This window comes from Impatiens glandulifera, chromosome 3, assembly GCF_907164915.1.
Source record: "Impatiens glandulifera chromosome 3, dImpGla2.1, whole genome shotgun sequence".
Classification (NCBI taxonomy): Eukaryota; Viridiplantae; Streptophyta; class Magnoliopsida; order Ericales; family Balsaminaceae; genus Impatiens; species Impatiens glandulifera.
Window position 1 is genome coordinate 13,141,664 of NC_061864.1, and position 103,734 is coordinate 13,245,397.

Here is a 103,734-nt window from a genome sequence, read left to right on the forward strand (position 1 = left end):
TTAACGAAAAATAAATGATATTTTTATTTCTACACACAAGTATATTTTCATTTTATTTTTATAGATTTCTAAATAAGTCAAAACATTTATACTTTAATATATTATTTATTATAATTTTAATCTTTAATCTTTAATATGATAATTACTAATTTATAACTAGTAAATAATATATATCAACCTATTAAACCTCATTCACATTATATTTTGTGTATGGTTGGATGTAATGTTTTTTGTTCACATAAATATATTATATATATCAAGAAGAATGGAGGCACAATGAAAGTTATGGTGGGCTACATTCCGGATTAAAAAAAATTAACTATAAAATTTTATATAGCCCAACCCAAATAAATTAATTAGAAAGAGTAAGCTAATATTTTGATTCAATATTCTCTTGTAAATTATAGTCCAACTTATATATTTGCTTTATTAAATAATGCCTTACATATACTATTTTAATTAATGTCAACAAATCTCAATAACAATAACAAGCCATAACAAAACAGAGGTGTGTAATTTATGATGTCACACATTAAAAATTAATCTATTTATTTGAGATACGCATTTATAATTGATAGAGAATTAGTGTCAACTAATATAAATTTAGGATCAAGAAGACCTCACCTCACTTTCAGTTTTGTTAGACATAGGAATATTTATTGTCAACATTTGGACAATTTGACTAGAATGATTATAAACTTTGGGCAAAGGCGTTAATTCTTATTATAATCGCTTACTCAACACTAGGAAAGACTTTCGTTGTTGTTGTTGATGAGTGTACGGAAACTTTTATATTGCTACATTTGTTGTTTCTTTTGCGCTTCAATATTGTTGATAATTCTCCTTTGATTTGTTTAGTTTTGTATATTACTGTAAGTTTTAATTTCCTTCCATTTTTTAAGACAATTATGACTTTAGTGTCTTTGTGTTAATAAATTGGTCTTAAAAAAATGAAAAGATACAAATATTTATTGCAAAATAATTTTGTCTAGTCGATCCATTAGTAAGAGTCGGCTTAAGAGACCAAAATGTTACAGGTTTGATTTCATCTGAAAACGCTTTGAGTTTAAACGGAGCGTCATGCTAAATCTCCTTTTAATTAAAAAAAAAATTGACTTCATTTCAAATAAGTCCTATATAATCAAATATATTATTACAGCCAATGATTTAAAATACTCTTTGATTTCAATTTTAACATATATATATATATATATATATATATATATATATATATATATATATATATATATATATATATATATATATATATATATATATATATATTAGAATTATCCTAATTAAATCCTAATTTAATGTGTGAGAAATTAAAATCTGAATGCGGCGGAAGCGTACCTTAATTAATCGCATGAATCTTCTCTTTCCTTATAATAGAAAAAGTCTTAAATTTTCTATTTCTTTAAACTTTCTTTGTTTGGAATGGATCTTCCATTTGATGAGTAAGTCAATAGATTTCTCTCTCTGTTGATGGGGACGCAAAGGAGAATTAACGTTACTTCAAATAGGGACCATTACCGTTACATATAACCAACAATAAGTTAGTTATTATAGTTTGACAATTTCTAATTTAGCTCCTTCATAAAATTAGAAATGTCACATAGGTATCCTCACATTATTTTCATGACAAATACACCCATAAACCATAAACTTAATTTCATATTATATCACATTATTTTGGTTTATATTAAATATGATACATGCATAATTATTTATTATACAAGTGATCCTAAAAATTCCTACAATATATATATATATCATCCTTAATCTTTCTAAATATATTAAATTTTATATAGGATTATAGTTTTATGAGTTATATTCAACTTTTTGTTAATTTAATTATTAAAAACAATACTTCTCATTATCTCAACAAACTCAATTAAACTAATTCTAAATGAATCAAATTCTAAATATTTAAATTCAAATGAGCCCTTAAAGTGGGTGTACTTAATTGCTTGAGGCTTATTTGGTGTTATATGATATTTTGTTTTAAAATAATAAAACTATTTCAATAAGTCATTTTTTTTTTGTGTGAAAGTTGTAATAAAATAATCAAATATATATTAAATTATTTGAAACAATTCAAATATTCAATATTTTATTATAATTATTATTTAATTATTTTCATATCTATATTAAAATATTCCTCTTTTTCATGTTTTAATTTTTTTTTAATGGGGTCTAGATTTTTTTTTGTATTAATATTTAATTTTGCTTGAAGGTTAGTTTTGGTTTTATTTATTTATTTATTTTTTTTGTGTGTGTGTGTGTGTGAAGGAAAGGAGGATGTCCAAGCTGTGACAAGAGCGCCACATTTCCACATATGTACGTTTGACTATCTTGCATGCCTGACACGTGTTACCATTTTCTCTTTCTCTCTCTACCAAACTACTTCTTGCGCCAACAGTTTCCCTCCCTGTTTTTAATGTTTTCTCACTATCAAACTGTGTTTGTTTTGTTTGATACCTTTGATGTTGGATTATTTGAGTTTTTATTAAAAAAATTTAAAAATAAATATCATTCAATGAAAATGCAGATGGTTTGAATTTTAATTGATTAAATTAATATAATATTATTTTACATTTATCAAGTTACAAAAGTGATTGATATGAGACTATAGATTAAAAATTTGATTTTACTCAAAAATTTCAATTTAAAAGGGATGTAAGGCTAGTTCCCAACATTCAAAAAAAAATAACATCAAACGAAGTTTTAGACATGGGCGAATCTATGTTATAGTTCTTGTGAGCTGTAACCCACCACAAAAAAAAAAATTATTGTTTTACAGTAAATATATGACATAACCTCTTGAATATATTGAGAGAAATAATGTGTAGATATTAACAGGAGAGTTAATATTTTGTGTTTATTTTTTATGCATTTATTTATCTTTATTGTCATGTTTGTTCAAGTTTATTTATTGTTGTTTGGTTTGTGTTGATGCTCAATTTTTTTTATTTACTTTTTCTTTATCAATTATGTCATTTTGTTCAAAAACTTTCTTTGAATGAAAAAATTATTCAAAAACAACTATGATATACTCCTAATTTTTTAAACTCTTTAATTTAATTCACTATTTTCTTATTTAATTATTAAAAAATAAGGCAAATTTTACCTTTATCTATTTATTTTATTCATATTTTTTTTTTTGTTATTTTATTAAGTTCACTATAATTTTTTTTTAAACTCAATCCAACTCGAATTATTGAAGTCATTCCCGGTGTATAATTAGGACTCGTGTGAGTGAGTCGAAGCCTATCCCGAAAAAAAAACAATGTTTTACTCTAGAAGTGTGACATAACTTTTTAGAGATATTGAGAGATAATGTGTGGAATGTGGACAATAACCAAAGAGTCAATATTTTGTGTCATTTATTTTGAATACATTTATTTATATGTTTTTTCAAGTTTCTTTCGGGTTTCTTGTGCTCTTGTTTGTGTGGATGCTCTAATTCTTTTTATTTTTTTATTTTTTTCAATTTTGTCATTTTTCTTAAAAGATTTTCTTTGAATGAATTAAATTTATTTTAAAAAATATGACATAATCCCTTAATTTTTTTAATTTTTTAAATTTAATTTATTATTTTTATTTAATTAATAAAAAATAGAAGAAAGCTTATTTTTATTCACTTACTTTATTCATAAATTATTAAATTCATGGTTGTGTTTAATTGTTAAATTAATTTGTGTTTTTAATTATAATATATATATATATATATTCAATTTTGGCATTTTTTAAACGATTTTTTTTGAATGAATTAAATTTATTTAGAAAAATGTGACTTAATCCCTTAATTTTTTTAATTTTTTTAATTTAATTTATTGTTTTTATTTAATTAATAAAAAAAAATGGGAAAAATTTATTTTTATTCATAAATTATTAAATTCATGGTTGTGTCTAATTGTTATATTAATTTGTTTTTTTAATTATAATATATATATATATATATATGACTAATTTAATGATTGTTATTAGGTTAGAAAATGATTATTATTTCAAGGGAGTGAATATTTTTTTTAAATTACATAAATATATAATAATAATAAAATTAATAAAACATTTGATTTTATTTATTGATCAAATCATCCAAATCGATGAAGGCAGTTATTTGATTTTTTTAATTGGTTTAAATTACTATAATGTTATTTTACATTTAAAATTTAAATTGTATAAAAATAAAAAATATTGTTTTAATATTTTAATTTTAAAATTAAGTGATTTAATAATTAAATAAAATATAATAAAATATATTAACTTTAAATAAAAACCCCAAATAACCCGCATCAAATTACCTCATAGTTTGACAATCTCTGAGTTTATTCATATGTCTTTGAATGTTCCTGTTTATATCTATGACTTTAATTTGTTCATATGTCTTTTAATGATCCGGTTTATTAGGGATTAATTATATTACCTATACAATCCTTGTATATATGGATATATAGATTTGAAAAATACTATATAAGTTAAGATTGTTCTGATTGGCTTATTTAAGTAAATCAATGATTTATTTAAATAATTTTTGGTAGTAATTATTTATTTGAATAAAAATGAGATTATTTAAAAAAATAATTTCTGTTAACGATAAGAAAGTGAATTTTTTAATAAATAAAAAAATTAAAAAGTATTAATATATATTAATAATTAAAATATATTTATTATATTAGTTATTGAATTAAATATTGTGACGGTTGAAAAGTATATGACATAATATTTTATTATATAAATATTAAAAAATGTATTTGTACAAGTCTCTTTAATAATAAGACAAATTTTTTTTAGTTAAAAGTATTAATATTTAATAATTATAAAAAATAATTTTTTATATAATATTTTAGTTAATAGATTGAATGATTGATTATAAAAATAAAAAGATAAATTTTATATAAAAATTATTAAAATAATTTAAAACAAAATAATATATAATTAACTTAAGACAGTTGAAACGACAAGTTTCCTTCACATTTTTTAATTTAAAAAATTAATAATATATATATATAATTAAGTAAATCAAATATTTACATATTATAAAACAATTGATTAAAACTTATTCGTCCTAATATATATATTTTTTAAATTTAAATTTTACAACTAGAATTGAACCTAACTTTGTATTTTAATCAAATAACTTAAATAAAATTAGTGAATTATATATATATATATATTCATGATTCAAATAAATATATATATAAAATAGTGATACTAATAAGGGTATATTTTATAATAATTAAATAAATGATATAGTAAAGATAGTTCCGGGGGATTATTATTATTATTGATAGTTTGATTGGATTAGAAAAATCATTATTAATAATATTTTATTTGTACAATAATTATTTTTTTATATTTATAATTTAATATATTTATAAACTTTGTTAATTTTATTTATTTTCTTCCTATTATTACTTAATTAAAAATATATAAATTAATTAATTTAATATATATATATATAAATAAATAAATAAATAAATAAAAAAAAGAGAAATAATTAGTTTAAAGTAAAAAAAATTATTAATAAATTTTATATTTAATATTTTATTCTTTATATATATATATATATATATAATTTGGTTTGTTTATAATATAAATTTTAAATATTAATTTGAATAAAGTTAATTTTATAATTACTAATTTATGTCAATAGATTTTATAAAAAAATTATTATAAACTAAAATTAATTAAACAAAAATTATTAAGATTATAAAATACTATATTAAATAAAACAATAAGAACCAATAAAATAAATATATATTAAATCACATCTAACAAACACAAAATATATAGATCCACTCAAATAAAGAAAAACTTAATTATAATAATTTTTAAAGTTTTATTTTTAATGAATCTTATACAAAAATTATATATACTAATTTGAAAAAATATGAAAAGCATAATCTGTTGAAAAAATATGGGAAAAAGAAAAACAATAAATAAAAGGTGGCGAAAAAAGTAATGGAGAAATGATAGGAGAAATAAATGAGGAGTAAAAGGAGAGTAGAAAAAGAATTATATAGAAGAGAAAGACTGAAATATAAGTTACATTCATCCAATATTGAAGGGATTGAATGATTCCCGAGAATTTCTCGAGATTCATTTTATTGTCATTCAGACTTTATGTTCAAAGGGAAACATATTAATAAAATGGAATGATTTGGTTAAATCAATCTCTTTGGGTTGTGCATGATTCCAATTATATTTTATAAGAATACATCAGGGCTTCTTCAAAGTCGGCCCCTCGGATAGTTCAGCGCATGCCCTCGATTAAAACAAAACAACTTATGCAGTTACATAGGCCCTTTTATAGGCCCCAATTTTCAATATATAATATCACTATTAATTATATATTATATTATTATTATTTTTTTCCTTTGTATATATATAATATATTTTTTTTATCCTTAATCATATTATAACATATTTAACCATTTATATCTCATTTTATATTATTACAATTTTAAAAAATAAAAAAAATATTTATAATTTTAGTAATCACAAAATTTAAATTTACATTTGCCCCAATTCTCAAGGCCGGACCATGGGCTTGTTCGGTTAAAGTTATTTCTTGATTATTTAGAAAAATAATAATGGGGTATAATTTTTAAAAGTTTATATTTTTTATAATAAAAAAACTTTAAAAATATTTATATATAATGATAAAATTAAAAATAATAATTTAAAATAAAATTTATTTAAATATTTTAATTAATAAATTAAGTGATACAATGGAAAAGATAGGTAGAAATTAGGGCAGTAAAAAAAACAGAAAACTTAGTTTATTAATTAAGAGATTATTATGGTTCAATTAATTTTCAATTGAACTATTTTTCTTTATATTAGTTATTTTTTAAAATATAAAATATATTATAATATTTAGTTATTTTTAAATTATAAATTATAATTAATATATAATTGTTTTTAAAAATAAATAAATTGAGGAGCAACCTAAATAATTTTAATATTAATTTATAAAATTTAATTACCAGTTTACAGTTTACGATTAACTTTCTGGATCCAGTAGAACTAGAACTGGTAAAATCGATATCAATACCGATCGGTTACCAATTTATAAAATAAAGAATAAAATCGAACTTAACTAAAACCGATTAACCGACCGGTTGAAGAACACTAAGTGAAATAATATTTTTTTGTTTTGATTATTGAAATAATCACAATTCAACCATGCCTAAATGTATCACTCAAGATAGTTGAAGTGGTGAAAATTATTTCTAAAATATTAAATGTCATAGGTTCAATTGTTACATAAAACACCTTTAACGCTTTAAGTTGTAGTGAGTCTTATTACTAAGACAACTAGCATTTAGCCCGTGCATTTGCACGATTAATAATATAAAAAACCGTGAAAAAAATTACGGATAATATTTTTAATTTTATTTTTAACCGTTTTAAATTTATGGGTGGGTCAACACATAATCCGACCCAAGTATCCATTTACTCAACATTATTATATATTAGTTAGTTAAAAAGTTGAACTTATATTAATATTAAAACGTCCCGCATTTATCAAAATTGGTGTTTGAATTTAATATATAAAGTCTTTGTACCCTAGTTGGTTAAAGAGTTGTACTTATTTTGTTAGGTTGCAAGTTCGAAACATACCTCTAGCATTTTTAATTTTATTTTTAACCGTTTTAAATTTAAAAACGGGTAAACCCACAATCCGACCCAAGTATCCAAATTAACCACAGCTCTCGACCCGGCAATCCGGACACTTTAAAAATTAAACATCATTATATATATATAGATTAGTTAGTTAAAAAGTTGAACTTATATTAATGTTAAAACGTCCCGCGTTTATCAAATTTGGTGTTGAATTTAAAATATAAAGTCTTTGTAGCCTAGTTGGTTAAAGAGTTGTACTTGTTTTGTTAGGTTGCAAGTTCGAAACATACCTCTAGCATTTTCAATTTTATTTTTAACCGTTTTAAATTTAAAAACGGGTAAACCCACAATCCGACCCAAGTATCCAAATTAACCACAGCTCTCGACCCGGCAATCCGGACACTTTAAAAATTAAGCATCATTATATATATATAGATGAGGTGAATCGGGTCAGGTTGGGGAATGTGTTAATTATTCCGCACTCAGGGTTACAGATCAGATTGAGGAATGTGTTTATTATTCTACACTCAGGGTTACCTTAGGTAAGCTCAAGAAACCAATGGGCTATGGCAGACCAAAGACCATTTTTATCTTCTAATTTTATTATATATAATATTTCAATCATTTACAAATAGAAAGTAATTTATATTTATTAAATGAAAACAATTTATCAATATAAAATATTTATTAAAGTAGATAAAAAAAACACAACTAGGACACTCAAGCCCTAATGACCCCGCTCCATTCTATTTAGGAGACTTTCTTATTAACATCTTCTTCTGTTTGGTTTCAAAAAATTCAGCTTAGACACGGGTATATATATTTTAAAAAATAAAATTTTGATATTATATATATATCATAATATTAAAAAAATTATATTATTACATAAAAATAAATTTAAAACTTTTATAAAATAAAATAAACACATAAATATATTATTTATAAGCCATATTATATATTTAATTATGTTTATTAGTGTTAGGGGCAGAATCATGATAAGATGGAGGTGAGACACATATATTATATCCTATCCATATCTGGTCAAAATCGTAGAAAAAAACGTCATTAACGGGATAACTCGGATCGAAAACTACAATTAGAGGGTGTGTAGATTAAACAAAAATAATAATAATAATTTTAATAGATATATACTCTAATTTGTATACATCAATCAAATTAGGTAATCGTATTTGAATTTTTTATTATAAATAAAACTTAAAAAGTAAAAAAGTATGTATGTAATTATGTATACAGTAGTCGACCCATACAGAAGAAAGAGCAAAGAGCCAATAGGGTTTCTGAACGAAAGCATGAACCAATAGGGTTTCTAAACAGAAGAGCCAATAGGATTTTAACCGGAAGCAAGAAGCCAATAGGGTTTCTAAACGGAAGCCAAGAGCCAATAGGGTTTTAAACGGAAGCAAGGAGCCAATAGGGTTTCTAAACAGAAGCCAAGAGCCAATAGGGTTTCTGGTCGAAAAGAAACATAGAGGGAACCAATCCCCGGCGAGGCATTTTCCTCGCTGACATGCGCCGGAACAGTCAATATCGATTCACACGAGCTCATTGGCCATTAGTGGAGACGAGACAGCCTTCTTTACATCACCGCTTAATTGAGCAGAAATTAACGGACACGTCGGATGTCAAAGAAACGAAGAATCCTGACAAAACACATGAATCAATAATCAACCCATCAAACCCTAGGCGGTCCAATTATCTCACTTTCTCTCTGATCAATTAATAAGAACTTGTTTGATCTTCAATATTACTAGAGTTTTACTCCTCCTCTTTATAAGGCATAAAATTAATAAAAAAAACAAAGGTATGGAATTAAATATATATTTTAATTGTTGACAGAATAATTTGACATCATAAAATTTTATTATATATTAATAAGAGATAGATATGGTGATGTATGATAGGTTAAGTACTTGTACAACTGTCCTTGAACATATGTTAGTATTAGGTTTATGTTGGATATTAAAATTAGCCCATAAAGTTACAACCAAACAAATCATAAATAAATATTTTGATCGGATTAAAATATAGATTATATATATGTAGAGAGAGAAGAGAGGAGAGTGGTAACCGCCTTGATCCACCATTCAAATGAGAACGTATGTCCCTCTGGCTTATTATCCGGCTTGAGGTAGAGAAAGAGAAAGTGCGACAAGCACGAGGGTTTGTTTTCTTTCATTTTCTCTCTCCTAAATGAATGAAATTTCAGAAAAATACCATTAAAACTTATCCCTATCTAGCTCAAAAAACAAAGACTCTACCAACTTAATTATTAACTTCTTTCCCGGTCATAACTTACCAACAAAGTAAAAAAAGAAATATTGAAGAACTATATCAAATTAAAAGATCTCAAAAGTAAAATAACAAAATATCCTTTTTAGCATTTTAATAATAGTAATTAAAATATTAAATAAGTAGCAAGACAGTATAAATAGTAGTTTCTAGATTGAAAAAAAAAAGTTAATTAAAATTGGTATGGATAATGGGTGTGGTTGAGGTTTGATGCTCGGAATCCAGGTGCTTTATGTTGGCATCTGTTTTTTTACCTCGTTCTTATTCTTCTTTCTCTCTTTTATTAGCTCTCTCTTGCTTCCTTAATCGATTACATCGAAATTATCTGTCTCCTTCCAACGGTCTGAAACACTCTTTTTCTCTCTCTAAAAGTAGTACTGGAGGAGTACTTCCTTGGTTGAGTTTGATTCAGAATGAAGGAGGAGATAGAAAACAATATTGTTGAGGGTGGCGAGCTTGTTTCAATGAAGAAGGAGGAGGAGAGAGAAAATGTTATTGTTGAGGGCGGCGAGTTTGATTCAGTGAAGGAGGAGAGAGAAATTGACGGCGGCGATGGGGATGGAGTTGGCGACGAGATTGATTTGATGAAGGAGGAGAGAGAAATTGACGGCGGAGATGGCGATGGAGGCGGCGGCGAGATTGATTCTATGAAGGAGGAGAGAGAAAATGTTATTGTTGACGGCGGAGTTGGCGATGGAGGCGAGATTGATTCAATGAAGGAGGAGAAAGAAGTTGACGGCGGCGATGGCGATGGAGATGGCGGCGTGATTGATTCAATGAAGGAGGAGGAGGAGAAAGAAGTTGGCGATGGAGATGGAGATGGCGGCGAGATTAATTCAATGAAGGAGGAGATAGAAGTTGACGGCGGCGATGGCGATGGAGGTGGCGGAGAGATTGATTCATTGAAGGTGGAGATAGAAGTTGACGGCGGCGATGGCGGCGAGATTGATTCATTGAAGGTGGTGATAGAAGTTGACGGCGGCGATGGAGGTGGCGGCGAGATTGATTCATTGAAGGTGGAGATAGAAATTGACGGCGGCGATGGAGGTGGCGGCGAGATTGATTCATTGAAGGTGGAGATAGAAGTTGACGGCGGCGATGGCGATGGAGGTGGCGGTGAGATTGATTCAATGCAGGAGGAGAAAGAAGCTGACGGCGGCGATGGCGATGGAGGTGGCGGTGAGATTGATTCAATGAAGGAGGAGAAAGAAGCTGACGGCGGAGATGGCGATGGAGGTGGCGGCGAGATTGATTCAATGAAGGAGGAGAAAGAAGCTGACGGCGGAGATGGCGATGGAGGTGGCGGCGAGATTGGTTTAATGAAGGAGGAGGAAGAAGCTGACGGCGGCGATGGAGATGGAGGTGGCGGCGAGATTGATTTAACGAAGGAGGAGAAAGAAGCTGACGGCGGCAATTGCGATGGAGGTGGTGGCGAGATTGATTCACTGAAGGAGGAGATGGAAGTTGACGGCGGCGATGGCGATGGAGGTGGTGGCGAGATTGATTCACTGAAAGAGGAGATGGAAGTTGACGGCGGCGATGGCGATGGAGGTGGTGGCGAGATTGATTCAGTGAAAGATGATATGGAAGTTGACGGCGGAGATGGCGGCGACGGTGGTGGAAAAGAAGAGATCTGTGTTGATGAGCATCTTAAGGAGAAGGAGAAGGATGATGATCTATTATTATTCATTGACGAAATCAGCGACGAACCATCTAGTTTCTTCAACAACTTGGACTTTCCGCCGCTAATTCCTGAAGATTTGACTTGCATGTCTTCTTCTTCATCATCAAAATCACCAACTGATCCGCCTGCAACCAAGCCCCTCCTACCGTCCTCCTCCGCCGCCTCTTGGGCACCCATCAAGTCTGAACTATTTCAGAAAGATACCCATTTCGATCTGCATGCAACTGATATTCAAGATCATCATCACTTTGTCGCCACTGTTCCTCCGGGCGTGGGAGGAACTCTTTCATCCACCGCATCCATGGAAGTAAACACTACTGGGATCTTCAACATCAACTGCATGGATGATTACGCTATGGAGAATTTCCAGCTCATGGATCTGCTAGATGACTCCAATGAAATCTGGGATCCTTCTTCAATCTTTCTGCAGGTAATTATAACTTTTAATTAATTAATTAATTAACTAATTAATTATAATCATTGATCGATCATATAATATGTGTTTAAATTAATTAATCAATCATTCAGGTTGAAAGGTTCATCGGCGGAGGAGAAGAGGTGGAAGCCATAACAACTGATCTTCCTCTTCCTACTCCTACTCCTCCACCTCCACCTCCTCCGACGAATCAGACTAACAATGAAGATCAAGAAGTTAAGTCGGATAATGATCTTGCATTAGTGTTCTTTGAGTGGCTGAAAACAAACAAGGATTATATCTCCGTGGAGGAATTGAGAAACATTAAACTCAAAAAAGCCACAGTTGAATCCGCTAGTAAAAAATTAGGCACTTCAAAAGAAGGCAAGAAACAGTTACTCAAACTCATTCTTGAATGGGTAGCATTGTATCGGCTTAAAAAACGCAGCAGCTGCATGCTGCCTCAACAATCCTCAGCAGTACTACTACCTCAACAATCCTCAGCAGCAGCAGTACTACCTCAACAACACTTGACAAATCAAACGCAACACCCTTACACTTCCTCCTCTCAATGGATTCCACCACCCCAACAGCCCTACACCCCTTACACGCCGAATCCGTATTCTAATATCCTGACTCATCCGCCGCATGCGACGGTAACTGATCAGTACCACCAACAGACCTGGCAGCAGCCGCAGCAACAGCAGCAGCAGGTGGTTCAGTTTGTTCCGGGGCAGCAGCAGCAGCAGCAGGCGGTGCAGTTTGTTCCGGGGCAGCAGCAACAGCAGCAGGCGGTGCAGTTTGTTCCGGGGCAGCAGCCGGTGGTGCAGTTTGTTCCGGGGCAGCAGCAGCAAGCGGTGCAGCAGTTTGTTCCGGAAAATAACGGAAGTTTTGCTGGGAATTTGGGTCAACAACAACGGTATCCTTATAATAATACTACTCATTACTATAGTGGAGTAAACGGAGAGAAATTTACAAGACCGGGATCGACTTCCGCGACTAAAGAGGCAAGGCGGAAGAGAATGGAGAGGCAAAGACGTATGTACTCTCAACGTCGTCAAAATCAGCAAAACAAACAAGTTACTAGTCATCCCAACCAACACACGATTCAATATCAGAATCATGCAGCAAACGAATTTCAAAGGGTGATTCGAACAGACAATAATTTTACAAATGTTTCCCAGCAGACTAATAATATTGTTCCGGCCAACTGGGTCTACTGGCCTCCGGCAATGCCAAATGGTTCTGGTATTCCTCCGGCAATGCCAAATGGTTCTCGTATTCCACCGCTGCTGCCGGCAATGCCAAATGGTTCTCGTATTCCACCGCTGCTGCCGGCAATGCCAAATGGTTCTGGTATTCCTCCGGCAATGCCCAATGGTTCTGGTATTCCACCGCTGCTGCCGGCAATGCCAAATGGTTCTGGTATTCCTCCGGCAATGCCAAATGGTTCTCGTATTCCTCCGGCAATGCCAAATGGTCCTGGTGTTCCTCCGGCAATGCCAAATGGTTCTGGTATTCCACCGGCAATGCCAAATGGTTCTGGTATTCCTCCGGCAATGGCAAATGGTTCTGGTATTCCACCGCCGCCGGCAATGGCAAATGGTTCTGGTATTCCTCCGGCAATGGCAAATGGTTCTGGTATTCCTCCTTCACCGCCGCCGCCTATGCCGGCGGCATCTGAACAGATGCAGAAGAAGCCAATGGAAGCTGGGGGAGTGATGCAAGGGCAAAGCAGTAATCCACAGCAGAGGCAGGTATCAGAGAGGCGACTGCTGCAGCAGGTTTGTTTTTAGATGTTGTCTGAATTTATATATTCACATGATTGTTTATTTGAAAATGATTATATAAACATATATATGTATAGGCATGGAAACATGAGAAGAACATGAAGTTTCTATTGCAGAAGGTTTTGAAGCAAAGTGATGTAGGAAGTCTGGGAAGAATTGTGTTACCAAAGGTTGTTTTCTCAATTAATTATATATAGTTTGAGATGAACTTTCATATTATATTATATAAACACACACTTTTATTTATTCTTCTTATTACAGAAAGAGGCTGAAACCCATCTCCCTGAATTGGAGAATAGAGATGGAATTACAATTGCAATGGAAGATGTTAGAACTTCTCGAGTTTGGCACATGAAATACAGGTAATTAATTAATGACATTTGATCTCTTAGCTAGACAAGAATCTTAATCTTAATGGATTATGTTTTTTTCTTTCTTTTGTTAATGTTATAAGGTTCTGGCCCAACAACAAAAGCAGGATGTATCTACTTGAAAACACAGGTAAAAACAAATTAATATATAACTAATTAGTTAACATATGATTAAAAAAAGGGTTCAAATTTCAGGTGAATTTGTGCGTGCAAATGAGCTGGAAGAGGGGGACTTCATTGTGATTTACTCACATGTCAAGAGTGGAAAATATGTATGTAAAAATTCAAATTATTGGTCATATTTTATCTTTGTTATATAGCAGCATAAATAAGAATAAAATGGATATGCCTAACTAATTAATTCTATTTTACAGATGATAAGAGGTGTGAAGATGCGCCAGATTGAGCAGAAACAGGAAGTGAAGAAGGGGGCTAGAAGTCAGAAGAACCCTAAGTCAGCACCCGTGTCTTATTTGCAGCTATAGTGTGCCAATGCAAAACTCAGACACCCTTCACCAAGTATTTTCATTTGAAAACTCTTTTTCGTTTTTCTTATGACTATGCAATGACTGCTTTCCCTTTTCTCGTTTCAATAATCACTTTTAAATAATTGGATTTCAAATTTGGTTAAGATGTTTGATCATGTTATGATACAATTTTCTTAAGTATAACTGAGTGTGGGTCTTTTCTTGCTTAAGCTCTATGTTCAATTTTATTTTCAAATAGTATAAAATAGTTTTTTGGCTTGCCATAAGAGGTTGATTACTAAGAATAAATGATTTGGAATCTCAAAACCATCTTCTATTTAGAGATGGTGACTAATGAGTCCAAATAGATGTTGTTTTAGTGTCTTTGCTAGCTTTGGAGAGGAAAGAATGCTAAGTTTTCCAGGGATGTTCTTTTGTCGTAAAATGTCTCAAAAGCTTAGTCAACCTTCAAATTTAGTGTATTTTTTACATAAAAAATTGTATATGACCTTACAATTTTTTTTAAAATACACTCATTTTGAAAGATGACCCAACCTTTAGAACATCCTTGTGACAGTCTATCCTCTTCATTTTTTCAAAGACAATAATTGTTTTTTAAGAGATATTAATTTTAGTAGTAATTAGGTATTATTAAACATACAACTCTTTTAACAGAAAACACAAATAATTTATTGGTTTTTCAACAATTGTATTTATTATTATTATTATTGAGTGTATTCTATAAATTTATCATAATTGTATATCATTAATAAACCTTCAATAGAGTATCATCATTGGCTCTTCTTCTATCTTCTTATTATATTGTTTTTTTTTAAAACGGCTTAGGTATTATATTGTCATTCATTTCATTGGTATATGCATAGAGCTATTTGGATAGATCCTTTTCGATCCATAAATGGTTGAAACATATATAAGTCATTTCTTGCACATAAGAACTCTAGTGGTGTGCATAGAGAAAACAAGGGAGGTGGTCGCTATTATTAATGTAGAAATTACCTCCCAAAATGTTCAAATTGTAATCATCACGGACATATATATATATATATATATATATATATATATATATATATATATATATATATGAAAATTGTGAGCAAAATTGTCGCTCTCCAGTAGTGTCAATTTTGTAATGGAATCGGTCATCTTGTCATAAAGTGTCGGCGTAAGTTTGATCATAACTTCCAACCCATTGCTTCCTCTGTTTTCATGGCATCTCATTAACATTTTATCTTACTCTTGTGTCACGAACTACTTCACTTCTAGTTAAGGTATTGAACGAATTATTATCGTTGGTAATGGTAAATTGTTACAAATTTCTAATATAAAAAAATTATTATTTTGGGTTTGACTAAACCTTTAAAATTACAAAATATTTTAATGTTCTCAAATTGTTAGGAATTTATTATGTGTTGTGTCTTCTTTGAATTTTATCCACCTTATTGGACGACAAAGAATCAAATTACAGAGATAAAAGTTCTTCGAGACACACTTAAAAACGGTTTTGTATCACCTACTCTCACCGAAACAAGCCTTTCTTAGTTCTCGATCATCAACATCCATAAGGAATCACTTTCGACTTCTACCATCTTCTCTAGCTATTATCTCCCATTTTAAGTTACCGGTATTGGAAAATAAAACTCTATCTTTATTGGAAGCATGCCAACTTGGGAAATCACACAAACAATCTTTTAAATTATTAAAGTTTGCAAACTTTTTGCTCCTCTAGATTTAATACATGGCCTATGTTTGGGACCTGCACATATTTCTCAATATCTGACTATATATATACATGTGGTTATTTTTTATTCAAAGAAAATCTGATGTTATCCATAAATTTATAAAATTCAAACTTTGGTTGAGAATCCGTTCAACAGGAAAATCAAATAGATTCAGACTGATTGAAAGGTGGTGAATTTTGTAATCTTGTCACATTAACGGATACTAGATATTCAATAGGTGATTTTTGTAATTTTGTTATCATATCCACATTCGAGTGAACAAAATGAGATTGTCTAACAAAAAATTAGACACATCACTAACACTAACGCTAAATAATCATTAAATTAGACACATCACTAACACCAACGCTAAATAATCATTATCCATGTGAATATCTTAACCACAAAAATTTGTTGGTAACAGAGGATCCCAACTGTATGAAGGTCGCCTAATTATATTACCTTGAAAATATTTAGATGTACGTGTTATCCCTTTGCTCGTCCTTATCACCAACTTAAACTTGATTTCAGATCTATCATATATTTATTTATAAGGTTCATAAAGCTATATGTGCCTCCATATCCTTAGAGACCATCTTTATATATCTCGGTATTTTACTTTTTATAAAACATTCTTTCCATTTTCCATACCCTTAACGGCTTAACCAACCCCTACCTACCTCATCACTCTTACTCACACCTCCATCCATACTATTTCACACACCCCCACCCCCACTCCAAATCCAACTACACCTCATTCTAATGTTACAAATTCTCGATGACCCAAAGGGTACTATGTGCCCTTTCAAGGGAGCTTAATGTGACTAAAAAAAATCACATCAAACTCCCCTATGAGAGGACACAAAGACCTTTACAGAAGATCATTCTTTCAAATTCTCAACCCGTCTCTCCTACACATAGTTCATCTCCTACCATCATGTTACCACAAAAATTCTTTTGTTATATCTCCTCCCACCCAACATTCTCTCATTCCAACTTGTGTTTCCTCTCAAGAGTAAAATATGGAGGACGACTATGACATCTGAATATAATGTTTACACAAAATGTATTTCTTCATAGTGCCAAAAAAATATTTATGGAACAACCACATGGATTCGCTCATCTAGATCTCCCGAATCATGTATATCATCTTAAGAAAGTCATTTATGGACTCAAGTCAACTCCTCGTGCCTGACACTCATCATAAGTTTCCACTTTCGAATGGTGTTAATTTTCATCATCACTTTCTAATAAATCCTCTTCATAAAAATCGTAGGATTTTATTCCGACAAAATCAATCCCCATGCCCAGTTACCCTGATCTGAAGTCAAGAAACTAATTCTGATTGATTAGAAGAAATTTGAAGGGAACTAGCATTGGCCATTAGGGATGAATCCAAATCTGATGCATCATTGTTTTTGTATCACAATGACTGATATGTGTGGTTGTCTATTTGGATGACACCATATTTACATGTAACTCTCTTTTTCTCACATCTCTTAATTTATCACACAACTAAGCACAATGTTCGATAGACCTGAGAGATATTCATTATTTTTTTGGGTTGAGACCACTCGAACATCTAATGGTGTATACCTTAGTCGGGCCAACTATATCTCCAACATACTAAAATGTACTAACATGCACAATGTCAAACCACTTCACCCACCCGTGTCAACGCATGATCATTCCTGTCAAAGAATGATGGTATCAATAAAATTAGTAAATTGATACAGTGGTAAGAGTTCAGTTTAAGAGACCATAAGGTCATAAGTTTGATTTCATCTAAAAACGCTTTGAGTTTAAGAGAGACCATAGTTGTGAAGTGTCATGCTAGTTCTCATTTAATTCCCCACATAAAGGAAAGATAATAATCTTTTGTCGATAATTTTATATATCGAAGCATCCTTGACGCCCTACAATATCTCATTCTTACTCGTCCAGAACTTGTCTTTGTTGTTAATTGTGCACGCCAGTTTATGCACTTCTCTACAACTACTTTGTATCATGGGTTCTTGATCCGTCACTCGTCAAATCTCTCCCTCATTGCCTTCTCAGATGCTGATCGTCCTGATGATCGACGATCCACAACTGCTTATCTCGGTGACAATTTAATCTTTTGAAAATTTAAAAAGCAAGTTGTTGTCTCTCTTTCCAGTACTGAGTCTAAATTCCGGGCCCATGTCACCGTCGAACTTTATTGGTTACAATCTTTCATTGGAGAACTTCGACGTCTTTTTGTCTACAAATCTAGTCTTTCATACCTAAACGAAATATATTGAAATTGATCACCATTCAATATATCTCTAATCATGATCAGATTTTCTATATTCTCAAATAGGGATGACAATAGATACCCTACTCGTCGGGTAGTAAAGTACTCACTCCCAAACCTAATTTTTATTTTATTACCCGAACCTGACGGGTATTTATATTTGTATCTCTATTCACGATTTGTTGGGTACCCGATCCCCGACGGGTACCCTATTACCCGATTAATGAATTTTAATTATTATTTTCTAAATATACTAAATATTAAAAACACAAATTAAAATATTACTTATTTGTAAAGATATGTTATAGAATTTGAAAAAATAACAATTTTATTATTATTACACATGAAATTAAAAAAAAAATAGAGAGAAGGTTGAAGAAAGATTATTAAAAATAAAAAATGAAGAGTGAATAGAGAGAAAATACATGAAGTTCAACAAAAAAAAAAAAAAAATAGAGACAATGTTAAAGAAAGATGAAAAAATGAAGAAATGTTAATCTTGAAAATAAAAAATGAAGAGTGAATAGAGAGAAAAAAAAATATATGAAGACGAAGTTCAACAAAAAAAGAAAAAGTAGAGACAATGTTAAAGAAAGATGAAAAAATGAAGAAATGTTAATTTTGAAAATAAAAAATGAAGAGTGAATAGAGAAAAAAAATAAATGAAGTTTAACAAAAAAAAAATTAGAAAAAAAATTGAATAAAGATGAATAAATTTTGACCTTGAAAATATAAAATGAAGAGTAAATAGAGAGAAAAAAATATCTGAAGTTCAATCAAAAAAATTAGAGAAAATATTGAATAAAGATGAATAAATTTTGACCTTGAAAATATAAAATGAATAGTGAATAGAGAGATAAAATATTTTGTTATTAAATAAATAGAAAATTAGAGTGTCATGGGAAGATAAATTGAAATGATGATGGCCTGGAGAGGGGAGTGTAGGTAATTAAATAATATATTTATTGTAAATTTGTAATAAAAGTAGTGTTGTAAAATTTTTAGTATATATTTTTTTCGGGTATAGGATATTGGGTTTGAATTTCGCATATTTTTCATCTCCGAACCTTATTAGGTAATCATTTTTACTCCTCATCTCCGTCCTCTAACCCGGTTAAAAAAAACTGTACTCGAACCCACTATCGGGTACTCATAGCTATCGAGTTTACGAATACCCATTAATATCTCTATTCTCACCAGAATTCCCATCTAGAAAAGTCAAACATAGAACTCTTCCAACAGAAAAATGAATTCCCATCTAAACAAGTCAAACATACAACTCCTCCAACAGAAAACATATAATCTAAATAGGACTAATTATCTCCATTGGTTACCCAAACAATTTATTGGTTCGCCATCAATTGCATTTATTATTATTATTCCTGAATGTATTCTATAAATTCATCATAATAATATCATTTGTAATCAGAAATAAATAAACGTTCAATTGGTTTTTCTATCTTCTTATTACAATTTCTTTCATTCTCTAGATGGTATCAATTTTAGTGGTTATTAGTAGTGATAGAAAGAAGGATTGCAAATACTAGGCGATTGAAATCGATGAAATTATAAAGGTGATATGTAATTTATTTATTTATTTTGACTTTATGATTTGTTTTGTATTCAAATGAATGTTTAATGTTTTTGTTCTTCTTATATAATGTTATGTCAAAGTATGTTTTTATTTCTGAAACACTTTTATTTTGCCATGTTTCTTTAAATTTTAATAAAAATAACATAAACCATTTTCTAAAAATGAGAGAAAAATTAGTTAATAACATTATAGGCTTGTTTAGCTTAATAGTACAACCCAAATGTTCATTTACAAAATATAATAAATAGCTAAAAAATATTAATACTAATTTTCATAGAAATTAATCCTTGTAATAAAAAAATAAAAAAATAAAAACAGAGACCTTAAGGGAATAATTGCACCTTCAAAATAACCTCAAATCCACTATTTAGTATTTAATAACTAGTAACTTAATTAAAAAGGACAATTTAAGAGAGAAAAAAAAACAAAAAAAAACATATAAAGCTTGGATTACCATAATAAAAAATTGACTTCTATACCTTGATCAAGACACAATTGGTAAAATCATTTGACAAGAGTTTTAATTTCTTCTAACAACCTTAGAGCAAGCAAACAATTGAACATGAATTGATATACAGATGATGACACAAACAAATGAATAAAGTTCAATTTTTAAATAAACATGTCATACAAAGAAGTTTTCCAAGAACTCCAACATAATAGTAACAATAGAAAAAGAAAGAATGGAGGGGGGGAGGAGGTCAGTTTAATCCACATATAGTACAGTGAAAGAAGTTGGAAAACCTGGGGGGGAAGGAGGGGAAGAGTATAGATGTAGGAGATAACAATGAAAGAATTTTCCAATGGCCGAGACCTTGGTTTATTCCGATCTCCATCCAATATGATCTTGTAAGCCCAAAGGGGGCTTACCAAAACTGGTATATTTAAAGAAAAATGGATGAAAGATACAAGAAGATATCTTGTTCAACCATCCTAAAAACAAACATGTATAATTTTTGTATGTACATGTCGGTTCTTCTTCGTCGTCAGGCATTTCCAGTTACCTCAGCCGTTCGTTGCCTCATCATCTCCATAACCGCAGCCCTTCTTCTGGAATCTGATTGTTGTTGGGACCTCTTAATATGGGTTTTCAAATCTCTGAACAAATCAAGAAAATAACATTAGTTTCACAGTAAAAAGTATAGCCTACAGGAGATTTTTAAAACAAGTCATTAGGTGAGTCTGGGATTTAAGAGAGGTGGTAGGGCTAACCTGCAGCGGGGTACGTGACATTCTGAAACCTTACAGGCACGGGCATGAAGTTGAAGCAAGTACCACATTCTCTTACAGAGTAGGCAACCACCACCAGCTCGAATTTTGCATTGTATTCCATGTCGGAAAAGTCCTTTTACTTTACGACAATTTGGATACTGACAATGTGTAGACCGGCATTGAGATGCATGCACCAAAAGCTCAAGCATCTTTTTTAACTGCGATTTCGTGAGCAAACAAATCATATCAGATTTTGCTTTTAGGAACAACAAACATATGAACAGTAAATTCATGAACACTTTTGGCCTAGTGTTCTAAATGTTATGGTGAAATTTCATAAAGACCCTTGTCCTTACTCTTCAATGTATATAAACGGGGAAATGGTAAGAATCCAAACATAAAAAGTGGACTAAAAAGTATTAAAAAAAATTATTCCAAATGAAGTTTCATTGGATTCAAACACATTTTTCATACCAAATGCAAAACAAAAATAACTGTTCAGTTTTATTTTGGCAATTTTCCAAATTGACAAAGTATTAGTTTCCAAATAGGCTCAATATGTTTTCAGTTGAGTAGCGAAAACCATCTTTGTGCAATAGAAGATCAAATTTACCTGCAAGACACGAAGTTGCCTAGCTTCTTTGCTTTGTGCATCGCGATCAGCCAAAGATGGATAATTCGTTAGCGTATGGGGATGATTTATTTCTCCCTTTTGATAACAGGCATTACAGACATCATATTCAGGGCAAACTTCACAACGCCATCCCTGGCCAGCTTCTATATCCAGAAAACACACATTACATGTCATCACAAAAGCAGGAGCTGTAGGATTGTGAAGATGGTAAAGGACCATCATGGATGAATGTTTGGCTCGCCGCAAGGTATCATACTGATAGTGATTTCCTTGGCAAAGACTCAAAAAGGCCTGTCTTGTATCAAAGAATTCACTCTCTAGAATCTCATCTTTATCAGTAGTATCTTCAGGTACACCGGTGATTTCAACCTGTAAGATTCATTAATTGACTTTATAAATTTAGAAGCCAATAGACTATAAAATTTCACTAATTTCTTATGCCCGCTACATAACCAACATATTATAGACACCAATAACTTACTGGATGAAGTATGTGTACATCTCTGTGATTAATAGGATGTCTGTCTCTATCTTCACGATTTTGCTCAGCTACATAGCATCTGCAAGAAAATGTTTACATTGTGTCATCTATAAGAATTCTAAGGAAGATAATGTACATGAAATGTCATAATCTAAAAGTTTACAGAAGCTAATTCTCATATAAAAAATAATAGTGACACAAAATCAACATTGTCATCTTGTATCTGCAGCAATGTCAGACTAGATAACCAGGTGATTCCACCAGGTTGGGTCAATAAAAGTAGGACACAAAAATAATTGTTGACTCTTATCATTATTCTGTTCTTTCTTTTTTTGAAAAGTGAGACCCTTTTTCATTTGACTGTGGGGAAGAAACCCAAACAGTTCAATACAAGCCATGACAGCCCATTTATCGAGTGTTAATCAAAAGGAAAACAACAATACAGATCAAGAACTGAAAAATGAAACACAGAGCTCAAATCTCCAAATCGAGATTCTCAAAAGATCTCAAATTGACCATTCGACGGGCTTTGAGCCCTTCATTTTGTTACCCTTAACTAGAAAAATCTTTGAGGACTAGAAATATGTTTATAATCTTAATGTAAGTGAAGAACCTGCAAGCAAATCTAAGACGTAAGTAGGTGTTAATCACAAGAAGCCTCGATAGGGTTCTAGGTCTGTAGCAACATGGTACATGAAATTGCATCATTCTAAAAGCTTATATATACAGAAAATGTATACCATTATGCAGAAACAAATGAGTTTTTTACAGAAAGTATATATATCTTATAGTTGACAGTAAGTTCTTACTTGTCACAGATCTGAAATTTTTTGCATTGATTGCAAACCCAACTGTTCCCAATTATCATTAGAATGCAGCAATGCGAGCATGAAGGCTGCAAATGAACCATGATAAAGTCTTCCTTCATTGGAGAAATCGTTTCACCAAGCTGGAGAAAGAAAAATGTGAGAACAAAGTTAAAAACACACATTGATGAGACAATCTTCAAAAAGTAATGCAACCTAGAAATATCACCAAGTACTGAGTTTAGGAGTGTCCTAAAAAATTCAAATAATTGAATCTTTGATAAATGTCATGAAATAACTAGAAAAAAAAAACACTAAAAAAATATAGTGATGAAATAATCAAATCATCAAAAGTGGCAAATGTATATGAAAACATTACTGAGGAAGAAGAGATCCAGTACTGAATAGTAATCAGTACAAAGATTTTAAGCAATACTTTCTATACCTAATGAAGCAAGAAGAGGACAAAGAAAATCAACATTACTTTATGCATTAGTATCACATCTTTTGATGCATTGCCAGAAAGACTGGACTGTCCAGATGCTTTCAGAGCTCTTTTCGTAATGGGCTTCTTCATTATTCCTTTCTTATTATACGAACTTTTGCCCTCCTCTTCTTGACGAATCTGGTAGATCATATCCTCTGCCGCACCAGGCCAGTAATCTCCATCAAAGTAAGGTAATCGAGCTGCAGTAACTCTAGCCTTGGACTCACCGGTGGTTATGAAGAAATGTTCATATAAATTAGTGAGTTCAGAAACAATATTTTCTTTCATTGCTTTCCTCAACATGGATAAGTACCTAACACCAAGAAGAATTCAACAAAGTCAATTATATTAAAAATACAGGAACTTGTCAAAAATATTAACAGCCAGGTCAACGTTACTCTTCTAGAGAAAGCTCACCATTCCCTCAGTTTATCAGATTTTGGTGTTTTCTGAATTTCAGGATGGCAGTATAAAATATAGTCTTCACCCTTTAGTGGAGGGCATGCCCAGATATAGCAACTAGTGAAACCACGTTTCTTGCAATATTCTAGATACCCAATCTGTATAAACATTCAGGTATTCTAATTAGGAGTTGAATAACATTAAGAAAACATGATAACAATAATATAATTGAAAGCGACTACAGCAAAAGTAGATTACAGCTTTTCTAAAAAAAAGTACATTACAGCTCAACCGGGAAATGGAGCATTAAAAACAAATACTTACCAGAATTTCATGGTAAACAAATGTACGAAGAGCCTCTCCTGTCACTGTCCTGACATCAGGCCTGAAATACTTAACAGAATCCAGATACGAGAGGTAAACTCGACGGTGATTTGGCTGTTCACACTCAGATCCAAATTCTTGCACGTACATGCCAAAGAGGCATACTTCCACCCCTTCAATTTTCTGAAACAACAATACAACCTGCAAAAAGAAAAAATTCAGGTAAAGGAATATATATTTGCAATCTCATATGCTAAACATGATGAATATGGTAGCCAAAAGCTTTTTCCTTGTTAAGGCAGAAAATACCTTTGATAGATCAGTGGTATTGAAGCTTGCATATAGCTAAGATGAATTAACTTGTGGGAAGGAACACATGAAATGCAGGAGATCGCAATACATACTACTCACCTTAGATTTGTATGGGAACTCTGTTGGGTAATTTTCTTCTTGAAAATTTTCAAGAAAGCGTGGCTTGACTTCCAACTTTTTATCAACTGATGACACCACTCTCACTACTAGTGCTTCAGCACTAGGAACCTGGCAAAAGTAAGAGAACAAAAATTAATAAGTGATTGAAAGCCTCAGCTTGCATAGTAAGAAAGCAAGTTGAAACCAAACCATGTCCAAAGGAAATTAATGCATTGGACATCTTTGAAAATACAGATGTTCTTATGCACAATTCCATGAATTAGAAAATAGTGAAAAAAATGACCAGCAACAAAAAACAAATTTATGTTCAAAATATAACAGCATAACCAAATCTATTTTGTGTGATATTACAATGTCCAACAATCACCTCATCGTAACTTTTTCCTTGGACCTTTGCCCTCTCCTGCCTTTCTTGCTTCAGCCGTCTAAATAACCTCTGTTCTATATGGTCACTAAGGATTGTCTTTGGCAAATCTTTTGCCCCTAGAACAGAAGACTCGGGTAATGGCATGCGTTCTCCCCTTTCAACTTCAATCATGTAGCAATTAGGGCAAGTGTATTCAGCTTGTCCGCCATCATTTCTACGGCCATTGAACAGAGTACAGATTTGATGCTGCCATGCTTCACAGTTATCACATTGAACCCACTATACAGAACACCAACATTAAAATAAAGTTTAGTAATATAACATACAAGGTAGAACTGGAACAGCAAAGGGTTACAGCATCTACCCATTCTTCCGTATCTTCATCATTCTTCTTTTTCTCCAATTTTGACTTAGAAACAGAATGTCCATCAGCCATTATGGTTTCCCCACGAGATTCATTATAGCAAGCAGTGCAGAAATAGTGGCGTGTATCACTAGCTCCCACAGTGTAGTACATAGCATTTCTCTTAATACGAGCACCACAAGGCGTGCAATACATAGGTGGTGGCTCAAAGGTGAGCTTCTCAACTGCACACAACTGACAAGAATTCTCGCTCATAGAATGTCCCATTGCTTGATTCTTTTCCACCTTCGATTTGCTCTATTGGTATTAATGGAAAAGACCAGAAGAAGATTAGCCAAGGAATAGGTATTCAAGTTGAAGATAAGAGCACTAAAACAATAAGGCAAACAACATATGAAAAACTGATGGGTAAGAGTAAAGAACAACTTAATATCTTAACTTTAGAGACTGCATATGGAAAATAAAAACACAAGGGCAATTTAACCAGTATACTCCACCAGTTAGAACGTCTGATCTAGTTAATGAAACAGATAAGAGGGGGGGAAAGGCTACTGATCTTATGAAAATGCAGAAAAAAAATCAATGGACTCACCTGGCCAACCCACTGCCTAAGTCCTCTTATGTGCTCCCTTACTTGTTCTGGTGTAAAGAGTTCAGTCAAAGATACCGCCTTTATCTTTGGCTTCCCAGATTTGGTGGCAATGGCTTCTTCAGTAGGCAATGATCCGATCTCTTTTTTCTGCTGGCCCACATCTTTCTCACATAGAATGTTTTCTTGTTCAGCAGGCTGAACAAGATTATTTATCATAACAGGATCACCAGCAGGCTTCTGGCAGTAGATATCATCCATGGTATCCTTCTTTGTGTCGTAAAGTGCTGTACTAACCTGCCCAGCATTTGCAGGAATTTCCATCTTCAATCCAGACCCCTCAGGTTTCATTGGCATGCAAGTATTACTAGTTGGTTGATCTAGACCATGTTTTGGATTAGAATCTCCACGTAAAGGTCCTGATGCAACAAAACTTTCACCATCTGGAATAAATGACTGAGAGACCTGCTCACTCTTCATGCGTTTTGTAGAAGGTTGGCTATCTTCAGAAGCATCATCAAATGGTGGAGCTGGCTTCAAAAATGAACTATTTGCAGCATTTCCACCACTAGAGGGTTTGCTAAGCCCACCAACTGAACGTTGCACTTCAGAATTCACATCTGGATGTGCCAGAGGTTTTAGGTGCATTCCCAAAAATCTCTTTACCGGAATACAAACAGGACAATCCGGGTCCTTACACTGCTTATAATGATCGATCAACTTCTTGGAACCAAGGCAGCGTGGAAAAACACATTGGGAGTTGTTGCACGTGGCGATGTGCCTACAGAGTTTCTGAGCCACTATGCAGTAACCTTCAGGGCATTTCCCTTCTGGAGACTTGCATCCACGAGCATGCCTCAGAAACAATAGCCATCTCTGTTGGTTCCTGAAATCCTGATCACGGTTTATATTTCCAGGTTGAAATGTGGCACCAAGTGAGTCAGGGGGATCTACGGTTCTAGTAGAAAGGGTTTGGTTTCCTTCTGAAGCTATATAATTGAGATGAGCTTCTCCTTGAATTATCCTTCTACGGAAATCTTCTTGGACATTTTGCTCATGTGACGAATTCCCAGGTATTTGAGAACTCTCTTCAGACCTAGACTGGCGTTGGCCAGTTAGCAAAACATCAGACCGTATTCCATTTGAAAGGGTGGTAAAACCATTCTGAGACTCAGCAACCATTTGTTGTGGCTGCAGGACCTGTTGCATCTGTTGACCCATGGATGAGACTGATGGGATGGAAAGGAACTGAGAGTGAGAGCCTCCAGCATAATCTTCAGGAAAACTTTGCTGGTGTTGGCTCTGTAAATCAGAATGCTGCAACTGGTTTGAGACTCGTGTTTGCAAAATTTCATCACCAAACCCCAACCCTGAATGATCAGCATTTAGTTGGCTTCCTACATTAGATGTTATGTGAGATTGGCCAAAACTATCATTTCTCAATAAAATATGGCGCTGCTGATTTTGTTGCCTCTGTTGTTGGTGCGGGATGAATTGTTGATGTTGAAACTGATTAGGCTGCTGCTGCTGAAATTGTTGGCGTTGCTGTGATTGTAAGATGTTATCTTGCATCATTTGCTGGCTTTGGAAATTCATCTTATTGGATTGATCAATTGAATTAGATTTTGCAGACTGTTGAAGAGTCTGCAAATTGGACTGACTTCCCAACAGAGAGGAAGTGGTTCTGGAAACTGTTGGCAAAGTGGCTGGATTCAAATTGTGATTATTCATCATCGAGGTATCATTGGGCATGGAACCATAAAGGTTAGTTGACCCAGAAGCATCGGCAATGTCAATCCCATTCCCATCACCTGCCAACAAATCGGGAGAAATGAAAAATGCAGAATTTTGGATAAAAGCTAATAATTACTACTAGAAGCAACATAAAACATACCTATAGTACCTAGCATCATGGACCTTTGAGACTGATCATAGTGTTGTTGTTGCATTTGCTTTGACAAAGAACCATAAGGTGTGGCATTTGAGTAGCCTTCAGAAGTTCCAGGAGCATTTACTGGTTGCATATTATTTCCTACTGTACCAAAGCCACCCCCTAAAGCCCCATTAGGGAACCCATAAGATTTTTGCGGCACAACAGACCTCATACCAGAACCAAAATGGGTGCCAAGATTCTGCAGTATACGGCTGTTCTGACCACCAACATGTTTTTGTTGTGCTGATTCAGCATTTGAAAATCCACTAGCACCATTGTTAGAATCCAACTTCACGGATGACTGGGTATTAAATCCTGGTGTAGGGATCATCTGACTTGACATTCTTTGCAAACCAGTTGATGGTTGTAACATGTTCGAACTGGGATTCATAGAGAACTTTGAAGAAGACTGTTGATACATATTAGACAAAGACCCTGCAAAAATTGGTACAAACAAATATTACAAAACATTTAATCTGATCAGCACATAATTCAAGATTCCGTGAAATGAACAGAACTAATTGTTATTTATGGTTATTAAAGGTCCATTACCAGATGACAATGCATTTCCATTGCTGACAGATGCACCAATGCCATTGCCTCCATTGGCAGCCATGGAAGAGTTCATGGATGATGCTGCCATCATGTTTGGATTGCTGCTTTGAGGCATAACAGGAGTTGGAATCATTGTTCCAACAGAAGAAGGAGAAGAAGAAGAAGAATTGACCACTTGTGAATATTGTTGGTTATGATTATTCATAGGAGAACGTTTTATCAGGCCATGCAAGCGAGTCTCTAATGTATCCAAGTTCATATATTCCTCCTAGTATATTCAAAAGAACACCACCATCATCAAAAGTGTATACAACTAGCAGTGAGGAAAAGAACAAGAATAAAAAAGTGCCACTTTTTAACAAAGGCAATAAATAAATAAAAAATAATAATTAGTGATAACAACCTTGGTAGTGGCAGTTCTGAATAGACCCTCCTCCAAGCGTTTTACAATATCTTGTATCTTCTTGGATTGTATCTCCTGATTTGATTGTTGTCGCTGCATTACCATTTGATAGCTGGAAAAACAACAGATTAAGTCATCAGAATTTTCCCGCAACAGGAAGATCGGCTTAACATGTCATAATGAAAATTTTGCATAACATGTAACATACTGAAATACTAAAAAAACTCCCATAGTGATGAAGGAATACTGTAACTATTGCAGCAATCTGTAGCATGTAATCTTTAGGCAGATTTGTTACTAGTCAATGGAAAACCCTAGGATGCAAAAATTCACCCAAAAGTGAAGGACAGCTTTTCAGAACACATTCCATAAAATTGAACACCTCTCCAGGAAAAGGGTGTGAGGGGAGTTAAGAGTGGCAGATATGAAGAATTGGAAACAAGTGATCATTTATTGTGTTAATAACATCATACAGAATAACAATCTGTTCGAAATAGATTCAACCTTTCATTCTAGCCTCATTACCCTAACTCTACCCGAGGCAACAAGAATAAAGAAATAAAGAAAGAAAGAAGAAATCAAGCGCCTAAATGAATGAAAAGAGGTCAAATGAAGAGCTTTAGTTAACAGGAATGGTGTAAGAATATAACATCTTACATCTTATCGAGCATATATTTGCGCATTTTAAAAGTCTCTTGATCCTCTGCCGGTGTACTACGATGCCCACCCAAGTTCTGCATCTGATTAGGAAGAGACCCACCATTGTGTTGAGATAGCCCAGACAACTGAGTACCGCCTTGATTGGATACCTGCCCGGAGATTTGTCCTGACATTTGTGCATGCAAATCCATATGTAAATTGTAGACCCTTAAGTACGAAGGTTTACAACAACAACTCTAACTGTCTCATGCTGCCAATGTAAAACTCCAAAGTAACTTCACCAAAGACGCAACTTATACGAAGCAGGTTTGATCGAAAGGATAAAAATCATATCAAGAAACAATCTTTTGGGAAATGATCATCGATATCATAGTTTACAGAACGAATGATCAAGCCCTAGATACGCTGAAGCTGCTTCAGTAGATGCTCAATTTTACAATTCCAGCCAATACAGATCATATATCAGGAAATTGTATGCTTATCTCAAGATCAAACAAAAAACCCTAATTTTTCGAGCACAGAATGTTGAAAGCTTTCCCGGCTACGCGCAGAGAGAGAGAGAGAGAGAGAGAGAAGAGAGGGAAGACTTATCAGTTTTTTTTTTCTTCTTTGGGTAATTCAACCTTACGATAAATTATGTAATATAATGGCCCAAATATTCAATCAATCAAATACACCCTAATGTTTATCCATTAAGCCCATTATATTATTATTATTAGTACTCAAATAACCTAATTTACAAAATAAATTTGTACAACAAAGTGTCATGTCACCTCCTCAATTTAACAATAGGAATCCTAACATGTTTTCACTATTTAATTGCTAAAATTTATTATAGTCATTTTTTTGAATCACTAGTAATTGTATTTTGAAATTCAATCATTTTAAATTAAAATGCAATGAGTAGACATTGAATATACTTCAAACTAAATTGGTTTAAGCAGTTATTGACACAAATAATGTAAAGACTAAGTCAAATTTAAAATAATAGTTTGATTTTCTTTAGTAAATCTTAAGGAGATCCTAATGTAAAAGAGGGTATAAATATAAATATGAAAGAGAGGGAGATATTCATTATGATCTTATTTATGAATGATGTTTTTAAACTTGTATGAGTCATGTTTAGAGTCTTGAAGGATCATGGGTAGGAAAATTGCATATATATATAATAGAATTGGAGAGATTGTAATGAAATCACATAAAACTAAACCCTAGGTAACACTAGTGAGATTTAGTTATTTTCTTAAGCACATTTTGATTCAATTGTGGTTGTCTTAATTGTTTGCCTAAAGTAATTATAACCTACATTTTCATAATTGTTGTGAACTCGGAGACTAAATTATTGTGAATAGTATTAGAGATAATTATGCTTTAGAAGAATATGTTGGAATTTGATTATGAGGATGATTCTATTATATGAATGGAAATGGTAATATAAGAATAAAATTGAATAGGTGAGTTTCAAGAATAAAATTATAATAGTGGAATTGTCTCACATTGAAAAAATAACAAAATGTGGTATGTTATATGATATATCAATAAATCATATATAATATGATTTTTGTTATTAGTTTCTCATTAATCCATTCTAGCCTTAATTTATTTGTAAAGTGTATCTAATTGGAAAAAAAAAAAAAATATATATATATATATATATATATATTAGAATGAGTCAATTGAATGTGTAAAAAACTTTTAATCAAATGCAATTATAATAAATGTATACTTTAAACTTTTCAAATATAATTGATTCCATTAAATAATTTTATTCATATAGTTAAAAGAATGATTGACTAATTTATTTTGATATAAATTTTGCATTTCTCACATATTGTTTAAGACACTAAAAATTGAACAACTATAACGAATCATTACTAGATTCGATATACTCTGTATGAGACAGTCATATAGAATAAACTACAATACAAAACAAGAGGGAGATATTGACCCAAATCAACTTGCTTACTTTGATAAAAAAAAAATGTATATTATAGTTTATTTAATTTCTTTATAACATTATATTTATATATAGCTTATAGTTTGAAGATAATATCATAGGGTAGTTCTTGAATCTCACAAAACAATTCAACTATGAGGTGAATCACTTGTCAAGTTGTAACTAGAAGGCAAGACTAAGTCATTTAATAAAACGAGATCAGGATGTCACATGTTTAAGTTGAGTAGATTGTGCTATCAATTACAGACTTAAGTCATTGACCTCCCATTCTATTCAAATGATTATCAATGAAAATCAAACCTAAGTCTTAGATATGACTTGTTTATCTCAATTATCTTGATGAGATAAACTTTGAGCCATTAGTAAGAGAATAATGGAATATAGTTATCTTCATTAGTACTAGTTGACTATATCTGTGATGGTATAACTCATTTCTAAGGTATTTATAACACATGACTTCACAACAAGGGTACAAACATGTCAATTTTGGCTAAGCAAGTTTGAAGATTTATGAAAAAGAATACATTTGGGCAAAACTTTTAAAAACAATATAATGAATATATATATTTCAAATGTACCTTTTTTTAGCAATGGGAGAAACATGCCAAGTTCATTTTGGATATGATGAGCATCATGTGGGTAAATCTGTTAAAGAATGACAATTCAACAAATATAAAATATGGTAAGAACACTAAAATGAAATTGGTGGACAAACTTTTGTAGTTTCAAAATAATATGTATACCTTTGGATGGTTGTAATGATGATCATCATAGAGCTTGACAACATGTTAATTTGGGGATTTACTTTGTCCAATCTGCGTATGAGAAAGAATTTAATCAACAATCTTACACAAATCAATAATAAAATAAAGAAAGTGAAAAGTGGAGATCTTTTTATTTTGATGAATATTTATTTGAAGATTCATATAATATATTGTTAACACATTTTCAAACAAATCTAAAAAAAATACTCTATCCACTTTTTGAAAATAAATCAAACAATACACAACAAATTAAATATGGGTGTACAATTTTCTAATAATCATAACTTTTTAATGTGTAAGGAATGGTTATGGACACAATTTTATCAAGACAAATGCTATAACTTCATAATAGTTTCTACAAAATTGAGTAGAACCAAAGATTATACCGGAATCGATGTTATATATATCGCAGAAACTATCCCCTCTTCTAGCCTAGACTAGGCAACAAGAAGAAGAGGTGGATATCCCCAACCTCCTTGACAGATCCTAGATTCGAACCCGTTAGGCAACAAGTTCTGCGTCTGGTTAAATAATTGAGTGTCTTTGCAGGTTATATGTTTAACCCCTGTGACTTCTGCATAAACAATGCAAAAATGATAAAAAAAAAGTATTATGTGAGAAACTTTGGACATGAACAATATAGATCTTGTCAGACAATAAAGTTTTACTTCAAAAACTAAATCTAAGCTACTAAAAGATAATATCTAAACATGAACAATATAGATCTTATCATATATACAATCAATTAAGTTGCATTCAAAAACTAGATCTAGAAAAACAATGTAAACTTACTAGAAGATAACTATCCTACATAATATCTTACAAATATTCAATATAAATATTCAATATACATAGAAGGCATACTCTCACCAACCAAGTTGCAATAGAAAGAAAGAAATCTCACTTAACTATATATTGTTATTACGAAGAACTTTGCTAGATCAATTCGTAGATTTACATGCAAAGTGAATCAATCAAAAATAAACAATTGGAATCTTCATCGCGACAAACTAAATACAAATTGGAATGGAAAATCAAGATCTTGAAGCGATTTACATGCAAAGTGAATCAATCAATAATAAACCATTGAAATCTCACCGCAACAAACCAAATACAAAATGGAATAGGAAATCAAGATCTTGAAGCGATTAACTTACCGAAAGAAGAAACTCAAAAGGGATCTACGAGGAATCGAGAAAATAAAATAGGCGGAGAAAAATCGACATACCTCTGGCAAGAACGCCTCCCTAAAAAATTGAGAAAGTTGTAAAATTTTGGTATTTATATGACACGCTAACCCTAGGTTTTGTTCGATTTCGAGATACTTGTTAAACCGGTTACCAAACCGGAAACAATCGGTTACCTTCCATTTTTTTTATTAAATTAGTAAACCTTGAACAATAGAAAAAATTATCATTCTTGATGTTACCTAATATTTCCTCACCCCTTTCATTTTTATTTAACATTGTTTGCATTAATGTAATAAACTTGCTTATTCATAGAAAGATACAATAACTATTATAATGATTATGTTTAGGTATGGTTAAAGATTGTATCATCATAGTAGTTTTCTGTTTAACAATGTAAAATCTATTTAAAGTTAATATTGTGCTACCTTTTAAATTTAAAAAGAAAAAATGTTCTTTTAATTATAATTTTGGGCTCCATTTTTTTTTTTTTCACTTAGGAAACATTGGGTTATTTGATTTTCTTGTATTTTTTTTATAATTCGAAACTAGATAAAAAGACAAAAATACCCCCAATTTTCTGTCTAATTAATTACAGGGTTCGTATAGGTTGAAGTTGAAAAAAAGGGCTCAGCTTTCTTCTTCTTCCTTCCGCTCTGCATCATTCGCCGTCAGCTCCGTTCTTCACTGGTTTCAGGTTTAAAGGACTTTCCTTTCTCTTATTTACTAGATACCCACTATCAATATTAACTGTTGAAGGGTTAATTACTACTTCTACGACTTACAGGATCCTGAAAATGCGACTTTTGCAGCATGTTCTTTCTCAATCAGCTGCATCTGCACGGGTGTGTGGATCGACGACAAGTCGAGTGTCTATGTTGAATTTGAAAACAATTATATGTTCCCACTTCTTTTCAACTAAATCTGATGGGTTTGGAGGTGATGAGAAGGATTGGGGTAATGCCACTCGTGGAAATGATAATGGAAGTAATCCCATTTTTGATGATTCAGCTTGGGGTTCTATCTCATCATGGTCAACAGGATTGACTAAGGATCACTTTGATGGTGACGCAGTTGGTCATCAGGTTTCCTCATCTGGTCCTTCTCATGGTCCAACACAAAATCCTACCATTACTTTTGCACACAGAGAATCTGAAGAGATAGATCCCGTGAAGCAGTTGGAGGAAGAAAACCGCAAAAGTAAATCTTTTGTTGATTCATGGGGTGAGAAGATGAAGGACATAGGTGTTCTTTTGAAGCAGGCACGAGAGCCTGGTGCTAGAGGCACATATCTTAAAGACTCTGAAAAGGCTGAAATGTACCGTCTCCACAAGCAGAGTCCTGATGTTTACACTGTTGAAAGGTTGGCTCGTGATTATAGGATTATGAGGCAGAGAGTACATGCAATTTTATGGTTGAAAGAGGATCAGGAGAAAGAAGAGAAAAAACTTGGCCACCCTTTGGACGACTCAGTTGAGCTCTTGCTGGATAATTGTCCTGAGTAAGTTCTCTTCAAACTTAGTAATATGTTACATCTTCTACTATGACTATCAACAGTTCACCAACTATAGTGGTATAGATTGAAAGACTTAATTTCCTTGAAACTTTAATTACAAACACAGCCTAATGCATTTGGAGACAGGGTAATGATGATGGACATTTGCCTACCATTCAGTTTTTGTTTTCACCACCATAGAGTTTTTAGTTCAATTCTGCATCATAAATGGCCCCCTTGAGCTCCAACATAGCATTTATTTTCCTCCTTGGAGAAAATTGTGTATATACACATTCACTTCTTTTTTTGGGGATAATGATTGTGGGATGTTGTGGTATCCTCTTCCAAGTAATGAATCCATGCCTGTTTCATAGTTTCTTACGACTTTTGGGAACAAAGTTAACTGCAATTGTTTGATACAATTAATGTATTTGTTTCATAGTTTCTTATGACTTTTGGGAACAAAGTTAACTGCAATTGTTTGATACAGTTAATGTATTTGTTTCATAGTTTCTTATGACTTTTGGGAACAAAGTTAACTGCAATTGTTTGATACAGTTAATGTATTTGTTTCATAGTTTCTTATGACTTTTGGGAACAAAGTTAACTGCAATTGTTTGATACAGTTAATGTATTTGTTTCATAGTTTTGTGTATCACATTTTTGTTGACTAATAATCTTCAAGTGATGCTTCATGTTGTTATTGGTAAAAGAAATTTAATGGAGTTTTGGAACCTTCCAACTCCCCTCCTCTTCTCTTTTCCTTTACCAAAAGGGCAAAAGCTTGGACATCAATTATATTGGATTAATGTCATCCTTCTGAATACTTGTATATCTGGTAGCATTATTTTGTAAGTTGGGTGATCTGTTTGGAGAAAATGAAAGGTAAAGGCTGTAGTTTAGCTTTTACAGCTATTTAACCCATTGAGTGTGTAGGGTTTATCTTTGGCACTTCTGCTTCTGAATGTACTTGTTCATTGTGCAGTACCCAATATTTATATTAACTAAATACCTGTCAAATAAATGTTAGTGAAATCTATGATGAAAGAAAAGATGAGCCTGTAAATTAGGTTTGATTATGACATAATTACTCTGTTTTGAAAGCATTAGAACTATGTTTTGGGTATGTCAGATATCCATTCATAATTCTATGCAGACAAATTATCCCCTTAAGTTATATATGGTGGATAAAATGTTAAAAATCTCATTTGGAAACACCTGGATCCAGAAATGTCTGGATGGGATTATGTTTGAAACAAAAAAAAATTTGGTTGTTTCTCATCTAGATACGGATACAAAAACAAAAGTTTTAAGTATGGTTTTGTTTTCGCAGGTTTTTTGTTTCCCATGATAGAGAGTTCCATGTGGCTTCACTTCCATACAAGCCAGATTTCAGGGTGATGCCGGAAGGTTGGGATGGGACTGCAAAAGATCGAGATGAAGTTCATTATGAGATATCAATGAAAGAAGATGCATTACTATACGAGGAGTTTGTCCAAAAGATGACCTTTAACAAGATGAAGGCATAATAAATACATAATTTTTTTCCCATTATTGAATGGCTTGCGATTCCTTCTCCAATACTAATGTATTTGTTTGTTGATTGGCGAAATGGCAGTTGGCAGGTGAGGTGAAAAAGCACAAGTACAGTAGGAGAAGGCCAGATGAAGGGTGGAATATTACAGTTGAGAAGCTTGGGCCAACTGGCAAACGTGGAAATGGTGGAGGATGGAGATTCTGTAGCAAACCGGATGGATCCAGCCGACCTCTCAATGAAATTGAGAAGATCTACGTCAAACGAGAGACCCCACGCAGGCGTCGCAAGATTCTTCCCTGAAAATGGATTGATGGTAGTTGTGTTACTTTTTGTTAGTCAAATGCTTATGAAAACTAGTTTAAGTTTTCCTATCTTTTGGTTCATTGAAGAAGTTCAAATGATGTGGTAACATTTGAAATTTGAGCATAACACATGTTTTTTTTGTTACTATCTGTTACGAATAGTACTTGTATTGAATTTTGATTGACTGTTTGGAATTAATTTCCTCTTTGTAACCAAAAGTTACATTATTTAAGAAAACTAACATGCCTCACTTCAGAATATAGCAAATTATTACATTGCCTCAGAGTTTCAAGAAGATTATGAAAGTTCTGCTGTCAGTGCATATGAAAGTTTTTAATCTCACTTTTCTCATTTGAATGTGGTGTTTATGAGGCAGGAAACACTATCTATATATTTCAACTGGGCAAAGACTAGGAAATAATAACAATAAAGAGATAACAATGAAAGGTAGCTTCTGCACCTCTAATGATATTAACAAGTCAGGCCAGGATGGAGTTGAACAATTTCAAAACATGGGTCTTTATGCATGGCTTGACATGTAGAAAATATACACTTGAATTAACATAAGCATTGAAGAATAAGAAGAAAAACAATAATAATTAATGAAGTTGTTTGTCTGTTTTTTGTCCTTAATTAACATTGTGAGCCTGTGCGACATGTAAGAGCACCAGCACCGGAGGTAAGACTGGCTACCAAAGATGAAGACTTGGCTCCCAAACTAGAGGCTCTGGCATAGCTGGCTGCAGCACCCACTCCTGATGGGGTGAAAAAAGCCCCATTCAGCAAAAGATCTCCTTCTGATCTCCAGTTCCATTTCTTCCATCCACCTTCTTGTGGCTCAACTCTCTTTGTCACCTGCATGAACAAATATTTTGGATAATTGATCAGATCCGAGTAATAATCAACTTGATTTGTAATATATATATATATATATATATATATATATACCTCTTTAGCGAAAGGATTGACAGGGGCGAGATATCGGTTCCCTTGGCTGTTGATTGTTGGATCTGCGCTACCTCCTATGGCATACATTTCCCAATGAGTGTAGTCATTGTTCACTACATGGAAATACCCATGTCTACACCTTGGCATTCTTTGAATTAGTCCTTCTCCAAAATGGTTGTAGGCAATTGTCACCTGCATAATCTTGTCCCTCGTGTACGAGTCGCTATGACCCAGTAGAATCACCTGCTCTTCCAACAACAACAAGCAAGCAATTAGATCGGGACAAGTACTCTTATATATCAAAAGAGAGGTCAAAATGGCTTTACCTCATTGTGGTGGGTGAAGTAATTGTTGGAAATGGTAATAGCAGTAGAACCCATAATAGCATCCACAAGTCCATCAGCACAATTCGATAGAGAATTATGATCAACCCAAATATGACTCGACCCAAATATCGAAACCCCATCTCCATCCGCAATCGTTCTCCATCCATAATGACTAGGCGAACTTCGAACCATAGCATTACCCGTCGGCTTACAATCATGAATATTAAGACCATGAATGATAACATTCGTAACATATTGAATAGTTATACAACCTCCATATGCAATATGTACATTCGCTCCCCTACCATCAATCGTCTTGAAACTATTCATTATCAGTTCTTGCTTAAGAGTGATCATCATGTCCCGTTTAAATACGATCCATAAAGGCCTCTCTTGGATAACAGCATATCGAAGAGTTCCCGGTTTAGGATTAACAGGGTCATCATCTTTTGAGTCCGTGACGACATAGTACTTGCCATCACGTCCACCGACGGAGTTACGACCGAACCCAATCGCACAGTTGGCTAGACGCTTGCGATTTCGACGCCAATTGGGATCACATCTCCAGCAATCGTCGATTGGATTCCCTGTTCCACATGAGAAGAATCCAAGATTCCTCCTTTCGGTGCTATTCTTAATTACCCTGTTGTAAAAAGCAAAATATATTATTTATTTGAGATGTGGGTCTGCTTATGATAACAGAGTAATTTAATTCATACATGTGACACATTCTGACACAGCAATTCTCTAAGGTGAAGAAGAAGATGAATTAAATGCAGACTCAATGTGACAAATATGGGCAAGCATAAGGTATGATAATTGTTGTGTGTCGGTGGATCCAAATTATTTATTTATTTGTTTTTTTAAATCAAATTTTAAGAACTGAAATATTATGGATAAAGGGTGATTATTATTGTGGAATAGAAAAAAACATAGCACATATCTCCAAGCTGGAGCATGTGGGAATTCTGATTATATGTATAAATTAATCTGAATCTGATAGAATTATGTTTTCTTCATAAGATGGATTGGATTAGATGCTATTCCTTATGCCTTTTGGCTCTATCAGCATCAATAAACTTAAATAATAATATGTAATTAATTAAAGAAATTCTGAATTAATCTGAGAAAAAAACAGAAAAACTCACATGTCAACCATGGAAGTAACCACTTCTGGATCTTGAACTGCTTCTTCATTCATCCTTTTAGCTTTATCTTCTAACCTGTTCTTCATTCAACCAAACCAACTTTTCCTTAAAAATTTAATCAATTACTAATATCATAATCTATCTTGTAAGCCAAAATAATTTTATTTTTTTTAAACGGGTTCGAGTCGGTTTAAGAGACTAAAAGATCACGGGTTCGATTTATTTGAAAACGCTTTGAGTTTAAACAAGACAAGACATGACGGTAAAAAAAAGAAATCTATTTGGTAAGCCAAAGTAATTTTTTATTTTTTTTAATTAGAATTTTATTCTCTGAATAAGGCACTATACTATAATATTTGATTCTTCTACTAGCCGGCTAAATGAGTGATGAAACTGTAAAATCAAGGATAACTTGAGGGTATTTTGGTAAATGTGGAGGGAGTTTTCACTTTTTCTTTTTGCTAATTTACTATTTTGAGTTCAGGATTAAAAAATATTTAAATTTTACAGATCGGATCTAACGGTTCTTAGGTTATAAAAACGGAAAGCGGTTTATTTTACTGACCCGTCCGCCATTGTTGAGGTCTTGATCATGCTTTTGAGCGTCTCGGCATTACTAAAACAAGGAAGAAGAAGAAAGTAAGCAATTGAGCATCGATCGATTTTCAATCTACGTTAGATCAAATGTTATAGCTCGATTCATTGATCATCTGTGAAATTGAAAGCAAAAAAGAAGAGAGTTGTTGAAATGAAACTAAATTACCTGGATTGATCATGAACTCCATTGGTTCCATTTCCATATAGAGATGTTCCTGTGACGAGCATCGTGAGAAGAAGAAACGAACATGACGCAAAATGTGATCTACGGATCACCGCCATAGATCTCTCTACGTGTAGAAGCACTGTTAAATGTATATGAGATGGAAGTTGGAAGGAAGAAATTAGAATTTCTATGAATATGAATCTAGATACGAGCTCTAGTGAGAGAGCTTGAATGTAGAAGATTATGAAAATAACCAGTTTTTTTATAGCAAGAAGAAGAAGAAGGAGGCTATGAATGATGATGCTTTGCCTTCTCCAATTAATGTTCACAGTAAATAACTGAATTGTCTCCTTATAGTACATATAATATGTACTCTTTATTTTTTTAATATACTAGCAACACTAATTATTTTATGAAAATTATTGAATTGATAAGTTCATAACTTCAAAGTATACTCAATTCTTTAAATATATTATCAACCGATTAAACAAATTATTTATCTTCTATTGATTTTTTTTTTAATTGGGTATGAATTGCAAGACAATTCGGATTCGATAATTGAATTTTTTAAGGTGACTCCAAATACGAACTCGTTGTACTTTTATAACAATGAGTAAAAAAATAGATAAATACGAACAAACCAATTATACTGTGTTGAAAGAATCTCTACAAAAAAAAATTAAGCGGTGAATTTGTTTTTTCAGTAAGTTGGTAAATAACATTGTAAAATATTCTACTATGTGATAATTAATCATCTACTGGTCAAAATAACAAGAAACTCGTATCAATCAAGACATTATACCTATAATAAAGCCTTCAAATAAAATACCAGATTCAAAAACTCTTTAGTAAACAGATGAGAAACAACTTAAAATCTGACAACGACTTTATCTCATTTGTTACTAAAAAATGATAAAAAAACATCAACAATACAATTTGCGAATATGAACATCAAAATACTCATAAAAAATGTGAATATTATTCGGACTATTAAAATTTGGGAAGGAAAATCCGATCCAACTAAAAAAAGATGTTGAATCGAATAAAATAAAACATTAACTCAAATTTAAATAGTGGAAAAAAAACCGAGATAATCTCTTATATTAAAAAAAGTGATTAAGCTAAGAAAGACGTTTAACTTATTTTTTAGACATTTTGTAAAGAGAAATGAGGTTCATGGTGAAATTAACTAAACAACTTATCCTAATTGACTGGTTTTACACACTAATAATAACAAATAAATATTATCATCAATATATGTATTTTAATTTTTTTTAATAATAATATAAATATTTAATATATTAAATTATATATTATGTAAAAAGATATTTTTATTATAAAAATAATATATAATTTTTTAAATAAAGTATAAACAGTAGTGATCTCGTCCATTTCTTATAACTTTATAATAGAACCGGACGAAAATGATACGTCTATTATGTCCATTGTCATCTCTATGTACTAATTAGATAAGGCTGACAATTTTTTATTGGATGTCAATGTTATAACTCAAGATTTTCATTATGTTTTTTTTATCTACTTTATTTTCAATATTAATAAGTATACAATAATAGAAGAGGCGTGGTTTTATGAGTTTTACACTTTATTATTGTACTGAGTGTAATGAATTTATGCAAGTATATATAATCTTATTTTGTAGAGTAGTGAATATAAAAGTAAGTATTCAAGTATATTTAGTTTGACATTAATTAACTTGTTTTGATTACAAATCTATATAATAATGTATAAAACACATAATACAAAAGAGATTGATTATAAAAAAAATAAAAATAAAAATTGTTTTAAAAACATCATCATTTTATAAAGATTTTAAGGAAAATATTAAAGTTAGAAGACCAGTAAAAGACAATAAATCTCAACAAAATAATCCAACACAACTAATTATGTTCTCTCAAGTTATAGAGAAAGATCTTCAATGCAACAAAATGAAAAGATCTCTTCAATTAAACATAAAAATGACATCTAAATAAATTTAGAAAAAAAAGGCATGTTATCAAATAATTAATTTAATGCTCAAAAACAATCTCAAATGAAATTGAACCCGTAATTTTTTTTTGTTTCTTAAACCGACTCTTACCACTTAGCTAGCAACCTTGGTGGGTTAATTAAATCTCATTTATATAACCATTTCAAGCATTCAAAAAATTTCATAATTAAACTATGAATTACAAATTTGTCACAAATGAGTATACATTGCCTTAATTTTTTTATAGTTTATTTTGGTGGAAGCTAATACAAACTCATTCCTATAGCCCCATTTAAATTAAAAAGTTTATCATCTAAATCAAAACATTATTAATGTAAATTGAGCCTTCACTTTTAATATGCACAATTTTTAATTATATTCATTGAAAGTTGAAGGGAGTTGAATTCCATCTAAAAAACTATATATATATATTTTATTTTTAATTATTTTTATAATATAACATGGTAATATGCCTCCATAATTCTCTAATTTTTTAAATCAAATTCATTATTGATAAAATATTTATTTAATTTTTTTCCGTTATTTTCTTAAATCGATCTGTCTCACCTCAATTTTTTTTCAAACTTACCCTAACACTCTAATTTTCCTCACGTTAATTTATTATCATCTAGAGTACCATTAATTTTGGGTTTAATTATTTATCATATACCATTAATATTATATATATATATAAATAAATGATAAAAAGTGAGTGGCATAATTAAAAATAGTAAAAAACTCTAGGGACATTTTTATATAATTTCCCTTATGTCGTTTTCATTAGCCAACTTCTCTCTCTCTTCTCACATGTGAGCTTAAGACTGAAAGTATTCACATGCTCTCTCTCTCATCGCAGGATATTTTTTTATTTTTATTTATTTTTTTACCGCAACGGCGGGGCCCACTTCCGTTTAGCATTAAAGGAGTTTCTTTGCTGTATTCACGCCGGTGCTTGCAAATGACGGTGGCGATTGCTGAAATTACGGTTCCACGTGTCCATTACTCATTGGACGATCACATCCTATAATAAATTCCTCTTTCATATAGAAAGACAAGTGTCAGTATCTTGTCGGAATCCTTCCACCGTAAACCACCGGATATTCCGGCCACGCCAACAGTTTCACCATTTCATTTCCCGCCCTTTTTTTATTTATAAATTTATTATTAAAACATCATATGTTAACCCTAACATTTTATCTCATTAGAGGCAATGCAAGGTGTATTTAAGATGTGTTATATTTATTTTATTTTATTTATTTTTCTGATGAAAGATGCTAGATCTCTTATGGTAGAGATGGGCAAATATATATAAATCTCATGTGATGGCTGGTTGTAATGGGCAAGTTTGATGTGTCCATGATTGTCATCTAATGATGGGAGGTGGTAAGGGAATCTTTATTGTTGTAATATTCCCTTTTCATATTTTCATCAATTAATCTACTTATATGTATTTTAATTCAATATATCATATACTTCATATCTTTAAGTGAAAGATCAGATAACTGATCAATCAAAACAATCATATAACTCCAGCATAAAATTGATAATTTCAAATGTTAGAGATTGTGTGTAATAATCTTTTAAAGCAATTGAAACAAATGTACTTGAGAGCGCTTTTGTAAAAATTAAGAAGTAGCTCTAACCATGGCCGGTACTAGGGGTGAGGTGAATTAGGCAGCTACATAAGGCTCTTAAAAAAAATTAAATTATTTTATATAAAATTCGAATCGTGACCTTAAAAGTGATGTTAAAATATTTAACCAACTAAGTTAGATTAATTTTGATAATTTAAATCCAAAATTATTAATATGTTTTCAATAATACATACAAATTAAATAGAAACTAAGAATAAATGTTTTTTTACTAGGTCCCCAGTTTCTGTGCCAGCCCTGTCCCTAGACCTAACATCTCTAAATATTGTTAATTGACCTTCAAGGACAAAACATAACTTTCCTAGACCAAATCAAACTAATGTTTAAGTGAGAAGTCATTGGTCAAGTCATCTAACTTAAAAAAATAAACCATGGTCTACAAAAATATTAGAAAAATTGCACAAATTAATTAGAAGCAATAAGATTGTGACACACATTCCAAAGCATAAAGCTTGACAATCTCCATGAATATTTCAAAAAATTCAAGTGCTAGATTTCCTTGGAAAGTTGGATGTTCATAGTAATGTTGTTGAAAATTTCCAACAAATTTATTTGCTTCAAATGTATCATTGAAAATAGCCCCCTCCCTTTGAATATCCTTAACAAAACCATTTTCTAGCTAGTTGAAATATTGAACCAACATGACGAAACATTCATTCAATAGAACTCACAAGATACTTAAGAAACTCCATCTCATTCTCTATCTTATTTGGAACCCTTCTTCTGTCTTAATTTATAAGTGGAGAGAAAGATCAAGATTTTGGTAACCACCCTTCTGCAAATTACCATGATCACTTCCAGCTTCCATTCCATGATTCTTCCCGTTGCTAAGTTGAGAAGCTTTCTGCATCCGCCAGTCGCCAAAGCTCTGCATATGATCATCATGATGGCCACGGAAACTACCCAAATGACCTCCCTTGTAGAGGACAAGATTATTTGGAACAAACCCTTCTGCGAAATGCTGATCAGGGAGGTTGTAAAGTGAAGGGCTGAAGAAGGTGCCAATATGATGATGATGGTTGCTTGGAGCGAAAACCAGAGGGGGTGGGAAATGAGAGTAGCAAGTGGTCATTGCATACTGATCAGAAACCCTCTTAGCTTTCCTAGCAGCACTCCTCTCTTTCTTGTGGGCATTCTGATGGCCACCTAAAGCTTGTGAGCTATGGAACTTTCTAGAACAGAACAAACATGGGAAGGATTTATCTTCGGAAATCTTTTTCGATGGATGTTTTGGTAGTGATGGTGGTGATGATGACGATGAAGATGCTCCTTCTATATCTTCTTGCTCCATGGATTTGTGTAGTATTAGAAAAATTAAGAATCCAGATGAAATTCAACAGGCTGAGGTATAAGAAGAAGAAGAAGAAGAAGAAGGTGAAGTGGAGAGAGGAGAGGAGGGGGGTTTGGAAATTGAAAAGTTTACAAAGAGAGTTGGGAAACTGTGAATTGGAATAGGGTGCATGTCTGAATGTATGTATAATTATTAAAAAGAGTGCAGAATTGCCTGCAAGAGTATGGGATGGGCTTGGGAACAGAAGAGATAAGAGACAGACAGAGAGAGCTGAGAAGTGGGTATCCTTCTTTCTTGCATGCAGTAGGCAATGAAATTAAGGAATTGGTGAAGATGAAATGAGAGTGATTGGGAAATGGAATCTTTCTGAGCAGGTAAATGGGCACCAGTTTCGATTCTCTTAATATAGATTTGGGAACCAACTTAAGTTATTTGTCTTCTTGACTAATAATAATCTGAACTTTCCCATAAATGGGTACTTGGAATTCAAACAAACAGAAGTAAAAAATTGATCTATTCATGAATGAATGTTTATGAACACTAGGCTATAGACTTTATAATAAGTTGTCAGATTCATAACTCAATGAGTATGGAGGGGTGATAGTAAGTAGTGAGGTAAGGGTACATGTATGCATGGAGAAAGAAAAGAGGTCCAATAATTTACAAGTGTGGCAGAGTGAGATAAAATCAAAGTCTTGAAACTTTAATGATATGTTTTTTCATCTCTTTCAATGCAGAAGGATTGGGGGAATCAAAAGCTAAAGACAAGAGTTTCTCTCTTTCTTTCAAGTCTGTTTGGTTTGAAAAATAAACAAAGTGATGGAGCTTCTTGCTGATAGTCTTGTATTCTCTGACAATCTCCACCGCCATAAGCCCATGCAACTTTGGTAGCTTTACATCCATTTTGTTAGATTCACAGTTTTGTAAAAAGAGAGGATTTTTAACCTTGAGATGAGGATAAGTGCTCATGTTTTCTGGCTCCTCATAATAGTTAACAAGAAACAGAACACCATAAGTTCAAATATTTCTTAAAAAAGACAGTAATTAATGTTGTTTGTGACATGCAAAAGAATGCCAAATTCAGTTGGGTTCAACTTTCAAGCCATTTGGACATATGAATCAACAAAATAAAAAATTTAATGCCTTTGTGGAAGCAGTTGTACTTTATAATTTTGACATCACATCGGATCGATCTAGAGCTGAGACATTTGATTAGTATGTTGTCAATTTGATCTTAGTAGAGATATATCAAATAAGTAGAGCATATTGAGTATTTCTCCTTATTTTATAAGTAGAAAACAATACTAATGTTCACAAGCAAGGAAACATTTTTGCTACAAATCTAATCAAATTGTTTGTTTAGAGAACGCTCTTATTCATGTTAGAGATCGGTTTTCTTGGAAAGTTATAATGAGTCTTAACATCTAATATACTGCATCAACAAATGTTGCTCACTTTTAGGTCAAACTGATTAATTGGAGCTTTACCAACAATATTGTAAACGACAATAAACCAATTTTATTCGTTATGTGATGGACGATATAAAATAAATAAATAAATAAATAGAAAAGTCTTCGAAGAGAAAAGTTATGAGTACGATCGTCTCAAATGATTAATGTTATACACATTCGTTTCAATACGGACTAGGGAAACCTAAGGATTGAGGATTCAGTGGTGTAATGTTAAGAGGTCGTTATTCATCTGGATTCTTAGTTTTTACATGAAGGTACATGATAATTTTTTTTTATCTTTTGGCATTTAAAATTATTACGTTGTTATGTTGTTATTTTATGTTTTATTTTTTTTCTTTTATAACGTTTGAATGCATTTTGCACTATTTTTTTATAAAACTTGACATTTAAATAAAAAACTAATGAGACGTAGTAGAACCTACATGAAACACATGAAACGATAGACACACTTATCTACAAAAACTAATTATGAACTATTGTCATTTTTTAATGTAAAAAAGACCTATTTCAACTTAAGACGTTATGAGTGAAAATCGAATTGTGATTTTTGGTCTCTTACGAACTACTCTTACTATTTGAGTTATCTTAACTAGTTATAAACTAGTGTTAGTTACATTTTAAAACGTTCCAATGATAACTTGGTACGAAACACACTATGATAATTTAAGTGAAAAAAATTGGTGGCTAAGAGACCAAATATCGCGAGTTTGTTATTCGCTTAAAACATTTTAAATTGAAGTTGAATTTATTTGTATGAGATTAAGAGATTGGTCAATGAAAGAGGGGTTAGAAATTTTCTCAAAAATATATATATTTTTTTGTATTAGAATATGTTACAAATAAATAAAATAAAATAGAATACAAAGAAATTAAATGAGAAAATATTGGTTTTGAAGCATATGAATGATGCATGTAATCTTTTTTAGTTGAATTTTCTATTTTGTTAAGGTAGAAAGTTATAATGACATTTATTTTAGGTGTTTGTGACAATGAAACATTTATTTTTGGTCTCTTAGGAACTAATATTTTCATTTAAGTTATCTTAGTGGGTATAACTTGTTTTTGTTAGAAGTGACTCTCTCATATTGTACCAAAAAAAAATTATATTAGTTTAAAACTTTAATCACTCCGCAACTAATACTTCAAAAATTATCATAAATTGAGTGAAGATGTTAAAAAAAAATCAATGAATGCTTTCTTCTCAATATGTTATCATAATAGTAGGTTTTATGAAAATAAATAACTTGTAGAGACTATTTCAAAATATAAAATATTGACATTAATCCTCCTATGTCATTAATTTAGAATAAATTCATCAAATAATTAATGACATAATTAACTATTCATTACCTAGAATAAAATTAAAATTCAAATAATTGTAAAATAAGCATCATGGAATTTAAATGGATTTAATTAAGTAGGTAAGCCAAACCAAACAAAATGAACCAAATCGATGAAAAATTGACCAATCGAGTTTTGACTTATTCATAATTTTCTGTACCGACCCTATCTGGTTCTGTTAATGGTTTATATAATAAAAGTTTGACAATTTAATCAACCGATTTATTGTATATACGTGTTTGTGTTTTTTATATATTTATAGATGTTCTTTTAGCCTAGTAACAAATGATGATCATAATGTTTTTTTTTATTCAAATTTTAACACACATATTTATTATTTTAATGTTTTTTTTATTTCTCAAATTTATTTTAATATATATTTTTAAGTTAAATAATTATTTTATTTTACAAGTTTATTATAAAATTCAATTAGTTTATTTTTTAATTTATTATATATATAAATATATATATATTTTAATAAAACTCAATTAATGTTTTTAGTTTATTATATTATATATTTGTTATTTTTAAACGATCTAACCAACTATTGGGTTCAATTTTTCGGTAAAAAAAATCGGACCGAACTGAACCGCTTAGATTTAATTATATTTTGATGAGACAACTGTTCATTTAGAGTTCAATCGGAGGGGCTCGGCTTCGATTTTTGCCGCCAGAGAGTAGAGCCGGGAAGAGTAGCTAGATGCGGATGTTCTTCTTCCACTTTTTCCGAGAGAACGGCGTAGCAGCTCGATTCCTCTTTTTTTAAAGCACCGTCAATCACTTCTTCCTTAATCTGAGAAATCTAACAGCATCTTTAGATATTAATCGAGCAGTGGAATGAGAGGCTGAGAGAATCAGTCCATTTATCACCTTCTGAAGCAATGAAATGAAACGAGATTGAGAGACCGACGAATATATCGGTTTCTCCTCACCTTTCTTTCTTTCGCTGCAGAAACCGTCTTTCAATCCTTTATTTCCAGACGTTAAACGGAAAACTCCAGTTCGGGGACAACTTCTTACTTCCTGAAGCAGACAAACTATTCAATCCTATCCTCTGTATCAGGTATAAAACTCTCCCTATTCATTTTGCTGAAATGATCGAAGAGTGCTTAAATTTAGCTGAATAATTATGCTTAAAACATTCTTACACCAGTTTTGATTCCATGATTAAGCACTTTGTACATGCTCCAAAATAACACGAGTGAGTTTGATAGAGTCATGATATTCTCAAACGTTGATTGGTTCTATTTGAATGCTATAAACTGTTGGTACCAAATCGATCTAAGAAGCTTTTGGATTCTACTTGACTGGAGCTACTGTGAAGCAATTTGGATTCAATAGCATGCTAACTATTTAGTTGATTGGATGTTGTCTATTGTGGATTGGTTAATTATTTGGAGAGAAGCTTGTATATATGTGAACTAAATGAATGCAGTAGACTTTGTGATGATAAAGGAATGTGATACAATCTCTTGTTTGAAAACCTAGGATTGATAGGGAATTAGCCTAAGCTTTGATTGTATTGTCTATTCCAAACTTCACTGAGTTGTCTAAGATTGATTTTCGTCTAAGAGATGTTTGATTCGAAATGAAAGTGAAATCTTAGCATTGTCTTGTTCTTGAAATTGAATTGGAACTAGTTTGGTCTAGTCCAATTTTTCTACTATGCCAATTGATGCAAAAATGATTGAGTAGTCGTCATAATCCCTGAGTCCATATCATTTGGGGTACTTAGACAACATTTGCACGGACACTCTAAAAACAAACCAAACTAGCCAGCCAGAGACTAGGTATAGCTCCGAGGCCTTTACACCGAATCCATTAATCTCCGGTTCACATAATTTGTGCTTTACTTTCTTCTTTCCTGGTTATGCAATTATAATTTAACCAATTTATCCATTAGAAGATTACTCTCTTCTTTCCCAGTTTTGCCGAGGTACCATTCACGAACTCTAGCAGATCATAGCCTCTTAAAACTGGAACTACCTGTTATTTTCACCCAGTATAGTTAGTTATGTTGTTCTATTTGGTTGTAGTGCAGAAACTTGGAAACATTGAATTTGTTGAAATTTCCATCTGTTTTTCCTTCCTTTTTTCCCAGGGAACTTTCCCTTCAATGGAGAAAACATGTAATGAAAATAAAGCTGTAAGCTTCTAGTTGAGAGATTTTCGGAATATCTTAGTTGAGTTTTCTTTAGTTGAGCTTTCCTCTGTTATTATTCTTCCGGGCTTCTGGTATAGGAATATGATGTGGCAATATGCGCTAATTTATCTTTAATGTCTATCAATTGGTTTTCCTCACCATTTACTCTCTCTGTGTAAATTGTAGTTTTCAAACAATAAGTTGTATCTTAAGATTATTTGTGTAAGTAAGATTTTAACTTAGTTTAAAAAAAAATCTGAGTAAGGAGGAGCCAATAGAAGGTGATTTAAGTACTAAAGACATGCTCAATCCATTGAGCTAGAAGCTGAAAAAAGTATAATCAAGCATATATCATTTTATATGGATTCCTTTTGATTATTCTCTACTATTTAGTATTATGTATTCTATTCTTGAACTGTTAACTTAATTCCCTAGGTCTTACCGGTCAATTTCAGGCAAAACCAAACATCCTACTGTAATATGATATGATAAGAGCATCGATACATAGTACAAGGATACTGCTTTTCAGTTTCCTCTGCCGAGCCCAAAACAACTACTCTTCATGGAACGTCCAACTGAGAGAGCTATCCAAGGAAGGTCATTATCAGCAAGCAATCACCTTATACCGCCAAATGCTCCGATCTGGAGATTCACCTGATCCCTTTACATTTCCCTTCGCTCTCAAGTCCTGCGCCTTCCTCTCTTTGTCCACTTTTGGGATCCAGCTCCATGGCCATGTCGTGAGAACAGGTTGTGAGGATGAGCCCTTTGTGCAGACCGCTTTGATTTCTATGTACTGTAGATGCTTCTTGGTTGACAGTGCACGTCAACTGTTCGATGAAAGTCCAGCCATGCGTGAGTCAACTGTTTGTTACAATGCTCTCATTTCTGGGTACACCTATAACTCTCGATTCCCTGATGCAGCTGGTCTGTTTCTTAGAATGAGGGATTTGGGCGTCCCTGCCAATTCCGTTTCTTTATTGGGTTTGGTTTCAGGTTGTGATAATCTGCCATTTGGGTTATGTGTTCATGGATTCTGTGAGAAGTACGGATTGGTAACTGATCTTTCTGTTGCGAATTGTTTTCTTACAATGTATGCTCGATGTGGATCGATTGAATCCGCGAGGAACCTATTTGATAACATGGAAAAGAAGGAATTGCTTTCCTGGAATGCAATGGTATCTGGTTACGCTCAAAACGGGCTTGCCACGAATGTTTTAGATCTCTACCATGAAATGGAGTTGCTAAGGATTAAACCAGATCCTGTCACATTTGTTGGTGTTTTATCATCTTGTGCTAACCTTGGCGCCAAACAAATTGGCCTAAAGGTTGAACATCAAATTGAATCAAGCGGTTTCCAATCAAACATGTTCCTAAAGAATGCATTGATTAACATGCACGCTAGATGTGGCAATTTGGCAAAAGCTCAAGCCATTTTCGATTCAATGCTTGATAAGCGTCTAGTGTCATGGACGTCAATTATAGGTGGATATGGAATGCACGGTCAGGGTGAAACTGCTATAAAACTCTTCGACGAGATGATTAGATCAGGGATTGAACCCGATGGAACAGTGTTCGTTTCTGTCTTGTCTGCATGCAGTCACGTCGGTTTGACTGACAAGGGGTTGGATTATCTTGATATGATGCAAACAAAATTCAATTTAGAACCAGGTTCGGAGCATTACTCGTGTGTTGTCGATCTCTTAGGTCGGGCTGGTCGTCTGGATGAATCTGTAAAATTGATAAACACCATGGCTGTGGTGCCAGATGGTGCAGTTTGGGGAGCATTGCTAGGTGCTTGTAAGATACATAGGAATGTGGAGTTAGCTGAATTAGCCTTCGATCATGTCATCAGGCTTGAACCTAAGAACATCGGTTACTATGTTTTGATGTCAAACGTTTATAATGAGGCGGGGGATTTGGATGGGGTGTTGAGAATTCGTGTTATGATGAGGAAACGAAATCTGAGGAAAGATCCCGGGTATAGCTATGTTGAGTATAAGGGGAGAACTCATTTGTTCTTGGCAGGAGATAGGAGTCATCCTCAAATAGAAGAGATTGATGATATGATGAAGAAATTAGATGGTTTGGTGAACGAATTAACAGGTTTGGAAAAGAATATGAACGGAGGGAGAAGAGATGAAGGTTTTGTAGATGTTCTAGGGGTTCATAGCGAAAAGTTAGCGATTGTTTGTGGATTGATAAATAGTAGTATGGAGACAGAACTTCTTGTGATAAAGAACTTAAGGATATGTGGGGATTGCCACCTGTTTATGAAGTTAGTTAGCAAGATTGTGGGTCGCCAATTTGTTGTGAGGGATGCAACTCGTTTCCACCATTTTGCCGGTGGAGCGTGTTCTTGTAATGACTATTGGTGAACCAACATGTGAACTGCGAAACTTGTTTTCAGAAGATGAATCCAGATTGACCTGACTTGAGGTGAATTTCAAATACTTAAATCTTCATTTTAATCTAGATAGATTGAAGTTCCACCACTTCTAGTCGATGTTTCTGATATTGTAATGTTATATAAGGGAGGTGATAAAAGAGGGTTTTAATTCATTTATGATATTCCAATATTTTGAGATGTAACACTATATTTGTATTAGTTTTAACTTATATTTTTATGGATGATCTTTGTATTTTCTACTTTCTAATCAAAATTGGGGTCTAAGGAGAATATGTATGGTGAACAGTTAACTATAATAAATCATATCACTTTACTTAAACAATGAATGGGAATGAAACAATATTTTGAGGAGTATTCCAGAAGGAATGTGGATCCTTAATTTTATATGTTCTTATCATTTTAATAATCGTGAAAATTTTCGAGTTTGGGGTCTTGAATGTGAAGACAGGTTTTCCTCGAGGTTAGCATAAGATGTTGTTCGTGCTAGAAGGAGTCAGTACCATGGTCTCATTTTGTGTTGTCTTCAAAGGTCATTTTCAGACATTTGTGGTTGGTGTTTCATTAAAGGCTTCCTACACGAGATCGAGTCAATAAGTATATGAATATTTCAGATTCAAGTTGTCTTCCTATGTGTGGCCGCGTGGGAAATGAGGAGACCATAAATCATATTTTTAGAAATTGTCCATTTGCTTCTTTGCTTTGGGATAAATTTTCTACATTCATGGGTCTTCTTAGTTTTTTAAGAGAATGGATTGATATTAAAGATGTTGCTCTCATCAAGACAAATGGTAAAAATTTTGTGTTTCTTTGTCAATATTGTTTATCACATTTGAATGGAGCGTAATGCGAGAACTTTTTCTAGAGTTCAAAATGATATTGAACAAAATTGGAGGGATATCATTTTTGATGAAAACTCACTTATTCGAACGTGGAGACGAATACTTACTTGTGAAAGAAATTGGTTGATTTGTCAGAAACGGAGTATTACTTATGAGAAAATCACTAATTTTTTTCCTTTATTCGGTTTAAAAATAATAATAATGAAGTGTGTATTTGAGTTAAATTAGAATATATGGTGTAGTTTGATTTGTTTGACATTTATATCTCAACTACAATATCATACACACAATTTTCTTAAATCACTTTATTCTAGTTGGCAAATGAATTAATAAAATAGAAGTTGTCTTTTAATAAATTGAATTGCTAGCTAGCTAACATCTCATTGGAAGCGTGCTGAACAAAAGACCACCGTAGATTCCTTGGACCCCACACTACTACACAAGTGTGAATCATAGCTGGTCCCATCCAACATCCTGCATTCAAAAATTTCAACCTATTGGACTTCCTTTTTCATATAATATAATATAATATAAAAATCTAGATTTTTATTAATTTGAGTGACTTAAATTAATTAATTTCTTTATTAGTAAGGAAGATGATGTGATTATTTATTATTAATAAAACTGCAGAAGCGGTTAAAACCTGGTCCTCTCTCCTTTGTGGATGCCGCCTATTTCTCTGCAATTTCGATCTTCGTCATCCGAGATGATGACTATGAACAAGGCGTAAACTGCGAGCTCTTCCCCTTCTCCATCTCCCGTGAATCTCTCTCTCAACTCTTCACCGATTATCATCCAAAATTCTCTCAACTGTCAATCCCGATCGCCCTCCACATTCATTGTTGGAATCTAATATTTTGGGTTTATTCTCCACCAAGATTGATTTCCTCTTTGCTATCCTCTCAACCTGCTGAGCTAATACCTATATATTTCTAGATAGAGAATGTTTCAGGTAAAATTCAGATCTATGACTTTCGCTTTCTCAAACTGTTTCTGTAGATTTTGAGTGTCGACTGTGAACGATCTGCCTGTTATTCATTCTTCTTCATGATGATTTGATTTAGTATTAGCCTCTTTTAATAGTTTCCATTTTCATTTCCCCTAATTTTCAGGTTTCTACTGTCTGAGGATGATTCAAATATATCAGCAAATTTCGTGAACTGCAGGTTCTTATTTCATTTTGCGTGTATCAATCAATTCAGTTAGATCGAGATTCTGTGCTAGTCAGATTGTTTTAAGGATAGTAAGTAACAACTAAGGGATAATTTTATTTGAACTAGGGTAGAAAAGTTGGTATCTTGTTTTTTTCTTGGTTTGAGTGGAGTAGTGATGATATAGTGTTTACATGGTCAAATTTGTTGTTTAATGCAGCTAAACAAACAGAGAGTTAATCTGCTGAAGCTATGAATAATGGGGCATTTGGTCATTCTAATGGCCGGGTGCATCAAGAGTCCAACCCTTTTATTCAAAAGAATGGGATGGCATCAGGACAAAGAGTAAATAATATGTTTCTGCAGACCAGAGATGAATTTCCATTGGATAATTTTCAACATGTTCCTTCTGTGGAAACTTTGCCACCAGGCCATGAGCAGAGAACTATACTCAATGGTAATATGAACAACCAAATGGAATATGAGGATATCTCCAAAATTCTTGGTTTGGAGAGGATGAGTTCCCAGTTTAGTTCCGACACAAATGACTTTTCTCATGTAAAAGGTGCAGAGCTTGCGGAGGACTTTTTTACTAACCAAGCATTTCGAGTCCAACAAGTAAATTCTCACAGTGAGACTGGGCAGCTAAATGTTGCCAGTGGTGCAACAAACCATTATCCACCCATGAATAGTTCTGAACGCTCTAACACTTTCCGATCTTCTTCATTTGGAGTTCCAGATGGGTCTCAAGTTAAATTGAAATTCCTGTGCAGCTTTGGTGGAAAAGTCTTACCTCGGCCAAGTGATGGAAAGCTCAGGTATGTAGGGGGGGACACAAGAATAATTTCTCTGTGCAAGAATATTACATGGGAAGAACTTGTAAGGAAAACCTGTGAGATCTTTAGCCAACCTCACACAATTAAGTATCAGCTACCTGAAGAAGATCTTGACGCCCTCATATCTGTGTCCACGGTAGAGGATCTTCAGAATATGATTGAAGAGTACCATGAACTTGAAAGAGGAGGAGGTTCTCAAAAGCTCCGAATATTCTTGATCACTCTTGGAGAATCTGAGGATGCACAAACTCTTGATTCCTGCCCGAATCATGAATGCAACCACGATGTCCAATATGTGGCAGCTGTGAATGGTGTAGCTAAACCAGGTTCACAAAGCAATAATGGACTTCATATGGTAAACAGTGCTATTAATTCAAGAACTAATGTCGAAAACAAGAATATTCACGCTGATTCATATGCCAGTTCCCAGTTTGAAAATGAAGCTCAAGACTTGATAGCTCTTCCTCATCAATTACCTTCTTTTTCCTCAGCACCGGGTATGCAAGGGGAGCTTAGAAGTGTGCGTGGACAATTGGACAAAGATAACTTTTTTGGTGATGTTACTGAGACTAACAGCTTGTGCAGTACTCGTCTACCTCCTGAAAACATCAGCAATGGTACTTCTGTTTGTTATCCTCCAGGCAATGGTGTAACACCTACTCTATGCAATATTCCTAGTAAAACTGATATTGGCATCCAGCAAATTAAACAAAGAGAAGTAGAGTTTAATAACAGCCTTTCTACTAGGGAATTCTCGATTCCTCCAAGTTCTGATCAAGACAAAAGGACATTTTTTGGAGAAAGAAGTTTGTTTTTCGACAAACCAGTTATCTCTCCAGAAGAATCATCAAATGCTCTGTCAGAAGCTAAGGAGCCAATTAATTCTTGTGGAGTCTTGCACACCTTTTCTGGTTCACAGCTGCAAGAACATGAAGGGATGCCTGTGCAGATTAATTCTCAGATTGCAGAATATGCAGCTTTTCAAGGTAAAATGGATTCTAAGAAAGACTCTTTATGTTCAGAATCAATGGGAGGGATAGTGTATATGCCTGATGAAGCAGATGGTATGGCTGACAAGTATAGATTAACAAGAAATTTAAGTAAAGATGCAGCCTCGCTACAAATCCATACTAAGCAAAACTTTTCTTGTCCTGAAATGATGAATGGTTTAGCTCAAACAGATCCCAATTTGCATTCAACCAAAACTATTTCCGGACTCCCCGATTCTTCCATGGAGTACAAGTTCATGTCTCCAAATATATATTCAGAGCAAATGCCTATCCATAGTAATGTTCCAGTAAGAAACATCAATAACCTGGAGCAGGCTAGTCATGCAGCACCTATAATTGATTTAAGGTGCTTTACAGATGCAGCACCAGAGGAGAAGGTAGGGAGAACTCAGGAGCATCAACATGTTTTAGATGGTAAGGTGGGTGGTCAAAAGAGATTTGAAATGGAACAATCCAACAATTCAGATTTTCCAGATTCGTTTTACAGATCCCAACAGCTTACTTATGTAAATCATCTTGCCGATTTTGTTACTAGTCTAGTGGATGACGTCACTATTCGTCAATACCCCATGTTGGATACTGTTAATGGCCAGAAGAATGAATGTCATCCTAAACTTGTGCACGAAACTGCTGATCTATACTCTTCTGCCACATGTAATGCTACTGGTTTGAACACGAAATTGTCGAATATGATTCCAGATCCTATAATGACTGGATTTAAGAATGAAATTTCTCTCATAGATCATGACTTTGGGAATTTCCCAAACCACATGAAGGCAAATTCAGGCATTGGTGGATATACTGAAGATTCAAATTTGTATGCTGAGCAGAATCAACCGAATTCAAGACTTGTTGCTGAACATGTTTTAGATGCAACTGCTGCTTATATTCCACCTTCTGTATCGGAGCCTCTTGACAGCTTTCTTGGAGATTTTGAGTCTGAGGTAGTTTACATTTGGTCTTCTATAAGTACTTTAGCATTTGTCTGATTGCTTGATGATTGTTGGTCCTACATAGGTTGCTAATGTGGAAAGCATAAAGAAGGACATTACTATAAATGACACACTAATTGCTGAGAAAGAAGCCAATGGATATGGGTTGCAGGTTTACTTTTATCTTTTCACTTATGAATTCTCTGGTACATATCACCATTTGTAGGAGGGCTTGATTCATGATTATTGTTGTAGAATCTTGAGCTTTTGAGAGTGAAAGTATGATAATATTATTGAATGATATGAACTTGAGATTTACATGAGAAATGTGTGGTATATAAAGTATATTGAATGAAGGGTCGGCCTTTGGTCTGCCCTAGATTTAGAATATATATATATATATATATATATATTCTCACACATAGCCCAACTACCCTAACATATACATAAATAACCCTTCACTATTAATAATTTATAATAAAAATATAAAATAATATACTAGGCTTTAGTGATAAGTGTATGTTTTTGGATTTAAAATCTCTATGGGCTGCCCTAGCTCATGAGCTAGCTGGGCTTTTACTGAGAGCAATGGATAAATTAATAGGATGAATATCATAATTAGTTATCGCACCTGAAATTTGTGTTGGACTCGGTCCTAGGAGGATTCATGGATGGGTGCAAGTTATGTTCTTTGTCGAGAGTGTAGTCTTTAGTTCTTTTTCTGGGGGTGGGGTGGGGTGGGGTGTGTGTTTGAATGTTGTGGTAGAGGTAGGTTAGAATAAATGATAGTGGACCTTTTACTTTTATAATCTTCATAAGGCGATAATGGCAGTTAGAATGCAATTTTCTTTGCAGTAAAGGTGGTCTTGATATGTTTGGGCATTACTGTAGTCACTTTTAACAGTACGTGAGGTCTCTCTAAATACAATTATGCTTAGTTTCTGACAACTTGAGGATACAACTGTTTTATACACATTCTAGTTACTAGCATTTGAGAAAGAGAATCGAACTCTTATCCAGGACCAGGCAACAGGAAAGTTCTGTCTGGTATTAATATTGAATTACGCTAACTTTAAGAAACTGAAAACTTTGACATTTAATTTCTTTGAAAACATTTTTTTTTCAAATATTTCATCATACTATTGATTTAAATGAGATAATGTTATAAAATATAACTTAATTAAACATATATCCGTACATTTGATTTGATGATGTTTTTGGTTTAAATTTAACTCCAACTCCAAATGTTTTCAAATAGGTGTACTCAAGAACACATTTTCATTTTTTTTGCTGTATATTTTAACACTACATTACATTTACATTTTTTAATGGATAAATTAGTGAAGAGAAGAAGGTGCCTTATACTCTAGTTGACTAATGGTCCATAATGTCAGGCGTGTCATCTTTTGTACTTCCATAGATTTTTTGGTTCTATAATGACTTCAACAATAGGTTATGATACTATGTTGGCAAGCCTTTCCTCTTGTTCATCTTGCCATTTAGTTTAGCAGCTGCTGACAAATGATCTCCTATTATTGGTGTACAGATCATTAAAAATGCAGATCTTGAAGAACTTCGAGAGTTAGGATCCGGTACATATGGAACTGTATATCATGGGAATTGGCGGGGTTCAGATGTTGCCATTAAGAGAATCAAGAATAGCTGCTTTTCTGGGCGATCATCAGAGCAAGAACGTTTGGTGAGTCCTATCACATATCCTCTCCCATGTCATCTTTGCATATCTTCTATGTTGTACCTTCCATCTTTTTCTTCACTTTTTGATAATATAATTGTTTCTTCTTTTCACATTCATAATCTCTTTTAATACAAAATTGACCCTTTTCAAAAAATATTGTTTCTTCTATCCAATGGATTATTCTTTTCTGTTGTCTCAGACAAAAGATTTCTGGCGAGAGGCACATATTCTTTCTACGCTTCACCACCCTAATGTCCTTGCTTTCTATGGGGTTGTCCCAGATGGGTCTGGGGGAACTTTAGCAACAGTTACCGAATTCATGGCAAACGGCTCACTTAGGAATGTCTTACTGAAGAAAGACAAGTAAAACATTGTCCATTTTCTTCCCATTTTATTTGCCTGTGGAATTTTTTCATAACCTTAATGAAGAACTCATATTGCAGATTGCTTGATCATCGGAAAAAGCTTATAATTGCAATGGATGCAGCTTTTGGCATGGAATATTTACATTCAAAAAGTATTGTACATTTTGATCTGAAATGTGATAATTTGCTGGTCAATCTAAAGGATCCACAGCGACCCATTTGCAAGGTAAGAACTAGGGCTATAATGGTGATTTCATGGTTTTAGGTGGCTGTATTTCCAACTATGAAGACACGGTGGATTGATGACATTCAATATTTTACAGGTAGGGGATTTTGGACTCTCAAGAATTAAACGTAATACTTTAGTTTCCGGAGGAGTGCGAGGAACCCTTCCATGGATGGCACCCGAACTTTTGAATGGTGGAAGTAATAAGGTTTCTGAGAAGGTTAGTTATTCCTACTTTGTAACTATGTTAAAATTGGTGGTTGTCATGAAAACCATCAGTGACTGGCTGTTTACATTACAGGTTGATGTTTTTTCATTTGGCATTTCATTATGGGAGATCCTAACAGGAGAGGAACCCTACGCGAATATGCATTGTGGTACAATCATTGGTATGACACATGAATGCTCTTGTTGTTCCTTCCATTAGAAGTTTCTTCATTACACATATATGTGGAATAAGCTGTTACTTCTGCACCTCTGCGCCTGTTACAATCCTTACTAAGAGATATATATGAAACCTAACAGAAACATAAAATATACCTATAGATTGAACTAAAAGCTAACAAATAATATTAAACTTTTAATTTTATGCCAAAAGGAAAATACTTGCGGGTTTGTTTGATTAAGGGTTATTCATCAATCAAATCATCAAATAAAATATCCTTCTTAGTTTTAATTTTTTATAATTTTCAAATCATCTGACCTTTCACAGTATGTTGAGATATATCAACATCCAAAATAAGTTGTAGCTGATTCTTACTCATACATATTAGGAACAAAATTTCCAGCTGTGTCAGGATCTAGGTTTGTCAAATCAAAAGAAGAGTTAGATGCGGTCACATTTTACAGTTGCGCACCCATATGGTGATCAAGGGCTTGTTTGATGCTCTGTTATTTAGAAATAATCCGATAGATTGTTTGAAAATAATCTTTTTGAGTAGAAAGTGAATTATTTGAGTCAAATTATCAAAGTACCCTTAACGTTATTTAAGAGATAAATTAAGAGTATCTTCTTATTTTAATTGATGATTTGAATAATTTGATGGTTGATAGGTTGAAGGGGATGTTGAAACTAGCCCCATGTTTGATCTGCAATTATTTCGAAATAATCTGTTTTCTTTCTTCTGTAAAATATCTTGTTTGATGAAGAATTTGTTTATTTGGGTCAAACAATCAAAATATCCTTGGTATTTTAAAAATGTGACAAATGATAAAGTAAGGATACATTTAGTATTTAGTTAATGATTTGAATGATTGGGATATAATATGTGATTGTTGATGGGATAATGATCCAAATAACAAATCAACCACATCAAACAATCCCCAAGAGGATACTTTATTTGAAGTTAATCCTTGAATGTGGCAAATATATAAAATTCTTTCCCTGACTTTCCAATTGCTAATAGTAATATACCACATTGAGCATCTTGCCTGTAAACTTGAGCACTCTTTATCCAAATAACTGCCACCAGATGTTTTATTATGCACATTTGAAGATGATTTACATTTAATTTGGGGTGTTTAATTTATTGGGCAAAAGGGGGAATCATAAAAGACATCCTAAGGCCTCCAATCCCGGAAAGCTGTGACCCTGAGTGGAGAAAGCTGATGGAACAATGTTGGTTGACTGACCCTGCAACTCGGCCATCGTTCACGGAGATCACCAATAGGTTGCGGTCTATGTCTTCTGTATCGGTTCAAGCAAAAGCAAAAGCTCAAGATCATTCCACGTCAGCAAAGCCCAATATCATCATCTAGATGTAGGAAGAAGAAGAAGAAGAAGACAGACACTCAATGTCAGAAACACTCCTCCCATTCTATCTGTAAGTAGTCTTATATGTTCATTGTTTATTCTTTCTTTTCTTTTTTTATGGTACATATAAAAAGAAGAAGAGACTTCAGATAATAGAGAAGTAAGACATATGGTGTGGGATTGTTTGTATTGTATAAAGGTCACCAGCTAGCAGTCTTATCACACTTATGGACTGCCATTTTTGTGAGTAATCCAGTATTCATTCATAAACATGTTTATTGCTAGCAGCCTTTCAATTCAAGTCGAGATTGATGATAATAGTTTGATCGGTTTCTTTATTCGTAACTCAAACCTAGCACACCATTCCTTGACCCGACCTGAAATGAGCTACATACATCCATTTATAACACTTTATGTTTCTTAATCCGGCTTATAACTAAGTTTTGTTTTCTAACACGACATTCTCTTATATAACAGAAAAAAGTGTTTCCAAATGGATGATGTCTGATCTTGTTTCTAAGTATTGCTTGTTTAGGATGTCTTCAAGGTCTTTCACTACCTACCTTAGTAACAATTTAGCCTTTAAGTTGTTTTTTTAAACCATAAGTTGTCTTTAAATAAATGGTATATCACTAATATCAGTAGACTTCATCAATGGAAAACAATGTCTTCTCTTGCACCATCCATTGAAGCTGAAGAGCTTTCACCATTGATAATTTTCATTTACTCTTTTTGCTAGTGTTCTTTTTCACTATGTTTTGCTTGATTTTCTTTGTTGTTTTTCCCCCTCTCCGGCCTCCCTGATTCTATTGTTATATTAATGTCTTATATTAAAAATAGTATAAACCCGGTTATGTAATTATATTCAAAATCATTAATATTTAATATCATAAATTAAATACTATATTTAAAATATAAAAATTTGTTTGGTTTCATGAAATTTTGAATGAACTAATTCCTATATTCTAAAAAAAAAACAGTTTTTAACACATTTGATTGATTTACTATTAAAATATTGATTTTAAGAAGGTAACACATGATAATTTTCACTTTAATATTTGCTCATAATAAAATTTATTAAAACCTAAATTACAAAATCATTAAAACCAAATTACAAGCATGACACAATGTGCCATGAGACCCACGACTGTGTCATTTTTATTACATTACAACATGACTACATGGTGTATATACTTTGGTTTAAATATATATATATATATATATATATATATATAAATATATTTATGAGTATATTATATATAAAATATAAATCAAAATATTTAAAATAATAGTTAAATTTAAAAATTAAACTAAAACAAATTTTATTTTAGAAAAATTAAAAAATAATTTTTTCGCAATGGACGGTAGCGTAAAATGAAAAAAAAAGTCAAAAAAACCCGTGAAAAAACAATTGTAAACATAAATAACAGACCTAATGTATACATGCAGCTTGGGTAATATCTAGATATTGAAGATACCCAAATGAAGTTAAAGTTGGAGTTCATACACAAATGAGTATAATATATAGTTGGAGTCCAGCTTTACATAAATGGATAAATGAAAACACTTTTGTAATTAATTTTTACAACTAATCTTTTTTTAGAGCTTTATTTTGATATAACCAATCTCAAAATTTATTATAGAAGTTAAGATTAAATTAAATAAAATATTTTTAAGTAAAAAATAAATGAAAAAATATTTTTTTAGTAATTTTATAAATTTATTTTTTTTTGACAAATTATATTTATAAACTAAAAGAGTCAGGCCTAATGACTTCACTTACTAGTTTCCTAAAAATAAATAAATTTTGATTTAAAAAGTAAAATTTTACAAATGATTTTTTTATCAAAATTTGTAACATATTTTTAAAATTGTACTTTTATAGCTTTTTTTAACCAATTCTTTTAGTGACAACAATAAACTGAATAAATAGTTGTAATTTTGGGGGCATAATTCATATAATTGCAACATTTTTTATTTGCTGCTAAAGTAAGTTTTGAAGTTAATAAAAAATAAAACAAGCTTAGCAATTAAAATTGTGTGGTGTTTACAACTAATTATTGTAGAAAATCATTATTAATTGATTGTTTTCATAAAAAAAAAATTGCATAAAATTTGAGACTTAAGTTAATGAGTTGTAATTTTATATGTGCCAATATTTCAGTTCACTTTTGAAGGAGGAAAAACAATCTTATTGGACATAATAAATCTTGTGTAGAAAATAAAATAAAAAACTTTATTTTAATAAGTCATCTTGTTTAATATATACCATCCTCTCTATTTTATGCTTTCCATTTTCTCTCCACACTTTAAGATTTTTTACCTAACTATTTTTTTTATTTAAGAATTAGGATATTACAATTCTACACAATACTAATTTTAACTTTATCAAATTAAATTTTTTTAACTAAGCTTTTGAAAATGGAGTAAATTATTGTTATATATATCCTAATATTTTATTCTAACACAATTTTCAATTATTTGTCTATTTTTCTCTTGAAACAGTAAGATTACTTATTATTTATTTACTTACTACTAGGGAGAACACTTTTACTAGGCTAGTAAAAAAACCTAACCAAATAAACACAATTTATGAAATTGTTTGTTATAAATTAATCAGAAATAAAATGCTTGAACTTATAATATTATTTTATTTTATATAAAATAAGATAATAATAATAATAATAATAATATAGAAAGTAAAAAAAAAAAAGAATAATTTTAGGAGGGCAATTAAGTAAGCTTTTGTACTAAAAATTATTGGCATAAAATATGAACTTGTGCATGTTAGGGTACAACTGAAGAGTTATAATGATCATGTGGTGGGTGCTGATTAGAGAGATCTCAAAAGAATATAAAGTACTAATTGGTTTATTAATTATGAACAAAATAAATTATTTGGATAGAATTATTAAGTAGATGAGAGCTAGCCCTTGTGGCACATGTATATGCCATACAACTTGATATTTTTTTTATTATATATTTTTATGAATAAAACAAATTTGATTGATCAAAATTTCATCAAATCCCAACTGAGTTTTCATATTTGCAAACTCTAAAAATTCATTTTTCTGTTTTTTTTATATATTTATAAATATATCATCCACTTCAATTTAAATTGTTGGGACACATTTGAGACTAAAACATACCAGGATAAATACATAAACTCCAAAATTTCATTTTTCAAATAATACACACATTTAGTTTCTGATTTACAAGGAGATGAGAATCACAAGTCAACCAGTTCCCATGTGTGTGTCTAATTATCTAATGAGAATAAGAATCTTTATATATTTATACAGCACTATAGATCTCTTGTGTGCTGTCTATAATTGATCACCTTCAGCAACATTAATTAATTAATTTTGAATTATTATTCAATCAATAATTAATTGTGGTTCTAGCTATAAAAATAAATTTATTGATGTCACACAGAACATGCAGTTCAATATTTATTTATTTATTTGTCATATATATGCATGTCATGTGGTCTAATACTAATTAATTAGGTTCCCAAAAAAATACAGATGAAGATGAAGAAAGAGTTTGGGATAGCCGGTTATCAATTAATTCATAAGACAGATTCCAGCAATAGGGTTCTGCCAGTAAGTGAGGCGGCACTTCCACCGCCAATTGACGTGGCGACGGAGTCGCTGCCCGAGAAGAAGAAGAACAAAGATGATGACGATGATCAAACCGTTAAAAAGATTAAAAGAATTTCCATGATGAAAGACCTTATTAGATGGGCAACTACTGCTAAGTATCAAAAGGGAGGAAAATATTTTGGAAGAAAGGTACCCCTTCTTTCTTTCTGCATTTTTAAAATAAATAAATTTGTAAATAAACCCCTTTCTGCATTTTAAAAAATAAATAATGGGTTATCAATTAATTTTGTAAATATTAATATCTTCAGGTATTACAATTAAGGAACAAGGCGGCTGCTTTAAGATCAATTCCAGATGAAGGGGAGTTGAATTGGAGTAATGATTCTCCAAAGATCAGTTTTAGATGGGATGTGGAGAGCTGCAGCAGCTCAACCATTTCCATGGCTTCTTCTTCTTCTTCCTTGGGAGTTCATGACTTATTCCTTTCTGCCTTGCATCCTTCTAATCACACAAAAGGAAATTGGATCACAACTGATTCTGAATGTAAGATTCTCCATACTATACACTATTTCATACGAAAAAAAGTTTAATAAAAACATTTTTCGGATCTTTGCTTAATATTGGATTTTCTAGTTCTGAAATCGGAACATGTAATGATAGTCCATTTAGTGTTCACATATTGAAATTTTCGATAATTGTCTATTTATATTAACTATATTGTATTGGTGACTTAGAACAAAAACTAAATTTTACTTTATATAATTACAAAATAATTATGTACACAAATATTTAAAAATAATAATTATTATTTTTAAAATATATCTCTATAATTTCATTTATTAATTATATCAAATTTTTAATTATAACAGTTAATATATTGTCTTAATTTTGCAGTTGTGGTTTTAGAACTATGATTGAGGAGAAGTGAAGAAGATATCTCATGGATGGAAGATGTTTTTAATTGTGAAATATTTATTTTATTTTGATCATAATGTTTGTTATTTTAAATTTTTGATTTTATGTAAATTCTTACATCTGTCCAAATCATTATACTCATCTATCAACTCTCACACTAAAACAAACTCAATTTTTTTTTTTTTTTTTTTTATAAAAGGCTTAAAATTAATTGACCTTCTCTTCAAAGAGATTTAAGTTAACCCGGGCAATGGCATGGCAAACCAAGCAGCTCATTTATTATATATTTTCTTCTAAAAAAGAATAAATTTCTTAATTTAAACTAAAAATTTACTTAAAATATTTGGTTAACTATTTGTAAATATGAGATTATTAGTAATCACAACTGGAATCTATAAAGCTATCCGGATCTTCTGTTCTCAAGTCAACAAATTTCAATTTCAAATATCAAATATCTTGGTTGATGTATTTCACATTTTCATTGAATTTTTTTTAATTAAAAATAAAAAACGGATTAAGTTTGTAACCCGTAATCACACTTAACCATTTAATCCGACATAAAAAAAAAAAAAATGACATTAATATATTGGACATTAGAATGTCCACTTAAAAAACAAAAAAACAATGACAACATAAAATCCTAATTTGACTTTTTTTAATAAGTTTGACCAATTTTTATTTTAGAATATAATGTAAATAAGAAGTCACTGAAAATTGATTTAATAATTATATGTTTAAAATTTATTAAATGTATATTTAAAAAATAAATAATTGTACAAATTTAAAATTAACTATTTAATTTAAAACTTAATTCTATTTAGTAAAATAATTAATTAAAAATATTAAAAAATAAATATAAATGAAAATAATCAATATAAATATAAAATGAGAAAAAGAAAAATCAAATAATATGTTTAATTGGAAAAGAGTAATATAAAAAGTTGAATATTTTACGATGTCAACCGAAAATGTAGGTACTTTAGAAAAACAAACCGTAAAATGATTTACCCGGAACGAATTCTTTAGGTAGAAGAGAGAAATGTAAAATGGTTGATGCTTTTGGTAAAAAAAAGATGATTTAAGAAAACAAACATAAAACATGGATACAACTAAAAGAAATTCAAGTGGGACTAATTAACGAAGGCTGCACTAGTCTAATTTAATTATTAAATCAAATTTAATCTTCTTAATAAACTCTCAAATATCTATACTTAATAATTTCTCTAGAAATAAATAAATGATCAATAATTAAATACGGCTTAATAAAAATAAACGCTTAATAAGTAGCGCATATATATTTTTTTAGAAAAAAAAAACGTACAATTTATGAATTAAGGCAAATACAAACATTTGTCTTTATTTTGAGTGACATAAACAACAACAATAAATAACGTAATACAACAGGCAAACAACAACCACGATTACATGAAAATTAAGTCATTTTTTAAAGTATTTAAAGTTTAAACTAGTGACTTCCTCCTAAGCAATGTTATATCTTTAACAAATCAACAAATTTTTTTCACAAAATAAGTGATCAGTTTTCATAAAAAAAATATCCTCCAAACTTGTTTAATAACATTTTGAACTCTAGAAAAAGCTCTCTAGTACGCATAGTTAGAACATGTTTGAGAGGCAATTCTTATTTGAAACTAATCTCATTAAAATGAAAATAAAACTTGTTAATTTAATATTTGATTTTTATTTTTTTAAATGACGTAAAAATAGTTTATTTTGAATAAAATGGTTAAAATATTATTAGGTAATATCTTAAATATTATAAAACAAATATATGAGTTAGCATTTTAGTTACTATTAATATGTTAAAAATGATTTACTTGGATGAAATAATTATTTAAAAGTAATCTTAATTATGGTGTTGACAAATCTTAATTTCTAGAGTATGTTTGATATTAATTCTTAAAACTTTTTTTGACATTTGAAAATAAAGATCATAAGTTTATATCAAAGGTTAGAATAAAAAGAAAATATTGAATGATATATTGAATTACATAAATTATGTCTATTATATAAACATTATATTGAGTTTATAAGAAAATTAATAATATAATATAATATTATATTATCACAATTTATATAATATTGTGATAATATCTTATTTATATTTTATTTTATATTCCAACATCAAATAACCTCCTAATATAGATGGGTTAAATTAAGTTTTATTATACTATAAAAAAAAATATTACTTTTATATTATTCAAATTAAATTATTAAAATATCTCTCTCATAGTTGTATGAAAGATTTTAAAGTTAATTCTATTTCATTTTAATATTTTATGTTAATATTTATAAAAATTAATTACTTAAAAAAGATTATTATGTGGACTTGGGACTGTGATCTCGTTACTCTTGAAAAAAGTCCTGTTAGGTGATTTTGCATTTTTTTAAAAATATTTTTGGGTTTTTAATTTTCTTCTTATTTTTCGTTTTAGTTGTGATTTGATGACTCTTTATTTTTCATAAATCATTTAAATATATATATATATATATATATATATACTGATTCCTCCTCTAGTTGATTGATTATATGGGAACGTGATAACTTTTGGTTGATACTTGATATTATAGTTAAGTATTTTTTTCTGATATTTTTAAATTCTGTCATTATTTAAACTTTATATTAAACATTTCATTTTTTTTAAGATGATCATGGACACTTTTAAAAAAAGTTATATATATTTAAATGGTTGAAAGAATAGTTAGGTCGAAAATCAAACAAGGTCTTAGAGAGAAACATAGAAGAAATGGTATGAATTAGGAAAGTGGACGCAAAAGAGTCCAGATTCATGGGGGATTGATTTGAATATATATATATGTTGGTTCTTTAGTTAAGAACAAGTACAACCAACCAACCAACATGTAAGTAAGTAAACAGCAGACAGATCCATCTAATGATTTATAATCATCTTTAATTACCCATCCCACAATAATAATTAAGGGGTCAATATTCATCGATTCATTCCTTGAATTCGATCATACACGACCGATAATGGAACTTGGTGGGAGCTCAAGGAAGAAGAAGGAGACCGATGATGATGAACTGTTTCGAGTCATTCACAAAGTCCCATCTGGCCATGGATCTTATGTTAAAGCCAAGTATGCTCAGGTATATATATATATATTACTATTCATTTCATTCAACTTTACTTCTAATTTATATCCAAATATTCAATTATTATTATATATGTTAAAATGTCTGGTAATATATAGTTTTGATTCATACCAAATACATATACATATGATTAAGAGATGGGTTGTTTCAATTTTATTCTTTTCCATTTATTTTTTTTCTATATTGGGATTTCAATCTTTTTATCTGTCATTTCATATTGGGATTTCAATTCTATTCGGTTATCGGTTTATATATATATTGAGATTTCAATCAGTTCTTTTCGGTTATCTGTTCATATGTAATGGGATTTCAATTTTTCTCTCTTTCGATTCAATTCCTGATATTTTTTTCAATTCATGTGTGTTAGAGATTTAGATCTTAATTCTGCCAAATCCGTAAACCTCTGTTAGGTTGTAGTAATAAAAAGATTATCAAAATTGTTGTAAGATGGATTTAGATATCCAAACACAAAAATCTCAAAATAAAATAAATAAGAAATTTGTTGGGTCTAGATTTCTAAATTCACAAAAAGATATACATATTAGTTTTTTTTAATGAAGGGAGTTTATTTTGAGTGGTTAAAGAAATTGAAAATTTTGATCTCTTAAATAAGACCATATGACAATAGAGAATTGGCTTTAGATACTTAACCAACATAGGCTTTAATCATATATAACTTGATGTGTAATTTGTCTTATAAAAAGAGTGGCAGACTTTAGAGGAAATTAATTAATAAGCAATTAATATGTTCAACTTGAGAAGATCATTCATATTTAGGTCATGTTATTAGGCTAAAACAGATACATGATAACTTGTTTTAAATATTTTTATTTTAATTTTAAATGGATTGAGTGTAAGAATGGTATTTGATATCTCAATAGATTGGTGTATTGTTAGATGATATACTTGGCTTCACTCGATAGTTGCTACATTCTCTTATGAGAATCAAAATCGAAAAGACTAACTAACACAAGGAAAATACGAGTGCGCCATCTTGGAGACCTTGTATTCGAACTATAGAAATCGCATGTTTGGATTAGAGATACCATTCACATCATCACTAGCTAATGTAGTTCATGGGGGACATCTTGATGGCCAAATGGCCACAAGGATGAATATTGTTAGTGAAACCGAAATTGTGAACTTACAACATTGAAAAAATTGTTCTCGGATTTCAATCTTTTTTTTGTCAAATTTGTTATATATTTCATCATGTTTACAAATACAATTTAGACTTAAATTAGATCATATTTAAAAGTTTTAAAAACTACTTTGTGTGTGGACTCTAGTTGTTCATTGATGGCTTCTTTCGTGTGAGTCATCTCTAAGTGCATTCATTGTTCTACCTTATGCAGTGTTTCATCTTGTCGACTGCTCTATGTATTCCAGCTTAGATCTGTTTTCTAGTTTGTTCTATTCTTTCCTCGGTTATCAGTTATCGAATTTCATTCTAGGCACTTCTAAAATATAGTGGACTACCCCTAGAAAATTCATAGTTACATTAACTATGTTCAAAAAGACAAAACACAACCTTACAAAAAAGAAGCTAACACAGAATTCTCCTGGTCCCATGTGTTCAGATATCCTGGTTCTTATTGGTGTTTTGAGGTTTTGGTGATAAATGTTTTTGGTTGAAAGTGAGTGTATATTTAATGTCTTTCTACCAGTGTTAGGTGATTTTTTTATGTCTTTTGAGTTGGTATCTTCATAAATTATATGAACTGTGTTTATTGATTTTTCACTATCTTTTTGTCATCATCATAAAAGAAAAATTGAATCAATGAAATATTTTTCTCTTTAAAATAAGTTAAGCTAAGCTAAGCTGCTACAATAATTATGAAAATATACAGACTAAACTATTTAATTATTATATATTATTTTTGTTTTTGAGAAAACATATTTGTTTTTTTTATTGCAGCTAGTAGAGAAGAATTTGGAGGTGGCAATAGTGTGGTTTTGGAAGGCAATAAATGAAGGAGACAAAATGGAAAGTGCACTTAAGGACATGGCTGTGGTAATGAAGCAACTTGATAGAGGCCAAGAGGCCATTGAAGCCATCAAATCCTTTAGACATCTCTGTCCCAAGAAATCCCAAGAATCTCTTGATAATCTCCTCATTGATCTCTACAAGGTCTGCATTCATTTTCATAAATTCAATTAAAACGATCTATCTTTAGATACAAAAATGATTAGATTTTGTGGGTTTTCTTCAGAAATGTGGAAAAGTGGATGAACAGATAGCTTTGTTGAAACAGAAGTTGAGGTTAATATACAAAGGAGAAACTTTCAATGGGAAGCCAACAAAAAAGGCTCGATCCCATGGGAAGAAATTGCATGTTTCTGTCAAACAAGAAATCTCAAGACTATTGGTAATTAAAAATAGAATAATAATAAAGAGCGGAAATTTAGTGTTATGGGAACGATGGGACAGTGACAACACTGATTGAATTTGAAAAAAATAGAATTTCTCTAATAGGATTTAAGTCAAGTCATGTGTTACCACATCATTCCCGACACCAATCATAACACCAAATATTCGTTCACTATCATTACTCTTAAAAATATTCTATGAACTATGTGTTATTTAGGCACAATTGTTATTATTTGATTATGTTGTGTCATTGTAGGGAAATATTGGTTGGGCCTACATGCAAAAGCCCAATTACATGGCGGCTGAAGCGGTCTATAGGAAGGCCCAAATGATTGATTCGGATGTCAATAAAGCTTGCAACTTGGGCCTTTGTTTGATCAAACAGGCCCGATATGTCGAAGCTCGAACCATACTTGAGGAGGTGTTGCAAGGTCGAGTTGTGGGTTCTGAGGATATTAGGGCTAAAAATCGCGCCAAGGAACTATTGTTGGAAATTGAACCGCAAGACTTACCGATGTCTTTGCCAAGCCCGTTGGGCTTTACGCAAGAAGATGATTTTGCGGATTTGGTTGATGAGATTGATAGATTGTTGGAAGAATGGAACCCTTTGAGAACAAAAAGACTTCCAATATTTGAAGAGATCTCTCATATCAACTTGACTGCCAATTGTAGTAATCAGACAATCATTTTGTCAAGAAGGTAGACTTGGATTAGAATTTGAGTAGCAAACATCATATATGTTTACATAGGTAACAAATTTCATCTTACAAGTGTTAAATGTATACAAAAATGAAAATTTTCTTATGTAACAATACAAGATTGATACAAATGATCTATCTTTTTTCTTTGTGATAGAATGTGAATTTAGCCTTTTTCAATATCTTTCTAAACATCGCTAAGATCACCAGAGTGTACTAAAAGTTTCACAACCAATTTAACACAACCAAGACAGGTAAAAAAAACAAAAGGTGACAACTTAATTATAATTAAACAAGTATTAAGCAGTTTTGAGTAAGCAAATGGAAAAATCATCATAATAAATTGAAAACAAACAAAACTTTTCTCTCTTCTTTTCTTCATTTAGGATTATAAATTAACCTTACTACTTCTCATCAAGTTCATCAGCAGCTCCAGAAGCATTATCATCATGATCACCATCAGTTTTACTGTGTTCTTCACTGTCTTCCATATCATTATCGTCTCTCTTGAAATAGTCAACTTTGAAGTTATAATCACCATTCATATCTTCATCTTCGGCTGCAGAACTTGACTGACTCACCTTTTTCTTTATTTTCTTCTCTATTTTCTTCTTCTTATTAAGCATTCCTTCATCAGTTTTAGCCTTCTTGTTATCCACAGCATCTTCCGCTTCCACCATTATTTCATCATCCCCATGGTCTGACACAACCAATATGTCGGACTTGGTCTGTGTGTCATCAACATCACCCTGTCGATAGATTAAAAAAAGTTTCAATTCGATATGCATTAAATGAATAAGAACTGCCTTGCAGCATTAATAATCAAAATAAGGCACCTCCAACAGTTGCTCGTCGAAATTTAGAGGGCAGCTGGGAGGAACTTCCACAAGGTTTATATCGTTTACAGACTTTAGGCTACCGATAAACGAGGACTCGGTATTGTAGACCTCGTCCACATTGAACTCCTTTCCGAGCTCAGTAACGATCTTTGCTTCTGACGGTTGATCTTGGTTTCGAACAGGAGGCATTGTGTAGTAAGGGATTTTACCTGAAAACAACATTATAGTAATTTGGATTATTTTTGGAAAATGATACACTTTAGTAATTATATCAATTTATTACCTTCATTCCAATCATGGAGGACAATCCTGGCAGCAGCTTCGATATCAACGACTCCACCTTTTTTCAGTTTTCCCCTAACAGTGGCCACTTTCTGCAGAAAGTCGTCCACTGACTCGAAGCTTGGGATTTTGTACAGAGTTACCAAGACTCTAGTTGGACAAAGCTTGAGAATTTCATTAACTACATGAAATGTGATTAACAAAGAATTATCAATCTAAATAGTTTACTTCATTTGAATTTAGTTCATTTTATCATTATTATCTCAAATCAATTAATTAGGCTTAGTTCAGTAAGATATGAATTTGATAATATAATAAGAACATACAAAAGAAAACGTCCACCGAAACTATGTATATTAATCAAGTTGTGTTCCTACAAGGGGTAAAATAGTCTTAACGTACTGTACCAACATCAGTTTCACATTTTATCAAATCAACTAATTAATATGTAGCTCTTAATTTTCAGTTTGTTTATCATACGCATCCTTAAAGTCAAAAACAAAAGTAATGATTTAACAAACACAATAAACAAATGCTAAGAATGTTTGTAAAATTCTGAAAGAAATTAACTGCAGCCAATATAAGCTAGAAAAAAATACTCACTCAAAAGTACTCTAGGTCAGGCTCCCATTGCAGAATCACATATATTGATGAAAGATAACTAATATATGCTCATACAACAACAATAAAGGGTACCAAGAGGGAAAGAAGAATTACCAGGGCCAATAGGATCTTCCAATTTCTCAATCTTTTTGCAATTTCGAAGAGCAACAGATGCCTCGCTGGCCGCAGCTCTAAGCATTACAACACCAGGACAATCAAGTAACCAGATATTCTTATCAAGGTGAACTTCTTGCATTGATTTTGTGAGACCTGGAGTGGCACCAACATTTACTACCTGACACCTCTTTAAACTATTAATCAAGCTGCTTTTTCCAACATTAGGGAGACCAATTATACCCACTGTGATAGACTTCTTGATCTGCTCACACAAGGAACAAAACATATTAGGTCATTGATGTGGTAAGAAGCCAGATATTGTTATGGTGCAAACTGGAACTATTTTTGTGATGCAGATTCTTAAAAAATATCAATTTCGAAATAAGCTCAATGGAATAGTATCAAAACACAACACCAAGTTGGAAATTGGCAAGCGAGGAAACAAAATACTTAATTGTGGACCCAAGATATAAAGAATTCAATTCATATTCTTCAATGAAAACAAATCATTATCATAGACGTACCTCATGGCTCCTCGAGTAGTTTTTCAGCAATTTAAGTAGAGTTTCAGCCCCAAGGCAGTCACTAGTCTGCAAGATATTGCTTGATTTCGCCGCTTTTGAGGCAGATTTCCAACCTAAGTTTGACTTCTGTTCTTGTGTACTGCACTTGAAAGCCACTGCTGGTAATTCCTCTCTAAGATACGTCAGCCATTTTTCAACAGACTCCCTTGGTACAAGGTCTGGATGGATTGAACAAGTAAATACTCTCTAGTAATAAGTAAACTATACACACTAGATGCAAATGAAAGAGGAAGAAGTTACCTATTTTGTTAAGAAGTAATACTAGACGTTTATCAGAGCCAGACTTCATCACCATTTTCTCCATATCAACACATCGGGTACCAATTGGATCTCTTGCATCTAGTACTTCCAAAATAACGTCGGATGCTTCAATAACTTTGACGAGCTCTTTATAGAAATATCTTTCCGAGTTAACTGCAAAAGCATTACTTTTAAACTTTTAGATGAATCAAATTATTAGAAAGATGGAGTGAGATTAAAGAACCGAGTGAGACACTTCTAGAATGTTGCCACGAGGGAAAGGAACACTTACCACGAACTTTTCCAGCTCCAGCGGTAGCATCAGTATCCTTTACTTCTTTGGCAGATGCAGTTTCTGAGATGTCAGCATCATCAAGCAAACCCAATTTCCTCTTTTTAGCCTACAAAAGCAGATAAACATTACATAAAAATTCACTATACATCAAGTCACCAAAAAAATGCACATTTTCTGCAAATTTAACTGAAACCAACAGATATTGGAGAAAGATAATTAGGCCTGATTATGCTCCATATAAATTAAAAAATAAAAATAAGTTCATACAACATTTCATAAATATCTAATACCATCTTCAAATGTGAAATAAGAATTATAACCTAAAAGCTTAAAGATTAAAATTTTCCCCATATTAAAGCGAAAAGATAAGACCCTGAATCAAGGATTTCTTGGGAGAGTATATTTAGAACAACAAAAAGTCATATACACCAAGCATGGTTAGACATTATTTGATCATCTTCTCTTCTTAATTTTGTTCCTCCATTGTTTCCAACACATAATCTTAAGATTCCTTCAAAAGGGATATACAGACATTCAATAAAACTACCAATCTCAAATTTTGGAAGCACTTATTGTGTATGAATTCTTAACACAACTATTATACTTAAGAGTCAGAAACCATACCCTCTCTTTACGGGCTGCTTTCTTCTGCTCCAATTCCTCAATGGCTTTAGCTCGACGAGCCTCAAGAGCCTTAAGCTCTTGTTCCTTAAAAGGCCAGTCATTAGGAATTCCAGGGTCCTTCTCCACCTTAGACTTGCGATTCAATCCAAGTTTCTTAGCATCTTTAGCCTTCTTCTTATGGTGCTCTTTTACCTTCCTTATAACCTTATACTTGTTCTTCAATGAAACTCTCTTACTCTTACTCTCTGCACAATTTTTTTCATTATAATCTCATTTTTATTTTGAAAACAAAGAATCATGTACATAAAATACCACTTGATGATACATATGAAAAATATTCACTTACTCTTGCTTCTCTTCGGCATCTTTAACTTTGAAGAAAGAAAATCAGGAGAGAGAAAAGGAAGGAAGGGGGTTTAGGGTTTAGTCACTACCACCGATGCAACAATGGCGAACGATGATTGATAAGAAGAACTGAAAAAGAAGAGGCGCCGACCTAATTTAATTTCAGATTTGGGAACCTAATATGTAGAAAATAAAATAAATAAACGAATGGGCTTTAGATTTGGGCCGTACTAACAAAAGGTTGTAACTTAAGGGTATGCATCTTAGGTGGGTCTAGAGTCTCAAAGCCTTGTAATGATATAGTGTTCATATTAATGAAGATTTTTATATATTATTATGAGTAACTAGCATTTAGCCCGTGCATTTGCACGAGTAATAATATAAAAATCGTGAAAAAAAATTATGGATAACATTTTTTGACATTTTTTAACCGTTTTAAGTTTATGGGTGAGTCAACCCATAATCCGACCCAAATATCCATTTACTCAACATCATTATATATTAGTTAGTTAAAAAGTTGAACTTATATTAATATTAAAACGGCCCGCGTTTATCAAATTTGGTGTTGAATTTAAAATATAAAGTCTTTATAGCCTAGTTGGTTAAAGAGTTGTACTTGTTTTGTTAGGTTGCAAGTTCGAAACATACCTCTAGCATTTTTAATTTTATTTTTAACCGTTTTAAATTTAAAAACGGGTCAACCCACAATCCGACTCAAGTATCCAAATTAACCACAGCTCTCGACCCGGCAATCCGGACATTTTAAAAATTAAGCATCATTATATATATATAGATTAGTTAGTTAAAAAGTTGAACTTATATTAATATTAAAACGGCCCGCGTTTATCAAATTTGGTGTTGAATTTAAAATATAAAGTCTTTGTAGCCTAGTTGGTTAAAGAGTTGTACTTGTTTTGTTAGGTTGCAAGTTCGAAACATACCTCTAGCATTTTTAATTTTATTTTTAACCGTTTTAAATTTAAAAACGGGTCAACCCACAATCCGACCCAAGTATCCAAATTAACCACAGCTCTCGACCCGGCAATCCGGACACTATAAAAATTAAGCATCATTATATATATATAGATTAGTTAGTTAAAAAGTTGAACTTATATTAATATTAAAACGGCCCGCGTTTATCAAATTTGGTGTTGAATTTAAAATATAATATCAAATTTGGTGTTGAATTTAAAATATAAAGTCTTTGTAGCCTAGTTGGTTAAAGAGTTGTACTTGTTTTGTTAGGTTGCAAGTTCGAAACATACCTCTAGCATTTTTAATTTTATTTTTAACCGTTTTAAATTTAAAAACGGGTCAACCCACAATCCGACCCAAGTATCCAAATTAACCACAGCTCTCGACCCGGCAATCCGGACACTTTAAAAATTAAGCATCATTATATATATATAGATTAGTTAGTTAAAAAGTTGAACTTATATTAATATTAAAACGGCCCGCGTTTATCAAATTTGGTGTTGAATTTAAAATATAAAGTCTTTGTAGCCTAGTTGGTTAAAGAGTTGTACTTGTTTTGTTATGTTGCAAGTTCGAAACATACCTCTAGCATTTTTAATTTTATTTTTAACCGTTTTAAATTTAAAAACGGGTCAACCCACAATCCGACCCAAGTATCCAAATTAACCACAACTCTCGACCCGGCAATCCGGACACTTTAAAAATTAAGCATCATTATATATATATAGATTAGTTAGTTAAAAAGTTGAACTTATATTAATATTAAAACGGCCCGCGTTTATCAAATTTGGTGTTGAATTTAAAATATAAAGTCTTTGTAGCCTAGTTGGTTAAAGAGTTGTACTTGTTTTGTTAGGTTGCAAGTTCGAAACATACCTCTAGCATTTTTAATTTTATTTTTAACCGTTTTAAATTTAAAAACGGGTCAACCCACAATCCGACCCAAGTATCCAAATTAACCACAGCTCTCGACCCGGCAATCCGAACATTTTAAAAATTAAGCATCATTATATATATATATATAGATTAGTTAGTTAAAAAGTTGAACTTATATTAATATTAAAACGGCCCGCGTTTATCAAATTTGGTGTTGAATTTAAAATATAAAGTTTTTGTAGCCTAGTTGGTTAAAGAGTTGTACTTGTTTTGTTAGGTTGCAAGTTCGAAACATACCTCTAGCATTTTTAATTTTATTTTTAACCGTTTTAAATTTAAAAACGGGTCAACCCACAATCCGACCCAAGTATCCAAATTAACCACAGCTCTCGACCCGGCAATCCGGACACTTTAAAAATTAAGCATCATTATATATATATAGATTAGTTACTTAAAAAGTTGAACTTATATTAATATTAAAACGGCCCGCGTTTATCAAATTTGGTGTTGAATTTAAAATATAAAGTCTTTGTAGCCTAGTTGGTTAAAGAGTTGTACTTGTTTTGTTAGGTTGCAAGTTTGAAACATACCTCTAGCATTTTTAATTTTATTTTTAACCGTTTTAAATTTAAAAACGGGTCAACCCACAATCCGACCCAAGTATCCAAATTAACCACAGCTCTCGACCCGGCAATCCGGACACTTTAAAAATTAAGCATCATTATATATATATAGATTAGTTAGTTAAAAAGTTGAACTTATATTAATATTAAAACGGCCCGCGTTTATCAAATTTGGTGTTGAATTTAAAATATAAAGTCTTTGTAGCCTAGTTGGTTAAAGAGTAGTACTTGTTTTGTTAGGTTGCAAGTTCGAAACATACCTCTAGCATTTTTAATTTTATTTTAACCGTTTTAAATTTAAAAACGGGTCAACCCACAATCCGACCCAAGTATCCAAATTAACCACAGCTCTCGACCCGGCAATCCGGACACTTTAAAAATTAAGCATCATTATATATATATAGATTAGTTAGTTAAAAAGTTGAACTTATATTAATATTAAAACGGCCCGCATTTATCAAATTTGGTGTTGAATTTAAAATATAAAGTCTTTGTAGCCTAGTTGGTTAAAGAGTAGTACTTGTTTTGTTAGGTTGCAAGTTTGAAACATACCTCTAGCATTTTTAATTTTATTTTTAACCGTTTTAAATTTAAAAACGGGTCAACCCACAATCCGACCCAAGTATCCAAATTAACCACAGCTCTCGACCCGGCAATCCGGACACTTTAAAAATTAAGCATCATTATATATATATAGATTAGTTAGTTAAAAAGTTGAACTTATATTAATATTAAAACGGCCCGCGTTTATCAAATTTGGTGTTGAATTTAAAATATAAAGTCTTTGTAGCCTAGTTGGTTAAAGAGTAGTACTTGTTTTGTTAGGTTGCAAGTTCGAAACATACCTCTAGCATTTTTAATTTTATTTTAACCGTTTTAAATTTAAAAACGGGTCAACCCACAATCCGACCCAAGTATCCAAATTAACCACAGCTCTCGACCCGGCAATCCGGACACTTTAAAAATTAAGCATCATTATATATATATATAGATTAGTTAGTTAAAAAGTTGAACTTATATTAATATTAAAACGGCCCACGTTTATCAAATTTGGTGTTGAATTTAAAATATAAAGTCTTTGTAGCCTAGTTGGTTAAAGAGTTGTACTTGTTTTTGTTAGGTTGCAAGTTCGAAACATACCTCTAGCATTTTTAATTTTATTTTTAACCGTTTTAAATTTAAAAACGGGTCAACCCACAATCCGACCCAAGTATCCAAATTAACCACAGCTCTCGACCCAGCAATCCGGACATTTTAAAAATTAAGCATCATTATATATATATATAGATGATAGGGAACGTGAATTTGGGGCCGCGAATGTCCGCGAAACTAGAATATTCTATTTAAAAACGGAATATTCTCTCTCCTTATATTAATTAATTTTTCGAATTAATTAATTTTTTTTTTCTCTCTCAATAATTGATTAATTTATTTCACTAATTAATTTATTTAAACCCTAAACTCTAAATTCTAAACCCTAATTAATATCTCTATTAAGTTAGTTTAGTTGAATTATGAATTTATCAAAGAAATGGGTGAAAAAAATTAATTTATTAATAATTAGTCACCACCAAATCGTGGAGAGAAAATAATTAACGTGAGAATAGAAATATTAGATAAACATTTATAAATAACAAAACTAAAAAAAATATTAATAAGTCATTAAAAAAAATAATAAGAAAAAGAAAAAAAAAGAAATAAAGAATAAATAAAAAAATATTTGATAAATAAAGAAATTGAAAAGTCATAAAAATATAAAAAAAAAATAAAAGAGATAAATTCATAATTCAACTAAACAATGATATTAATTAGGGTTTATGATTTAGGGTTTAGGGTTTAAAATTTAGGGTTTAAAGTTTAAAATTTAGAAATTAGAGTTTAATGAAAAAAAAATTAATTAATAAATACAAATTGTAAAGTGTTATTTTACCAGTTAGATGAGAGATAATAAATATAAAAAAGAATTAGTGAAATAATTAATCGTGATAATAGGATAAATTAATCGGTATTTAAAGGAATATTCTATTTTCGCGGACATTCGCGGCCCAAGATTCGCGTTCCCTATTATTACTCTATTATTATTATTATTATTATTATTATTATATATATATATAATTAAATATAAAATTATTAATAATAAAATAATACTAAAACAATTATATTTATAAAATCAATTATATAAACTCATTTATTTTTAAAAAATAAATAACTTAATTTATAAACAAATTTTTAATTTTTCTATAAAATAATAATTAAATTAAAAAATACAAAATATTAATTGGAATTTTGGTTAATCACAAAATCTTGTAATTATAAATATAAATATATATATATATAGAAACATAGTTTCTTAAATTATAAGGTCATCTTAATTTACCGGTTAATTCGTCCACTAAATTTTAAACGGTTAAATTTAAAAATAAGTTGTAATATTGAACTATAATTCATTATTTAAATATTATTATTATTTTAAATGATGAGATCCTTTTATAAATTAATTTTAAATATTATTTTTATATTAAATTTTTTATTATGAAATATAAATTTAATAATTAAACGTGAATAACTCACTCATAAATATTTTATTCATAAAATTTGTTAGCCAATACAATAATAATTTAAACTTTGTTTAAAAAATAATGTAAACTCTACTTAGACCATCTCCAATCCAACCAAAAAACTCATTTTCAAATTTATTTGGTGTAAATGTCACATTAAACAGTAATTATTCTCTAACCGAATAACTCATTCTCAAACCCAAAAGAATATTCTTATAATATTCTTCCTTACATTAACTTTTATAACTTTTTAATATCACCACATATATTTTATATTTTTATAAATTATACCACAATATTTTAATATTAACCCATTATTTTAAATTTAATTATAAATTAATTATAAAAATTCAAAAATTATAATACACATACTAAAAAGATATACACCTAAAATTAAAATTAAAATTATTCGTACATATAAAAAGGAGATAAATTTTTAAAATAAAAAATTATTTGTATTTTTTTTATTATTGTAATGTATTTTGTAATTTTTATAATTATATTTTGTATTTTATAATTTATAATTTTTATAATTATATTTAAATAAAAAATACGATAATACACAAAATAAACATTATAAAAAAACATTGTACAAAATAATAATAAAACAAAAATTATTAAAAAATAAACATCATTAAATATTGTTCATTATTATAATTTTTTTAAAATTATTAATTTTTTTTATATATTATTATAAATTTTTAACATTATTATAATTTTTTAATATTATTATAATTTTTTTTAACACTATTCTAATTTTTTTAAACATTTTTATAATTTTTTTAAACATTATTTTAAATTTATGTTATATAAAAATTATTATATAAATAAATTTATTTTATATAAATAAATTAAAACAATAAATTTAATTTATAAAATATAGCTAAATTAAGTCTAGGGTTAAATTAAAAAAAAAACAAATTGAGATTAACTAGCGTACAAACGCAAATATGAATTTTATGAGAGAAAATAGGAAAAACTATTTTGGGTTTGAGGATTGGTAATCGGTTGAAGGGGAAAAGAGATTTGAGTATGATTTTGGGATTCGGTTCGAGATGGTCTTAGAATCGAAGATGTCTCCTAAAACAATGTTTTGAATTTTTTATTTTCAATATGAATATGTTAATTAAGATATTATTTATAAAACTTTATATATAAAATAAAAAGTGATGTCCGGTCAATGACTCACAACTATTAATATATAAAATTATTTTATATTTGGACATTTTAATTTACTAGTTTAATTAGTTTAAACAATATTTGGGATATAAAAAAGAGCTGTGACTGTGGGGCTTTTATAAAAAGATATTTCATAATAGGATTAAAAATGATATTATATGTATATATAATATATATTTATTTATGACTTGTAAAAAAAGAATGTAGAGATAACTCTTCATATTTGGTAATATTAAGATTTTTAATATATATATATATATATATATATATTATTAAGATTAAATATTATAGTTATTAATTTATTTTTATTAACATATATTTAAAATTTTATATATATAAAAAATTATAATGATTTATACCTAATATTCTTTTAAATTAAATTTGGAGGTTATGATTATAATTTAATTTCAAGTTTAGAAACTTCTAAATTTAGAAACAAATTTCAGAAAATATAATAAATAAATAATCACCTCACTTTGTAAAAGTTAAATATGAAAATACAAACAAGTTACTTAAATATTGAATTACAACCATATTTTCTTAAAGAAGTTTAAATGGTTAGATTGGTTTAAAAAGCACATTAACGTTACTATTTAATTTTCACTTAAAATACTTTAAAAAAAAATAAAAATAATGATTTAAAAAATAAAATATATTATATTATTATGTTGGTCCAAATTCTCATATTATATTAATACATAGAACTAGTTAAGGGTGTAACTTTTTTACACATTATTGTACATGTGAATGAATCATCAACAACACACAAGTTCTTTGTTTCTATTGTGTTCTCCATCAACAATAAAACACCTTTAATACTAATAGATTATGATTGTTTTCAAAGATTTTAATCAAAATATAACAAATAATGGGGATATAATGAGAATTAATATTGAAGAGTTCATAATTAATGGGAAAAAATTTTAAATTTGTACAATTCTTCATTTACAGCTTTACTTTGTGAAATTTATAATGAGATCAATGTCCAAAATTAAATAACTTGTGAAAATAATAAGAGATTTTATAACTAAGAGACAAATTCTTATATATTCATGCAAGACCAGATTCAGACAAGGAATAACATCAATAAGAATTTCCATTTAGGCTCTTATGGAATAAAAACAAACAAATACAATTCTCCACAATGATAGAACCATCATAAACTATACCAGAAAAAAACATTACAAGAATAGAAACAAGAAGTTACAGAATCAATCCAATCTTAACCCTATGCAACATTTGCATGGTCGCGGTACCTCTGCATGACCCTTCTTGTCGCAAGAGCCACAGCTTCAATCGCGCGCAATCTTCCAGTCGCCATTATAATAGCAAATTCAGAAGTTATATCCTCCTGCACTTTGTTTCGCCCATGTCCAAGAATATCAACCCCAAGTGGTGTTTCACGGGCTTTTCCCTTCAAACAATGCCGATTTTCTACATACTTTTTGGATGTTGTTGTAATAAAAGGACTGAATTCATGAGGAACTGCTCCTATTTTCAATGTAACCTCAAGTTTCCTAATCATAGGCACTGCAAAAAACAGAGTCACTTCAGATTGCTTCAAATCATATATAATTAATTAAATGATCAAGAACTCACACATGAGAGGACCCATAGGACTGTTTATAACTTCTTTAGGGAGATTCAATATGTAATCTGGAATGGCTGCACCCACCAAGAACTGAGAAACTTCATTGCTGAAATTGTTACAATTGTGATACAACAAACTATAAGTTTTTGTTGTATACTGTCGGCTAATCTCATATAGATAAATCTCGAAAATATCCTTGTCGATATGGGTGATGCCTAGTTCAACCACTTTAACCGGAGCTCCATATGGGGTAGTTCCGGTTGGAGAATGTACTTGTATTCCTCTTCCAAAGTAGTATTCCTTTCCGAAAACCACTATTCCTGTATGCCTGATCAATTTATTCAAAACATTACAAATAGAAAACCATCTTTTAATTGCTAAGCTAGTTTGCAAAATCACTCACCATATTGCATCAATCGATTTCCCCAAAAATGTGGTGGATAGTTTGCGAGCCAAGCCTTGACTTAGATCATATACATGCAGGGATACCTTATTTCCAATATCCTAACTCAAATTTTAAGATCATGCATGGGAAGTCTAGAAAGAAGAAACAACCATACAAAACTCTATATATGCATAGAAATGAATCCAATGATTGTTGAATTAAGGCAATTAATAGTGATAATTAATACCTCAGCCATCTTCAAGAGTTTTCAGAAATTCGAGCTGAACAACAAATAACTTGATCAGACATTCATAACTTGAAGTTTGCAGATTTTAGAAGCATACCTTGGAATTGAAGGGAACTAAATGGTGGCAATCAATTGAAAGTTAATTCATTCCTCTAGGCAACCATGAATATTGTATTATATATATAACAAAGAATAAACTTACAAATAAGCAAGCTCTTAAACTATTTCCAAGTTTTAAACTTAACCACAACACTTCACTTGTCAAGGTCTTTGACATAAGAAATTACTTAAATTAAATAAAAAATGGTTATTTATAACACTATATTGATGGATGAAATTATGTGATTTGGGTTATTATGTTACTTTCCTAAATTAAAAGAGGATATGCGCAAAAATAACATAGTTACGAATTAAAGAATTATTTTCAAATTATTCGAAATTTATGGGGTTATCTTTACATAAATTTTTTCTTATTTTATTTATTCAATTTATAATAACAATTTTTTTTTGGTAATTTTGAGCCAAAATTTGTCATGCCTTGTGTTCTTAAATTAAGTTGCATGTACACATTCTCTATCTCTCTCATAATTCAATGTTATGCATTATTCAACTTAGTTTATTCTTGCAAATAATAGACCAATATTATTGGTAATTTCAATATAAAAAAATATCATTTGCCCACTAAAATGTAATATCCATATTGATTAGTTAAAAAAAATAAGAAATCAAAATTGAAAATAAAGTAATTATGCATGTCTTCTAAGATTTATGATTTTAGGTGAATAAACTAAGTCTTATTAAATCTCTTCACACAAAATTATCTTGTTTGTGAGATTATCGTAATCCTAAATTATAAGATAACTCAAATGATAAGAATGATTCATAAAAAAATAAAATGTCACGGGTTTATTTAGAACGCTTTAAATTGGAGTAAAAGACAATAAACCATAATTCAAATTTTTAAGTCGAACCCAACCATGGAAACAAACTAAAGAATTAAAGAAAATATATAACTTTGTCATTGTTATATATTAAATCAAAATGATAGATGATGTGTTTCCTAAACAAAACCAAAAGGAAAGAGGGGAGGAGAAACATCTATATGTACAAGCTGATTTAGTTGCCTCTCCACTTAGATTATAAAATTGGCATACATTCATTTGTTTAATCCCATGGGCCCAATTCTTAATTCTGTGGGCCAAAGTCTGCTATGTGCCAAGATAAAGGACCATTTGAAATATTTGGTATTTTATTTTTTGGCAAAGAAGCTAATATATATGCAAATGGAAGTTTCCCAATCTTTTTTCTAAAATCTTTACTTCCAGTTTTTGTTATTTCCCCATCCCCTCCTGAAACTTATCCTTTTATGGCAATACTAACTTATTCAGATTGTTTATTCAACTTCTATTAAATTATTTAGTTTTTTCTTTTAATAGAAAGGGATCCAACTCCAATAGGTGAATTCATATTAGTAACAAGTTCAGTGTGCTAATAACATTTTTAATTCATTTAACATTTACTATGTTGAGTAATTTTATATCCGTCATATATAAGAATTTAATGTTAATAAAATAAAATTGAAAATAAATATGTTTCAAATGTAAAGGTAAATAATTAGGAAAATTCGATGAAATTACCTAATAATTGTCTAAATTGCGCAGAAATGCTTAATAAAAACGGTGCAAATGACCCTTTTTTATTTTTCGGACAAAAATACCCCCGTCGTATGACCTGATGGAGGTCGCGTCACGCGACGACACAGTTGCGTCTCGCGACGGCACATTCGACGAATTAGAGTTACATCTTGTAACGCGACGAAGTATTTTTGTCCGAAAAATAGGAAGTGGTAATTTTTGCACAATTTTTATTAGACGTCGATTATCTGCGCAATTAAGACAATTATTATGATCCTTCATCAAATTTCCCATTGTTACATGCTCAGTTTATAAGAATTTATGTTAATAAAATAAAATTGAAATAAATGTGTGTCAAATGATGAGGCAAATAATTACGGTTGAAAACAACTTTAGAATTATTTTGGTGTGAAATTATGTTTTAATAGTTTTTTTCACATTTATTTATTTTTTGTTATTCACTTTTACTCACTCTTACCATATGTGATGATTGATATGGTGTTTAATGGTTAGACTTATTTGTTTTCAATTATATGAATCATAAAAAACTTATGTTTTGATGTGAAAAATATACCTACAAATACTAATTTATTTGTTAGTTTTTGAATTCTGATTTGTATGTATAGCAAACTATTACATTAGATACTTTTGTTTTGCAATTTGACTTTTATTTTTTTTTTCCATTAGTTTTGTGTAGGGAACAAATGTTTCAAGTTCGATTCCCATGAAAAATTGGGGGTAATACTAACCACCCGAAATATATATATATATATTTATTTATTTATTTATTTATTTATTTACTTTACATACATTCAATATCATTTGAGCATATTACAAGTCCAAGAACATATCTAGTATTTCTTAAATACTTTATAGTTAATACAATTCAAATATTTATTTTATTTTGTCAAATTCTTTGAGTTCATTTTCAGTTATAAGATTATCATCATGTTTCACAAACAAGCAATTACCACTCTATAACTTCTTAGACCACACAAGACATCTATAAGATTCTTTATTTCATTGTCTCAATGTCTTATAAGTTCAAACACAATAGTCTAAAATGATTGTATCAACTCTGTTATGAGGTGGGTAAAAAATGACCATCCAGCCTTGTAATTTTGGAGCCTAAAGTCATTGTCAAATGTCAAAGAACCACAAAGCTCAAGAAAATGCAGTTGGATCTTTAAAATTCAAGACCCTAATTACAAGATTCATCCTACCAAGTACCAACCAAAGCTATGATCATACATGATCACTAATCTACACAATCTCTTCATCCATGCTATGAAAAAGTACTTTACTTACTACTTGATGACAAAATTTTCTTCTAAGTGTTAGATGTAATTCAGCATTGATTCATGTTGTTTGCATACACTTAAGCCTTCCAGCACTTTCTCCAAATTTCCCATGTTACCATTAAGAATCTTAGCTTCTTCTTTTGCCTATTTCTCCTTTCCCAATTTCACTTCATGTTTCATAACTTCTACATCTGCATTTAATTGAGTGTTTACTGAAAACATGATTTCAAAATCCTTCTTGGATAACAGGTTATCATCATTTAGATATGTGGGCACTCTTAGTTTTGAAACATCATTTAATTGGACCAGACATACAAAATGAGTAGTTTATGTCTATGATGAATATTATTATGTTCATCCAAGAAATTGTCTAATTCCATAGTTACAGATAATGCATTTTCAGTTCATAAACTTGATGAATTCAGAATTTTGTCTCTCGGGCCACAAGCTTTTAATTCATAGGCGACGTCTATTAAGGCTTTTGTTAGGAGTTTCTTGAGCCTCTCGATCTGTTTCCCAAGAATGAACTCCTCATTTGTCAGAAGTTTAAGAGCATTTGGTTTCCAACAATCTATGACCAGCCGATTTTCCATGGAAAATTGTGTAGCTGCCGCCTTCCTTGTCTTGGTAACCTCATCGAATTTCACCTGAGCCCGGATTATAGCTGCATCTATCTCAACCAACTGTTGCTTCAATTTCGACATCTTTTCCTTCTCCAATTCTATCTCCTCCTGCAGCTTCACTTTCTGCCTTTCCCAGTTCTTTTTCTTTGAAACTTGCAAACATTTCTGCTTTGTCTCCGATTCTATTAGCTTTGATGCCGATATTTCTGCTTTAATCTCTTCCTTCTCCATCTCAAGATGTTGTAGAGTTTCCTCCTCGTTATCCAATTCACTATCTAATGATGATAATTCATATTTCTTATTCGCTAACATGCTTTCTAAGAAATATTCAAATACCTGAATCTCCTCCTCTCTACTCATTATTGTGGAGGGTTGATTTCTTCTCGCTTGTGCCACCTTCTTTCTTGCCCATCTTATCCTTTCTTGAAGCTGCGGCATAAGATCATCAATCGGCTTTTGCAAACCAGCAATCATCGCATCCTTCATATCCTCAGAAACAGAAGCATCAAGAATATTCAAATTATTTAACAGCTCTCTGATTTCAAGAGCCAAGAACCCATCTATCTCTCCATTATCATCCTCAAGATTCAAATCACTAGTAGGCATTTCTGTTACTACAAAAGGCATATCGTTGATATTCATGATAATGGCTCGATTCAAATTCAAATTAGTCATAAGAATACACTGACGTATGGATATTCTATTCAAATTCGGCCTATATTTTTGCAAAATATACACCAAAAAGCGCTGATTGAACTCCACTAGTAATTCAAGATTCTTGAACGGTTGAGGTCGATCTTCTTCCAATTCAACGTCATTGCTGGTTAAAAAATGGGAAGAATTTTGAACAACGTTACTCAAACAGTCAGTCTCACCGACACAATATCCCATTTCCAATAACCCTTTTAACGCGACATTTTCATCATATCCCTTGGAAACAAGGGTAGACAGAGCTTCGCGATAAAGATGGTTCAGTTTCTTCCGGATTATTATATCTAACTGTTCTTCTTTGGTACATTTTACCCAGTCGGGGGTTAGGGTTGAGTTCTTGCGTGGGTGATCCGTTCCAAGTTTTGTCGACCCGGAATCCGCCGCAACTGGAACTGACTGTCTTCTATTTTTATGCCTACCTTTTGTTGGCATTGGTTTGTGAGAGAACAGACAAGTGTGGAATACAAGGAAAATCGAGTTGCAGAGTATATTATGCCTAATTTTTTGGGAAGAAAACTATCTTATACTACATTAAAAAAATTAAGGAGAATCTCGTTGCATTTTTACTATATTCTTGACGAACCTATAAACGATTTATAACTAAAATAACTTTTGAAAAAATTATTTTGACCGTAAACCCAATGTGCACATACTAAAAAAGTTGTAAGAAACGAAAACTAACAAAATCGAGATAGACTATAGTAATGGCCACTACACCAAGTGAAGCCTTTTCCGACACATAAATACCGACGCATATTTTGAGTCGGTAAGATAAGAAAATCCATTTGTAGCTGCCGAGGAAAGTTTTGATGAATTGAAAGTTAAAGGTATATTTATTTCAAAAAAAATTAACATAAATTTTAAAATAATTTAATATTGATAAAAAACAATGACTTATAAAACATCAGTGAAACACTTTGTATAGATTTAAGTTTTAACCAAAAAAATAATGTTTATAAAATTATTTTTTTTTGTTCAGTATTTCTTTGAATAATGTTGTAAACTATAATATTTGTATACATTTTTCTATTGAAAATTACTGGTACAGATTCACATATTTTCAAACAGGACTATATAATCTTGATTGAAAAAGAAAAATCTTAAGAAGCAAATAAAATTAGAAATCTGTATGGTCTTTGATAAACTCAAAATTACATCATTTAATTGGACTAACCATGAATATTATTATGTTCATCCAACTTCTGCCTAAACTAAATCAAAGTTTGAATATATTTGATAAGCACACAACAGAAAAATAAATGGTCTAATTCCATAGTTACAGATAATGCATGTATTTCGAGTTCATAAACTTGACCATTTTTGTCTCTCGGCCTCGAGTATGTAATTCATAAGACGTCTTTCAGGGCTTTTGCAGCGAGTTTCTTCACCTTATCGATCTGTTCCCTAAGAATGGATGTCTCCTCATTTGTGAGAAGTTTAAGAGCATCAACCTTTTGTTTCCAACAACTTATTGCCAGCCGATTTTCCATGGAAAATTGTTTAGCAGCCGCCTTCCTTGTCTTGGTAGCCTCACCCAATTTCACCTGAGCCTCGATTATAGCTGCCTCAATCTTAAACAACTCTTGCTCCAATTTCGACATCTTTTCCTTCTCCAATTGTATCTCCTCCTCCAGCTTCACTTTCTGACTCAACTGGCCTTTCTTTGAAACTTGCAAACATTTCTGCTTTGTCTCCGATACTATTAGCTTTGATGCAGTGATTTCTGATTTAATCTCTTCCTTGTCTATCTCAAGACGTTTCATACTTTTCTCCGCATTATCCAATTCATTATCTAATGATGATAATTCATATTTCTTATTTGCTAACATGCTTACTAAGAAATATTCAAATACCTGAAGCTCCTCCTCTCTATTCATTATTTTCGAGGGTTGATTTTTTCTCGCTTGTGCCACCTTCTTGCTTGCCCATCTTATCCTTTCTTGAAGCTGCGGCTTAAGATCATCCATCGGCTTTTGCAAACCAGCAATCATCGCATCCTTCATATCCTCAGAAACAGAATCATCAAGAATATTCAAATTATTTAACAGCTCACTGATTTCAAGAGCCAAGAACTCATCTATCTCTCTATTATCATCCTCAAGATTCAAATCACTAGTAGGCATTTCTGTTACGACAAAAGGAATATCATTGATATTCATGATAATGGCTCGATTCAAATTCAAATTATTCATAAGAATACACTGACGTATGGATATTCTATTCAAATTCGGCCTATATTTTTGCAAAATATACACCAAAAAGCGCTGATTGAACTCCAGTAGCAATTCAAGATTCTTGAACGGTTGAGGTTCTTGTTCCGATTCAACGACTTTGCCGGTTATAAAATGGGAAGAATTTTGAACAATGTTTCTCAAACAGTCAGCCTCACCGACACAATATCCCCTTTCCAATAACCCTTTTAACGCGACATTTTCATCATATCCCTTGGAAACAAGCCTAGACAGAGCTTCGCGATAAAGATGGTTCAGTTTCTTCCGGATTAGTATATCTAACTGTTCTTCTTGGGTACATTTTGCCCAGTCGGGGGTTAGGGTTGAGTTCTTGCGTGGGTGATCCGTTGGAAGTTTCGTCGGCCCGGAATCCGCCTCGACTGGTACTGACGATCTTCTATTTTTGTGCCTACCTTTTGTTGGCATTGGTTTGTGAGAGAACAGACAAGTGTGGAATACAAGGAAAATCGAGTTGCCCTAATTTTATGGGAAGAAAACTATTTTATACTACATTATAAAAATTAGGGAGAATCTCGTTGCATTCTTGCTGTATTTCTAGACAAAGTTACAAACTATTTATATAAAAAATAACTTTGACAAAATTCTTTTAACCGTAAACACCCAATGTGCACATACTAATAATGTTTTAAGAAACAAAAACTAACAAAATCGAGATAGACTATAGTGCAATGGCCACTACACCAGGTTAACACTTTTTCCGACACATAAATACCGACGCATAGTTTGCGTCGATAAGCTGAGAAAATCATTTAAAAAATTAATTTACGTTATAAACTCTTATTTTTTTAAAAAAAAAATTATATTATTTCATTAATTAACTTTATAAGTCAACTCTCACGTACCTTTTTATTTTCATTTACGCCCATCAATTAAAAATCATTTAAAATCAATTCTCCCACCATTTTTCTTTAGCTAATCCTTTCGTTATCTAACAATTCTCTTCACACTCTAACTATCGAAATAACCTATGTATGCCATCTTCTATATCTTCAGAGTTCTTCACCATCTCTGATAGCTTTCGACATTAGAGCTTCTTGTCCGCCAACTCCCTCATCTCGATTTGTTCTCGACACAATGCAATTCAATATGAGGTGGTCTATGCCTTTGGAATTGTTATTATGTATGGTAAGAATAAAGATAAGTTATATTAAGAGATAACAAGAAATAATCAAATTATTTAAAAAATAAAACATTAAGAGATATGGAAAAGGAGTACTCACAAACAAAAAGAGAGAATCAATATAAATCTCTCTAGGTTGAAGAACAAATTCTAACTCTCGTTAGATTGTACAATAAGGCCATGCTTTTATATTTATATATATAACCACATTAAATTTCAATAATCTTACTTTAATTTAATGGAACTTTAACTGATGAATTTCTAGGTAAGGAAAAGTAGAAGACATATATATTCATTAAATTTACTTTTAAAGCAAACAATTGTATACAAAATTATCATTTGAATTCTACAATCTTTTCATGCATGCAGGGGCTAAATGCTATTGAATCAAGTAGGGTTTGGCCAAAGGATTAATTCTTCCTTCGATCAAGTGATGGCAGCAAGGGCATCGCGTATTCCCTTTATTCACGTATTCAACATCGCAATACACGCACATTACTTGATGGGCACACGGCAGGAAAACAATCCGCATAGCTTTGTATTCCTTACAGATTATGCATTTCCAACCATCATAAGCAGCACAATTACTAATGTATTCTTTTATACTCATCTCTACTGCCAGCCTTATCATGCCTGCCTCTTTTTCCTTAGTTACCTCAGCCAATCTCGACTCAGCCTCTATTATAGCCGCCTCTGTCTCATCCAACTGTTGCTCTACTTCCCATATCTTTTTCTTCTCAATTGCTATCTCCTCTTGCAGCTTCAATCTATGTTTCTCCATGTTCTTCTCGCGCTTTAAAACATCCAAACATTTCTTCCTTGTCTCCAAAACGATTAACTTTGATGCAGATATCTCTGCTTTAGACTTTCCCTGCTCTGTCTCAAGATCCTTTAATGCTTTCTCTGCATCAAAAAATTGTCTGGTCAATGCAACTAGTTCAGATACCTTGTTACTAAACAGGTCATCTGAGAATTTTGTATATATATAATTTATGTCCATTATTGGTTCGGTTTCATCTCTCAATATCCTCAACTTAACCAACTCAATGGATTCATCTTTCAGCTTTGTTATCGCTTTTGTCATCGTCTTAGTTGCCCATCTTAATCTTTCGTAAACCTGAGTCTCAAGATCATCAACCATCTTATTCAGATTAACAATCATCTCATCCTTCATATCCTCTGAAATGGATTTCACATTCTTATCAAGAATATTCCAATTACTTAACACTTCTCTCGTTTCAACAGGCAAGAACGTGTCTTTATCTCCATTATCACCGTCAAGAATCAAACCACTGAACAGTTTTTCTATTTCAATAGCCACATCATCCATATCCATAGCGTCTCTATCCAAATTCAGATCATTCATAAGAATGTACAGATATATAGATCTTGTAGTCAATTCCGGCATTTTTTTTCCCAACAAAAACGTCATAAACTCAAGATTGAAATCTACCATCTCTTCAAGATTCCCAAGTGTAAGAGAACTAACAATCTTGCCGCTTAAAAAATTGGAAGAACTTTCAACAAGATTGGTCAAACAGTCACTCTTACCGCCACAATATCCATTGGTTAACCCTTTCATGGCGACAATTTCAGAATATCCCATGCAAATAAGCCTAGACAGAGCTTCCTGATAAACATCGTACATCTTCTTCCGAGTTAGTTTCTTTAACTGTTCTTCTGTACAAGTATCAATGTCCAGGCCCTCCATGGACTCGACCACATTAGACTTACAGGTCGACTTCTTGCCTGAATCATCAGAAGTTTGGTTATCATTGTCGTTTGTTGAATTCGGCTTTTCAAGATTTGTTGACCGGGAATTCGCAGTGGCATTGGCATTGGCATTTGCAGAGCGGTTTCTATTTTGTTGCCTTCGTTTCTTTGCCATGGTTGTTTTGTGAGAAATATTGAGTTGCAGAGGCAAGCTCTGAAGATTTGAAAGTTAAATATTCAATTTAAACGATTAAGGTTAAATTTGTACACCCATCATATTGTGCATTCAATTTCTTTTTATCTTAAATACGATTAGCTAGATTTTTTAAAATATATTTTGTATAAAGTTTACTCCTTTCGCAGTGAATTCAACAATAAGACTACTTCACACTTTCTCTACCTAATTAGAACAGATAAACAAATGTTTTTTCTTTAACTATAACACATCTGATAAAATCTGAATCTTAATATCTAATCACCTCGAGATAATCTTATAAGTGAGCATATGAACTTTCGTGCGACACTTTCTTGAAAGTTTGTCAATTATTTATTCCTAGATTATTCCAACAACAAAATTGATGTCAATTCTCGTTATATGTTTCCTCGGTAAATTCTTTTGATTTGATTTTCGGTTGATTTTAGCTATTGATTGAATTTTAGGTTAACTTTCATTCCACAACATTATTACTTGTAATGCAAAACCATTAATATTGTAGTATTTGTGTATAGAGAGTCATAGTGAGAATTCTACAGTCTTTTCATGCATGCAGGGCTAACTGCTATTGAATCAAGTAAGGGTTTGGCCGAAAGGAGTGATTCTTCCTTTGATCAAGTGATGGTAGCAAGGGCATCGCGTATTCCCCTTATTCACGTATTCACCATCGCAATACACGCACATTACTTGAAGGGCACACGACAAGAAAACAATCCACATAGCTTTGTATTTCTTACAGATTATGCATTTCCACCACAATTTTGCTTGTATTCTTTTAGACTCATATTTCCAAAATTTATTTCCAATTGAATCCATCAAGATTTGATATTCAAGTCTTATATATATCGATAATACTCCATTTAGCTCAACCAAACATACAAATCAATATTTTGTTCATCAACCAACAGAAAATCAATATGAACTTTAGCCTAAACTAAATCAAAAGGTTGAATATATTTGATAAGCACACGGAAGTAAAAAGAATTTGTCTAATTCCTTAGTTTATTGGGCTTCAGTCTTGTAATTCATATTTGGCGTCTATAACCAGTTTCTCCAGCCCCTCCATGTGTTTCCCAAGAATATTCCTCTACCCATTGCTGAAAGAAGTGATTCTTCCTTTGATTAAGTGATGGCAGCAAGGGCATCGCGTATTCCCTTTATTCACGTATTCAACATCGCAATACACGCACATTACTTGATGGACACACGGCAAGAAAACAATCCGGATAGCGTTGTATTCCTTACAGATTATGCATTTCCAACCATCATCATCAGCAGCACCACAATTTTGCTTGTATTCTTTTAGACTCATCTCTACTGCCAGCCTTATCATGGCTGCCTCTTTTTCCTTAGTTACCTCAACCAATCTCGACACAGCCTCTATTATAGCCGCCTCTGTCTCATCCAACTGTTGCTCTGCTTCCCATATCTTTTTCTTCTCAATTGCTATCTCCTTTTGCAGCTTCAATCTATCTTTCTCCCTGTTCTTCCCGCGCTTTAAAACATCCAAACATTTCTTCCTTGTCTCCGAAACAATTAACTTTGATGCAGATATATCTGCTTCAGTCTTTCCCTGCTCTGTCTCAAGATCCTTTAATGCTTTCTCTGCATCAAAAAGTTGTCTGGTAAATGCAACTAGTTCAGATACCTTGTTACTAAACAGGTCATCTGATAATTTTGTATATATATAATTTATGTCCATTATTGCTTCGGTTTCATCACTCAATATCCTCAACTTAACCAACTCAACGGATTCATCTTTCAGCTTTGTTATCGCTTTTGCCATCGTCTTAGATCCCCATCTTATCCTTTCATAAACCTGAGTCTCAAGATCATCAACCATCTTATTCAGATTAACAATCATCTCATCCTTCATATCCTCTGAAATGGATTTCACATTCTTATCAAGAATATTCCAATTACTTAACATTTCTCTCATTTCAACAGGCAAGAACGTGTCTTTCTCTCCATTATCACCATCAAGATGCAAACCAATTAATATTTCTGCTATTTCAATAGCCGCATCATCCATATCCACAGCTTCTCTATCAAAATCCAGATCACTCATAAAGATGCACAGATATGTACGTCCTGTTGTCAATTCCGGCACGTATCCTTTCAACCATGAGGCCATAAACTGAAGATTGTAATCTACTATCTTTTCAAGATTCCCAAGTGATCGAGAACCAGCAATCTTGGCGCTTAAAAATTTGGAAGAACTTTCAACAATATTGGTCAAACAGTCTCTCTTACCGCCCCAATATCCATTGCTTAACCCTTTTATGGCGACATTTTCAGAATATCCCATGCAAATAAGCCTAGACAGAGCTTCGCTATAAACATTGTACAACTTCTTCCAACATAGTTCCTTTAATTGTTCTTCGGTACAAGTATCAATGTCCAGGCCCTGAATGGACTCGACGGCATTAGGGTTACCGTTACGGGTCGACTTCTTGCAAGTTGAATTCGACTTTCCAAGATTTGTTAACCGGGAATCCGCAGTGGGAGTGGCAGTGACTGGGACTGAGCGCTTTCTAATTTGTTGCCTTCGTTTCTTTGCCATTGGTTGTTTTGTGGACTGTGCAATTTACAAAGAAAATCCAGTGAGAGAAATTAAGGAGTCCAGAGGCAAGCTCTAAAGATTTGAAAGTTAAAGATTCAATTTAAACAAATAAACCATATACCGGTTAAATTGGGAAATTTTACCGGATGACCTCATAATATGGTAAATGAGCGGTGAAAATCTCATAATTTTAATTATTATTATTATTATTATTTTTTTTTGGACGAAATTGTCTTTTCTCGCACCGTCGGTTACGAGACGCAGCCAGATGGCGCCCGATGCCAGGTAAAAAGTCTACAAATCGTTGCGAGAAACAACCCGCAATTACGAGACGCAATTTTTTTTAAAAATAAAATAAAATTTGCGTCTCGCGATTGCCGGTTGCTTCTCACAAGATTGCGTCTCGCGATTGTGGATTTTTCACGTGACATTCGGTTGCGTCTTGCGGTTACGTCTCGCGACATAGATAATTTCGTCAAAAAAAATATGAAATGATCAACAACGCATTTAAAATTATGCCGAAAAATCATCTACCCTAAATCGTTAAATTTCCCGGTTAAATTTGTACACCCATCATATTGTGCATTCAATCTCTTTTTATCTTAAAGATAATTAGCTAGATTTTTTAAATTACATATATTTTGTATCAAGGTTAAGGTTAAGACATATAAATTAATTTTAATCTTATATTTTAAATTTTATGTATTAGATTGACTGTCTAACCCATTTATTCTGATAAAGTCTCGATAATTAAAAATTAAATATTATTATATTTGTCAATAATTTTTCAAACGGTTTGACGATAGGTTAATAAGTTCGAGTTTTGCAGCAATTAACCATTAATTGCACTCATATAAGTCATAATCAACTTTCATAGTGAATTCAACAATAATGGACTACTTCACACTTATTCTAGCTAATTAGAACAAATAAACAAATGTTTTTTGATGCAGCGTGCGTGGCTAGGATGAACCTTTATCAAGATTCGTTGATTCTTACGAATACCGAAAGTCGATAGATATTGAGGAAACCTCGTTTTCTGATTAATAATCTTCCCCTAACAAAGTGTTTTAAGATTCTTTTAAATACTCAAACCCTAGCTTGCAAAAGAAATAAACAACTTTTAATAAATTGCAAAAAAAACACCCGAAACTAATAAAAAATGCGATTTTGAGCCCCTAAACGTTTCCGCCCGAAAAACACTAGGCAATCGTCGAAATCTGACACTTGCGAGATATTTTCGGATGCTGCAACTTTCGCATAAACGCCTCTTCGACTCGCACCGCATCATTCCCCCCAGGGTAGAAAAGATTCGTCCTCGAATCTGGAACCGCATCATCCTCATCAGAAGAAGACTCACCCACAAAAGGAACAAGATGCTTCACATTGAACACATCAGAGGTACGCACATGGCTGGGAAGGCGTAAACGATAAGCATTGGGGTTGATCTTCTCCACAATCTCAACAGGACCAATCTTCTTAGCAGCAAGCTTGCTATATTCATGAGCTGGAAAACGATCCTTAGTCAGAATAGCCCACACAAAGTCACCAACTTCAAAATCAACAGCACGCCTTCTCGAATCAGCCTTCTCCTTGTACTTGGCAGTAGCAGCAACCAAGCGGTCATGAGTGGTCTGATGAACCTGAGCCAACTGACCAACAAAATCCGCAGCAGTGGAATGAGGACGCACCTTGCTGGGCAGCGCTAACAAATCAAGAGGAGCACGCGGAGACAGCCCGTAAATCACATGGAAAGGACTGAAACCAGTGGAGCGATTAACAGCATGATTGTGAGCAAACTCGGCCTGAGGCAGCTTCAGATCCCAAGCCTTAGGATGATCCCCAATTAAACTGCGCAGAAGGTTCCCCAAAGACCTATTAACAACTTCAGTTTGGCCATCAGTTTGCGGGTGATAGGCACTGCTAAAATTCAGCTGGGTATTAACCAAACGCCAAAGACTCCTCCAAAAGTGACTCACAAAGCGAGTGTCCCGATCAGAAACTATGGAGGCAGGAAATCCATGAAGGCGATACACATCCCTGAAATAAAGCTGTGCAACAGCCACAGCATCAGATAACGCACCACCCAACTGATCCAACAAGTCATCCAACCGGGGAATAGGAAACCGATAACGCACTGTAATCTTGTTGATAGCACGACTATCAATGCACATACGCCAAGACCCATCCTTTTTTGGGGTAAGAAGGGCCGGGACAGCACAGGGACTAAGGCTCTCTCGAATGTGTCCCTTAGCCAGCAAGTCCTCCACCTGTCTACGCAACTCTTCATGTTCTTTGGGACTCATGCGGTAATGAGGACGGTTGGGTAGGGCAGCACCTGGAACCAAGTCAATGTGATGCTGGATATCACGCAAAGGAGGCAAGGCACAAGGCAGATTCTCAGGAAAAACATCTGCAAACTTCTGTAACAGCGGCTGCACTGGAATAGGCACCTCAGAACTAGCACCACAGGTAATCAGCGAACAAAATAGAGCAAACACCATGCCCGATTCGACCATGGCGGTCTGAAAAGGACCCCGAGACAACAAGGTGGTAGGGGGGGACGCATGATGAGTGGGGGCAGCACCCTTCTTGGGCTGATTTGGCATCAACACAATCTTGGTACCATGAAATAAGAACGTGTAGGTATTAGCACGCCCATCATGTATAACAGAATGATCAAACTGCCAAGGGCGACCAAGTAAAAGGTGACAAGCATCCATAGGAACCACATCACAATATACAGCATCACGATAATGGGAACCAATGGAAAAATTAACAAGTACGCGCTTGGAAACTGTAACATCCGTACCTTGACTCAGCCAGGACAGACGATAAGGTTTGGGGTGAGGTTCAGTGGACAAACCCAGCTTCGAAACTGCAACCTCAGAAATCACATTCTCACAACTCCCAGCATCAATGATGAAGGTGCAAACTTTGCCACCGATGGTACAAGTGGAATGGAACAGATTATTACGTAACCACTCGTTGTCAGGAGCACGAGGGGTTAAACATGATCGACGAATCACCAAAAGGGGGCCAACATCACCAGAAACATACTCCTCCGCTGCCTCATCATCATAAACATCATACACTGGCGCTGAATCTGAAGGAAGAGCAGAGTCAGGATCATCCACCTCAGTAAAAAGACCACGATTGGTGGACTTTGGGTTGCGACACTCTGCTTGGCGATGGCCAATTTCACCACAATTGAAACAACGCAAGCCACCGGGACGTCCCTGCGGGGGGGCTGGGGTGGGATGGGCCGGCTGGGAAGAAGAACCAATGCCACTAGTGGGGACAACCTGTTTTCCAAAGCTACCCGAACCGCGCCTGGCTAGCTGTTTCTCAGCCTGTGAAGCACGCTGATGTGCCTCAGAAACAGTCAAGGGATCAAACATATTCAAAATATCCTGCAACTGGAGGCGAAGGCCACCAATATAGCGAGAAACCAACTGGAGAGGGGACTCAGAAAGGTCAACACGAGCCACAAAGGTGTAAAACTCAGTGGAATAGTCATCCACAGAACGAGAACCCTGACGAAGATTCTGGAACCGCTGGTACAAGTTACGTTCGTAATTATATGGTAGAAACGCAGCCCTAATATGCTTCCTGAATTTGTCCCAATTCGTGAGCTTTGCCTTACCATGACGAACACGTGTCTGTTTCAACTGCTGCCACCATGCTTGTGCACGACCATGTAAGCGGATCGTAACAAGGGGTACACGACGATCTGCAGGAACTTCCTTGAAATCCAGAATCTCTTCAACCTGAGAAAGCCAATCAATAAACTCTTCCGGTGATAGACTACCATCGAACTTAGGGATGTCCACCCTGAAAGCCTGCTCCCAGCGATGATTGGGGCGTTCAGGGGATCGATTCCGAAGACCACCGAGAGGATTTTCATCTGTCATCGTAACATCATCTTCAGGGTGGTGCATGTGCATAGATGCATCCATCCGTTGCATCAACCATTCAACCTGCCGCCTCAAATCGTCGTTATCACGACGAAACTCAGCGTTTTCACGTCGCAACTCAGCAAGGTCACCATCATCAGCACCAGGGGTAGGGTTGCGCGGCTGTCTTCGGGGCGGCATACCTCAGGGTCGACTGGAAACTGATACCAACTGATGCAGCGTGCGTGGCTAGGATGAACCTTTATCAAGATTCGTTGATTCTTACGAATACCGAAAGTCGATAGATATTGAGGAAACCTCGTTTTCTGATTAATAATCTTCCCCTAACAAAGTGTTTTAAGATTCTTTTAAATACTCAAACCCTAGCTTGCAAAAGAAATAAACAACTTTTAATAAATTGCAAAAAAAAACACCCGAAACTAATAAAAAATGCGATTTTGAGCCCCTAAACGTTTCCGCCCGAAAAACACTAGGCAATCGTCGAAATCTGACACTTGCGAGATATTTTCGGATGCTGCAACTTTCGCATAAACGCCTCTTCGACTCGCACCGCATCATTTTTTTTAAAACTACTAACAGATTGGATAAAATCTGAATCATAATATCTAATCACCTTGAGATAATCTCTTATAAGTGAACATATGAACTTTCGATCAACACTTTCTTAAAAGTTTGTCAATTATTTATTCCTATATTATTCCAACAATAAAATTGATGTCATCAAACTTTCGTAAGGAATATGTTTCGCTTTATTTCATTCCAACTCATTTTTAAAATATTGATGGACAATAAAATTATCTTCTTACTTCTTACTGTGTTGAAAAGGCAAATCCGATGTATATTTCAATCTTAAATTTCTTTAAATTGACGTGTTTATGATTATGCAACATAAATAATGATTTATAATACACATAAAAAAACTAGATTCAAACACAGTATATTCTAATTCTTCTTATTTATTTTATTCCAGAGTGTAGACGGAACTAACTTTATCTTTTATTCTCGTAAAAAACAATTTAGTCCAAGTAGGAACATGTACTTGCGCCATGGATATTCTATTTTCAAATTTCCAATTGAATGGAGAAAATAAATGTTTATCTAGATATGGTTTTACCCTAAAAGTTGGAATTCTACCTTAATTGTTCTCATCGGTAAGGTTTCAGGAACTATAGACCTAAAAAAATTTAGCCCTGTAAGTTTAGTCACATCTTTTTACAAGATTATTTTAAAATGTTTGGCAAACAGGTTGCGTGTAGTGTTAAAATAAATTATATATCTGTTAATCAAATGACATTTATTAAAGGACATCAAATCTTTGATGCGGCGTTGATTGTCAATAAATACATTGATTCGGCTAACCCTGACAGTGCTCAATGCGCATTTGTCAAACTTGATATTAAAAAACTTATAATCATGTTAATTGGGAATTTCTCTTCGATGTCATGGCTAGGATGGAATGGGCGAAAAGTGGATCCGGTGGATAAAATTTTGCATTTCCATGGCTAAATTTTTTATTATAGTGAATGATATTCTCAAGGCTTTTTCGAGAGTTCGAGGGGATTAGGCAAGGCGACCCATTGTCCTCTTTTTGTTTGTCATTCTTATAGAAGCTCTTTCTAGTATGATGAACTTCGTTGAAAATAATGGATTTATCCATGGGGTTGATTGCATATCGAGGAGAGCTCCATTTTCCATTTCTCACTTGTTGTTTGCTGATGATACACTATGTATGATTCAGGCTTCCCGTAGAAATTTCAACCACCTTCGTGATATTTTGTATTTGTTTGGTGCTTGCTTGGGACTTCGTGTTAATTTTGGAAAGTCTGAAATATTATTCTCTAATTCTGTGTCGGCTAGGAGAAGATCTCGTTTGACGGGTATTTTAGGATTTTACATTGGATATTTTTCGGCCACATATCTTGGTCTTCAATAGGTGCAAAGGCTCGATCTAAAGTCTCTTGGAAGCCGATTATCTCTAAGATGGAAAAAAACTCCATATTTGGAAAAACAAGCTGATCTCTAAGAGAGGTCATATGATTCTCATCAAAAGCGCGTTGGAATCTATGCCTCCTTACATTATGTCATTATTTGTGATTTCTAAAAGCGTGACTGTAAAAATGGAGAGGTTGATGTGTAAATTTTATTGGGATCTTTCGAGTCTTCGTTTTCACATCTTGTTAGTTGGGACAAAGTAAAAATGCCCAAGGATGAAGGAGGCTTAGGTTTTCGTGACCTTTGTGCTTTTAATAAGACCTTAATATCAAAGTGGTATGCTCGTTTTGGTTCGGAATAAGGAAGTCTCTAGGTAAATATGATCATAAGCAAATATGAGTTGGACTGGTCTGATTGGTTTACAAAAATATCTAGTCGGCCCGTGGGATATAGTATATGGAGTGACATATCAATCATGTGGGAAAATCGTCATGAACATTCTTTGTTTACCGTGGGTGACGGTTCATCTATCCGTTTTGGGAGAATATTTGTTGTGGGGGTAAGAGTTTTGTTGTTATCTTCCTCGTGCTGGCTCTATTACTATTTATAGAGATGTCACAATCAAAAATATGTACGACCATCGTTCTCAAGGTTTTGCACACCGTTTCAGATATAGAAGAGGTTATTATTTGAGAAAAGTTTTCTAATGATAGATTGTTATCAGTGGTCAGGAATGAGGTGTCTTCGTTGAGCCATGATACGATGCGATGGAGAAATTTGTATAAGTTTGATGTGGGACATATATTGTTATTATATATTTGATAGAGTCGTTCCAACTGAGTTATGCTGAGAGAAATTATGCGAGTCTAAGATTCTCACTAAGATCTCTTTTTTTGGGTGGAGTGCGATCAACGATGGTAGTCTAACTGATGATAAATATATACACAAGAGTCTTATCTTAGTTAGTCGGTGTTGTCTGTATTTTAAAGATGTGTCTTACATTGTAAGGGTGTCGCTAGTATTTGAAGTCTTTTTTGGAGTATTACTGATATTCATTAGGGTATGCCGAGAACCATTAATGCGTGTTGAGAAACGTGTATTGAGGCAACTAGATTTGCGGGCTTGAAACAATTGAGTTATATCCCCATTATTTTTTAGTGGGTAATTTGGTTGGAGATAAATCGCAGAACCTTCAACAATTTTAAACG

The 103,734-nt window shown here is 32.3% G+C and overlaps 11 protein-coding genes across 12 annotated transcripts; 5 read left to right on the forward strand and 6 right to left on the reverse strand.

Annotated features, from left to right (window-relative positions):
- Nucleotides 1-20,866: 20,866 nt before the first annotated feature.
- Nucleotides 20,867-30,522, reverse strand: LOC124932005 (histone acetyltransferase HAC1-like). The gene is made up of 16 exons (XM_047472598.1): nt 29,927-30,522; nt 29,270-29,381; nt 28,864-29,134; nt 28,273-28,746; nt 26,382-28,189; nt 25,790-26,086; nt 25,426-25,704; nt 25,038-25,166; nt 24,627-24,827; nt 24,318-24,460; nt 23,898-24,213; nt 23,417-23,556; nt 22,608-22,686; nt 22,106-22,495; nt 21,493-21,710; nt 20,867-21,378 (listed from the first exon to the last, which is right to left on the reverse strand). Exons 1-16 carry the CDS (start codon nt 30,118-30,120, stop codon nt 21,267-21,269), a joined length of 5,163 nt encoding a protein of 1,720 aa, XP_047328554.1. The 5' UTR covers nt 30,121-30,522; the 3' UTR covers nt 20,867-21,266.
- Nucleotides 30,523-34,444: 3,922 nt separating this feature from the next.
- LOC124929270 (protein GAMETE CELL DEFECTIVE 1, mitochondrial) lies at nt 34,445-37,401 on the forward strand. The gene is made up of 4 exons (XM_047469595.1): nt 34,445-34,534; nt 34,625-35,338; nt 36,666-36,855; nt 36,951-37,401. The coding sequence occupies exons 2-4, from the start codon at nt 34,635-34,637 to the stop codon at nt 37,167-37,169; spliced, it is 1,113 nt and encodes a 370-aa protein (XP_047325551.1). The 5' UTR covers nt 34,445-34,534; nt 34,625-34,634; the 3' UTR covers nt 37,170-37,401.
- Nucleotides 37,402-37,607: 206 nt separating this feature from the next.
- LOC124929269 (probable pectate lyase 10) lies at nt 37,608-40,293 on the reverse strand. The gene is made up of 5 exons (XM_047469594.1): nt 40,160-40,293; nt 39,595-39,669; nt 38,447-39,089; nt 38,121-38,363; nt 37,608-38,027 (listed from the first exon to the last, which is right to left on the reverse strand). The coding sequence occupies exons 1-5, from the start codon at nt 40,186-40,188 to the stop codon at nt 37,806-37,808; spliced, it is 1,212 nt and encodes a 403-aa protein (XP_047325550.1). The 5' UTR covers nt 40,189-40,293; the 3' UTR covers nt 37,608-37,805.
- A 4,436-nt stretch (nt 40,294-44,729) lies between these two features.
- LOC124929757 (protein LATE FLOWERING-like) lies at nt 44,730-45,287 on the reverse strand. Its single transcript, XM_047470151.1, has one exon. It carries the CDS (start codon nt 45,285-45,287, stop codon nt 44,730-44,732), a length of 558 nt encoding a protein of 185 aa, XP_047326107.1.
- A 3,428-nt stretch (nt 45,288-48,715) lies between these two features.
- Nucleotides 48,716-52,923, forward strand: LOC124931530 (putative pentatricopeptide repeat-containing protein At3g11460, mitochondrial). Its single transcript, XM_047472014.1, has 2 exons — nt 48,716-49,163; nt 50,699-52,923. Exon 2 carries the CDS (start codon nt 50,729-50,731, stop codon nt 52,619-52,621), a length of 1,893 nt encoding a protein of 630 aa, XP_047327970.1. The 5' UTR covers nt 48,716-49,163; nt 50,699-50,728; the 3' UTR covers nt 52,622-52,923.
- A 1,201-nt stretch (nt 52,924-54,124) lies between these two features.
- LOC124932920 lies at nt 54,125-61,728 on the forward strand. 2 transcript variants are annotated; one of them, XM_047473631.1, is made up of 10 exons: nt 54,125-54,444; nt 54,605-54,658; nt 54,864-57,433; nt 57,507-57,593; nt 58,968-59,120; nt 59,317-59,480; nt 59,561-59,708; nt 59,806-59,928; nt 60,010-60,097; nt 61,249-61,728. In XM_047473631.1, the coding sequence occupies exons 3-10, from the start codon at nt 54,896-54,898 to the stop codon at nt 61,464-61,466; spliced, it is 3,519 nt and encodes a 1,172-aa protein (XP_047329587.1). In that variant the 5' UTR covers nt 54,125-54,444; nt 54,605-54,658; nt 54,864-54,895; the 3' UTR covers nt 61,467-61,728. The 2 variants fall into 2 exon arrangements, with proteins under 2 accessions (XP_047329587.1, XP_047329588.1); XM_047473632.1 differs by lacking the exons at nt 54,125-54,444; nt 54,605-54,658 and having other exon boundaries at nt 54,739-57,433.
- Nucleotides 61,729-65,186: 3,458 nt separating this feature from the next.
- On the forward strand, nt 65,187-65,980 carry LOC124929758. The gene is made up of 3 exons (XM_047470152.1): nt 65,187-65,255; nt 65,375-65,609; nt 65,961-65,980. The coding sequence occupies exons 1-3, from the start codon at nt 65,187-65,189 to the stop codon at nt 65,978-65,980; spliced, it is 324 nt and encodes a 107-aa protein (XP_047326108.1).
- Nucleotides 65,981-68,894: 2,914 nt separating this feature from the next.
- On the forward strand, nt 68,895-72,263 carry LOC124932301 (protein SULFUR DEFICIENCY-INDUCED 1-like). The gene is made up of 4 exons (XM_047472918.1): nt 68,895-69,108; nt 71,033-71,245; nt 71,328-71,483; nt 71,742-72,263. Exons 1-4 carry the CDS (start codon nt 68,992-68,994, stop codon nt 72,186-72,188), a joined length of 933 nt encoding a protein of 310 aa, XP_047328874.1. The 5' UTR covers nt 68,895-68,991; the 3' UTR covers nt 72,189-72,263.
- A 180-nt stretch (nt 72,264-72,443) lies between these two features.
- On the reverse strand, nt 72,444-76,254 carry LOC124932306 (guanine nucleotide-binding protein-like NSN1). Its single transcript, XM_047472922.1, has 9 exons — nt 76,114-76,254; nt 75,768-76,012; nt 75,141-75,249; nt 74,849-75,022; nt 74,549-74,766; nt 74,022-74,286; nt 73,306-73,485; nt 73,020-73,231; nt 72,444-72,932 (listed from the first exon to the last, which is right to left on the reverse strand). Exons 1-9 carry the CDS (start codon nt 76,130-76,132, stop codon nt 72,588-72,590), a joined length of 1,767 nt encoding a protein of 588 aa, XP_047328878.1. The 5' UTR covers nt 76,133-76,254; the 3' UTR covers nt 72,444-72,587.
- Nucleotides 76,255-83,388: 7,134 nt separating this feature from the next.
- On the reverse strand, nt 83,389-84,690 carry LOC124932903 (desumoylating isopeptidase 1-like). The gene is made up of 5 exons (XM_047473612.1): nt 84,644-84,690; nt 84,547-84,580; nt 84,318-84,403; nt 83,923-84,242; nt 83,389-83,853 (listed from the first exon to the last, which is right to left on the reverse strand). The coding sequence occupies exons 2-5, from the start codon at nt 84,553-84,555 to the stop codon at nt 83,552-83,554; spliced, it is 717 nt and encodes a 238-aa protein (XP_047329568.1). The 5' UTR covers nt 84,556-84,580; nt 84,644-84,690; the 3' UTR covers nt 83,389-83,551.
- A 3,195-nt stretch (nt 84,691-87,885) lies between these two features.
- On the reverse strand, nt 87,886-89,247 carry LOC124929759 (MND1-interacting protein 1-like). Its single transcript, XM_047470153.1, has one exon. The coding sequence runs from the start codon at nt 89,245-89,247 to the stop codon at nt 87,886-87,888; it is 1,362 nt and encodes a 453-aa protein (XP_047326109.1).
- Between the last annotated feature and the right edge of the window lie 14,487 nt (nt 89,248-103,734).

Bases quoted from the DNA above. Each gene is read 5' to 3' on its own strand.
- LOC124932005 (XM_047472598.1), bottom strand. From the start codon at position 30,120: ATGGATTTGCATGCACAAATGTCAGGACAAATCTCCGGGCAGGTATCC. The intron at 25,705-25,789 runs GTAGATGCTGTA...TGTTCTGTATAG, and splicing joins ATGAAGATACGGAAGAATGG to TGGGTTCAATGTGATAACTG. The intron at 21,379-21,492 runs GTTAGCCCTACC...TGATTTGTTCAG, and splicing joins TGTCACGTACCCCGCTGCAG to AGATTTGAAAACCCATATTA.
- LOC124929270 (XM_047469595.1), top strand. From the start codon at position 34,635: ATGCGACTTTTGCAGCATGTTCTTTCTCAATCAGCTGCATCTGCACGG. The intron at 35,339-36,665 runs GTAAGTTCTCTT...TTGTTTTCGCAG, and splicing joins TTGCTGGATAATTGTCCTGA to GTTTTTTGTTTCCCATGATA. The intron at 36,856-36,950 runs GCATAATAAATA...GCGAAATGGCAG, and splicing joins TGACCTTTAACAAGATGAAG to TTGGCAGGTGAGGTGAAAAA.
- LOC124929269 (XM_047469594.1), bottom strand. From the start codon at position 40,188: ATGATCAAGACCTCAACAATGGCGGACGG. The intron at 39,670-40,159 runs GTCAGTAAAATA...AATGAAGAACAG, and splicing joins ACCTCAACAATGGCGGACGG to GTTAGAAGATAAAGCTAAAA. The intron at 38,364-38,446 runs GTAAAGCCATTT...TTGGAAGAGCAG, and splicing joins ACTTCACCCACCACAATGAG to GTGATTCTACTGGGTCATAG.
- LOC124929757 (XM_047470151.1), bottom strand. From the start codon at position 45,287: ATGGAGCAAGAAGATATAGAAGGAGCATCTTCATCGTCATCATCACCA.
- LOC124931530 (XM_047472014.1), top strand. From the start codon at position 50,729: ATGATAAGAGCATCGATACATAGTACAAGGATACTGCTTTTCAGTTTC.
- LOC124932920 (XM_047473631.1), top strand. From the start codon at position 54,896: ATGAATAATGGGGCATTTGGTCATTCTAATGGCCGGGTGCATCAAGAG. The intron at 59,929-60,009 runs GTTAGTTATTCC...TTTACATTACAG, and splicing joins GTAATAAGGTTTCTGAGAAG to GTTGATGTTTTTTCATTTGG. The intron at 60,098-61,248 runs GTATGACACATG...ATTGGGCAAAAG, and splicing joins GCATTGTGGTACAATCATTG to GGGGAATCATAAAAGACATC.
- LOC124929758 (XM_047470152.1), top strand. From the start codon at position 65,187: ATGAAAGACCTTATTAGATGGGCAACTACTGCTAAGTATCAAAAGGGA. The intron at 65,256-65,374 runs GTACCCCTTCTT...TAATATCTTCAG, and splicing joins GAAAATATTTTGGAAGAAAG to GTATTACAATTAAGGAACAA. The intron at 65,610-65,960 runs GTAAGATTCTCC...TTAATTTTGCAG, and splicing joins GATCACAACTGATTCTGAAT to TTGTGGTTTTAGAACTATGA.
- LOC124932301 (XM_047472918.1), top strand. From the start codon at position 68,992: ATGGAACTTGGTGGGAGCTCAAGGAAGAAGAAGGAGACCGATGATGAT. The intron at 69,109-71,032 runs GTATATATATAT...TTTTTATTGCAG, and splicing joins TTAAAGCCAAGTATGCTCAG to CTAGTAGAGAAGAATTTGGA. The intron at 71,484-71,741 runs GTAATTAAAAAT...GTGTCATTGTAG, and splicing joins AAGAAATCTCAAGACTATTG to GGAAATATTGGTTGGGCCTA.
- LOC124932306 (XM_047472922.1), bottom strand. The intron at 74,287-74,548 runs GTACGTCTATGA...TTGTGTGAGCAG, and splicing joins ACTACTCGAGGAGCCATGAG to ATCAAGAAGTCTATCACAGT. The intron at 73,486-74,021 runs GTAATTCTTCTT...CATTTCATGTAG, and splicing joins GGAAGATCCTATTGGCCCTG to TTAATGAAATTCTCAAGCTT.
- LOC124932903 (XM_047473612.1), bottom strand. The intron at 84,243-84,317 runs GTGAGTGATTTT...TAAATTGATCAG, and splicing joins AAATCGATTGATGCAATATG to GCATACAGGAATAGTGGTTT. The intron at 83,854-83,922 runs GTGAGTTCTTGA...TGTTTTTTGCAG, and splicing joins TCCTATGGGTCCTCTCATGT to TGCCTATGATTAGGAAACTT.
- LOC124929759 (XM_047470153.1), bottom strand. From the start codon at position 89,247: ATGCCAACAAAAGGTAGGCATAAAAATAGAAGACAGTCAGTTCCAGTT.